Source organism: Telopea speciosissima, unplaced genomic scaffold, assembly GCF_018873765.1.
Source record: "Telopea speciosissima isolate NSW1024214 ecotype Mountain lineage unplaced genomic scaffold, Tspe_v1 Tspe_v1.0065, whole genome shotgun sequence".
Classification (NCBI taxonomy): domain Eukaryota; kingdom Viridiplantae; phylum Streptophyta; class Magnoliopsida; order Proteales; family Proteaceae; genus Telopea; species Telopea speciosissima.
This window is the reverse complement of record NW_025317401.1, coordinates 4,529-144,765: the sequence shown is the minus strand read 5'-3', so window position 1 is coordinate 144,765 and position 140,237 is coordinate 4,529. Positions and strand designations below refer to the sequence as shown.

At 38.5% G+C, this 140,237-nt stretch overlaps 6 protein-coding genes and 1 long non-coding RNA gene across 8 annotated transcripts; 3 read left to right on the top strand and 4 right to left on the bottom strand.

Annotated features, from left to right (window-relative positions):
• Positions 1-25,925: 25,925 nt before the first annotated feature.
• On the bottom strand, positions 25,926-27,311 carry LOC122647491 (fasciclin-like arabinogalactan protein 4). Its single transcript, XM_043840879.1, has one exon. The coding sequence runs from the start codon at positions 27,309-27,311 to the stop codon at positions 26,043-26,045; it is 1,269 nt and encodes a 422-aa protein (XP_043696814.1). The 3' UTR covers positions 25,926-26,042.
• An 874-nt stretch (positions 27,312-28,185) lies between these two features.
• Positions 28,186-49,463, top strand: LOC122647494. The gene is made up of 3 exons (XR_006330908.1): positions 28,186-28,199; positions 42,509-42,519; positions 49,350-49,463. It is a non-coding gene; the product is annotated as an uncharacterized LOC122647494 (long non-coding RNA).
• On the bottom strand, positions 36,724-70,896 carry LOC122647492. The gene is made up of 6 exons (XM_043840880.1): positions 70,618-70,896; positions 66,654-66,848; positions 66,067-66,183; positions 64,843-64,992; positions 37,887-37,945; positions 36,724-36,908 (listed from the first exon to the last, which is right to left on the bottom strand). The coding sequence occupies exons 1-6, from the start codon at positions 70,828-70,830 to the stop codon at positions 36,773-36,775; spliced, it is 870 nt and encodes a 289-aa protein (XP_043696815.1). The 5' UTR covers positions 70,831-70,896; the 3' UTR covers positions 36,724-36,772.
• Positions 70,897-84,951: 14,055 nt separating this feature from the next.
• LOC122647493 (endoglucanase 12-like) lies at positions 84,952-89,110 on the bottom strand. Its single transcript, XM_043840881.1, has 6 exons — positions 89,092-89,110; positions 88,591-89,027; positions 88,203-88,501; positions 86,259-86,865; positions 85,985-86,157; positions 84,952-85,496 (listed from the first exon to the last, which is right to left on the bottom strand). The coding sequence occupies exons 2-6, from the start codon at positions 88,964-88,966 to the stop codon at positions 85,098-85,100; spliced, it is 1,854 nt and encodes a 617-aa protein (XP_043696816.1). The 5' UTR covers positions 88,967-89,027; positions 89,092-89,110; the 3' UTR covers positions 84,952-85,097.
• Positions 89,111-105,993: 16,883 nt separating this feature from the next.
• Positions 105,994-110,906, top strand: LOC122647490 (ycf20-like protein). Its single transcript, XM_043840878.1, has 3 exons — positions 105,994-106,115; positions 107,126-107,315; positions 110,437-110,906. The coding sequence occupies exons 2-3, from the start codon at positions 107,143-107,145 to the stop codon at positions 110,879-110,881; spliced, it is 618 nt and encodes a 205-aa protein (XP_043696813.1). The 5' UTR covers positions 105,994-106,115; positions 107,126-107,142; the 3' UTR covers positions 110,882-110,906.
• A 10,663-nt stretch (positions 110,907-121,569) lies between these two features.
• Positions 121,570-127,567, bottom strand: LOC122647495. Of its 2 annotated transcripts, XR_006330909.1 has the most exons (5): positions 126,580-127,567; positions 125,469-125,571; positions 124,307-124,552; positions 121,943-122,051; positions 121,570-121,867 (listed from the first exon to the last, which is right to left on the bottom strand). XR_006330909.1 is itself a non-coding variant. In XM_043840884.1 (4 exons), exons 1-4 carry the CDS (start codon positions 127,518-127,520, stop codon positions 121,998-122,000), a joined length of 1,344 nt encoding a protein of 447 aa, XP_043696819.1. In that variant the 5' UTR covers positions 127,521-127,567; the 3' UTR covers positions 121,570-121,997. The 2 variants fall into 2 exon arrangements, 1 of the variants encoding a protein (XP_043696819.1); XM_043840884.1 differs by having other exon boundaries at positions 121,570-122,051.
• Positions 127,568-136,595: 9,028 nt separating this feature from the next.
• On the top strand, positions 136,596-137,262 carry LOC122647489. The gene is made up of 2 exons (XM_043840877.1): positions 136,596-137,083; positions 137,134-137,262. Exon 1 carries the CDS (start codon positions 136,656-136,658, stop codon positions 137,034-137,036), a length of 381 nt encoding a protein of 126 aa, XP_043696812.1. The 5' UTR covers positions 136,596-136,655; the 3' UTR covers positions 137,037-137,083; positions 137,134-137,262.
• Positions 137,263-140,237: the final 2,975 nt, after the last annotated feature.

The following is a 140,237-nucleotide window of genomic DNA, read 5'->3' as shown; positions in this document are numbered from 1 at the left end:
TGGATGTTAGGAATGTAATCTTCAAGGTATGGAACTTTCTCTTTAAAGAACTCTGGTAGCATGACGAACTCTATGTGTTCAACTTCGAAATCAGAAGTCATGTCCATGGGGTCTTCTACAGTTGTGTCTGCAACCTTCTCTGTTTCAAACTCTTCAATGTACGCCTTGATTTTCGAAACATCAAGGACCGACTCTTCCATGACGACAGAAATTGTTGGAACTTCAACATTAATCTCATAGATGTCAATGTTTACATGCAGGGTGTCTTCACACTTTTCTCCTTCAAGAGCAGCATTAATAGGAATAACAGCCCATTCACCTCCAAGTTGTGGTTCACACACCAACATCTCCTGAATGGATTCAATGGCTGTGATCACTGAGTCTGCCTTCCCTTTTTGCGGGCAGAATTTTGCATAGTGACCATCATCTAACTATGGAGTGAATTCTTTTGCATTACACTGCAGAGAAAATGTATTTATTTGTTGCTTCATCACTTTGATCTCTTCAGATAAACCTTTGACTATATCAGCCAATTGTTGAAGAGTGATTTTGTCACTTGTATTTGGAGTACCCATAGCTCTGATACCAAATAATGTAGGACTAGAACCTGAATAGGTCTAATCCCAGGCTAGATCAAATAGAAAACCTTCCAATAAACAATAAATCATATGAGGAAACCAAGAGAACAATGAGAACTCAAATGATAAAAAATTATAATGGGAACTCAAAAGATAACCAAGAGACACATTGGTTGAAGGAGAATGATGAGATCTCAAAAGATAACCAAAAGAAATAATCCCTCCTAATTAATAATCTGTTGAAGCCATTGGAACTGCAATTGAATGATATTGTAGATGTAAAGAAATTCACAGAAGCTTGTAGCACTCTTGAACTCAATTTAACAGAAATTAGGGTTTGGAATCAAGAACCGATGGCCAGTAGCTAGACTACTGAACTTCCCAATCTTCCAAAGATAGAACATACATAAAATAAGGAAAGAAAGGAAGACAAGACTATTTTTGGCCTATCGGAGGAGTAAAATATGTAGAAAACCTAGAACCTGTAACCAGTAACTTGAGAGAAGAGAAAAAAGAGAGAATGAGAGAATAATAACTTCTTGTCTTTATTGATAGGAAAGTCCCTCTATTTATAATAGAGGGGAAATTACAAATAGAAAGGGGAACTCCTAATCAGATTAGGAATTCCTAATCATGATAGGATTCCAAGTTACAATAGGAAAAGAACTAGAAATAACAACTCAAACTGAAACTAAGACTAACAACTCACAGTAGAATTAGGACTTGACATAATTAGAAACTAGGACTCCAACCAGGACTAGGAAAATAGAAGATACACATATCAACCAAATCACTGTTCATGTAATCAGTGTCACGTGAACAGTACTTCTCAACAATATATATATATATATATATAAACACTACGCTTCATTCAATCAATAAAAAGGTCTTGAAAAGTACATGCGGATGGGGGAAGGGAATGGCTATCTCAGACTGGGCATCTCACCCAACCTATCTTAGGATTTTCACAAAGGCTAAAGCCAATATTTCATTAATCAAATTTGTATACCATGCTGGCCTCCCTTACAAACTTATGTAGAAGACTTAAAAATAGACTTAGACAATAAGAAGGAAAAGCCTAACCATAGTTGTCAAGGTGGTGGAGGGGTGTCTAAGTGCTTAGGCGACAAGGCGCCCGTCTAGGTGCCCAAGTGTTATTTTTTATTTTCCCTCTTTTCTAACATTATTTAGTATGCTACAACATGTACCTTATATCATCAAAAAATCAACATTAAACCATATCAAGTCATGAAAATTCAACATTAAGTCACATCAAGTCATAAAAAATCAATATTAAGCCACATCAAGTCATCAAAAGTCAACATAGAAATAGAAGGCAACATAACTGAAGAAGCAAGCTATTGGAATTTTGAAACAATCAAAACGAACATTTGGTTTATATTTTCTTGGAATTGGTCATTTTCAGGTATACCTAGTCTCACATTTGGTTTATACTGTTATTAGAAATTACGATCATATCAATAAGTAATAACCTGCTCTTAATTTAGAGAAATATTCTTGTTCTGTAAGAAATTTGATTGATCAAGTGATTTTATTTTTACATGAGACATTTTGTATTAGGTAGAGCACAAAAACAGCAAAACCAGCTTTCCAACAAGTCCAAGATTGCTTAAATCTGATTTATATTGAAGGAGTTATGTTCCGGTCAAACCTGATTGGTGTGCGCGCATGCTGTCAAAATCGCTTTGAATGAAAATATTTTTTTAGATATCAAAACAAATGAATATTTTACCGCACTTTTGGCTTTTAGCAATGTTTTATCATATTAAGATCTATGGAATTTTTAGATTTGAGAAAAAGCCCTTCATTAGAAAGTTTAAAATTTCATGTACCGCCAAAAATTCAGTTTTTGTTCTTGAAGGGGGGGGGATGACTTTTTATCCTTTTGGAATTTTATTTTTTAACTATTTTTATTGGATTCAAATGAGGGGGTATTTGTTTATTTATGAATAATATCTTAAGTAAATGTTTACATTTACTTAAATGATGTTTGGCATAAATAAGTGCCCGAACATGGTCCGACACCAATTAAACCAGTTCAAGACGCCCTACAATAAGGCGGCAGCCGCCTAGGCACTTAGAAAACCGCTTGGACACCTAGGCGGCGCCTTGATAACTATGGGCCTAACCCTATCCTTAACTAATAAGGTAACCTAAATTGACGAAGAAAGTGAAATAATAGAGAAAACAGACTCAAAATAGGACTCTAACTAAACTAAGGAAGTAAATCCTGTTTTCCTAGCCTATTAAATTGGCCAATTACAAAATAAACCCATGGGATCAAAGTCCCAATACATATATGACCCAACCCAAAGCTTATTTCCACTAAAATAAGCCCTTAGTGACTTATCTACATCAGAGCCGCTTGGAAAGGGCTACCTACTGCCAAAGTGAGAGCTACCTAGAGTAAGAGCGATCGAGGACGACGACTGCGGAAGCGTGGTTGTCTATTATGTGTTTAATGGGGCCTACTCTAGTGTATAGGCACTAGACTAGGCCAGCCTAGTATGGGATAGGTTAAAGTGTTCGATTTAACGCGTTCCATCAGCTTTGGAGCTTTTGGCATAGTGGTCAAGTACCTAACATTTGGCGTCTCCCTACCCGTATCTTTAGTTGTGCCTATTTTGCTCACAACTCTTCCCCCTCTCGATCGAAACTTGACCCCAGGGCTATCAAATGTATCTTTCTTGGATATTCTGCTTCTCAAAAGGGTTATAAGTGTTATCGTCCCCCTTCTTGCAAATTGTTTATCACTATGGACGTGACTTTTCACGATGATGAACCTTATTACCAGTCCACTCTTCAAGGGGAAACTCTAGAAGAAGAGAATCCTTCATCTCCTTTTGTCATTGATACTATTGGTCTTCAGGGGGAGCAAGTGGATGAGATTGATGCTACTAAACAGAAGGATCTCATCACCTGTTCTCGGCACAAGAAAAAGACTGTCTCAAACATACCATATTCATCTCCACCTCCCGAGCAGGTTCCACCAACCCAGGTACCAGGTAATGAATCTCCTCCTAACCCTGATGATCGTCCTATTGCTCTTAGAAAAGGAGTAAGGACCTGCACCAAACACCTATTTCTGATTTTATCTCCTTTGAGTCCTTTTCCCCCTCCTATTATGCCTTTGTTTCTTCTCTGTCTTCTGTGTCTACTCCACAAGGATGGAAGGAAGCTATCACAGACTCAAATGGAAGAATGTTATGGTAAAGGAAATGCAGGCCTTGAAGAAAAATGACACTTGGGAGCTTGTACGTTGTCCTAATGGAAAGAAGCCAATTGGATGTAAGTGGGTATTTGAAAGTAGAATGTAGATGGAACCATTGCTCGCTATAAAGCTAGATTGGTTACCAAGGGATTCACCCAGACCTATGGTATTGATTATCAAGAAACATTTTCCCCAGTGTCAAAGATGAATTCTGATCGAGCCTTGTTGTCATGTGCTGTAAACATGGGATGGAATCTTCAACAATTGGACGTGAAGAATGCCTTAATGGTGATCTTGAAGACGAAGTTTACATAGACATTCCTCCTGGTTTTTAATCATCTACTACAACTGGCAAAGTGTGTAGACTCCGGAAATCTCTCTATGGGTTGAAACAGTCCCCCCGGGTTTGGTTTGGTAGGTTTCAAAAGGCTATGCAAAAGTTTAGCTTCAAACAAAGTAATGTTAATCATACCTTGTTTATCAAACACAGAATTGGCAAGGTCACAATACTCATTGTTTATGTGGATGATATAGTGATCATTGGAGATGATGAGGAAGAAATCTCTCTTCTAAAGCCTCGATTGGAAATCGAGTTTGAAACTAAAGACCTAGGACATCTCAAATACTTCTTGAGAATCGAAGTAGCCCGATCTAGTAAAGGGATCTTCATCTCGCAACAAAAGTATGTTTTAGATCTTCTTGAAGAAACTGGAATGCTTGGTCGTAAACCAGTTGATTCTCCCATTGAAGTGAAGCAACTCAACAGCACCGGTGGTGCCTCATAGGAAGGAACATATATTTGTGTCATACCAGACCAGACATTACCTATGTTGTGGGAGTTGTTAGTCGTTTCCTACATGATCCAAATATTGTTCACCTTGAGGCAGAATACAAAATTCTTCAGTACTTGAAGTCAGCTCCAGGAAAAGGTATTCTATGTTCAAACAATGGAAGTCTGAAGTTAGAATCCTTTACTAATGCGATTGGGCTGGATTCATCGATGATCGCCGCTCCACCTCAGGCTATTGCACATTCCTTGGAGGAAACATAGTCACCTGGAGAAGTAAAAAAAAGTCTGTAGTTTCTAGATCCAATGTTGAGGCTGAATATAGGGCTATGGCTCAAGGTGTATGTGAACTTATTTGGCTAGAAAGGCTTCTCAGTGACCTAAAGATAGCCCCTGAGGGATCTATGAGGCTCTATTGCGACAACAAAGCTACAATCAGTATAGCCTATGACAGGATCAAACATGTTGAAATTGATCGACATTTTATTAAAGAGAAAATTGAAGATGGTTTGATTTGCACTCCGTTTGTTACTACAGAGAACCAATTAACAAATGTCTTTACTAAGGGTTTATCAGTTAAGACCTTCCATCGTATTATTTCCAAGTTGGGCATGCATGACATCCATGCACCAACTTGAGGGGAGTGTTGAAGAATTTTAAATTGACCCGGTTCAGTCCGGTTCTCCTTGTGTAATGTAAGTATGTAACTAGATACACTATAGTGTATAGATTCATTATGCACATGTTGGTTGAGCTAAGATTTATCTTCCATATTTGTAATAATGTTAGACTATAAATAAAGTGGTGGCTTCTGTCCTCTTGACAAGCCAAAATCATTCTCTTTCTTTCTCTCTCAACTGTTCATTATGGTTCAATCTATGTTGTGATGAGCAATATAGATTGGTTTCTCCAATGGACAAGAGTTCCTACAGAAAACAAAAAGAATCACACTACAACTTCTCTATATTGTGGTGAAGAATATAGACTGCTTTCTCCAATAGACAAGAGTTCCTACAGAAAACAAAAAGAATCATGCTGCAACTCCTCTATATTGTCAATGAGGAGGGTGATTCGATGGGCTTTGGGCTTGCCCAATAAGGAACCTGTGCTTCATTCTTAAGCCGAAATAACTTTGGGGGAGGGCCTAGCTTTATGTTTTGATCCCATTGAATATCTGTTTAGACCATCTCTCAATATTCGGCCCAGATTTATATGCTTATGTTGATACAGAGGTAAGAGGACCAGTCTTATAAATAGAAGTTGGATATGTGACTGAAGTTTAGAATTGGCTCGCGCAGAGCGAGGTTGATGCAATAGGTAAGGCCCATAAGTGGCTGGATCGATTTGATCCATTGTGGAGGCCCAAGCCAAAAAGATCCAAAGTCCATAAAGGGTGGTGACAACACAAAGGATCAGATTCGTTATTAGGTAATAAATAACTTGGGGGGTATACTTTGAAGTTTGAGTTTTAAAATCTGGGTCCTAATAGCTGTTGATAGGTACTGGTTGGTGAGTTGTTTAGTTTTAAATATTCGAGTTTGAGTGGTTTTAGGGCACTTTAGAAGCCGGTGGCTGGTGTGTCAAGAGTCTCTTTCCTTCCTTCTCCTGGCTTGTGACATGTTATTTCTTAACAAAAGGAAAAAGAATCACCCAGAAACTCCCATTGATCTCTCAGGTTTGATCTATTTTTTCTGTGGTTAATCTTCAAGGTTCCTGTAGAACCTGACTTGTCTGATCATGGGAATAACTCAACCCAGAATTGAGACTGACCAGATAATTATTTTAGTTGATATCAAATTCTTCATAAACTATCCAAGTCTGGTTTATCAAGTTGATCAGATAACCAGCTCTGATCTTATTTTGGATTCTGTTCTTTCTGACAAATTCTGATCTGACTTGCGTTACTGTAAGTTCCTAATTTGAGTTCTACTATATCTTATATTAGTTTCTTTTTACATTTTTCAAATTTTTCCATGCACTAGAATCTGGTCACTCCTTAATTATGGTTCCAGTAAGTTATCTTGCTTCTAAATCCTGTTTTAGGATCTTAGAATGCTAGGGCCACATCAGAATACATATCACATGAATTTCTGGTCTGGGTCTTGACTCGAGGTGTTACTCATTGGCTGGGTTTGGGTGGAGTGTGATCCTGGGCAGGCTTCATTGTGCTTTCTCCGCTTGCAGGCTGGAAAGTACAAGAGCCGAACTTTTCAATTATTTATGATTTTTTGTCAGTCTACAGCAGTACAAATTTGTATTGGAACCTGCCTAGAGAACAAAAGGGATTTTAATGAAACTTAACAAATAAAAAAAATCATTGAATAATGAAATAGATTCCAAACCATGGTTGCCAAGGTGTCTGACGCATAGGAATCCATGCGCCTAGGTGCCTTGTTGGTGTCACTTTGCATCCAGGCCCCATCCAACACCTTGGGTCACCTTGACACCGTGTCAACCATTTGCTAGACACTGTAAAGGTGTCAGCGACGCCTAGGAATCCATGCGGCCTGGCGCCTAGTTGCCTTGTTAGTGTCACCTTGCGTCCAGGCCCCATCCAACACCTTGGGTCGCACCGTGTCAACCATGCGCCAGACAATGTAGAGGACTGCAGTTTTTGGTTTTTGAGAGGAACTAGCCCCAAAAAAAAAAAAAACATCCCTGATATGATGAAAACTGTTTATGCGTACAAAAGAAAAGGGGATAAGACATCCTCCCAACACAAAATTAGCAAGAAGTCAATCCCTGATGTGTTCCTTTCAATATCTCTAAACTCCTTTCATGTAGAAGTTGAACCAATAATCCAGTGCCTGTGGACATATGTTCCACAAGACTCTACTTGAAGTTGTTCTCTTCCTTTATTTATGAATTCCTCATGTAATTGCATATGAAATCATAATCTATAATAGTCCTTTGTGGCTAAAGAGGAAATTTTTTTTTTGAGGTGGGAATGGGGTGGGGTTGCTGGAGATGCTTCTAGAAGAATTGAGGGCTGACCTGTATCACCTTTGAATATGCCTGTGAAGAAACTCCCAACTGCATTGCTGTCTCATGATGCAAGAATAGATGTCTTTTGTTCTCTTGATCCCTCTAGCACATTGCAGACCATTATCTGGCTGTAAATGATTCTTGTATAGGTTTCTAACCATGAGTGCTCTATCAAACCATGTGCTATAAAACTAACATGCCTGACACATGGAGGCCTAGGAACTTGCCATGTTTTACAAATGAGAGATGGAGTGTCACCATGACCAATATCCCAAGAACCTAAAACATATTTTGGAACTTTGGACTTTGTGGAGTTGTTATGCATACTGTGAAGTTAAATATCCGTTGATTCCCCCAAGTTGGAATGCTGAAAGCTGAATCCTACTCTTATCTTGATGTCAAAAAACGAGGTCATGGTGGACACAAAAACCTTAGGGATAAGGGAAATGTTAAGGGGACCCTGGGTCAGCCATCTTGTGGACCCCCAGATTTGATCTGGCCTCGCTGGAATATAAATGATGTAGACAAGCTGATGTTTAGATGGTATTATGCTAGAAACAAGCATAAGAAGAGGGTTAGTTCACTTAACCAATTGGTGGACCAACCCCTTGGGCCATAGGGCCAACCAGCCTTGAGCTGGGCCAGCCCTTTCAAACCCAGATCGTAGGGGGTGGGGTATTGGGCTCGGGGAGTTACTGGGTCTTTCAAACCCATATCATGGGGGGTATTATTGTCTATTTTTATTGTTATTCTTTGAGTACAAGCTGCTGGCCGATGGGCACTTATAGTGGGGACCACTTCACTTCAACTTTGACAAGGAATATTCCAGTGGGGTCCACAAGAGAGGAGAGCCAGCTGCTGCACTTCTAGAAGTCTATATTTAGTTTCTATTTTCCTAGTTACTTATTTTAGAACATTTTCGAGTTGGTTTCTAATTCCTTGTAACTTGAGAGGCAAGCTATTGTCCTCTATATTTTTTTAAGGCTTTTAAAAGTCACCCCCACGATTTTAATAAAGTTGATTTGAGATTGCTTTGTCCAAATTTGATTGTCCTATTGTGAGGATGAAGAGCTGAGAGAGCTGAATTCCTTATCCCCTTTTCCTATCTTCTTCTCTTGCCCTGCTCGATCTCCACTGTAGTGCTGGTGCCTGTGACTGCTACTGGTGCTGGAGTACCCTTGAAGGCCTTGTTCAATCTATCAATTGAGTTACAGAGCTGTTGCTGTTGCTTCAACTCAAAAAGATCATAATCACTCCAGTGATTCCAGTTCTGCCCAGGTTTGGCTGCAGATTTCAGGCTTGAATATCTCCACAGCCAGCCACTGAAATCAATCGAGACTCGAAGAACTAAATCACATCATCAAGAGCTACACTCGATCCCTGGTTTGGGATTCTAGTTATCTCTGGTTTGCAAGTTCTCCCCTAACCTTCTATTTTGGGATCTTCTTCATATCTCAGCCCCTACCCATCAGAATTGGCTGAAATTCGGAGTGTATATTCTCTTCACCTCCATCTCCACTCGACTTGAGTTTGGAGACATTCTACAGGCTGGTTTGGTTTGAATTCTTAAACCTTCAAATTTTGTGTTGTGGGTATTCTTGGGGCTAGGTTAATTCTAATCTACTCTAACATTAATAAAGTTCCTTGAAAAGAGGCTATGAAATAGGGGAGGTGCATTGTAGATGGGGAGGGGGGTCCAACCACAAAAGGAGGGTGTAAACTGAAAAAAGGAATTGCATATACAATAGTTGGCCAGGCGAACAACTAAACACTTCCCACACACTCATTTAAAATACTTGTTTATATAGGACAGATATTACAGAGACTGCTACTACCTGTAAATTCAAGGGAGGAAAGCACTTACTATAAACCAGTAATTGAGTCTAAGCTTCTCCTATAAGAATCAGTTCTTTTGATTTCAGCTGGCACAATAAAATATAATGCATATGAGAACAGGAAAATTGAGAAGTAGAAAGAACCTCCACAGTATTTGCCTCTGATTCCAAATGATTATTAGTTTTGTTACTGCAATCCTGGGAAGCTTTGCAGTCTATGACCTTTCCATTTTGAGATAGAAGTTCCAAATGGTACTGTGCATGCTAGTTTTAATAATTTTTGGATGAAAACAATGTAAAACCATGAAACTAATCTAGCACTAGGGAAAATATATGTGTTCTCATGGCAATTAGTTGTGATTTATGACAATTGGTACAACCTTTGCATTTTGTCACTACAATGAGGATTGATATTTTCCTGTTTTCTTGGTTCAAGGAACAATTTTGTTTTAGAAAATTTTAATGTCCAATTAGTAATATTACTCGTAATTGCAGGTTGGTTCTAGATTAGGGGAGAGCACATTGAAACTGAGTTCCATGCTTACCGATGGCCAAGTTGGCAGGCTGAAAGACAAATCAGCAGCTGCCATGTTGACATTTGGAGATATTATACCTGTCCAAGCTGCGGGCCTTCTTTCCTCCTTTACAGCCGGAAGATCTGACCCTCGATTATGGACATTCATATTCTCTTCTTTTTCAGTAGGCTTGTCTCTGTAATTTACTGAAGATGGGACATGATGGTTATCTCCGTTGTCAGTTGGAAGAGATCAGATTGTGCAATTCTCAACTGTTTTGAAATTGATGGGGAAATGAGTCGATGACTTCCATTTTCCAAATGGATTTACATTTGGAGAGAGAAAGAAAAGGATATCAGACAAGTGAATGAATTGTCCTCCATTGCTTCTCTGGATTGAAGATTTCACAAGTCGGGGCAAGTATGGAAATAAGTTGGGAACTCAGTTGTGAGAAGGTAAGAAAAACAAATTAATCCAGGAAACGAAGCATAAGCTCTCATGGACAGGTTTATTTTAAATCAGCTGAGAGCATCGTCATCAAAAAGTGGTGTCTGCAATATACAAGGTTAGCTCCACAACCCTGTACCTTTTCTCTTTCATATTTTCCCATTTCTTGTTCCCCTTCCTCTTATACATCTATACATGTTGATTATGTTCAACCTTTAGAAACTCCTATTAATCATATACCTCTCCATGTGAGGTTTAAAAACTGTGGTTGGATTGACAATGCAAGGAAAATGTAATTTTGAGCTTCCCTTGAATGATGACAGAATTTGTAAAATCTTCAGAACATGAGAGAAGGGCAATGATTCATATAAATTTCATCTGTTTACAATTTTCTGTTGCCTTTAGAGAGGGATAGCAAAAAAAAAATGTTTTGAAGGATTTCTGTGGATGCTTATTTTGGTCTGGAAGAATGGCTGCCCTACCCCAAAATCATCTGGTAATAATCGAAATGGATAGGACAGAGTTCTGTCAAGTTAACTCGGTGCCCTGGAATTTCCATCACCTTGTGAGTCCTGCTTACCATTTTAATCCAGCCATGAAATGCATGTTTTATAACATGCACGGGTCAGGGGGAATCAAAATCTTTTTGGGCTTTTAAGATATATTTGCAAGCTTTGGAATCCTGGTCGTTTGTACCTTATGAGACCATAGCATGACCATCTATTTTTCCATCATACAGTCATTTTTCAAAAGTTCAAATTCTTCTAAAATTATCCCACGCAAGGGACTAAGAGTAGGTATTTGGGTTATCTCAAGGAACAATATCCATTTTCATTTCTTGCTCTGAAGTGATCATATGATTGTGGGAAAGGTGTCATCCATCATCCATCCACAGTCCTGATTGGATCCTCATTGCTATCTATTCCCCCTCTCAAAATCTCTCAAAACTGCTTCTTTGGAAAGATCTCTGTTCTCATTGTTGATCCCACTTTCCTTGGGCCCTGTTTGTTTGTCGGATAAAAAGGGGTGGGAAACTTGTGAGGGTGAGTCCCACATGTTGTGGGTTGGGTTGACAGGGAAATGAAAGGAAAAGAAATAATGGAATATGGATTTTGTAGTGGGTTGGGATTTAGTGGGAGAGAGAAGAAATGGAATGAGGTGGGATTCCATAGGGAAGAAAGGAAATACGAAGAGGAGAGAGATAGATTCAAAAATAACTTTTCCATGAATAGTACCAAAGTCGTACCAATTACTTTGAAAGTGAATGGGGTGGGAAAAAGAGGGGTGCCACCTCACCAAACAAGAATAAATGCATTTAATAAGTTTGTTTCGAAGTTTCTTACTCCATGTATCCAAACACACACATCCTTGGTATTTTATGGGGAAATAGTATACTTTTTCATACATTTTTGCCTATCCCACTTTTATCCGGTAAACAAACGGGCCCTTAAGGATTTACCTATTTTAATGGCTGGTGATCTTAACCAAATTCCTCTCCATTATGAGGGGAAAAAAGGGGGGGCGGGAGGGGAGGGAAAGCTGGTTGATTTTACTGATGAGTGTTATCACGCGTTAAACAATATAATAAGATTATGTTTGGTTCCACTCCCGCTCTGTGGGAGTTGATCTTAGGCATAATTGATATTTCTTTACTTTGTTCCGATAGAATGAGAAATGATGTTTGGTAAACCTATTATGGGATCAATTCTAGAACACAAAAAAGATCAGGAACAACATTTGGAAGGCCTTTTATAGAGTCAATTCGAGCATTCTTCTTATTAATTGCGAAAATGCCATTATGTTTTATGAAATTACTCAGTATTTGCAGAGATACCATTATGGCTTATGAAACTTTGCAGTATTCACAAAATTACCATTATAAGAATCTAACACTCTAGAGCTTGGTAGCATTAAGTGAAAATCCTTTCTAGATCATTTTCCCCAAATGAAACAATTTAAACATGAGAGAGAGAGAGATTTCAGTTGTCTTGGAATTAACTACAATTGGAACATAATTTACATTAATTTCAACAATTGGGAATAATATATTAAGTGGCTTAAGAATGATAATGTGTTTTTACTCGGTCCAATTAGTCCAACAAGCCACAGTAACTCTAGCATCACTATTATCCGCAGATTACAGAACATAATGCAATGATTATCTCTAACACACTACAATGCTACAAACAAATTAAGTATGTTACCACAGTTTCTCTAGGGTTAGCTCATTCAAATTGATGAAAGCAGTGCAAAAACAATGGAAAGTGGGTCTTGATTATCAAGTGATTACAACTCATCAATTGATTTTAATCCTCAAGTGGTTTTTTTTTTTTTTTTTTTTTTAATCAATGTAAATTTTTTTTCCAAGAAGAGCAAATGGTGTAGTTTTTTTTTTTTTTTTGGATAGGTAATGGTGTAGTTCATTCACTTGCTAGGAAAGCTTTGTCATGAGTGCGTATGACAGTCTGGCCTATTCCATTCATTGGCTTCATTATTTGTATGTAAATAAAACCTTGGCTATTACGTACTTTTATCATCAATATGTTTCTAATTTTCCATTAAAAAAAATAGAATGGAAAGAGAAATGGAAGAAGGCAGTAACACCCAACAAGGCAAACACTGTTAAGAGAGTGAAAAGAGGGCAATCCATATTACAATGCATTCTTCCTCATCTTTGGTAATGGTAACTCTCTTAACGGGAAGAGAAATGGGTCTAGGAGCTGACACATCATCCTATGACGACTATTTCTACAGAATTGGGATCAAGTATTTTTATATTTAAAGTGTCAATTTTGGACCAGAGCCAGGAATTGGACTGAAACCGACCCGCTGGGGACTAGAACCAACCCACCCAATAGCATATTGGTCTGGTTTTGAATCTACCAATAAGTTAAGTCCAGTTTCGGATTTACCAATTAAGTTATTGGTCTCCTTACAGTTCCAGAACCGTTAGACCAATTAGAAACTGTTGGAACCGGAATAAATTCACATGGTAGCCTATATATTATATAATTCTTAAAGACTTAAAGGTCATGAGAGCTAAGGTCACACCCATTACGTTTTTTAAATTTTTCGACTTTGACTGGTACCACTTGTCTCATATACTATTTTATCAAAATTTTACTTAATTTAATGGTCCATAAACTGATTCGCTTATTGAACCTTTAAAAGTCCATTTGGGAATACTAAATTAAGACCATAGCTTGAAAGGCCAAGAATGTGTTTGGGCTTTGGAATGCGTTTCTACGTTTTCTCCTTCTCAACAAAGAATCTCTAAGCTCCAGTTCCAACGATTGAATAAGAAGACATCAGGGAAGGGTAGAGGTATCGAGAGGGTGGGAGTGTTTTATTAGGATCAAATGAAGTAGGAGTAGGGCTTCATTTTTTTTAGTAATCCAGAACACAAGTAGCATCTTTAAAATGCTCCTTGATTCCTGATTCTTAGTGAGGTTTTGCATTGGTTCAATCCGTGGGAGCAAGAAATTGAACCGAACATTCCAAATAGCATTCCACTTTCAAATTGATTCCGGAGAGCCATAACCAATAGAATCAAGAATTGGGAGTGTAACCAAACATAGCCTAATTGACCTTAACCTGGTAGATCTCAAATCGATTGCATATCCCTTCACATGATCAAATAACCAGAAAAGGAGAAACAGGCATTAGAGAAAAACTGGATAGGGGTATTGGGCAATCTCCCAAGAAAACGATAAGATCATAATCCATTTATTCTGGACATTTCTCTCCCTTCTTGGGTCATTTCCAAAAAAATTCCATTATTTTGATGCGTGGACACTCATCAAGAATTCCGTAACTTCATGGAAAAAAGGTGGACAACCTCTGCATCTTGTATTGATTAAAAACTTCATCTGAGCAAGTAATACATCTAGAATCTCAATTTTAAAACCTCTTATTGCTGAGGTCTCATGGAAACAAAAATCCTGATAATTGTGGTTGAGAGAAAATCAAAATAATCGATATTTCCATGTTGTTGAAACCAATGTTAGATGTAAGAAAAATCACCGGATTGGCAAAACAAAAAATGCCAAGTGGATTTGACATGGGTATCTGACCAAATTTGTTCACATCTAGCTCTCGCTGATTGAAGGGCAAGGATCCATGTAGCCGATCTCATTTAACTAAGATTTTGACGATATCGCTGTCCTATTTTATTTTTACTTTTCTTTTTAATATTTTATCTTTGCTAGGATCCATGTAGCGCGGATCCCATTTAGTTGGGATAAGACTGAGTTGTTATTGTTGTTGTATTCACATCTAACTTCGCTTCTAATCCTGAACCATTAATGGCATTTTCCCTTGTTGCATCTCTAGAGATTACAATGAATCCCTAATTGGCATTCCATCACTAGAGGAGTTAAAATCTATACTCAATATTTGTCCTTTAAATGTGCCTCGACCAGATGGATTTTCAAAATGTTTCTATCAAAAATGCTGGAAGGTCATAGAGAAGGATGTTGTAAACCTAGTACAAGGTTTCTTCAGAATAGGACACTTCCTAAATCCTTAAGCCAATCCGTAATTGCTTCGATTTTTTTTTTTTTTTTTTTGAGACTTAATTGCTTTGATTCAAAAAGCTGAAAACCTTATCACTCCTGAGGATTATTGGACCTATCAATCTCTATAATGTGGTTTACAAGTTCTCAAAGCTTATGGCAAATAGCCTTCAATCACTATTACAAAGAAAAAATTAAAAAAAAATCTCTCTCCTTAGTATATTGCTTTCATTAAAGGAAGACAAAATTCAAACAATTTTATTGCTACAACGAGGTGGTAAGCTATATAAGCAAATGCAAATCTATAGGGGCATCCATGGCAATTGAAGTTATGTCAAAAGCCTATGATAGAGTTGATGGGGGTTATTTAAGAGAGATTATGGAATTTATTAGTTTGAGTGACCAATAGTGTGATCTTGTGTCAATTGTCTCGTCTCTGTCACGCTTAAATCAAAATAAACGTTTCATCCTTTGATAATATCTTTCCATCAAGGGGACATTGACAGAGTGACCTCGGATTTGGCTCTTGTCCTCCAGTGGCGGGAGTTGGAGCGTCCAGCACCACCTAAGATTTGGACTTGGACATCTGGCATGTAACTAATCCAACGGTCAAAAAAGAATGGACATAATGTAATCTACTTTCATCTCTCACCCTCTCGTTCTACTAAAACCCGACCCGAACATTTGACACCATTTGCAAATTTGAAACCTATAGACTCTCGTTTTTAGGTTTCTCTCGACTCTTCCCTCTCCATCTTCCCTGGAGGAACGAAGTTCAAACCCACGGCGAACGGTGACGGCGACCGGTTGGCAACCTATACTGTTTGTGTGTAAACTCAGACACATGAGTCACATAACCTTGTGGCGTTCTTGAATGGCTTCCACATTTGCTTTCTTGAGTTCTAGAGGTTCGATTTGGTGGTGGTTTTGCTAGAAGTGAAAATCAGAGAAGGTTTCTACTTTTGGTGGACCATTGAAGATAGAGCTTCTCTGAATGCAGAACAGAACACCTAGAAGGAGGAACAACGATCTTTTCTTTATATCAGGAAGCAACCATCTCGTTTAACTCATCTTTCCAAAACCCTTATTAACCCTATGTCATGTAATTAAATCCCCAATGTCAACTTTTCCACTCTAATGTAAACCAAAAGTACAGCAGGAAACAAAATCAGTATTGCCGGTGCTTCTTGGACCTACATTATTGCTCAAATGATCCTGCTGTGTCGAATGTAGTATTGCTCAAAAACCCTTTTATCCAGATCTTCTTGCAAAGAGGCCTTCAACCACCATCTGATATCATTCTGCTCAAATCAGAGAATGGGAAAACGAAAGTGAAAATCAGAGAAGGGAAAACGAAAGTGAAATAGACGAGTCACATTACCTGGTTCTGCCTCGCCGGCGGTGAGGAGCTTCAAAATCTTCTTCCACTTCCCCTGTACCAAAAACAAAATCCATTTTTTAGGGTTTGAACGAAAATGAGAGAGAGTGAAGAATTAAATTTCAGGTTAACCTCGCCGTCACCAGTCGCCTATCGCCGGTCGCCGTTCTCCGTTCGCCGTTCGCCGTTCACTGTTCGCCTAGGGTTTGAGCTTTGTTCCTCCAGAGAAGATGGAGAGGGAAGAGAAGAGAGAAACCAAAATATGTTGGGGTCGGGTTTTGGAGAACGAGAGGATGAGAGATGAAAGTGGATTATATTATACCCATGCCTTTTTTTTACTGTTGGATTAATTACATGCCAGATGTTCAAATCTTAGGTGGGTGCTGGACGCTCCAGCTCCCGCCACGGCAGGACAGGAGCCAAATCCATTGACCTCTTAGTTCACTGTATTTTATAATTGCAATGGAGAGAGTTTTCTGCATTTTTCAGTTCTGTCAAGAGAATAGGATTCTCACCGAGGTCAAGATCACGAGATCTACCCCTATTATTTATCATTTACTTTTTGCTGATGTGACATTCTCATTTTTCTGAAGCAAAGTGATGGTGGAGTAGAAGCAAGTAGCCATGAACGGTGCCAGATAAAAATTCCAGCAAAGGAACTCAACGAACACGATGAACAAAATCAATAAATAGGAGAATATGTTCCTTAGAACTCACGAGTTTTGAATAGATCATGAAGGATTTCTAGACATTGTTCAGTGGTCTTACGTAGTTCCGATTAGGTGTTCTCCAAAAGTTGAAGAATCTTAAAGGTTGTTTGCGTGGATGGTCAATGCAAGTTTTCCCATTATAGATTTGGAGGTGCAAAGATCCAAAGTTGCCCTTAAAGATATTCAAGAATCTATTGAAACAGTAGTTTTTTTTCTTCCAGAAATAGTAAGAAGAGAATGAAAGACAATTGACACATAAGATTTATAGTGATAGTGAGTTCGACAACTTACCTACGATCCACTCCCAAGATTACACTTAACCTTTCACTAGTTCATACTCTCTTACAATGCTTTTACCAGACTCCACACTAACCCAAGTATTTAAGGCACATTCACACTTAGTTGTTTCATTATTTACTAGTAACAACCCAAACAAATCTCTCAACAATGATGAGAAGATGAAGGGGCTCGATAGCCAAGACATACAATTTAAAACTCAAACTAAGAACCTCTAGTTGGAAGATATACAAATGAATAGCATAAATGATGATTTCCACTATATGAGCAGAAGGAAGACTTAAGGATATTCAATTGATGATACTGAAAGTCTTGCTTGCAGCCTCAACATTGCCATTGAATAAGGCTTTGATGGGGGCTAGAAAACCATTGTCAAAATAAGATCTAACAAGCAAATAATTAATCAATCGACGAGCCAAATGCTAGTAACTAAAATGACATATCCAGTGCACAAGGCTTCCGCCACTACGGGGTTTAGGGAAGGTCATAATATATGCAGCCTTACACCTGGGAGGTTTGCAACGGGCTGCTACCGATAAGCCAGTGAGCTTAACAATCTACTAACACTAGAGAGCTACCTTAACGGTCGAATAACTGCCGGTTACTGCCGTATAAGACTTGGCACAGATATTTCTCTTGGTCGGTTTCTCCCCATATTCTCCCCATAACTCTTAGGTAAACTGGATCCAAGACAAACCGGTGAACTGGTAAAGTGACCGAATGCCCTTTAAGATTGATTCTGATTCTAATTTTGACAAACTCATTTTTCAATATGATTTATATGTGTTTTAAGCCGAACCACTCAATTTCGGGTCGCGTAATTCAACTACAAATAGAAAATTCTAAGTTGAGAGAAGTCTTCGAATATAGTCCTTGATGAATAAACCTCAAAAGCTGTTGAGCCACTGTTTGAATGAAACATCTCCAACAAACTTGGACTTACACAAGGCACATGATCACTATTGAATTGTCACTATCTGCCTTAAATGGATGGCCAAGATCTTGACCAGCCATTATAGCCCTTGTCAACACACCATCCTATATACTTCCATACAAACTAAATAGACAAACACCTTTTAACAATTAGTAATCACCAAAAACTAAACAAACAATTCCTCAATAATCTCCCCCTTTTTTGGTGATGACAAACTGTGATAGAAAAGTTTATCAACTTTCCCACAATTAATGCCATAGACAATCAATACCTTTTAATTATAAGTTTTAAGTATGACTAAATGACATTATGAAAATGTAAGGTAATGAACAAAGGTGAAGAGTATCAAAAGCATAGTTGTCAAAGCATCGCCAAGGCGCCGCCTAGGCGTCTAGGCAGTTAGTTTTGTTGGGGCCTAGGCGACCTCCGCCTTATTGCAAGGCAACTTGTACTGGTTGTTTTTTTTTTTTTTTTTTTTTTGTATCGAACCCGATATTGGCCCTTATTTATGCCAAATATCATTTAAGTAAATATTTTTATATTTGGTATTTCATTTACTTAAGATATTATTCATAAATAAGTAAACATCCTCCTATTTGAATCCAATAAAAATAATTAAAAAATCAAATTCCAAAAGAAAAAAAAATCAACCCCCCAGTTCAAGAACAAAAATTGAATTTTCGACGATAGATAAAATTTTCAACTTTCTAATGCTAGGGTTTTTCTCAAATCTAAAAATTCTATAAATCTTAATGTGATAAAACATTGCTAAAAACAAAAAATGCGGTAAAATATTCATTTGTTTTGATATCTAAAAAAATATTTTCATTTAGAGCGATTTTGACAGCATTCGCACATACCAAATAAAGTTTGACGGGAACATAACTTCTTCAATATAAATTATATTTAAGCAATTTTGGATTTATAGGAAAGCTGATTTTATGCTCTACCTACTACTAAAAGTCTCATTTAAAAATAAAATCATCTGACTAGTCGAACTTCTTAGAGAACAAGAAAATTTTTCTAAATCGAGAACAATTTAATTACTTATAGATAAGATCATATTTTTAAGAACAATATAAACAAAATGTGAGACTAGTATAAACCAAATGTATGTTTGGTTGTTTCAAACTTCCAATAGCTTGCTTCTTCAATTCAATTGTCTTCTAGTTCTATGTTGATTTTTGATGACTTGATGTGGTTTAATATTGATTTTTTACGACTTGATGTGACTTAATATGGCTTAATATTTATTTTTTATGGAAGCTTAACGTTGATTTTTGATGATATAAGGTATATATTGTAGCATACTATATACCATTAGAAAAGGGGAAAATAAAAAATAATACTTGGGAGCGCCTTGGTCGCCTAAGCGACGCCTAGACGGGTGCCTTGTCGCCTAAGCACTTAGACACCCCTCCAGCACCTTGGGTCGCTTTGCCGCCTTGACAACTATGATAAAAAATAGGGAATACTCGCCTATCAAATGCAAACCATGGATACCTTTACAAATGCATAATCAACCTGGTTTCTCCAAAATATATATGCCTTATAACTCCCCCATATGTTTCCACCATAATGATTCTCCCCCATTGTCATCGACAAAAAGAGGAGTCATCCACAGGGAGAATAAGAATAGACACCATACATTTTGTATGGAAATGCAAAGTATGAACTCAAAAGGTGTTACCATTGAGAATAAGAGTCCATAACTGATATCAACTTGATGTACTCAAGTAGGCAACATATCAACCCAAGATTGATATGACCATTTAGTGCTAGGGTTTAATCAATGAAAGGAGCAACTATAAGCAAAAAAGCTAAAATGAGCACTACTAGAATGAAATTACACTGAGACATAAAAAAGATAAGAATGAAACTACACTAATAAAATATTCACAATCACACATGAAAGGAGTACAATTAAGATGAAAAGAAGAAAGCACACACATCCATAAATGAAATCACAGGGACAGCACACATATCCATAAATGAAATTATAGAGACAGGCACAAGGATAAAAACACATAACATATCCAATACATATTGACTTGATATGAAGGCAAGAAAAAAAGCATTGCTTAAAAGAGCACTATCCAAACACAAGTGTAGCATCTAAGTTCCCAAATATAGAGCTGTCAACAATCTTTATGGTTGATCAGGAGGAGGAGGAGATGAAGTAGGGGCTGGAGATAGATGGAGTGAGATTGCAAGAAGCTGCCTCAAAATCTCCTGGTTCTGAGCAGCTAAAGCATCATGAGCAGAACTGATTTTTGCCTCAAAAGTGTCAGATACTTTCAATTAACTCCCTGACATAGGATTGAAACTCTTCTCTTGGTGAGATGGTTACTGGTGGCAGGAACTTCAAGTTGGGGCACAGGAATTTGTTGTTGTTCTTGCTCATCCTCAGTCCTGATCCAACTGGGGCATCTCTTGTAGGATCTTCCTCATCATTGCAGCTGGTGGGCTCATTTCTGATGCCCATCCTCTTCAAGGTGGTGGAATCTAAATCTCCCTTAAATTCTTCTCCAACAATTCTACTTTTAAGTGTTTAAAAATCCGAGTCAATAACTTTCCATAGAGGAGAAGACAAATATGTAGCCTATGGTCATTTGTGATCATGTATGTCAGATAGATTTGTTTTTCCAATTGCTACACAGTAGGACAGATAAGCCTGTAATGAGAGTACATCATTATATCCACTTCTGGGAAGGGTTTTGTGCTGAATTATCCAACTAATTAGTTTGGGAATAGTCTTTAGGGCATTACTCTTAATCCTTGTGTGGTTTTCCCAATCCTTCCAGATAGTGTTATAAACCCTTGCTTCATCCATCATAGATGTATGATATTCCTTAGGATTTAAAAACACCAATTCCCCATCAGTATGAATATCCAAAAAATTTCCTTCTATTCAATATCAAACTCAATTTTGACTCCTTTAATATAACTCTTAATCAGGAAAATTCCACCATGTCCTTCAATCAAATTGCAATAAAACACACACAGAAGTATTGGAAACATTTTTGAATCAATAGCAGAACATTTAACCACCCTAACCAATCAAATATTTCACTCATTCCAAAATTAACCAGAGAGCGTAAATCAACAAACCTTCCAGGAGGTATCTTCTTTCTCTCAAACATCTCCCATGAATCTTGAGCCGAGTCAGAGGAGAACCATAAACCTTCCTGACTTCTTCATGATTCCGGTTGCTTTCTTTTTCCTTTACCAGTCAATGTCTTGTGGAGGTGATTTGGATGCTTTTGAGAATCCATAAAAAGAAACCCTAGGCTAGAAACATAGTAGGACAGAAAACAAGAGGGAGGGAAGAGAGATTGAGAAATGAAGGAGAATGGAGGGCTTTGATAAAGGAAGAGGTTTATTGAGGAGTAGGAGGGTGAACAGAGAAGGTAATGAAAAATAAAATGAAACAGTGTGTCCTTTCGTGCCCTAAATAAGTTACTTTGTCAATTTGTCTGAGTCAGTCCGGATGAGTAAGAATGGAAAATGAACAAAGAGAAATTAGTTTTAGACAACAAACATACACAAGGAAGAATTTTCATACAATTAAAACTTCAAACATGGTCAAATAATACAAACCAGAAACATAACAAAACAAAAACTTAAACAAGCCAGTACTCGAAGGCTAAAAGCAATGAGTTTAAGAGATATATGAAGATAGCTCAATTTAGACCAAAAACCCATGAATAAGTACAGCGCATCCAAATAACTTCATGAACATCAAAGTATGAGTAGTAGAATGCCTAGTTCAGCTTTGTATCATCATTAACTAGGGCAAAAAATAGTATATAGGCAGCATAGGTTGCTGCAACCAGAGAACAATAACAGTCCTTTAATGGACTATCAAACCAGTAATTGAATGAGGAGATTACTGGTTATTAATGCTCTGATACCATGTAACAATATCAGAAATTAGCAACCATACCATGCAAGAGGGAGAGAGAGAGAGAACCGAGGAAGAAGAGGAAGAGACTGCTGAGAAGACCAGCAATCGGTGATCACAGCAGTCCCCCCCCCCCCCCAATTGTATGTATTTATAATCAGCAATTACAACTTAGACTTCCTTCTTAAACAAGGAAATGAATCCTAGATAAGATACAAAATAAGATCATAGCTAAAATAGGAAAGAGTAATCTAATCTAACTAGGAAAATAACAAACTATATCTAACAAGACTAACCAGCCACGATAGGGACACTGCCCTTAGCGTGGTACACATAACTTTGTACCCCCATGGTACAATATTGCAACCTTAACAGAGTCAAATACATCAGAGGCAAAAATGAAATCTGGCTCCGTGAAGTCAGATCGGGCTACAGTGTGTAACATATAAAAATTGAATGACAACCACCTAGTATTAATCTTTTTTTTTTTTTTTTTTTTTCAAAACTTAGTTTTTGGAAAAAGTGATGTACCTCCAATTTTGGATCTTCCAACAACGCAGCAAATCGTCGCTCCCACTGTGTTCCTCGACAGCTCAAGCACTGGTTCCGAGCTTCTACAGAGGCAATTTGGCCAAAAAAGCAAAAAAAAAAAAAGGAATTTTAAAGCTTTTCTATTGAAACCAAGCAGAACTCACGAAATGGGTCAAAATTTCAACCCATGTAGTGCAAAACCTTGCATTTATATCTAAGGCTTGGAACTGTTTCGACCGAAATTTTGGCAAAACTGTTCATAAGACCGAAGTTTCGGCGAAACACCAAATTTCCGTTCGAAACTTGGCAAACCTTGTGTCTCACATGCCGTTTCATTTCAATACCTGGTGAAACCAAAAATATTTCACCGAAACTTACCGAAATCTCGCGAAACCTCAAACCGTGCTCTTGGGTTGCCACTGATCCAACAAGGACTGGGCCCCACAAAATCCTAAAGATAGTTAAAATCTATTATTTACATAAACTGAAATAAAATATTATAATACTAATCAACACCTAACTAAAGAATCAAACAGATTTTAAAACTATCCTATGTACCGAGCCTACATTATCACAATACATCCAAGTTCCAAAGTACAAATCAAAGGCCCAAAATAAAAGATCAAATCTCATCAAATGGTGTTCATCATGCTCCCACATCAAATAGCCACCCCATTGAAAAATTTAAGTCCTCTTATTAGCACTGTCACCTCTATGTTCCATGGGTTTAACTTCATTACCACCCTATCTTGTTCCCACTGTTGATAGATGATGCATGCTCCCCTGAATATGTACATCATAAACGCTACAGGAATAAAAACATCAAAGAAAAAGAAAAGGAAAAGTTTGAAGGGCCTTCAATCCAAAGTTAATACACAATTAATGAAACTTCTGCCACTAAATCACATTAAAATCCTGAGGAAATACTTGGAACATTAGGATCATCCTAAAAGTAGGATCTCACTCAATCCTAAAATTTATCCTCCAATTAAGAGGACCCCAAATGGAACTTAACACCTATTCTTCTCCCTCCTCTTTGTGGGTGTGTGAGTGAGTGTGTGTGGTGCATGTGTGCTTGAGAGAGAGAGTAGGAATTATATTTTCCTTGAAAAGTAAAAACATATAAAACAAATAACTTTTTAATATATATGCATAATCATATTTTATGTGCATAGCATTTGTAAATTTATCCAAGCAAGAGGTGCTAAGGAAACATAGATGGGGACACAACAACTATGGAATTAACTGATTAAGATAGGCTTTCATATGGAATACCATCTTAATGACACTGGTCAAAAGATATATCAACAAGCATTTTTTTTTCTTTTTAGATTATGCTGGGTGTTAATGATGCCTACAAAGAGGCTCACTTGGATTAGTAACGAATAAAATTTCACACAATGCGAGTGAATCTTAACCATCTTCAAATATACGAATAGACGTTAAGCTTTACGCAAGATTTATATTCATATAAAATTACCCTAATGAAAGGTAAAACTGGAGAGAAACAATAAGGAATGATTACCTTCCATGGAATATGGTCTTTCGATCAATATCCAATATGTAAGGAAACCAGAATGGTAGACTTTTAGAACAACAGCAAGTTGTGTGGCATATTTGCCATTGGGTTCTACTGCGAAAGGACCAACATAGGCAGCTCCAATGTACAGATCAGCATCACCTTTTCACTTTTCAAGGCCATGACACAATGCTCTTCCATACAAGGGCTCCAAGCCTAGTTATTGGAACCATTAAATAGATAAAACAGATACCAAATTAAGAAATAATCAACTAAACTCTTTCATAACTAAAAGACCAAATCATGGCTGTGAAACCTACGCATGTTGGATTTATACCCAATAATGGAATTATTTTCTGAAAAGTACAAAGTTCCAACAACAAAAAAGGACCAAACTATTCCAAAAATGGGAATTGCCTACCAGACTGAATAGCTGAGCATCCAAAAGAAAGGGATTTCATGAAGAGAGAAAAAAGAATCTGGTTTCATAATGTCTGTGTGTCTGTTTGACAGAAAGAGAGACCTGACAGACATAAGAGAAGTCACCATTTGGGTGGCCATTGTTTCCATCACCTTTGTCTTTGTCAGCATCTCCCAGTTCCATTGTGCTTTAGCTAATTTACACAGACCAAGTGAGATCATGAATGAGAATGTTATTTTAATGGGTTATTCTTCATTACCCAAGTGATGAAGAAGCAGATTAATGTTCTGTCACTGTAGTGCTATCTCAGGTGTTAGACTATGACTATTCTTCTTCCCTTGGGTTTCCATGACTGTTAACTTGCTATAAAAAATAATAAAAAATAAAAAAAGGAATGATCACTGGAAAAAATATTAATGAAAATGTCAAATAGATACTTTTCCTTCAGATATTTAGAACATGATATGTCAACCTCTAGATATTCCATGATCATAACTTGTTTTGATGGGTTTCCACAGCTGTACTAATCAAATTAAACAAAGAGGGAAACCCAAAGAATAGGGAAATTCTGTACACTTTTTTATTTTGTTCCCCTTTTCTAAACAGAAACATGATAAATTTACTGGCCTATGTCATTTTTGTTGCTGGGCTCCAATACCATTCTCTGTTTCTTTCATTAAATTGAAGAGCAAATGTAATTCAACAAGGAAAATCAAATCTCCCTTCAAACATCAATTGAAATGAAATCTGAGGAGGCACTTAAATATCAATCTTATATCATTATATGGACTCTGTTCTCACCTTTATCTTGATGTCATGAAGTCTTTCCGACCACAGGCACAGGGGGTTCCAATTTAAGGACAACAATCAGAAACTCCAACAGATCAATCTCCCATGTCGCAATCTCTCAAGAGCTACTGTAGAGTGTAGTCATAAGGTGACGACGAGAAAGAGTTACAGAGATGGAAACTGATCAAGAAGAGATGATTTAGAGTATGGCAATGTGCCCATTCTATTTCAATTGACTTCCTCCAGAGTATATAACATTGATATTTATGGAGACAATAAACAAATAGCCTAAATTCAATAGTTAGAGTTACATCCTTTCCATTAACAGCAAAAACTAATTTTCCAATTTCTTCCTCACAGTTAAACAAGTAATTGATAGTCTGAGACCACTGTTAGGATACAACAGAAACAAATCACCTTCTTCTTGCACACCCATACAGAGTTGCAGACCAACCCCCACCCCCTCCCCCCGCCCACCCAAAAAAAAAATGGAAGAAAAAAGGAACTGAATACGGGCACTTTACAACAAAACATCCATGGAAGAGAAGGAAACTACCCCACCCACCCAAAACTAATGGTGCGCTGGTTCTCAAATTATACCAAGGAAGCCTAATTGATATACCACCAAATAATATTAAGAGAAAACATAAATCAAATACTACATAACTAGTAGACCAAGTGGTTGAACAGTATACAGAGTAGAGCAACAGCTTTGCGCAGCTCAATAACAGCCGCACTGGATCGAATCTCCTCGCGAAAATCAGGGGGAGACGAGAGCTGAGCCGGTGGGCTATTCAACCAAGGCAAATCCTGTGGAGACGACACCTCCGGAGGCGAAGCTCTGAGCATTCCACTGGCGGACCTCGAAGACCCCATGGCTTCGTTACCAAAGATCTCCCTGGGCAACAAAACTCTCGAAACAGCAAAAATCGAAACAGGGTTTTGATCTAAAACCGTCTGCGTTATCGAAGCTTGAACAATCCCCGTATCAATCACCAGTGAACCATTAAACCTCGTAATATTCAAAGTAAATCTCCCAGCTCCCATGTCCTCCGTCGCCAACGTTGGCTGCACAGGGTTAACTATAGATTCTAGCGAACCCAAAGGGTAGTAAGAATGCAGTACATGAAACTTCAAGATGACAGCTTTCTCGTCAGCAGGCAAAGACTGAAGCGTCACCATGGTGGGAAGATCAGCGAAAGCCATATCAGTGGGAACGAAGAACGTAATCCCAGCTCCACCTTCGTCGTCCTCGAACTCCTTAACGAAACCAGAAGCAGTGAGCATGGAAGCAGCGACATTGAAGTTATGGCTATCTATTAAGATCTTGGTAATGTTGAGACCAACAGGGGGTTGATTCTCAAATGTCATGAGATCGAAACTGGAGGAGACAAGGAGGGAATTAACAGTGAAGATAGAGACATTGTAAGGGAGAGTTTTAACGAGGGAGAGGATGGTAGTGGAGGAGTTGGTGGAGCCGACGGAGACGGTGGAGTCGGATGGGTTGAGGGTGATGTTGACGGAGCCGAGGTTGCCGGTGGCGCGGCCAGTGGTTTGGAAGAGGGTGGTGACGAGTCTACCATTAAGAGGGACATGAAGGAAGTCTGGCCAGGAGAGATATTGAAGAAGGACATGGAAGCGGAGGATGTCGGCAACGGTGGTGCCGGTGGAGGTGTGGTGGAGGAGGCCGGAAGAGCGGAGGAAGCGGTTGGGGACGGCGAGGAGGGTGAGGGAGGAGCGGAGAGAGAGCTCGGAAGAGAGTGAAGAACTGGTGAGGAGGTTATTGAAGTCAGAGAGATCAGGGAAGGAGCACAGGAGGGATGTAATGTTAACTGCCGACACGAGGGGTGGGTGAGTGTGGAGCAAGTGGAAGAGCAACAAATGGAAGACGAAGAGAGGTGTGAAATGTGGTGGAGAGACATGGGATTGAGCCATATTTTTTTTTTTTTTTAAAGATTATGGTTCTTCTTCTTCTATCTCCCTTGACATTGCAGAGAATGTGGAGAGAGAGAGAGACTCTGTTTCTCTGACTTGTTTGAAAAGCTCTTTTTTTTTCTTCTCTCTATCCTTTGATAACTGGCACCACTCATTTGAGCCCGCAAATTATATGAACAGAGATGATTCCATGTAAGACCATTGTCCACTGGACTCCACCCTGTGTCTGTCGGTCAGTGCTGTTCTTAGTGAGCTTCTCTCTGGTCTCACCTTACCACCATGGAAGGAGACCATTGGAGCTGCCTTAGGAAGATCCTTCTCCAGATCCAGAAGATGATTTTTTACTAGTTGATGATGATGATATTGAGGATAATATTTTCAAAGCATGGGATCACACACACTGATTGAGTATGCACTCCCCGACAAACCTCATAAGAGACAAGACAGTTTACGAAGCGCTCGTAGGCTGTAGCAGAGTGAAATTCTCAGTATGGAACCGATATATGTTTCGATTTAGTAGAGAAACGATTTTCGGAATGTTTGGGAGGGAGTGTTTATGGTAATCTTCTGGTGCTTGAAAAATGAAGAGATATATTATATCTTGTGCCTAAAAAAGTATTAATTTATTGGGCTCATGTTTTCTGTGCGCAGTGCAGGCTGCGCCCAGACATATGGACCTGCCACTCAAGGACGGTAAGGTGATTATTACATCCACCCCCATGTGTCTGGGTGCAACCTGCACCCCTGGCACAGAGAACATTCTCCCTAATTTATTGATGTTATGATTGACAAAGGTATGATACAGTTTCATTTTGACGAAATTCGATTCATATTGGTACAACAAAAGAGTGATCGTCAATTCAAATAAACGTGGACTAACATTATTGAGTTAAGATAAGTTAATACTTAACTGAGTATGATTGTTTAGTATTGAATGAGTTAGATTGACCCTAGAACTAGTGTGGTCCACAGTAAAATGATAGGACTGTAAATTATATAGCTTGGGGTAAAACAACGACTTCATGCAAATTTTAAAAGACCTTATAATTAGAATTTGGGGGAGTTCGAAGCAAGAGAATCAAAAGTACTTGAGTTACCTTGTTTGTGGAAAAAGAATCGGGTCAAATCGGATCAAGACGAGAAAGTTAAAAGCGATTTAGTGGTTATCGGTTGACCACGACTGTGCTAGTCAATAGGTTCCAGTAGCTTGCTAGTAGCTATAGGCAGGCTATCCGATCAACCAGTTCGTGCAGGTTTATGTGTTGGTCGACCGGCTTAAGACCGAGATGTCTAGTATTAAGATCGGTGGTAGAGTGTGAATTAGTGATTTTAAGTTCGTTTTAGGCTCATTTGGTTCATTTCAAAAGTGAGAAAAAGGAGAAAACATACAGGAAAGCAAGAGGAGAAGAAGGAGAAAGAAGAAAACGGAGATTAAGAGCCTTAAAATCATCGTACAATTGAAAGGAAAGTTGCCTTGGGTCAAGGTGGATTGAGGGAAAGCTCCAAAAGGGGTTTTTCAGTTCAAAAGAAGGTAACCCTAGATCCTTTTTCATTGATTTGTATTTTTAGTGTGGTTTAATGGGTTGTAAATTACTCTAACGGTAATGACTCATTATCGTTAGTAAGTTCGGGAACGGTCACAATGCGGGAACAGATACATATGGCAGTCAAATGGACTGTACGACAATAATATTTTTCAAAAAATCCAGCGCAATAAAATGTTACGATAAAAATACGATACATATTTAATACGTATATAATACGATTGTTCTATAAAATTCCAAGAGAAAAAATACGGACATATATTCACTATGTAAATATTTTTGGATTTTCACTAGTTCAATTATATCATAGATGGGTTAAAGAGTTTTGCTGGTTATGTCATGAAAGGGCATGAAACTACTGAAATACAAACACTACAAGACCGACCAATTTCATCAACATACAGTGTGAGTGTAATCTAATGAATGGGGATCTCTAAGATAAGATAAAAAAATATATGTAAAACTGAACAAACAAAAACAAAAGTGGACAATCAGAACCATCCTAAATTATTCTCAGCAAGAATTTCAAAGGAATTGAAAAGAGATCTCTGCAATTCAATTATTATAAATACTGAATCGGCAAATTGCTTCCACCTTATATACAATCCATCTCAAATAAATAGATGAGAAGCAAGTTTTGAGGGGATAGGAGAAACTACAGCATTCCTGCTGTAGCGTAAAAGTAAGAACCCCATTCTTTCCCAAGTACATAGAAGAAATGCTAAAATAATCTAATCGGATTTTAGTAGAGACACAATAGAGGAGATAGATGAGAGAGAAAAGAGGGGAATTGATTCTGTTATTTATTGTAAATAGATGGTTTTTTTGAACTCATTAATGGTGTGTGTATGTAAGGAGGGATGAGAGGGAAGATGATGATTATGTATGTAAGTATGTTTGATGTAATCATCTCATCACAAATAAAGAAGAAGCAAGGAGGAGTACGGCTGCAAGCAAGAGCAAGAGCAACAGCAACAGCAACCAAACTTTCTTCTTTTTTAGACTTTTTATTTATTTCATTTGACAGGTTAGAGGGTTTAGAAAGGTGGGGTCTTCTGTGTTTGGTTTCCACTCTGTTTTTGTTTCTATTTCTATTTTCCCCTTTTCTTTTTGTAATGTAAAAAAAAAAAAAAAAGATGAGGGAAGGCCGGAAGGGGGGGGGCGGGAGATGAGTTATTTTGGCTAATGGGGGGGTTTTTATTTTACCTTTGGAGAAGAGAATGTGTAAAAAGAAGGAGAACCGAGAACCAGCCGCTGCAATCGCCGGCACAAATCACAAAACCAGCCGCTGGAGAAGAGGCAAAAGAATTGCCGGCAAAAGAACCGTTGAAATCGCCGGTAGAAGTCGCAGAACGCAAGAAGACGTAGAAGAGATAGAGAGGAATGGAAAAGGGGAACCGGGAACCAGCCGCTGCAATCGAAGAGGAAGAACAGATAGAGTTAGGTTTTTTTTTTCTAACGGCTCTTATTAGATTTTAAGCTTTTTTAATCTAACGGTTAGGATAGAATAATAGATTGTAGTTTTTTTTTTTTTTTTTTTTTTAATATATGTAAAAGTATAATATGTGTATTATACGCATTTTATTCGAGTATAATTCGGCAACCCTTAAAATACACGAATTTCTCCGACTCTGAAGTATTATATGTAATACAGAGTATTTTTCATTCAAACGTTAGGATATGCATATAATACGAGTATTTACTAACTATGACTAATGATCTATTAAAATGACTTAGGGTATGTGGGAAGTGATTCCCATGAAGGTAGTGTCTAGATGCCCAAGTAGGTTTGTAAAGAGAGGTTTTGGAGGGGGGTGGGGTTCTCACCCACTATTCTAAAAATATAGAAAAGAGGTTTAATGTTTATGAAATGGCTGCGTAGGGATCCAGTTGATCCAAAAGTGACAGAGAACCAGACAACCAGTAGATACACTGTTTGAGGACAGTAGATATAGTACAGTAAGCGTACATAGACAGGTGAGGGGAATTCTATCATAATACATATGTTTCACATTACTTCACCATGCAGCATGTTCCAACACCATGAAGTTATATTTTAAATGAAATGCATTATATGTATAGTATAATGGCCTAGTGTGAATATGATTTTAGTAATGATGTGATTCATAGTATGAACATGATCTAATATGCTATGATTCTAAGGAACCCCATGAGCAAAAGAATAGAAAGAGAAAGAAAGAGTGAAAGAGTACTCAATGTCATACTCAAAAAATGACTCGGATTCATTGAGTTTCAAAAGGGTGGGCAAGAAACTGGCCAGACATGAAAGGAAGTAAAAGTAAGAAATAAGTTATGTTTTAAAGAGCATGCTTAATTTTTTAAATAGTAGTTGAACATTATACACAATAGCTATGTATTCTAAGGTATGTATTAGGGGTGCAAGTTTGGCCCTGTTGGCCTGAACCCACCTTGGCCCGCCCTGAGCCTGAGTAGGACCTGGGCTGAGATATTTGGCCCTAAGAGCGGGTTAGGGCTGGAAATTGCTGGCCCTGAGCCAGGGTCAGGTCGGGCCAAGGTTGAGGCTTTGGGCTGAGCCTGGCCCGACCCTATTTTAAGTTACACTATAAAATATATGTTGATATAATATATGTATTATAAACTTTAAACGTCACCCACATTTGTTATATAATATATTATATAAGTAGATAATAAGTGATACATATAATACATTTTATTATAGTGTTGTTTTACGTGATAACTTTCTCCCCCGACCCAATCCAATCCATGCATTTCCTTAGCCCTCTTCATGATCAGGGCCAATCAGGGTCAACCCGGCCCAACCCTGAGGGCAGGTCAAGGTTGGGTTTTTCAGGCCCTGAGTCAAGATCGGGTCGGGCCTGGGCCCAACTAAGAGGACTTAGGGTTGAGCTAGGGTTTTATAAAGCCCAACCCAACCCGACCCTGTTGCAGCCCTAGTATGTATTATGATCCAGATTGATGCATCTATGAGTTCAACATGATTTAGTATGATTTCCATGTACGCATGATCCTTCTCAATAGGTTAATTAAGCTCCCCCCCCCCCCCCCCCCACCATTGTTATGATGTTATACAGACTGGAGAGAGCTAGATACAACATTTGACAAGTCTTTTGAGAAGGCGGTCATGTCAAGTGTTAGATAGTAAACCGTATGATGAATGAGGTTGGATGATATAATGTTTTAAATTTACAATAGCTTCACATGTAATAATTGATATTTCGATCTTGTGGATTTTAGGGCCACCAGAGCCAATATCTTCTGGGATCCACATCCTCTACTTCCATTATAGTACTTTCATCCTACTTCCAAGTCTTCACATCACGCCACGTGGCCTGACAGCCATCCAACGTCTGCAAGTGAAACAATTCAAAAAAATTCAAAATGCTTTTCAAAACCTTATGAGACCTTTGAACCAAACCTTAAACCTCTAAACAACTCAACCCAACCGGCTCAAACTCACCCAAACCAAACCCCAAACCCATCTTCCCTCAAATCAGAATTTCTCCTCTTCTTCTTTTGAAAAACTCAAAGCAACTCCATCGAATGAAGATCTCCTCTTCCTCTGAAAAACTTAGAGCCTTCTTGCAATCGTTCATGGCCATGGCTATCTAACGTCATCTGCTCCGCTCTGCTACTCTCTTCTTCTTTTCTTCCAAAAACTCAAAGCAGCACCGTCGGGTTTTAGGATGGGCATAAGGTGTTTGGTTAGATGTCAGCTGATGGCTTAGATAAAGAAAATTTCATTTGGTATTCCACTCGGAGTTGCAGGTGTGACGGTGGTGTTCTACTCCAACGGCAAAGATAGAGTTGGAAGACACAAAACAAACAAACGAGAACCAATTACCAAAATTGTCTTAAATCTAAGTTTAAAGCTACGAAAACCATGGCTGAGTCAGTAACCGCTCAGAGTTGTAAAAAATACCAAAAAAATGAGAATGTTTAAAAAGGGAAAAGAAAGAATTTGAGAGGAGCAGAAACTAGAAAGAATTTGTCTCATGTTCTGGATTTATGTTTTGACAGAGGGAGACAAAGTGGGAGATTTGTATTCTTTGTATTAGTTTTCCTTTTCCATTTTTTTAATTGATTTCAGAGTAGTTGAATATCTCTCCTTTATACTTCTATACATAGCTTGTATATCAAATACTATGAGAAGGAAAAACGATGACATAAGACATAAGACAAAATCACAGATAATCTCATAGAATGTGAACCTTGAAAAATGATGGTGGGTCTTGTGGTACTTGCACTCTCAATTTGGTGGCTATTCTCCCTCGCATCTTATTCTTTCTCCCTCCTATTTTGGGCATAAGATCCACATCCTAGGGCGATCTGAACCTTAGGTTTCCTTCCCTTAGTTTCATCCCTGCTGTGAGATATCCATTTGGATCCATATCTGAACCTACAACTCCCGCTGGTTCATGTTTCAGAAAATTTCTATTAGTTTTCAAGCTGTTGAATCAATTGATTTCTTGCTGGAATCCATAGGGCTATGGGTCAGAAGCCTTATCCTGAACGTTCGAATCCGTAGGAGATAAAATCAAGTGATTTCTTCTCTCGAAATTAATTTTGAGTTTTCCGCCAAGAGGGTTCCCAAGGTTGAAGACGAGGAGCCTTTCCGGAGTTGCAGGTGTGACGTGTTCTACAGAGAAAAAGAAAGAAAGAGAAACCAGGCAGGGAGGGATGGGAAGGAGTTATAGAGGAGAGAGAATGGGTTAGATTAGGGTAGGGATTGGGTTAAGGATGTGTTTAAACCGGTCGGGTGGGTTTGTTTTGGGGTTTAAGGTGGTTCAAACAGGTCTCATCAGATTTTTTCAACAAAATTTTGAATTCAATACAGGCCATTGGATGGTCAAAAAGACACGTGGCGGGCTGAGAAGTCGTGGAAGTAGGATGGAAGTACTATCGATGGAAGTAGAGGATGTGGATCCTATATTCCGTTGTAGTATTTATGATTATGAATGTCAATTTTTCGTTATGGAATGAATGATATAGATAATATGTCGTTATCTCACGGCGGTCCATGAGGGCCAACACCCATATCTTTAATATGGATTCTGGGGTACCACAGATTATGGATTATGGGGATTTCAAAGGGTGGATTTTTTTGATCCAGTATCATCAAGTTTATTTTTGTCTCCTTGAGTTTGCTCTTCAACTAGCAACATCTAAGGGGATTCCGTTCACTGGACCATTTCCTTTCAAACCTCGTCAAACCAACTTTCCTCTTCTACCCTAAACATATGTTTACATGTCAACCCTCACCCAATTACCTGAGACCCTATTACCAAACATGCCAATTCTCACCCAACTTTCTGAGAGGCCAATCCATTTGAACTTGTCAATACACCTGCACCCCTCCTCTCCCATGATACCTGTTGCACAAAAAAAGGTGTTAAGGGATGTCCTCAACCCCGCAACACTAGAACTAGAACTAGACTAGAAACAGTTATGGAAAACGAAGATCACTCTTGATGGTTTCTTGATTTCCCTATTGATTGAATACTTGAGTCCCCCCATTACATGGATGCAAGAGCCTCTACTTATACAAGTTTCTCTCCCCAACCCTCTTTCCAAAGATTTGCCAGATCCGCTAGATGGCTTTTCTTCTTCATAAGGTGGTGGAGTTGTGCTCGGATTAGGAAACCCTTCAAATGGACAATCCTCTCCTCGTTTCCCGAGATTCAAAATCTTCTTGCGCATGGATTGCAGTTACTAGTCACCATCTATCAAGATTCTCTAAAACTGATTTTGCTGACGTGTCTAAACTAGTCTAACTGCCACGCACGTGGTCTGACCAGAATTGGACGAAGACTGGTTTCTTTTGGATCCCAAACCATTCCACATGTCATCCTCGGACTAGGTGGATAATAAATGGTGTATCAATACCCAACCTCATTGTAGCACCTGTCGCAACATCTATTGTTTAGATACATACCACCATGGCCTACCCTAACCCTACCCCTTCAATCTTCCCTGAATATCCAACGATCAATTGAATAGTCTATCGCAATTGCATGCTAGGACCTACTGGAAAACCACTCGGCAAAGGATACCTAATGGCTTAGGTCAAGTGAAATGCAAGAGCAAGAGAGGTCAGAACACTTCTAAAGCAACTAAATCTATTATTTAAACACTTCACAGAGAAATCAACTATTTTTACTGCAGATTCCCATGGATGGTGGAGAGAATCAGTCCCATGGGGAGCAATGAAACTATAATGTTGGAATTGTAAGGGGTTGGGGAGTACTTAACAATTCGATCTCTAGTGCACCTCTCCAAGACGGAACACCTTGATTTTATATCATTTTTTTTTTTTTTTTTGGAGACAAGAGGGATATCCGATTTTAGGCCAACTAAATCCCCCCTAGGCTCGTACATGACCCCTGCGCCACGCACGAACCGGGAGCTTCTGAGCCCTAGTGAACCTCAGGCAGGTGGCCCCAAGAAATTATGGGGCGGCAAAGGTTTGATCACGAGATCTCGCTTCCTGAGGCGGAGTCTCATGTCCCCTCCAAGCCAGCTACGCTAACCCCTTGGGGTTTGATTTTATATCATTTTATTTTCTTATTCTTCCCACCATACCCTCTCGTTCATTTTCCATCAATTCTATTGGAATCACCACCACTCTCATGGGAACTTTGCCTCTACTTTGAGAACAGTAAAATGGTCCAACCATGAGATTTAATACGAATTAAATTACGGTCCAAGGAAGGTGTTAGCCTCTTATTTTCTAATTTCTTGAGCCAATCCAGAGTAGTGCTACAACTTTTGGCAAGCACAAGGTGAGAAGAAAATAAGGGGTTAATAGTAAAGAGGGAGAGGGAGTGAAGAGGACAAGGGTTCTGTTCTTCGATTTTGCTTGGTTGTACATCAAATTTATGGTCTGAACAACATATGTGCATGGTTTTAGTGCACGGTATTAGAGCGGATATCGGTAACCTGCACCCAGATTACATTTTTTCCCCTGATTTGCCCGTATCAAAATCTGTTTTCCAAAAGCTTTAAGCATCATCTGGGCAAATTATTTGGAAGAAAAAACACAACCTGGGCTCTATGTGGTGCGCTTCCCCTCTGCCCAGACACAGGGGCAGGTGGATCTTTATCCTCTCAAGTGCGGTGCCAGTGCACCTCACTTGTGCATCCAACAATGCACTGGCCCAGTGAACCTTTAAAATTCATCCTCTTAGTCTCATGGCACCGTCGGATGCTCAAGTGTGGCGCACTGTGACTTGAGCGGATAAAAATGCTGTCTCCTATACTTCCAGCCCAATGATGTGCACCACGCAATGATACCATCTAAGTTGTATCAACATGAAAGCTGTAGTTATAATTCAACAAAAACCTTGACCCAACTATAAAAACTCCCGTCTTTACCTACGAATTTTTATCCTCTCCTGTTACTGCACGGTGCAGTAATGCATCGTGCAGCGGCTGCAGAGGCCATGTGCACCATGTGGGACCCACTGTGCCACATGGCCTCTGCAGCGCCGCACGATGCAGTACTGCACCGTGCAGTAACAGGAGGTGATAAAGATCCCTTTACCTACACCAGAGACTGTCACCAAATGAAAAGAAATGGAAACAAAATTCACACATAATAAGACAAACTATGATGATATAATGATTGATTTATGTATCTATCTCTCCCCTCAAATTCAAAAAATAATTGAATTTTTTCTTTTCTTTTCTATCCATTTCTAACCAACCAAACTAAGCCTAAAATGAAATAAAATGACAATAACCACTGTCCAACCCTTTTTATCTCTCAATCAAGGAAAGAAGAACAAATCCCCCCCTCCCTCCATCCATTATAAACAAATTAAATAAAAAAGAACCATCATTTCCTTCCAATCTACCAATGCAAGGACTACACCTACCCAATGTATAAACAAAAAGAAGCTGGTCTGTTTCTCCAACTCAATCCAAGTAGAAGAGAGTCACAATCTTTCGGAGGTTCTTCGCTTCTTGACAAGTTTCCATGAGCAACTTACTGTCATGGAAGGCAAAGCAAATGACCTGCTGTACATGCGAGATGATGTCCATGTTACATAGCCTGTTATTCCATCACAATTCCGAAACTAATCAGTAGAGAAGTATTTTGTGGGGGGGAAAGAAGATTTTGAAAGTATGCCTTGTGCAGAGAAACAGTAACCGTCAGTGCTAGTAGACTTTCTGATGAAGAAATACATAAGATGACAAAGCTAAAACAAAACCCAAAATCCCAAACAAGAGTTAAAGCTAGGCTAAACAGCATTGATTGCAACCATCATAATGTGTTAATCAGAGGTTCAAGATCAAAGCCATAACATGCAAATTCTTTTATTGGTCATTAGCCATAATAACATGGATGTTTTGTTCTTTTTATTTTGCTGGAAGCGGAAGAGTTTTGAGAGAAAACAAAGAACAGGTGACTTGCATGAACCCTGTTTGGATAAACCAAGATCCTATCCATTGAAGGTCAAGTGAAGTTTGATGATGGTAAACATCCAGTCAACCCTTTTGGCCATATTGATTTTACAAACACACCATCTCATTGCTCAAACAACTTAAGATCATCAATCCCTAACAACCCTTAAATGAGATCTAGCCCATGTATGTGTATATCCATGCACAGATGCATTTACTAATTGGATATGCCCACTGAACTATCAGTCCAATCCTTACATGTTGGCAATACGTTTACTACATAATGCAACCCAATCCTCACTTCAGTTAATCTACCCACAACTATTGAATTTTATTATTACAATAAACTTGGGATTTTCTAAAATAGATAAATGGAAATTGAATGTCTCGAAACCCTGCTTAACGCCAAGTCAAAAATGATTTTACAGAGATTCTCACCGAGTGGTACGAGTCTACACCTAGAACCCATATACCATGATCCATCAGGTACTAGTAATTATCACACTAGATTTATTACCCCACCCGAACCCCCATATTTATTTATATATGTTGACTCCAATAAGCTGATATTAAGGAATACAACTAAAGAAATGAGAAAAACAAAAAAAAGGAAGCTCTAACACACCTGCTGGATTCTATTAAAGGCAAATGATCATTGTAAGGTTTCTCTATGACATATTTAACCTGCAAATAAGGTAAAAAATATAATGTTAAACACAAAAATGTAAAGCGTCAATGAAACATCCTTGGTACTAGGCATAATGGCATTGGCAAACCTCCAAAACCTCAAAAACAAAAACCTGGCATTGCTTACTCTTTTTAACAAATGTACTAGGCAAGAGCCAATAAAAAGAGGATATACAATTAGGTCATATACAAAATCCACATGCGCACCAAAAGGCAAGCATGTCTACAATTCTAATTTGTTTTAATATCTTCAAGTAACACATTTTGATATGGTGTAGCAAAAATATTCCACAACCATATAAGAATAAACAAAACTAGTGAAGAGCTAGAGCAAACTTATATTAGTTTTTTCCCATCACTATACAAATAAAAAATTATTCAAGGTAATACATACATACGAAAGCCATACAGCATAAGCAGTTCCCTAGCCAAAATGGTCACCTAGGGCTCTAGGCATACAACCTGTTGTCTTGAGGGCCTTGCATTCCAAAATAAGCCTTGCCTAGGCACATGTCACATCCCCTCCCCAGACCACCTGGTCTCCAAGACAACACCTAGACAACTCTGTCTTGCGCTTCAAACTGAAGGAACTAATTTTACATTTAGCTTCTGCTTCAACCACAACTCCCATCTCGTGGGCTCTGTACGGTAGTTCACAGATCAATTATGTGGTCTTTGACACTGAAGAATTTAAAAAAAAAAAAAAAAACTCATGTCTGGTACAATCCAGATGGTTTGAAACGAAAATAAAGTAGTCTATGAAAATTTCCCCATGGCAATAAAATTGTTTGCGTTTAAACAATTCAATCAAGATAAAAAATATGTCACCAAATCAAAGGAGGACTCGGGCATATTTCTCCGTCACTTTAACCTTTGAGATTCCCTGGCCTGCTTTAGAGTGATAACCTTTTGGAGAAGATGGATTACTCACTCAATCAAATGTCCCGGCAATTTTATCCAAAATTTCATTGGTTATGTAATTACGTATGAATCATCTACCAATTTCAGGTTTCATAGAGAAAATCAGTCGTGTCATCCCAGTGGAGTTTTCACTCTTCCATTTTTGGAATGTGGGATCAGTAAGACTTGGAGCCCTAATAAATCCAGTTACTTATCCTAATTTCCCACAACGACTCAAGGACAATCTTACAGAATGGGCCCAGTCCAGGTAGTTGGCATTATCCAACTTGACAATAGAATCTGTACAATGGTGCTTTCCAGAAAGTCAAGGCTGGGATTACCACTGCTTGTGCCACCAACTTGGGACTCTACTAGTCCTCTGACCTCGGACATGATTCTGAAATATACTAGGGAAGCAGGTTCCCTATATTTCTACCCACATTTCTTCCCAAAAACAGAAACACTATGATCATAGATATCAAAAAAATATCGCAAACATGAAGTAATCCCAACCAGATATATTTCTGATGCAGATAAATCACTTAGAGGGTTTATTTTAGTGGAAATAAGACTTGGGATGGTGTATGTATTGGGGCTTTGATTCTATGCGTTTATTTTGTAATTGGCCAATTTAATGAGGCTAAAATAGGGGGTAGAAAGTAGGAAAACGGGGCTTGCTTCATTAGTTTAGTTATAGTCCTATTTGAATCTGTTTTCTTTATTATTTCACTTTCCTAGACAATTTAGGATACCTTATTAGTTAAGCATTGGGTTGTGCCTTTCTTTTTTAGTGTCTATGTTTATTTTTGAGTCTCCTATATAAGTTTGTAAGGGAGGCCAACATTGTACACGAATTTGAATGAATAGAAAAGTTGCTTATGCAATGTTGAAATCCTAAGATAAGATAGGTGAGAGGCCTAGGGTGAGATGCCTATTCCATTCCCCCATCCCCTTCCATTGATTCTTGATTCCAAACCCTAATTCAGTCCAGTCGATCTCAAGAAGTCCTTCAAGTTTGCTGGAAATTTTCTGCAAGTTGTTCACATCAATCTCTTGGGTATTCTTATCAATTTCAAGTTGTTGCAGAGTCCAAGATCCATCGTGGCATCACCACTGCAGGGATCAATTCCCCATCATCGATTCTTCAAAGGAATCTTGGGTTTCAAAGCCCTAAAGTGCTGATCGGCTTTCTTTTCGCTCTACCGATTGTGATCTTCTAGTGGAATTTCTTTATTACAACTACATATCAGTCAACTGCAGCTTCAACATGTTATTACTTTGTGGGACTATTTCTCTTTGGTTATCTTTTTGAAGTCTCATCATTCTTTTCCAACCAATTTGAGATCCCATTGTTCTCTTTGGGATCTCATTGCTCTCTTTCTTGTTCTTTGGGGATTTTCTATTTGATCCTGCCTGGGATTAGACCTATTCTGGTTCTGGTCCTACATTAATTTCTCATGGTAGAAACCACATTTAACAAAATATGCCTTCAAACAGTACTATGCATCAACCAAAACAAATGTCCAGCCCCTAAGAATTTACTGAGCATTAACTTGGTCTTCAACTTCCACAAAATTGCATCATAGAGAGAGATTAAACCATTTACAGCAAAGTCACTTGTGTAGATGTCAGTTCAACTAAGAACCAACACTACAGTAGGATTGATGTACTGATATTCAGATATCTTGATTTCCCAAGTTTCCGAGACGAAACCTATATGTAAAATTGTATCGACCAGGTTTCAACATATTTCAAAATTTTCAATAATTTTGACCAGTTTCAACTTAAAAATACCAAGTTTCGACCAATTTCAACCAGTTTCGGTAGTTTCGACCAGCTCATGACATATCGAGTTTTGCCTTTTGCCCAAAAAATACCAGGTTTCGACCAAAACCTAGGAAATCTCGGTTTCGAAACCAAGATTTAGAACCTTGGTAACAATCAAACATCAGTTCCATTGGCTGATTCAGTCTTTCGAATGGTAATCAGCAGATCAGCAACTTTCAGGGCAGAACTCTCGCTAAAATTGTTGGAATAAAAGATTAAAAAAAATGGGGAAGCGCAGGTGCATGCGGCAGCCAATGAGAATGCGCACATAGGCATCTTGGCGGGGCGGTCATTCCCCCCCCCCCAATGTGTCTGGGCGTGGCCTGCGCCCCCACACACCCCACAGAGAACATTTTCCTTCCAAAAAAATACATATATAGAAGAAGGATAATTTGGATTGAGCCTCTCACTCTTTCCCTTGGGTTTCTCACCCACGGTCTCTCACCGTAACTGCATCTCACAGCTACCAAGCCAAAGCTTTCTCTTTTTTTTTTGTTTTTTTTTAACTCAAAAATTGTGGGATAGGCTGCCCTCTTCCCTTTATTTATAATAGAAGTATGGGTTACAAAATGGTAAGTGTTTGCTACCAAGTAGCTTACAACCAAAATAGAATCTTCCTATAAAATCTAGTTGCCATGCATCAAAATAGAAACTCCTATTTTAGAGAAGAAAATAAAAAAAGTAACAAACTGGAATTAGAAACTAATAAGGCTTTATAGAATCCAGCCTTCTAAACAAACATGGATACAAAAAAAGAAAGAAACAAAATTAGAAACTACTAGATAGCTATAGACTTAATAACTAAGAAACTATTACAGAAATAGAAACTAAATTAATAGCAGCTTCTAACATAATATTCCACTAACATCCAGCATCTAATCTTCATACCAGCTGCCCATATGAGCCCACAGCAGTGTTCACATGAACAGTAACCCGTGGTACTGTTCACGTGAACAGTAACTTGTGTTTTTATTCTGACATGGTCCCTTCTCTTCTTCATGCTTCTATCTAAACTAGGGCTGCCTTATGTGATGCTCCATCGAAACAACAAAAACCTGCCACATCATCAGACCAGGCTGCCTCACACAGCAGTTGAATCCCACAACTACACTGGGCTGGTTTTGGGGCCTTGTCCCTACAGCTACAAGTGAACCTGTGATCACACATGCTTGATTATATAGAATCAAGGAATTGACACAAGACGGGGCTAGGGCCCAGTTGGAGAATATTGATGTCACAAACTAGAGCCCAGTCACACATGCTTGTTAGATGCATTAAAAGTATAAAGGATGAGGACATCAAGGAGAGATGGAATGGTTAGTTCTACAGCCTACTTAATGAAACCAATCCGAGTTATAGTGGACCGGAAGTAGGCACTACCCATCAAGTCACCTATCGAAGGTATATTTGTAAAATTCGGGTTTCTAAAGTAAAAGAAGCACTAAGAAAGATGAAAATAGCCAAGGCTCCTGGCCAAGATGGGGTCCCAATAGAAGTGTGGAAGAGCTTAGGAATATGCGGCTTATCTTGGTTAACAAAACTGTTCAACAAGATTATGAGCACTGAGAGAATGCAAGATGAATAAGGGAATAGCATGGTGGTCCTAATTTACAAAAATAAAGGCAATTTCCAATGTTGCAACAATATAGAGGCATAAAACTAATGAGTCATACCATGAAGTTATGGGAGAGGGTTATTGAAACACACCTGAGAAAATGGACCACTATTTCAGAGAACCAAATTAGCTTTTTGCCAAGAAGATCCATATGGTCTTTATTGATCTAGAATAAACTTATGACTGAGTTCCCAAAGATTTAATTTGACAAGTGCTAGGGAGGAGAAATGTTTCAAGTAAATATGTGGACTTAATTAAAGATATGTTTGATGGTGTGGTGACAAGTGTAAGAACCGTGCAGGGTCAAGGTAGTGAATTCCTAATTACAGTTGGGTTACATCAAGGATCAACTTTAAGCCCTTATCTGTTTGCGCTTATCATGGATGAGTTAACCAGAGACATCCAAGATGAGTTTCCTTGGTGCATGCTTTTTGTTGATGACATTGTTTTGGTGGATGAGACAAAAGATGAAATTAAAGCCAAACTGGAATTATGGCGATCAACCTTGGAATCAAAAGGTTTTAAGATAAGTGGAACAAACACAAAGGATATGGTATGTAATTTTTAGCAACTTCGGAACGGATAATGAAGGGGTGAAAGTTGATGAAATGGAGATTCCGCAAAGTAGCCTTTTTAGGTATCTAGGATCAATCATCATTAAAGAAGGTGATATAGAAGATGATTTCTCATAGGCGCATCCAAAGTGTCACATGATCGACGAATTCCCTTAAAGCTAAAAGGTAAATTTTACATGACAGTCATAAGACCGGGTATGATGTATTGCACAGAGTGTTGGGCAGTATGTCATATAGATAAGCTAAGTGTAGCGGAGATGGGGATGTTGAGATGGATGAGTAGCAAAACCAAGAAGGATAAGAATCATAAGATAAGGAATGACCATACTAGAGCTGGTTTGTGAGTAGCCCCGATTCAAGATAAGCTTCGAGAAAGTCGCCTGAGGTGGTATGGCCATGTTCAACGGAGACTGTCGGATGCTTTGGTTCAGAGGAGTGACTTGATTCAAATTGAGGGTTCTAAAAGAGCTAAGGGCAGGCCTAAAATGACCCTAGGTGACGTAGTGAGGAAAGACATACATAGTTTAGGTCTTCTTATTCCTAGGGGTGTCAATGGGCCGGGCTGGGCCGGGCTTGCACTAAACCCTAACCCAACCCTAGGAGCCTTAACCTAAACCCAAGCCCAGCCCGGCCCTGCCAGTGCCAAGCATACCCTCAACCCAGCCCGACCCTGGCAGGGTTTTCCTAAGCCCGGCCCGGCCCTGTTGGCCCTGAATATCTTTGCGCATGAGCTTGTGGAACTAACAAAGCCCACTCAGTCTACCCACTTCACAAAGCTCAAGCTATAAAAAAAACATAATTGTTCAGAAACAAGCTATTACTAGACTCGAACCTTCGACCGGTCACGATAGAAGAATTTTAACCGTTGTACCAAGAGCCTCTCTTTCTTTGTTTTTTAAATATATAGTATATAATACAGGGTCGGGCTGGCCTTGCCAAGGTTGAGGCCTCAACCCAGACCCGACCAGGCCCTGCCAAGGCCAATAAAAACTAAACCCAGCCTGACCCTATATTAAACACAAGCCCGGCCCGGCCCTGTTCGGGCTCAAGGCAGGTTAGGGAGGGTTCGGGTTGGCCAGGTTTTTTTTAGACCCCTACTTATTCCTAGTACGACGTCGAATAGAACTAATTGGAGGGCAAAGATCTGTGTAGCCGACCACAGTTTTATTTTAGACTATTTTTGTAGTTATGGTTGTTGTGTTCCCTTTCTTTTATTCTTACTTTATTCCTTGTTCTTTGTAAGGACCGTGTAGCCGACCCCATTTAGTTGGGATAAGGCTGAGTTGTTTCATTCCTAATGCTTGTTTAGGTTTTTTTTAACTTGAATTATATGTGTTCTAGTACTAAAGTTTGTATGAGATAGGCCATATCATTGTATATATACAGCATAGACTTCCAACAATAGATCCAAAGTCAAACTACCATTTTGAGTGAGTTTTTTTTTTAAATTTAAAGTAGGGATGTAAACGGATCGGATTGGGATCGGATACAGATCTGATGTGATCGAAGCCGGATATTCCCTGGCCGAATACGGATACCTCTAAATGGATTCGGATGCGGATCGGATCTGGATTTTCGACCATCCGTTTACATCTCTGCCTTGTGTAACCCGGACCTTCCTCCCCGTAGTGGATACAATTCACTCTCAATCCATATCTCTTAGATCATGATTCTCTTTTCATCATATTCTAGAACCTGTTGAATCTTCAAAGACCCTCAAAATCATTATTTACTTAATTTTTTATTATTAGGTATTCGGATTTTTTTTTGGACTGGTTTTTATTGGAGTATTCAGATTTTTTTCCGGATATCTCTAAACGAATACGGATGTCCCTAAACGGATGCGGATTCAGATTCGGATTTTTGTTATCCATTTACATCCCTAATTTAAGGGTTCCCTTATTTTATAGGGCCTAAAATAGGCTGGACAGCAACTTTCACGCCTAATTAGATCATACGGCCACCGAAACCAGAGGCTGAAAAAATAATACACCAACTTGGCCGAGATCTCATTTGAAACCCAGACCTCGAACCTTGACCATGTGTGCTGCCACATGGCCCTTCGTCATGTGCTCACATCACCATCACTCCAAAACTAACTGTAATGTAGGACAGGCATGAAGATTCAACCAGTCCCAAAACAGGATCTGAAATCAGGGAAAATTGGTTCAGTTCGATGGGTTAAGGCTGGGATAGTTTGATAGGGTAGGGTTTAGTTCAAGGGTGAAGTTAGTGTGGAGGGATAGGTCTGGGACAGTAGGAAAACCAAAGGGTTAAGCAAACAAATCTGCAGCAGGTTTTTCTTCTCTGCCAATTTGAGTAGCAGGCTAGGAAATAGGGTTTTAATGGGTTATAGGGAGATTTCTTGTGGAGGCCAATCAACAGGTCAGAACTCAGAAGGGGCTGAAAGGGGGATCGAGGGAGCTCTAGGATGGGGGAAGGGATGCTCAAAAGATGGAAGAAAGGTGATGGTTGGATTGAACAGGGGAAGGGTGTAATGGAATTAGAAGGTTAGGCTGAAAATAGAAAGTAACCTGAGAATGAAGGTCTGAGCAGCAGCAGGGAATCTCGGTTGATGGGAAAGGCCTTCAAATGGCTTGACAGCTTGTATGGAATGAAGAACAGTAACTAGAAGAGACCTCCTGGGCTTGCCACCGCAAGGAGTCAGCTAGATCATACACTAGCTCTGTGTTCAAGGATCAAACACCCAGGAAAAGCTTCAAGGAAGCAGAAATTGCATAACAGCAGCAGTAATGGTAGAAATTGTGGGTTATTGTAGCCCTTCTGGGTTGCTTTTATAGATTAGAATAAAAGAGAAATAGCAAAGAGTCAAAATTGGAAAGTCCCAAAATTAGAAACTTCCAACCTTGGACCTTACTTGAGATACAAGACACTACCAGCCAAAGCTGGTGTGAACTAACTTAGACAAAATTAAAAGACTTGGTCAAACTAAAATATGGGACCACCACTTAAACTAGACCAACTGAACCAACCGGTTCACTGGTTTATTACAAGACTCCAAAATAAAACATAACACAACCCAGTCAAAATTGTGGCCTGCTGCTGGACAGCAGCCTTCTCAAAATCGTGACTGGCTGCCAAGGAAGGCAGCAGCCGCCTTCTTTTTCTTCCTTGAGTACACCCTTGGTTCTGCATCAAACTGCCACCTTATGCGCTACCATTGTACCAAATCACCATGCCACATGCACATCCTTAAGCACTGCATATGACAATCACCAGCACAACTGATCAAGCCATATCATCACTGGCATGTCTGCACAATACTGTCACTGCCTTGTCCCCTGCCACATCATCAGGATACTGCCCACTGTCTGGCCACCTCACCAGACATTATCAAGCCAGTGTCCACATGTGCTACCACCTGCCATATCACTGACTGAGCATCACCTGTACACATCAACACTGCTAGTGCCACATCACCACATGCCTGCACCCACAAACACCTACACTTCTCAGGTTTGATCCGTTTTTGCGTGACCATAAGGAAAACCTCATATCTTCCTCATATGGAATCAGATCAACGTGATTCCAGTTGCGTTTGAAAGATGACTCAACATACTACAACATTCCAGTTCATAGCACCTTCTAAATCTGCCACTAGGTCTGCCCAAATTGTCTGCAAACATTACACATCCGCATGAACCTGCCAGGTCACAATGTAATGTGCTTGTATACTGTACCCAATGCTGCCATAAGATGTCAAACGCTGCCATACATGCCCGGATACCTCAATATCACTGCCAAATTGACTCACTGCCACTGTACTGACTGTACTACCAAGTCATTGTCTGACAGTGCCAACTCACTGTCCTCAATGCGCAACTGTCATGCCAACTACCTGCTGACACAACCATGTTAGCTGCTCTGCTGGTCCCTTCAACTACCTGAGGTACTGACCAATCTCCACACCAGTCATCCAATAATGACAGTACCTCTTCGTGAGTGTGTTGCTCAACTGACCGCTGCCATAAGATGTCAAACGCTGCCATACATGCCCGGATACCTCAATATCACTGCCAAATTGACCCACTGCCACTGTACTGACTGTACTACCAAGTCATTGTCTGACAGTGCCCACTCACTGTCCTCAATGCGCAACTGTCATGCCAACTACCTGCTGACACAACCATGTTAGCTGCTCTGCTGGTCCCTTCAACTACCTGAGGTACTGACCAATCTCCACACCAGTCATCCAATAATGACTGTACCTCTTCGTGAGTGTGTTGCTCAACTGACCGTGTTGACAACAATGACAACAACCACAGCCATGGTTCCAACATTCTATTCTATATAAGTTTTTTCTATATAAGTTTTGACACTATGGCTGAAATTTCTGCACCAAGAGCCAATGAAGAAGCACAAGTGTACTCCACCGCCAACAATGGTTCAAGATTTTTGGGGAGAGGACCTCAAAGAATCTTCATGCCACCACACACTTTTGAGGACTATGTCTGTACCTACTTTGAGCCAGGTCCGCCTAACCGCTGTACCGACGACTCACACAAAGTGCATTTGGATTTGAAGGAATACAATGGCAAGCACGACCCACAAGTATTCTATAATCGGATTTCTTGTTTAGATGACTACTTTGATTTGTATAACTTGACAGAGCCAAAGAAGCTGAACTGGTACAAACCAAGCCAGTAGGACCGGCCTAAGAATGATGGAACAATTATGAGAGAAAACTACATCAAAGAGGGACAGATCCTACCACGTGGGTCGAGATTAAGGAAGAATTATAGAGCAAATACCTTCCATCCATCCTCAAAGCATGACTGCACAACCAGCTCAACTTGCTACAGCAAGAAGCACTATCGGTGGGCAGACTACATGCAATACTTTGACACCTTTGTCTCACATGTACCGGAGTTGATGAGGAGGTTGACCAGCAGATGTCCTGTTTCAAATTAGGATTGAGGCTGGAAATCCAGAAGGAGATGGGAGTGACGGTAATGTAGTCCTAGATAGACAAAGGATCTACTAGGAGCCAAGTAACCAGGACCTTCCAAACTGCTGACCGAATGGGCAGGTTTGAGGGTTTGGGTCAAAAGTTAGGGTTAGGTCTAGGGTAATGAGGATAATTCTTATATGGTAATGATAGGCAGGTTTTTAGGAGGTTAATGAACTAGGTTTAGTCAAGTTTGAGTGAGAATTTAAAATTTAGAAAATTAGGGTTTCGGGTTTTGGGTTTTGGGAAAGATGAGGTTGATGGTTTTTAGGGTTTAGAGTGAGAGTTTTGGGCAGGGGTTAAGATCAAGCTTCCCTAAGGTGAGGGGAAGGTTCGAACCAAATTTGGGCAGAAACTGATGGAGGGATTGAGCTATGGGGATTTTAAGGTTTTAGGGCTGTAATGGGAATTGAGGGGGAATAGAGTTTTGATGGGAGAATGGACCTAGGGTTAGGGTCGAGTGGAAGGACTGATAAGGGAATATTGTGGTTAAAATTTGATTGAATTTGGCTGGTGAAATTGGGCTGGGCAGAATGAAGATAAGCTAGGGTTTGATGGATCGATGGGGATTAATGGAGGGGATAGTATTGAGGATCGATTGGCTTAGGTTAGAGGATTAGAAGGGGGCGATTGCTAAAACAGTAAATTACTTACTTGTATAGCAGATCTTCAAAATTACTCACAAGGCACACTCACGATGGAGCTAGGCAGCAAGCAGAAAACTATTTTTTCAAAGTTTGAATTATGGGGGAACCTCCCACTATTTATTTATTTATAATATGGCCATAGGCCCAAATCCTATTACAAATATGAATCACCCTCTCTACATAAATCGTGGAGGGGTGGGACAACTTAGATTAAAAGCTAAAACTAACAAGAATCCCTAACTACCACTAACAAGATTCCCTAACTACCAATAGGAAGTAAAGCACTTAACATCCAATAAGATTAAATCACTTAAATTGAACCATGATCTGAACTGGTTCAATTTAAGTTTACAAATTGACTGGAAAATAAACTAAGTGTGGAATGCAAAATAAACTAAGACTGAAATAACTACATATGGAAATAAACTAAGGCTCCAACACTCGGCCCTAATCTTAGGGCTGCTTCTTCTTCTTGCAGATGCTTGGATTTGCATCAGGCGGATACTTACAACCTTTAGGAATGCTTCCAGAAAAGCTTATAAGGAAAGGAGTTACTAAAGCCTCCTATAAGACAATTTTGGCATTCAAGCTAGGCAGGACAAGAAAAAGTCTATAGTCAGTGTTGTCTCAGGTAGGCCCATAGGTTCCGATACTATCATTAATACTCCTACCGGACGACCCTTTGGTACTACTATAGCCACCAACAACAAAAGAAAGGCACCTATGGATAGTAGCCCCAACACTGAGTGCTTATAGTTGCCAGGACCAGGAGTATGGACATGCTGCAAAATTATGTCCAATGCGGCAGAAGTTCTATGCGGTAGCTTCTAGTACCATTGAGGAGGAGGATGTAGCGGAAGTGACCAAGCCATACCCACTTGATGATAATGTTGATTATGGTTATGAGGATGGTGAGGACACTCAAGGTGTCAACCTATTATGTCTTTATTATACCACTGACACCGAGGAAGAAAGTGAAACTGTTAGAGAATATAGATGAAGAAAACCAGAACCGAGAATGTAGGAAGAAGAGAGAAAGAGAAGAAGATGAGGAAGAGGAGAGAACTGTTAAACTTATCAATCTCCCTCATAATGCTTGTATTTATAATCTCAAATTACAATAGAAAGGGGAACTCCTAATCAGATTAGGAATTCCTAATCATGATAGGATTCCAAGTTACAATAGGAAAAGAACTAGATCTAACAACTCAAACTGAAACTAAGACTAACAACTCACAGTAGAATTAGGACTTGACATAATTAGAAACTAGGACTCCAACTAGGACTAGGAAAATAGAAGATACACATATCAACTGTTGGAATATGTACTCCAGAATACCATGGGGGTATTCTGGTCCTTTTAGGGTAGTTTTTATGTTATTAAGTGTAAGTCGGCTATGTGGGTTTTAGTCCCACATCGTCTATTTTAGTCTCTTGTAACTTTCCCCTCTATTTATAATAGAGGGGCTTACCTATCAATTAATACAAGCAATTATTCTCTCATTCTCTCTTTTCTAGCCCACGATTCTACCAACATGGTATCAAAGCTAGTCTGATCTAGGTCTGAAAAAGAGAAAGAAAACCCTAATCCATCTCTTCAATCGACTTCTCCCTTCTTCTCCCTTTCTTGGCTTCTCCTTCTTCTGTTCTTCTTCCTCTCAACCTTGCAAAGGGGTAGCACTAATGAGGTAAACACAGCATATCAATGATTTAGTTGCTGCCCCCCTCCCTTTCTACCTTTTTTTACTAAAAAAATTCTGTTCGAAATCTGCTGGAGCCATACCTGCGATATTGGAGCTGTCCAGAATTTTTGGAGATCTGATTTCTACCTAATGAAGACTGATCCTCCATTGTTGGAGCCCCCTATGCAGCCTTTTCCAGCACTCTTCTACCCTATTCCATAGTCTTCCTTCCCTTTCTTTCTTTCTCTCCATCTTTTATTAACTTTTCCAGCCTCCATACCCAAATCGATCTCAACTTGTCAGGGTTTTGATAAAAACCCTGACTCCAATCAATTTTGGGGTTTCCCTTTTCAGATGCAGCCATAGTTATCAAGGCGTCTAGGCGGTTTTAGAGGGTCTAGGCGGTTGGACGCTTTAGTGTGTAACAGAAAGGCGAGCGCCTTGGACACCAAGGCGTCGCCTAGGCGCTACCTTAAGCGCCTTGGGACGCCTTTTCTTCTGGGCGGTCGCCTTAGACCCTTTTTTTGGTTTACTTTTGTTTTTTAATTTTTTTTATGTTTTAATAATATATTCTAATTGGAAATCTCATTGGGGGTGTATTTTTAGTTCCATGCTCTGAGAAGCATGGAATCATAAGTAAAAAGTTAAAACTTAAAATAAATAAAAAAACAAAACCTAAAAAGTAACTTATCAAATCGAATTCCTTCACATTCCAAAATCGAAAGAACAAAAAAAACGAAAGAGAAGAAGCAGCGGCAGCGGCAGCGGCAGCGGCGCGGCGACCTTGAGACTTCCTTTGAGGCTTCCCTGAGTTCTCTCTCAGTCCTCAGTCCTTCAACCCCTTTATTTCCGAGTTGCGACATCTCAATATCTCATTCTCAATCTCCAGAGAAAAGAAGCAGCGGCAGCGGCGACTTGCCGGAGTTGCAGGCTTGCAGCGGCAACTTGAGAGTTGAGACTTCATCACTTCTCTCTCAGTCCTCAGTCCATCAAGGTTTCTAAAATCTGTGTTCATTCCGACATCTCATTCTCCATCTCCACCCCCACCGGTTTCCGGCGACATTCCCTGCCTCCACCGGTACGTATTGTAATTTTGTGCACTTATGCATTCTTTTTTTTTCTTCTTCTTCTAATATCCAAAGTCCAAACCCTTTTCTTCTAACCACATCTTTCTATTTCTTCCTTTTGCAGCGGAAACCAGCTGTCTTCCTTTACTCCGGCAACAAATTCTGGCCAGCACCGTTGTAAGTCAGTAAGTGTTTTGATTTTTTTTTATTTTTTATTTCAGTTCTTCTCTTTTGATTTCAGTTCTTCGTACTCCCTTTCTTCTGGTCTATTTTGTTAATGATTAAAGATAAGGTGTTGAATCTGCTGTTTCGTTGCCCATATCTGTTCTGAATCTGCTGTTTCGTTGCCCATAATTTTTCTTTGAAAAGATAAGGTGCTCCTACACCTGACTTGTATATTTATTCCTTCAATCACCAGAAGCACCTTTTTGCTTCATCCATCCCTTCGGCCCTTCCTAATTCTATTGGCAATATCCTCTTTAATTTCCTCACACTGTGGATGATTGAATGAAATAAAGAAAATGGGTTCTTGGGGCATCTCTTGGTCATTTATGCAATTAATTTTCAGGATGCATGTGCAAATAGTTTGGATAAAAGTTCTAATGCTAATACAAACATGAAAGGAACAGATATTTTGTTCATAAATATACAAGTCAGCTGTAATTTTTCTCCCCTTCTCCAACCATGCTTTCGGATGTCATAAGATTCATATTTCTTAATTAAACCTTTTGCATAAAAAAGGTGCCAATGTTTGTGCTGTTGTAGTACTTCTAGTCTTCTATTAGAGTATTAGTTCTATATTTTTAATTTTTTTTCTATTTTCTATCATTGTAGACAACTAGACATCAGCTCTTTATACATGGCCAATGTTGATGGTAGTAGTGGGGCTAAAAATATAAGTACAGCGGGATCAGGGATTGATCCAAGCAAGGATCCAAAAAGGAAGGCTAAGTCTAATGATCCTGGGTGGAAGTATGGATACTGGCCTAATTTAGAAGACAAGAATTGTGTCAAGTGTATCCTTTGTGGGGTGGATACCAAGGGAGGAATAAAAAGATTGAAGCAACACTTGGTTGGTGGCTATGGAGATGTAGCCAAGTGCACAAAGACAACTGCAGCAATTGCTACAGAGATGAGAGAAGCAATCTTGAAAAACAAGAAGAGGAGGATGGAAAATTTGGATGATTTGGATGTTGGTAGTGAAGATTTACCTGAAGAGGGGGCCAAGGGGCTGAAGAAGGGCATGTAGAGTCAGATTTGGGGGGGGGGGGGGGCTCAAGCCGCTCAAGCCTTATTCCAAGCTCTGGAACAACTTCAAAAAAAAGAAAAAGTTGTCATTCGGACCATAGTCAAACAACAAGTAAGGGGTCCCATGGATGCTCATGTCAAGAGGCGGACTCCTGAAGAGGTTGTTGCAGAAAGGCACGGTAAAGGTCCCCAACAAACTACAATGGAGAACCGTATGAGATCAGAGGAGGAAAGAGATAAACTTCGTTCTTACTTTGCAAGGTGGGCTTATGAAAGCGGTGTTCCATTCAATGCCTTGAGGCTAAGGAGCTTTGAGGAGTTGGTTGAGGCAATTAGACGGTATGGGCTAGGTTTCAAGCCCCCTTCATTTCATGATTATAAGGTTCCTCTATTGAAGTCTGAGAAGGAGAAAATTGATGAAATAAAAAAAAAACACACACAATCTCTTGGAAGAAAGAGTGCACTCTCATGTCTGATGGGTGGACAGACAAGAAAGGAAGGCACTTAATTAATTTTCTTGTCAACAGTACAGAGGGGACATTCTTTTTGGGGGTCTGTGGATGCATCAAGTCAAATACAAGATGCGAAAATGTTATTTGAGCTCCTTGATAGTAAGGTTGAGGAGATTGGAGAGGAGAATGTGGTTCAAGTGGTCACTGATAATGCTTCCAATTATGTTGCTGCTGGAAGGTTATTAATGGAGAAAAGAAAGAAGTTGTATTGGACTCCATGTGAGCTCATTGCCTAGACCTTATGATGGAGGAGATAGGCAATATAAAAACATATAAGTCTGTGATATTGAAGGGGAGAAAAATTACAAGCTTCATCTATAGGCATACTCGCCTTCTTGAAGCTATGAGGGTACGTACAAGAGAAGCAGACTTAGTGAGGGCTGGAGCAACCAGATTTGCATCTTCATTTTTAACACTTCAGAGCTTATTGAAACATAAGGATAATTTGAGGAAATTATTTCTTTCTGATCACTGGGACAATTCTAAGTTGTCACATACAGAGGCAGGGAAGCAAATTGTTGAAATAATTCTTTCCACACCTTTCTGGAATGGTGTGCAAGATTGCTTGAGAGCATCATTGCCTCTTATTCAAGTATTGAGGATAGTAGATGGAGATGAGAGGCCTGCATTGCCTGAAGTATATATTGCAATGGAAGAGGCAAAGAAGAACATAAAATCAAATTTTAAGGGCATAGAAAGAAAATGGAAGAAGATCATAAAAATTATTGATAGGCGTTGGACAAGTCAGATGGAGCGACCAATATATTTGGCTGTATTTCTCCTCAATCCAAGCAAGTACTTTAGTGCAATTGAGAAGGAATCAGATGAATCTATAGTCAACTCCTTGATGCATAAAGCAAATGATGCCTTTAATGATATTCTTTCAAGGATGGTGCCTGATACAACCTTGCAAGACAAGATCAGTGCACAATCTGTTGCTTATACTGGAAGTAATGGAAGTTTTGCAAAGGAGATGGCAATTAGACAAAGGGACAAGTTGAATCCTAGTAAGTAATTTTCTTTTTAATTTATATTGTTTAGTTGTTTCACTTGTTTGTACTTTGTATTTTGCATGTTGATTTTAATTTAATCTATATTTTTTCTTATATATATATTTATAGTCGTTTGGTGGGAAAAACATGGAAGCTCTACACCTGAGCTTACAAAGCTTGCAAGGCGCTTACTTGGCCTTTGTTGCTCATCCTTTGGTTGTGAGCGCAATTGAAGCATATTTGAGTTTGTGAGTAACTGAGTACTTTAGTACTAAGTTAATTTTAATTTTAATTTTTTGTTTTTTTTGTAGTTTTATGAAAGAATGATTTAAGGAATAAAAGTGATATTTGTATATTGTTAATTGTTCTTCAGATTCACACCAAGAAGAGGAATAGGTTAGAGCATCAACGTTTAAATGATCCTGTCTACATCCAGTTTAATCGCCGTCTTCAAGTAAGGTTCCAAGAGAAAAGGGAACAATCCAGAAATTCTAATCCACTGGTGCTTGATGATCTAGATTGGAGTAGTGAGTGGATGACTGGCGTATCAGATGATGAATTAGTTCATTCTCGGGATGATCTCACTTGGAGAACTATATCAACAGTTTCTGGAGCATCTTCATCGTTTCATGGCACCAATAGAGCAAGGAGGTCTGGACCATCAACCAGTGGAGCGGCTCCAGCATTAGCCTCTTATTCACGGCGCAATAGGGTCTGTGAGGAGTCTTCAGATGACGAACTGGAGTTCGGGTTGGAGTTAGAGCAAGAGGATGTGCGTGATGATGAAGATGTTGAGGATGATTTTGGCATACAAAGTAATGTTGTGGGCAATGAACAGGAGGAAGAAGATGATTTGAATATACTTAATTGGGAGTAAAATTTGAAGTAGTGAAGTACTTGTTAAACAATTTGTATTGGAATTTGGATGGTTTTTTTTAGACTTTTCTTCACTTTAAGTATTTGAATGTTTAAGCTTTAATGATTACTTAATTTTGGCATTTTACTATTTTAGGTTATTTTATGTTTTCTTTTATTGAGTATTGATTGACAGGGTCACATGAGTAGAAATATAGTAGATGACCTTAGGGCCTACTGCCTAAGCACTCATTTTGGCATCATAGAGGTAAGTATAATAATTTACCAACCCTTTATGCTTTATATTTAATAATTTATAATGTTATTTCATACTTTCATATTTATATGCTATATTGCTATGATAATATGATGAACTTAGTTTGTTAATTTGTTTTTTTGGATGAATATCTTGCATTGGTTTGACTCTTTAATATTTATTTGGCAAAGAAGTAGAATTATATAATTTTTAATATGCTATTTGTGCCAAATAAAATGGTTATATAAAAAAAAGAACACTAGAACGCCTTGTTCGCCAAGGCGACGCCTTGCGGCCACCCTATCGCCAAGGCGCTTAGGAAGGCTCTCAAACGCCGTGGTCGCCTTGCCGCCTTGATAACTATGGATGCAACTGATTTTTTAGGGGTGATTCCCTACTACTACAAGCCTTAATCGACCTAAGTTTGGACACTTTCTGATGGTTGGATTTGGTTTTCCGACAAAACCTTCTCAACCTGCTATTTTTTGGTACCTATTAAAACCCTGACTCAAATCGACATTAGGGTTACAGGTTTCAGTTTTTGCTGATATTTTGAGGGATGATTACTCCAACTACAAGGACCTCTCGACCTCAGTCTTAGCCTCTTTCCAAGTGTTTGAAGACCCCTAACCCCAATCGATCCTCCTTTTAGGGGTTTTACAAAACCCAGACACATCGATTTTAGGGTTAGGGTTGACTGCTGCTGTTGGAGTTTTTTGGAGGTGTTTCTACCATCAAGAGGGACATTCTACTTCAACTATTCATGGCTTGAAGAAGTTATATTACACAAGATAGCTGCTGCCCTATTTTTCCTGCAATTTTTGGTGTTTCTCCCACTTGAATATCAACTCTCAATCACCAAGGAGATTGGTTATTTGAATTGGAGATCCATTCCCGCAGTTGTGGTCAGCATCTATTACCAGAAGACATCACCTTTGACAAGTCATCATCACTTTTGTTGAAGCCCCCTTCCCTACAATCGATCTTCACTTTCAGGGTTTTTTTACAAAACCCTGACTATAATCGATCTAAGGGTTAAGGCAGTCCACTCTTGCTGATTTTTTTAGGAGAGTTTTATAACCATCAGAGGAATATTCAACCCATATTTCAGCAACATTCATCAGTTCTTTTTGGCAAAAATTCAGGTTCATTCTTATGGCTCGGTTTCTCCAATTATCAACCTATTTTTTTTACTTGTTCCTATGTGGCCGGCTGCTTCAACTACCTATGGATCTTTCGGGTTCTTTATCTTATATTTGCTGGTTCTATTGAGCTTTACTACATCTATTGTTGGTTTTATTGATTGGCTTTTGTAAGCATGACTGGTTGACATTTTACTGCTGCTTTTATGTGGACTACTGCTGCCCTATTATTGAGACTGAGTATCCTACTATTGGAGATCGAATTTCTTTCATTATTGAAGACTCGTATCTACTACCCTAGAGATCAGCTTGTTTGGGATTACAATAGTGTGTTCAAAGGTTATTGGTTGCAACTACGAACCTATTCAGTTATGTGAAGCCTTTCTGGTTCATATCCAGCTCCCTTTGAGAGCTTGATCCTAGCATTGTTCATAAATTCAGATCTGATCCAAGTTTTTTGTTGAAGCTCTTACATCCATTGCTGTCCAAATATCTTCGTCAATTCTATTTAGCATGTGGGAGTTTATAGTTTGGAATTTTGCACACTAGTACTTCCTTGTGTGAAAGTCGATCAAGTTTTTACAGAATGGTACCTTCTCCTTCTACAAATTAGACCTGTTTTTTTTAATTCAAATCTGATCATTGGAGATTGGTATTTTGGAATTAGTTTGATCGATTGAAAGAAGATTGTAAATTACTGTGTTGCTTTGTCCATGGTTCATTATCCCACTGCTTCTTTTCACTTCACCACCTCCCAAACCATACCTTTGGCATATACCCATAACCACCTTGGAAGTTTATGGTATTCTCTAAATTGCCATTTCTTCCCTTTCCATTACCCTTGGCACCTTTTGGAAGATTCTGGAATATTATGTTTTTGCCCTATCACTTACATCATCTCTATTATGTCCAAGTGTACTACACGTGAGGGGGGGATTATGTACAATATACTACAGCCATTGCAGAAAGCAGAACTTGCAGGAACACTTAGTGCAAACCATAGAAGATCAGAGTTTTCACCATTGCCAATGGGTATCTACTTTGTTATTGGGGTGAGTTTGCCGTAAGGGGGAGATTGGTATTAAAGTATTGAAGATGTTTGGTGATTGCCTGCCTATATGAGGTTCTACAATTGGGTTGATTTTTACCGCTACTTGATCTATTCTACTGCTTGATTCATCTGCTCGCTACCCTAGTCACTTATCTTCAAGATTATCATTCAAAGATTCATCACTGGACAGCAATAAAAGATTGGTAAAAGCTGCCTTTTTTGGAAGACATTCCGGTCCCGGTTTGCTGATCAAGTCTGCCCAAGTTTTGAAGATCTATTTTTTCAAGTTCTTGAAGATTTATTTGGGAGCTGCATTCGTCTTGAAGCTGGATTCTGCTACAACTTATTTTTTCCCGTTTTGTTCAAGTTGGGCATTAGTACATTGTATGCGCCAACTTGAGGGGGAGTGTTAGCATTATTATGGAGTTCTTTTTTCTTTAGTTCAAGCTGGATTTTCTTTCTTTAATTCTTTGTATAATCCAGTTTGAGGGGGAGTGTTGGAATATGTACTCCAGAATACCGTGGGGGTATTCTGGTCCTTTTGGGGTAGTTTTTATGTTATTAAGTGTAAGTCGGCTATGTGGGTTTTAGTCCCACATCGCCTATTTTAGTCTCTTGTAACTTTCCCCTCTATTAATAGAGGGGCTTACCTATCAATTAATACAAGCAATTATTCTCTCATTCTCTCTTTTCTAGCCCACAATTCTGCCAACATCAACCAAATCACTGTTCATGTGAACAATGTTACATGAACAGTACTTCAACACTCCCCCTCAAGCTGGATTATACAAATAAGTAAAGAAAAAAGATCCAGCTTGAACTAAAAGGAAAAAAAAAAGAACTCCATAATAATGCAAACACTCCCCCTCAAGTTGGCGCATACAAGGTATCAATGCCCAACTTGAACAAAATGAGAAGAAACTAAGTTGCAGCAGAATCCAGTTTGACAGATGAATGTAGCTCCCAAACAAACCTTCAAGAACTTGAAATAATTGATCTTCAAAACCTGGACAGACATGATCAGCAAACCAGGACTAGAATTTCTTCCAAAAAAAGGCAACTTTTAACGATCTTCAATAGCTAACTAGTGATGAATCTCAGATTGTCATAATGACATAAAATTTTGAAGTTAAATAACTAGAGCAACAAATAGCGGAAACGAGCTGAATTAGGCAGCAGAAAAACACTATATCAACCCAACTGAAAGTCCTCAAATAGGCAACAACCAAATATCTTCAATACTCTTCAATACTTCAATCTCCCCCTTACGGCAAACTCAACCCAATAACGAAGGATACCCAATGGCAATGGTGGAGAAAACTGATCTTCTATGTTTTGCACCAATGTTCCTGCAAGTTTTGCGTTCTGCAATGTTTGCAGGTGTATTGTACATAATCCCCCCCTCACGTGTAGTAGTACACATGGACAAATAACGGAGATTATGTCAGAGATAGTGCAAAAGTATAAACTTTCAGAATTCTCCAAAGGTGCTATGGGTATGAAAAAAGGAAGGAATGGCAAAATTGTAATTTACTAGAAGTTTCCAAAGGTGTTATGGATAAATACCAAAGGTATGGGCTATGAAGGGAATTAGAATTATTGAAAGATAACGATGTTGAAAAAAAAGGATGGCATGGCTGTAAGTTGGTGGAAATCCACTTTTAAATACAATCCAAGCCAAAGGGCACTCTGGTAATAAACCAGAATTTGCAAGGGGTCAATTTGGTAGTTAAAGAGGCAATGGGATATGATGGCAATTAAAATTATTGTAAGGGGACAAACTAGGAAGGGACAATAACTAAGGGATATGTTTGAATTAAGGATAAAAGGAGGGGCATATATGGAATCACAGAAATTAGATAAAGACATGTAAGGGGGAGTCATCTCCTACCTCTTGATAGACAGGAGAAGGCAGAGAACTGGAACCAGCGTATATCGAGAGACCTTCTCCATTCGACCGCCAATCACCCTGAAATTTTGGGTGGAGAATCGCAACACAATGCCATCTTGAATGCAAGCAACAAAAAGTTGAATAACAAAGGTAAGGTTGAACAAAAAATTCTTGAAACCAGATAAAGCGGTAGTTATGGTTTCAAGTCTGATTTCAAGGACATATCTCACAACTCCCTTTGAGTTTCAACCTAAAACTCAGTATACTGGGTCGCCTCCAAGAGAGGTAATGGTACCCCAAGCCGCGGGAAAAAAGAAGATGCAACTAACAGGATCAACTCGATTCTGTTGATCGACTATTACTGCCACAAACAGAGCACAGTAAAATTGCTGATTTAGCAGCAAATCGAGTAATGACAGCAGATCAGCAAATAGCAGCAATCCATAGAAGGAAATAAATCGTAACTTGCAATAGCTAAATAGTAGAGGAATAGAGCAACATATACATATCGATGGAGCACAACATTAGTTCTTCAGCAGAAATTAATAGCAGCCAGATTCAGTAATAGATGCACACCCAACTTCAGGTATGGTCTTCAGACACTATTTCAGCTGTCATCGAAACCAGTATATGAAACCCTAGTTCCTCTTCTTCCTCTATGAACTAGGGTTTCCTTCTTCAAACCAGAATTTAAAATTGACTCTCAAAATAGCAATCTTGTAGAGAATCAGTCACTGGTAACCTAGCTCTGATACCATGTTAGAGAATATAGATGAAGAAAACCAAAACCGAGAATGGAGGAAGAAGAGAGAAAGAGAAGAAGATGGGGAAGAGGAGACAACTGTTCAACTTATCAGTCTCCCTCATAATGCTTGTATTTATAATCTCAAATTACAATAGAAAGGGGAACTCCTAATCAAATTAGGACTTCCTAATCATGATAGGATTCCTAGTTACAATAGGAAAAGAACTAGAACTAACAATTCAAACTGAAACTAAGACTAACAACTCACAGTAGAATTAGGACTTGACATAATTAGAAACTAGGATTCCAACTAGGACTAGGAAAATAGAAGATACACATATCAACCAAATCACTGTTCACGTGAGCAGTGTCACATGAACAGTACTTCAACAGAAACTAAAGGAACAAGGAACTTAGCTCTACTATAGTGGTCAAGGTGGAGGTTGACACAAAAGTTCCACAGGACTTACGAAAATTCCCTTCACAGCAGAGATTGATTTTGAGGTGGAGCAAATCAAATTCGTGATTCCACCCAAGTTCTTCGAGGACAAAGGACCATGTCTTGAGGACTTCATCCCTAGCTACTGCAATCTGCCAGTGTACTTGTATGGGCTGAAATTGGACATTCACCATATGCAATTGATTCATCAACTTAACAAAACTCAAAGACAAGTTTCTTTAAGCCAGGAAGAGTTGATGCAGGTCTTAAGCAGCATTGCACAGGGATAAGGGCGAAGTGTCCCACGAAACTGGTTCTAGTTCAAACTAGAACTAGCTGACTGCATGGACAGCTTTGGACAAGTTTTGGTTATTACTTGGTGGGGCCAATTTGCTAAAAAATCTTCTAGAAGATGTTGATAAGTTTAGCTTCCATTTTGTGGCCAGTTTCTATTTTTATATTAGCTAATTAGTGGTTAGTCAATAGCTTCTAGGAGTTATTATTTTGGTTCTTTATTTTTATGTAGTAGTTAGTAGATTTCTTTTCCACAAGAGTTACTTATTATTCAGCTTCCTGTCAGTCAAGTCTCTCCTACATTGCTACCCAAAAAAAACTCTCTTACATAAAGAGAGTTACTAAATATGTACTCATGCTTCAAAATTTATAAACACAAGTAGGATAAATCATGCCCCACGATTTGGGCATTAAACATTGTGTGTTCTCCCATGAGATGCAAGCTACTGTGGTGATTCAGTAGCAAACCCAAGGCCGTGAAGCCTTGGTTGGGTAGTGGTGAAGCCCTGGTCATATCCCCTTTCTTCCCTTCCATTTATTCTCAGTTTCAGCAAGCTATACAAGGTATGCGCAGGTCGGTGGGTGACTACCTAGGTATTCTGGAACTCTAATTTTGTGGGTGAGATTCTACGATTATTACTTCCATTCCAATTGACTTAGTTCAGTTATTACACACTCCATATTCTGCCAGCTCTATTTCTCAGTCTCAGTCCCTGCAATAGTAATTTCTGTCCACTTATGATCTCAGACTTCCATTAAAGATTCCAGCCAATACAGCTGTTGGTTCAAGCCCAAATTTTTATATGTTGTTCCCCCTTATTGGGACTACACTTATCTAGGATTGCAGATTCATCAGAACAGAAACTTGGGAGTTATCCTTGTTTTAGAAACTTACTATGTGCTGTTTTCCTTGAGTTTCTATTTCTGTCCACCGTCGTTACTCACCATCTGACCTTTGATTTCCTACGATATTTTAGCCACAAGTAAAGCAAGTATATGCCAGCCTTTGAAGTTTTTCAGCCTCATCGGTTGGCAGGTTCTTTAGTTAGTGGAACGCATCAGGCGCCTAAACGACTAGGTGATGCCTTGACAATTATGATAAGCACAGTATGCTTGCATGTAAACCAGGCTCAGGCTGGGCAAGGCTCCACCCAAGGACTAAAATTTAACCCAGCCTGGCCCAACCTCCGGTTTGGATCTTTCAACCCTAGGCCAGCTCTGGGATGAAATTACAAGCCCAAGAACCCCCCCCTCCCCCCAAAAAAATAACAAAGGGCAGGCCAAGCTTGGGCTCCAGTTGACCCAATAATGTAGTCCTAGGTAGGAAAAGTGCCACTAGGAACCAGGGTAATAGGGTTATGTAATAGGGTTGGCCGAATGGGACAGATTTGGTTAATTAGGGCAAAATTTAGGGTTAGGGTTGGTTAATGATATTGGGGTTTATAGGGTTTTAACATGCAGGTTTAGGAGGTCTTAATAATATAGAGAAGTTAGGTTTTGGAGAGGTTTTAAAATTCTGCAGTTGGGCAGAATCGGGTTGCAGGTTTTTAGGGTTTAATGGAGTGAGGGGATGGAGGGGTTAGAGTGGATACTATAGGCTAGGGTTGAGGTCAAGTGAGGGGATGATGTGGGGACTGTGAGCTGGAAGTAGGGTTCGAAGGTGAGGGCTAAATCTGGAACTATAAGTGAGTCCTAGTTGGGGTAGGAGTTGCAGGTTTAATGGAGAATTAGGGTTTGATGGATGGAGGGGACTGTGGATTAGGTCTAAGGGAAGATGAAGGATGATAGAAGAAGGTTTAAAATAAGAAAACAGGTTCAAACTCACTGTATTGCAGGACAATGGCAGCAGCTTGATGATTTGAAAAAGCCTCCCGATCTCCACAATGCAAGGAGTCGCAGGAGTCCACCTACCCTTTACCACCTTGAAATCCACAAGGATATACACTCACAAAGAGCAGCAGCAATGGCAGCAAGCATAAAGCTAATTTTTATTAATCAAATTCGTATCTAATGTTGGCCTCCCTTACAAACTTATATAGAAGACTCAAAAATAGACTTAGACACTAAAAAAGAATGGTCTAACCCTATCCCTAACCTATTAGGTAACTTAAACTGACTAGGAAACTAGAATACTAAAGGAAATAGACTCAAAACATGGCTGGACTTAGAGTCCTAATCCAACCCAACTACATCACATGACCACTTAACCAAGTCACATGATCACTTAAATTGAACCAATTGGATGCAACCAATTTGAACCAGTTCAATTAAAAAACATAAAAATAAACTAAGTATTGGGCTAATCCCGTATGCAACCTATATACCCCTAGTTTAGGCTCATAAAAGTGGCCTATTACATAGAAAACCCTTGGGATGAAAGGCCCAACATATATATATCCCAACCCTAGACTTATTTCTAAAGAAATAAGCCCTATTTGGTGATGAATCTGCATCACCCAACACAAGTTGCTTCTTACAGAAAAATGACTAAGTTACTAAGAACCCGCTCTAAGACTAAATTTCTAGTCTGAGCATAAGATTTGAAGTTACTAACAAGAAGTAATGAAGAAAAAAAAGGAAAAAACAGAATTATGAAAGAGAGCAGTAGAAAAATAAAGAGCCAGTAGGAAACCAAACCAGCAATATCCCCTGGCCACTACCTCAGTTATCAGTAATAAGGAGAAATCACCCAGGATTCTTACTCCAAACCGATAGCAATAACCTAAGGCTTATTTTTTCATTAACTCAACAAAAATAAGGTTTGATTAAAGCCGCTATATATAGACTACCCTTCACAAAAACGAGATTAGACTTGGACCCTAATATGAACCTAACTACAATATAGCAACTCCCATGAGTGCCAATCCTTTCCATAATTAAATAAAACTACTAATAAAAATAGACTAGAAATAAAACTTCTAATACAGCTAGACTTCTTAAATAAAAAATCCATCATTGACTGACACCTAATCAGTAAAGTGGTCAATTCAGAATCACACTATCTTAGTCTCGTTGGATATGTCAATGACCTTTCAAACACCACCAACGTTATGCAAAACAGAGAAATTTTGACATCCATAAATAAGCTCCTAGAAACTCTATCAATAATCGAGCTGGATCTTGTGTATCATAAGGGATTTGCCTTTTCTATTGATTCCTACGGATTGGATCCAAAAAAATTCTTGAATGAGGTATTCAACGACAGGGATGAATCGAAAAAGAAATCTTTATTGATTCTAACTCCTATTTTTTATGGAGAATGAATCTTTTTATCGAAAGATAAAAAAAAAAAAATTGGCTCGGATCTCCTGCAGTAATGATTTGGAAGGTCCAAAACCAAAAAGAGTGGTATTTGCTAGCAACAACATAATGGAGGCAGTCAATCAATATAGATTGATCCGTTAGATTTCAATATCAAAAAAGATATTTTGAATGATTTAAATCAGAGACATTTATCAATGATTCCTCTTAAGTGTGTTCATTTTATTTATGTTTGTTCCTGAAGTAGAAAGAGTTCCATCTGTTTCTGAATAGCTTCCTTAATCTGATTCAAATCCAATGGTGAGGGAAATAGCCAATCTCCTCTAATTGAATATATGGCCTCAAATAATGTGGAGTGAGGAAACAGGATTCACGTAGTCAAGTTCTTCCTTTTTCTTTTTTTTTCGGTGTTCTCTTTTGTTTTTGTTTTTTTTGGAAGAGCTATCTTATTAATGGCAGTTCTTCAAAGGATGTAGTATTCCCAATCCATGAACAATGAATAGTTGGAGGCTTGGAGGCTGGAGCACATATGAGAAAAATGCAGTTCTTGGGCCTTGAATCTCACATTAAGTCTCTGATTTCTGAATTGAACTAGTAAGATTCACTCAAGGAATCATTCAGCCAGCCCTTTTTTCAGAGGGGGGAGGATGCAGGCAGTTGATTTTTTATTAACTCAGAAGGGAAACTTAATCCTCTCAGCCAAATTATATGCCACTCAGCAGATTTTGAAAATCCAATGTCATAAAAATTTGTAGCAGTCTAAAGAAAACAGCCCAAAAGCTATTTTTTACGCATCTAGCAGTTCCAGGGGTTTCCAATGAGAAAATGTTAGAACTCTTGCAATCCATGCAAATATGAAGCATGAGATATGCAACAGCAATCCACGCAAGCTTGTAAAGAGCACAAGAACAAAAATGGGAAATTACCTTAGACAATAATTCCTGACTTTCTGGAGGTTGCATTTTCAGACTTTGAGGCAATATTACAGTAAGTAGTTCTGGTTTCTCAGCTCTTAAGGCACCTCTAATGACAGCTGCATTTGTCCCAGACGCTCCTGATGTATAAATATGATTTTTCTGTAAAATAAATCCAGGTTTTAGAAATCTTGAGACCTTAACTTGAAAATCTAAGATACTATTCCACAGGTAAGCAAGTACACACAAGGTGCCGACTAAAGCATTTTCCAGTTCATAAAGTTGTATAATGTTTTTTACATTGGTCCAGTGTAGAGAAGCTTGTCTAGATATTCCACCTAGTTCTACCATGTCGCAGGATGTTGTGGAATTCTGATCGTTGGATAGTTAAGGTAATGTCTTGATTGGTCATTTGTCAAAGTTCAGCCAAATTCTATCATATAGCCGCTCATGTATTGCATGCATCCTTCTGTAGTCATGCACCCTCTTGGTAGCCCTGGATTTTCAAAAAATTATCTTGCCACTTAACTTGTTCCTTTTTGGTTGAAACTTGACACGTGAGACAAGGACCTTGGGGTCCATCGAATACCTGCCCACAAACTTTGGGCCCTACCTAACATGCCAGATGGCTCAAAAATGTGTGTCACAAAGAGAGAAGCTTATCCAAATGGATGTGGAGCCAAGTTAATAGTCACTCTTAATGGGTTTTGATTCCAAATTTTAACTCCATTAATGGTTAAGCACTGCACCTTTCTCCCTTCAGAATTTGCACAAAGGAGATGTGTAGGAACACAAATTGGGCTATGTGTTTTCTGAAGGCCAAAAAAGATGACTATCACAACCACACAGTTTTTTCCACATAATCAAGTTTATTGAATGCTTGGTAACATCAATCATCCAACAATCAGTAGATCATGTACCTTAACAATATTCACTTATTAGTTACATTGTATGCATAGCGGAGTGGGTGCCCATATCCAGGATGGATATGATATGTCAAACTTGGCAACTCTAACTCTTATAAAAAGAAGACTTAAAGACTTGGCTATACAAATTTGTTTTATTTTAAATAATTCAAAATTATTCTCATAGCAGATAAATAATTCAAAAAGTTTTGTCAAAAAACCAGAATATTTTTATATTTCTGTTTATGTACCCAAGTTCTCCTGAGGGATAAATAGGATTTCTTATTTGATACATATATGATTTAAGACTTCTTAAGTTACAGAATCATACAGTTATAACCATTGCATAACTGAGGATCTCAATAAGTTCTTGGTGCATAAAACCCATATTCCGCGTCCCAAAGAAGCCAATTGCTCTTGGCCCCTGTTGTTGAATGGCCAGTAGCTCCTGCAAAAATTAGAGGAGAGTAAAAAAATCATAATTAAAAAGAAAAAGAAAAAAGTGACTATGAATAGTATTTCAGAATCTCAATATAATGGAAAATTGGAAAGGACAAACAAGGTTTCCATCCTCTTTTTCTGGGTTGGCAAATTTCCTGAACGCCAAGCGATAATGACATTTGTTTCAGCAAAGTCGGCACAAAATAGACATCCTCTGTGGGACATATCCTGCTAATGTCATTACGTATATGACAGTAGGGGCTAGGCTTCGTCCCTTCATCATAATGTGAACATAATCCGAAAAAATAAAAAGAAAACCTCACAAAATGATTAATTTTGCTAATTACGATTCCCTCATCCATGAAAAATGAAATACCAAAAAATTTTAAAAAAAAAACCCATACCCTAGTCAAGTTTAGATTTTGAAACATGGAATTCATTTTAGGATTAACGACTTTGGACCCAAAGAGAATGTACCTGAAGATAGTCAACATCAGTAGTAGGCTTGATCTCTGACATAAGCAATGAACCTGAGCCTTCAACAAGAGATTGAACTTGGGTAGGAACTTGCGTAGCTGTCTCTTCATCAGACTCAAACATGTTTACCATGTTTTCCCCTTCACTCCTCCAGCTACCCATATCTTGATCTTCTCTTGAATACCCACAAAACCACTACAATGAACAAAACAACTCAGCCCTGCTAGTAAATCATCAGTGAGAACAAGCGAGAACAAAAATTGATTGTAATACATAATCAAAGGTCATACAAGAATTTTTCTTTTAAATTTACATAACTAATATAGTAAAAAATTTATAAGTATCAAAAAAGGATCCATAACAATAAACCAGATGCAACTCATGCATGTGGGACCTATAATTCATGGTTGTCAAGGCGGCAAGGTGACCCAAGGTGGTGGGGGGGTGCCTAAGTGCTTAGGCGACCAAGGCGCTCAAGTGTTATTTTTTAGTTCCTCTCTTTTCTAACATTATTTAGTATGTTACAATATATACCTTACAACATTATGCCACATCAAGTCATCAAATATCAACATAGAACTAGAAGACAGCAGAACTGAAGAAGCAAGCTATTGGAAGTTTGAAACAATCAAACATTACAGTTGGTTTATATTGTTCTAGGAATTGGTCATTGTCAGGTTATACCTAGTCTCACATTTGGTTTATACTGTTCTTAGAAAATATGATCTTATCTATAAGTAATTAAACTGCTCTCGACTTAGAGCAATGTTCTTGTTCTCCAAGAAGTTTGACTGGTCAAATGCTTTAATTTTTACATGAGACTTCTTGTATTAGGTAGAGCACAAAACCAGCTTTCCAACAAATCCAAGGTTGCTTAAATCTCATTTTTATTGAAGGAGTTATGTTCCGGTCAAACCTTATTTCGTGTAGCGAATGCTGTCAAAAACGGTATGAGTGAAAATATTTTTTTAAATATCAAAACAAATGAATATTTTATTGCTCTTTTAATTTTTAGCAATGTTTAACCATATTATGGTTTATGGAACTTTTTTAATTTGAGAAAAACCCCAACATTAGAAAATTTGAAAATTTCACCTACCGCCGAAAAAATTCAGTTTTTGTTCTTGAATTGGGGGGTTGACTTTTTATCCTTTTGGAATTTATTTTGTAATTGTTTTTATTGGATTCAAATAGGAGGGTATTTGCTTATTTATGATTAAGAGCCAAGGCATTTGTTAAGTGCTTGGCAGGAGAGATGAGAGAAAATAGGAAAGAAGGAGGGAGAATAGATAAAATAGGGGAAGAAAAGGTAACTAAGGATACTCAGAAACCAAATAAAGCTAGCTCATTCAAACCTGCTAATAAGGTAGTGATGCCTCTTGACCAACAAAAGAGGCCCTCCACCTATCGATTCTTGAGATGCTCAACCTTCCCCTAACTCCTTATTAGGTTAGGGAGCCGTATTTGAACTCAAGGGTTCCCACAATTCAAATCAGGGAACTGAGAACAACTTATTAAGGGATTTTGGAAAAGACGCACCAGTCATCCCAAACAGCTGATTTTCGAAATTCCCCTACTGACACTATCTCTTTTTTTTACTGACACTATCTCATTTAACTCCACAAATTAATAGATTACTACACCACCCTATTTATATAAATACACTAACTAATCATTAAAAAAATTAAACTAACTTTCCTAAATACTTGCACGTAACATTCCATCCTCCTTGAGTTTGGTCTTGTCTTCAAGATCACCCGTTGGAAATCAAATCCTCACATCAAGATCCTCCTTTGTTGCTTTCGCCAGTCTGGTATCATCACCAAGCGCCACTGGATCGCCTTCAACATGTTGCTCACCATCAATCAACTTTTTGCGGAAGTCTTCAAGCAAGGCTCTGAATACCAATTGTTTTACGTGCTTGGCAAGAGAGACGAGAGAAAATAGGAAAGGAGGGAGAATGGATAAAATAGGGGAAGAAAAGATAACTACGGATAATATGATAGGTTGGCCTTACGGGCAAAGCCATGACGCCTTGGCTTTACTGAGGAAGCCGGACCTCCTTTCTCAGAGAAAAAACATAGGAACCAATAACATTCAAAGTCTACTTTCCATTCCATCTCTTTCCTATTTAATAGGATTTAAAACAGTTACAAACACTTATAACCCCTTCAACTCACGTACAACACTACTAATACTATCTCATTTAACTCCACAAATTAATAGATAACTAAACCACCCTATTTATCTAAATACACTAATTACTCATTAAATAAATTAAACTAACTTCCCTAAATATTTGCACGTAACAGAGTTCAATACCACTAAGGTGCCAGCTGCCTAGGCCCCAGAAAATCTGCCTGAACTAATTCTTTTTTTTTTTCTTTTTTTGGGGGTGGGGAGGGGAGGTGGGTGCAAACAAGATCCAATCCAAGCATCACAAAACACGAATTAAAAACCCTATCCACAAGCATGAGTAACATTACTGAATGTTCAAAATGCCAATCAGTTGGAATATGACCACCTAAATCTAGCGAGAAGAGAGTCCCCAACAGCTAAGCTAGGATGTTCAATGAACTAATGTATCACCAAATTAGGACAGGTCATATAGGGTTCAGTTACATAAAATGCATCAACAAACTGGACAAATTTATAATTAGGAGTATAAAGGCCAGCTCAAACAAGAAAAAAATAGGTTAATACACTTATACACCTCCAAGAATTCTCTCCTCTTAGTGTAGAAATTAACTAATATCTACATTACATTGATATTGGTGCATATGCTGAAATCCTACACAAACAAGATATTTTTTTCCCCATTTAGTTTAAGCCCCACAAATGGATTCAAGGGCTCATCAATGTAGGATCTTTATGTTTAAATATTTCTATATTTGTTCCACGTCATATATAGGCATCATCACTTAGTCGATGATAAAAGCTCAGGGCTCGAAATGAGGATGTGGGATCAAATCTAACGGCAGCCAATTCATCAAAAAAATGCTTAAGGCTAAGGTACAATCAACTGTTCCCAGGATGGTAGACCCCGCAAAAGCAGCCCTTCACCGTGTTACGGCCTTTTAGCCAACTTTATTTCGTATATACTGATACAAAAAATTCTGTTTCCGAAAGGACAAATTATTCACATATATGTATGTCAGTTGGTCACTAAATGATCATTATTCTCTTAATTATAGTTCAGTGTGGTATAAAATTATTTAGATGGATTACAAAAAGAAGCCAAAATGATTTATATTTCTCTTTAAAGGTGAATGGGTAGTATTAGTAGAGTTTCAGCACTCGAGTAGTGGCACACCAGAACTAGGCATGTCCACCGTGTTAGTGCCAGAATCTACACATGTCAGGCATGGATGGCAGAGTCCTATCATCAAATTTTGTAGCCTAAAATTATGTTCTCATGCCCTTGGATGAATAGTACTTAGGTTGAAATAAATAAACTTAAATAGGGTTGTCTTCATAATCAACCTAACAATGCTAATCAGAAAAAAATGGCAAGATATCTTAAGAAATTAAAACAATTCAATCAAGAGGTCAATTATCCATAACTAAACACAATTGATCCAAGCAAACTTGTGGAAGGAAATAGGACAGACAAGCCTTCATCATAAATGTAAAAACAAAAGCACAATTCAGACTGCAGATGGGGATTGCAAATCCCAAAGTAAAGAAAATTTCAGATATATCTAATCGAAGAAACAACCCACGGTTCAACGAAAGAATATAACGTCAGAAACGAAGAAGTAAAGAGAACTAACAGGAACAATATCCCAAGTTCAAATCTTGAAACTACAACAAACAAAACCCCACTTCCGAAAAGCATTCTGATCCCAACCCACCTCCGCAATTGCATTATCCAACAGATACGATGGGAAACAAGAGAAGTTCAGCATTATCTGAACTGAAATTAAGTTAAACCAAAATAGGACACATGAGAGAAAAATTATACCATATTCGAGGTTCTGGAGTTTTGCGGGTATATCTTCACTCCGACCCATCTAGTGAACGAAGAAGAGGAAGAAATGGGAGAAAACTTGAAGGGCTCAAAGTTTGCGGATGAGAAATTAGGGTTGTCGGAGAAGATTTTTGAAGCTTTTGGAGGGAAATCTGAAGAACAGAAGGTCGTATTCACTGGCAGCAAAAGCTTTAGGGGAGTTGTCATTCTTCTCCCCCCTTGGTTTTTGGGCAGCTTTTCTCTTTTCTTAAAAAACTTTTTTTTAATAATTTTCAGAGAGTATGATTTGATAAAAGGTCCAGACTCCAGAGAAGATAATATAGATGACTGGGAAAGGAGATGAAGAAAGGTTGGACCCTTTTTTCCCTTTTTTTTGTGTGGGGATTTTTGAATCCGGATCAGCTATCCACATGGGGACGGATGGGGATAGATCCGTTCCGGACACCCATGGAGGGTTCAGATCTGTCCCCACCCATCCCCATGTGGTAGCAGATCTGAACTCGCCACACACATCTCAATGGCTGATTGGCACGCATCAGGATTTGTGCGGCACAGTCCAGTCGTTGGATGCTCCCGGGCACTCCCTGGGCAATGGGCTCCTTGGAGAGGAGCCGGATCCTTGCAGGTACATCTTAGACCCAACGAGCTTTTTTCGAAAGAGAAAATATTGAAGCAAAAGGCCAAAAAACCCGAGTTCAATAGTCCAACCGTTGGGCACTCCCTGGGCGCTAGGCTCCCTGGACGAGCTCTATCATGCTTGCACGCATCAAGCTCCTTCCTAGGGAGCCCAATGCCAAGGGAGTGCCTGGGGGCATCCAACGGTTGGCATGCATCGGGATGTGTACAACACAACCCAGGCGTTGGATGCCCCCTTGGGCACTCCCTAGGCATTGGGCTCCCTGGAGAGGAGTCGGATCTTGCCTGCACCTCCGCACATGTAATTATTATATTAAATTTTTGGGGAATAAAACTCTACCCGAACGTGCGGCTTGCTTAGCGACTATGCCTAGACACAGAACCGCCTTGGGGCGCCTAGAAAATCCACCTTTACATGGGAGCAAGGCAATCATTCCAGGTGCCCCAAGGCAGTTCTGTGTCTAGCTATGGTCGCCACGCTAAGTGTAGAACCAGGTAGCATTCTTTCTCCCTAAATTTTTAAAGAAAGAAAAATAATGATTTAAAAATATAATGTGGGGAGGTGTAGTGTACTCTTGCTCAAGAACTCTCTCCCTTTCTCTTTTAACCAACCTGGTTACAATAAACTATTGTAACCACTTTTCTTTGCCCTTAACATGTCACTTGCAATTACTATGGGTGAGGTCATTTTTTGCAATTTCTTGCCCCTTTTCTTCTCCTCCGCTTCTCTTTTGTTGCCCCTTTCTTTTGGTATACAAATTAGGACCCTTCCGTAACCTCCGCCATTGCTGCGAGTTCCACTGTGGTCCCAACTTCTCTGTTGCGCCCTTTCTTCCCTACTTTTCCAAGTCGAAGCCATCTTCAATATTGTCGTCAGTACTAGTGGTGATGGAAGTTTGGGTTGTTGCCGTTTGAAGTAGAAGAACATGATTGCAGTAATTGTTTCTGCCATGGAATCATGTGTCCAGTCTTCAAAACTTGCAACGACAGCAAGGTTTGTTTGGTAGTAGGTTGTCAGCAGTTTGCACTTGTTGATGGAACTCAATTGGGTAAAACGGCCACTTTATTCTTTCTGAGTTGAGCAGAGAGTAGATGTTTCAGATTTGTTAAAATAAAATACCATCCGCCCAAAAATTTGGGTCTCATAACGAAGGATCAACAGCATCGACTCAAACTAAGATAAAGAAAGAAAGGAAATTGGAAATATGAGGGATCACAGTAACCTGATTGAGTCCAGGCCCATTGCTGATATAATGAAATTACAATGATTTGGGCCCTAAATCTGCCAAAATTCAGTTTTCCAATTTCTTTCCCCATCCAAATCTCTGAGAGAATGTATTTACCGGTGAGAGAAATGTTGGTGACGCCAACATAAGTTTTAATGAAAGCATTGGTGGAGAGGATGAGTTAGACAAACTATGACAAAGATTTTGATCTTGGACTTGGGTTCTCCTATGGTTTCCTCAATGAGGAAGACGAAAATGAGACGATGGATTTGTTCATTGGGGGATGAAACATCCCCGAGAGAGCTGTATCATCATCTCATCTCAAGTTACTTCTGTTGCTTTCACGCAAGGACCAACAACTTTAGGGGAAAATTTTAAAAAGAAAAATTGATGAGGGATAAAGGTAACAAATTTACATCTTTAGCCTCTCTAGAAAATTGACACATCAGCTTACATGGGTAAAAGATGTATGGTTACAAGTTTTGTTTGTAACCTTCTTGGTTTCAAATAGGCACATCCTTCTCTTAATATTGATTTTTTTTTTTCTCTTTCCCATTTGTATATATGGGTCCCATGTGGAAGATACTTTTTCCATAACAACAATTGGTGTGGTGTACAGATTTCTCCCCACATGGGTTTCGTGGGGAACTCTCCCTCCTCTTTTTATTATGAATAAAGTTCACTTCCACCTGTAGTGAAGAGGGAATTTCTTAATTCACTTTTTTTTTTTTGTAGAAATTTCTTAATTCACTTTAGTTTCACAAAAATCTTTAAATGTGAACCATGCATTCATGTACGATATTGATCAAATATATAATAATATATATGAATTCTTATTTTGTATATTTACATAAAAGACTATATTACAAAGACTAATTTGTTTTCTACAAAATATACAATACAACCAAAGTACGAATTCTAATCTCACAGTTACAAATTGTATTTGAGAAGTGGTAATGTATTGAAAATCATAGTGTATCGTAGAAGGTCTTGTTCCCAGAAAAGAAAATGAAGATGTTCGTATTCTCCATCGCTATCTCACGCTTCCTTTTTCTTTCTCTATCTCTCCTTATTTTTCTCCATATGTCTGTTTGGATCTGCAATTCTTACTATGGTTGCCTTGTTGCTTGTTTAGACCTCAAGGCGACCGTAGAACAAAATGCTACCGAAGAAAAAATTGATGGTCCTCTCTCTCTTTCTATGTGTGTGTGTATGTGGACTACTTTTGTAGGAAAGAAACGATTGAAGATGAGAGTGGAGATGTGGGTATAGATACAGACCACAATTTGTATCCCTTCAAGAGTATTAGCATTGCCATTAATTCACCGTGTTGATAAGATTTTGGAGTCTATAGTTTTGATTGTGAATTAAATATTAGTTCTTGTTTCAGTGGTTGCAGTTTTTTAGATAAAAGGGGGAGGTTTTGGGGTGGCTTGGTTCACATGTACCATATGTGTAAAGATTGTGCAAAGCCGTACCTTTGACTGATAATGCGTTTAATTTTGATGAAGGTGCACTGATTGTGGAAGAAGGGTTGTGGATGGAAGAACTTGTTTCATCACTCATCTCTTTGTGTGCTAAACCTCAAGTCTTATTCTTTTAGTTCTTAATATTTTTATGGCAAAAGGTTTTGTGCATAGTTGTATATCATGCATGATCTTGTTCCCCTCTCACAATAGTGGGTTGAAATGGCATAACCAACCCCTCCCCTTTTATTAGTGGCGCATGAAAACCTCCCCCTATTTTTATTTTCAGGTAAGAACTATTTGTCTAATGGATAGTTGCAGAATCCCGCTAGAGAAAATCACAGTATCTCTTGGACTCGGAATACCATCACTTGCTAATCCCCCCCCCAAAAAAAAACTCATCCACACCAACCACTAGAGAATCACAATATCTCTTGGACTCGGAATTCCATTCCCTACTCCCCCCTCCCACCCCAGCCCAAAACTCCTCCACACGCCCTCTCTTCCAAAAACCAAAAATAAGTTTCCTCTAGATTTAAAGGGAAAAAAAACAATAAAAAGTACTTATGACCCTAACAAGGCATCCCCTTTTTTATGGCCCTTTATTTTGCTCTTCCAAACTACAATGCGAGAGAGAGAATATGCAACTTTTGAATTGCTATTTCTTCCCAGAGCTTTCGTGAGTTGTCACTAGTTTCTTATTGGTTGCACCCACTTGAATGAGTTTGAGCTAGTTATGTAGTTTCATTGTTGTTGCCACCTTTGTTGCATATATGCAACAACATTTTGCATCAACCCTTCATTTATCTGTATCTTTGACTCATGATGCCTTCGATTTTGATGAAGATTGCACAAATCCACAATTTTTTTACTTAGTTACAAAGGGCAAGTGTGGGGCGGGGCAAAGTTGCAGGCATGAGGTGGATAAGAGGGAGATGGGGAAGATAAGAGAGATTAGGGAAGTGTTTTTTTTGTTCTTCTTTTGATTTATTTTTAACGCACAAAAACAAATCTAAATCTATTTTGCATTTCTCATGATCTGTGTTCCAAATGTCTAATTCATTACAACAAGAAGAAAAAAACCCGGCATTACCAAAATTGTTCAAAAAGGGTGTATCCAATGCATGAGGCTCTCACCACTGCATGGTCTAGGGAGGGTCATAACGATCGCAGCCTTACCTCTGCTTTCGTAAAGAGACTATTTCCAAACTTGAACTCGTGACCACTTGGTCACAATGGAGCAACCTTTACCGTTGCACCAAGGCTCGCCCTCTCAATCTCTCATTACCAAATTTGTTTCTATTTTAAGATTATTCTTAAGGAACAAAATATACATAGGTAGTGGAAGGAATATTTGTCCTCTATCTCTCTTCTCTATTTGCTTGAATATTTGGTTACACAACTCTCACTATCCTGCCCGCTGGTTTACTCTATGTTTTTGAAGAATTTCAAGAAAGAACATTGTTGATGGTACAACGATAGTGGAAGGAATATTTGCAAATTGCAATAGAAGATAGTGTTAACTTCATCCTTTCTCTCTCTAATATATTCTCTGTGTATCATTGTTTATCAAACTCTCATAATCCCTTCATCTTGCTGTCTACTTTAATTTTTTGAGTTGTGGTCAAAGAAGAAATGTTGAACGAGCTACTACAGTGGAAGGCATTCTCATAATCTCTCCTTTTCCATCTATTTTGTTCTTCCATACGAACATGCTTTGTGATTGCAAAAATATTTGTTGTTATAGTAATTATATAAAAATTGTTGTTGAGTGTTGATAACTAATTGTAAGATCGTATAGACAACCCAAGAAGGGTCAATACCCTAGAGTTTGTGTCGATGTTGTATGCACCCCAGTACTTCTTTATTATTAATATGTTGTCTCTTGTAGGATCGATGTAGCCAACCCCATTAAGTTAAGATAAGTCTATGTTATTGTTATTGTTGTTTTAAATGCAACCTAAGAAAGGGCGAATTGAGAATGTGGAATATAGACCCAAATTTAAAATTCTTTTCAAGCTATCTCAAAACTCAAATAAATGATAGTAAGCACAATCTTAGATTAGATGAAGGTGATAGAGAAATAGAGAGTGCACACACCAACTTTATAGTGGTTTGACATGGCCTCAATATCGTCATACGTCCACTCTTCAAGCTTCCAGCTTAGAATCCACTAACACATTCTCTTTGTCAGGTAGGAGAAACACCTTCACAAAATGATAGATTTTCAAGATCTATTAACCCTTGCACATTCTTCTTATCGAGTAAGACAAACACCCACACAATGGTCATGTCACACTCCGAACCCATCCCCTGGGAGGATCCGATGGTTAACTCAAATACCCGAAGTATCCAAAGACCTCCGGACCCAGATGCAGTATATACATGTCACAAACACATCACAATATTAAAACAGAAAGTGTTTCATTGATCACAGTGCATGAGAAGTACAAACTTACAAGTTTTATATACATTAATTACATTGAAGTCCCAACAGCCCAATATCCTTAAGTTCACAACCATCGGGCTAAAGCATAAACTATCCTAAAATATATACAATGGAAACCCTTCCACAAAAAAGAATAGTGTTTAACAAAAGTAAACAAAAAGACAAGGCCATGTCATCAATCCCTGTTCTCCAGGGACACCCTAATCACTCGCATGATAGGGGTCACACCCCTCTGGGTCCACACCAGCATGCTCACAATAATCATCAGCCTCTACCTCGAAGTAATCCTCCCCATTGCCATCACATCCACCTGCAAGATCATCTAAAAAGAAAAGGTTCCACAGGGGTTAGCTCCACTGAGCCCAGCAAGTAAAGGATAAACCACGCACAAGCATAATGCACATACAAGGCAAAATTCTATATGCATGGATTCAATTTTAATCTTAATTTCATTTAATAAACAATGCCTAAGTCTGTAAGTCTGTGCTACGACAACAACTCGGAAATCATTCTCGGTTCCTTCACCCTTCCCCGAGAAGTATCCTTAATTGTTGCATGGAGCCCACATTAATCATAGTATTATTATATACCTCTCGTGGGTAGACCCCGATAATCATAGCCTAGACCCCATCTCAGTTTACCACGACATTCCTCAATGAGAGGGGGCTATGAGCACCCAACACCTGAACCCCTGCTGGTAAGGGTTGTAGCATCAGGGAATGACATTCCTAGCCTTATGCAGACTAAATGACAAAGTATAAGGTATACAGTGTTTCTGCATCCCATACTACGACTCATCATACCACTCATTTTCAAGTCGATTACGACATCTATTCTATTACAAAGATTTATATTTCAAATCATTCCACATCGCACCAGCATAAATCCGCAGTTCCATATCCATAAGCCATAACCATCAACCAATAGATCATTTCCAAATAAGAACAACATTCATTTTTATGCATGATTCCTAACAAACAATCTAAATGAAATAAACATTCCCAAAATAATTCAAGTCTATCCCCACTTACCTTGTTATGCTTGTGTTTGTGAAGGCGGATTGGTTCGCGAGTTGGTTGCCGATAGGTTCGAAAACTGAGAAGCTATGTCCTATGATTAATCAACCATACATATGTGTTAAGAGGTGTCCAAGAGATACTAGAGTCCTAGGGTAGGTTAGGGTCAAGTTAAAATAGGTTTGGAGTCAAGATCACACTTGACAACAACTCTGATCTATGTAAGAGGTCCACCACTGGCACAGATCAGAGGGCTGCAGTATTGAATTACATAATTTTCCTGAGTTTTGAAATCACCGGTTTGTGACAGGTATCAACACCTGGCATAGACTAGAGGCTGTATAGCCCACGAATTTCATAAAAGAAAGGGAAATTTATGAAACACCCCCTGAAAATGGGTCAAAACACCGATCACCCCCTGAAATTTGAAAATACTCAATCACCCCTTGGAATAGAGCCCAATACTCAGATTCAACCCTACCGCTAGCTAAGTGATGAAGTCAGTTAGTTAAATTTTTTGAAAACCCTAAACTACCCTTTGGTTAATATGAAGTTACTTTTTACCCTTGGATCTAAAAACCCCAATTTTTTTTTAAGTTTATAAGGATGAGGGGAATCAGAGGGGTATATTCCCTCTTCTTCCCCAAATCAACAGTAAGACAAATGAAACCCTTAGGGTTCTGCCTCAAGGAAATGTCGTGAATGGCAGCCAAAACACCGTGACGACGGCCTAATAATTTCGTCAAAGGGTGGTGATAGGCCGGCGACCAATCGTATGGCCTAAGACACCGTGAATCTCCAACGATCCTTGCACCTCACGAAGATTCTTGAACTCCAACGAAGCTGGACCCAATCATGCTGGACCCAATCATCTCAAACCGTGAACACCTAAAGGAATACAAAATGCACAAACTGAAATCCCTGTTTCTCCCACCACAAAACCCTAAGACAAATCAGGAAGTTCTCTTTAGGAGTTCGATTCCACTAACCGAGAACCCTAAACAGAAAGAGAGATTTCAGGGGAGGGATTTCAAAAGAGAAAAATCAAGGAGAGAGAGTGAGAAAAATCAGGGGGAACGATTTCAAAAGGGAAAAATCAGGGGGAGGGATTTCAAAAGAGAAAAATCAGGGAGAGAAGTGAGAAAACGGTTTTTTTTCCTTTAGTATTCTACCGAGAATTTTGGTGGTGAGTTTAATATTCTAAAAAGCTGGAGATTCAAATGTTTGACAAATCTTTTCACGCATTTTGAGCTTTTCCCAAGCTTTTTCTTTTAGTAGATAATATCTACCTGAACAGAGAATTGAAACTATACCAGGAGTTCTGAGATCCTATTCAATCTTTTATTTTCAAAAATATCATTTTCGTCAGATTTATTCGTTCTTTTTTTCATTTCATTCGGTAATTAGAAAACCTTTCGTTTTATATCTTCAAAGCTTGAATCACAAGTGGAAATCTTCAAAATTGATTCTTTCCATATCAGATCTCCACCATATCATTATTTTTCTGTGATTCCTATTCTGTTATCAGCATCTAATAGCTCTGTTTTAAGATTACTGCGAAATGGTCTGAGCTCTGTTTCACTTCCCTTGATGGCTTGATCAATGCCTTAGATGCAACGATTAGAACCTTTCCCCCATTCATAGTCTTGTTAGACGTTCGGTGCCATTTTTGTCAAAAAACAGAGCAATCCTTGCAATACAGGCTAGTTCAACAATGGGCATTTGAGTTGTGCCGGATTGGTACAAGGTCGTGTGACCTCTCTCTCTCTTTTTTTGTTTTTTTTCCTTCTCTCCGGCGACTCTCTGGCGAACTTACAGGTGTGAGGAAGAGGATGAAATTAGGTTGAAGATGAAAGAAAGGGTAGTATTGTAAATTTAATTCTAATGATTTAGTACAAGGGTAAAATAGTCTTTTCACATCAATAACTAACAGCAGACTAACTCTGTTAATGATCAGGGGGTGATCTAAGTATTTTCAAATTTCAGGGGGTGATCTGAATTTCGATCCATTTTCAGGGGATATTTCGTAAATTTTCCTAAAAGAAACAAGGTTTTAGAGGGGTTTTTGGTTGGATTATCATCAATTGATTCCCGAGATGATTCCTACATATAAAATTGAGTTTCTATGACTCAAATTGGGTTAGGAAAATGGGCAATTGGAAGAATTGGAGTTGGGATTGGGTGCATGCAATGGGTTTGGGATCCAAGTTCAAGGATTCGATTATGCATGGCAGAATTGAGCTTTGATTATTCAAAACAAAGCATGTCAGATGATAATTACACAAATCCATCCCAAATTATGGTTAGGATTGGGTCACAAAGATCGGATTTAGGCATGCATGGTAAGAATTTGGGTTTCCAATCATCTAAACTCAAAATGCAAGGTTTTACCAAAAAAAAAAAAAACTCAACATGCAAGAGAATAGAACTAAAAAGAAGATAATTAGATAGGCTTTAGATTTGGGTTTGGATCATACATGCATGAAGGGAATTGGTTCCCAAACATCCCAATTTAGGATTTAAACTCTACAGAGACATGGTAGATGATTAATTCATGATTTAATTCCAGAAATATACAAATTCTATGTCTGAAAACAGGTTAGAAGAGGAAATTAACTAGGACTTAGAGGTTGCCTTGCAATTTGGAAATAATTGGACGAACTCCAACTTGTAACTTACTAATCATAGAAAAATTAGGATTTTGAGAATGGGATCTGCAGGGGTTTGCTAAGGAATTCATGATCAAAGAAAAGAGAGTGAGAGATGAGATGAGGTCCTTACTTCAAAACCGAATTTAGAAATCCAAATACACTTCCTCCTTCTCTTTTCTCTTCTTTTCTTCTCTGCTTCCAACGTGTTGAACAGTAGAGATAGAAATGAGTTTTAGAGTTTAGGTAGTTTATCTATTAGTAGGTTCTAGGGACTTGTTTGGCCAAGGGCACATTGGCCAAAAATAGGTTTTTATTCTGATATCCATGTACGTGGGACGATACATGGGTCTCGCATATCAATCATTGTTGGGGAATATAACTACAAGGTAATTGGAATGCGGCGTCGAGATCCCCGACTCGAGACACCTGGCTCCGCACTCTTGAGACAAAGAAATGTTGAGACAGCAGCACTAGTCCGTGTGAGAGGTCGACCAGTGGATGGTTTTATGCTGTCCAAGTGTCGGGACACCCCGAGCATTGGTGTTTTTGCTCGTTTACACATTTCCAACATTATTTAAATGCTTAAAATACCCAATACGTAATTAAGGTTGTTTACCATGAACGGTGCATTTGATGGTGAATCTTGCAATTGCACGGGGGTGGTATGTGTCGTTTTATCGACAGATGATGTATTGACACGAGGGTTCCTTTTTCTCCTTCTATCCGCTTGAACACCCAACCAACACTCCATAATGCACACAAGGCTACAACTTCAGGTTCCGAACCTTCAATCAGATTCGGGTTAGGGTTTGGGTTCGGGACTTACAACTAAAGTTCAAATTAGCCCGGGTTTTTGGGCACGGGTGTAACAGATCACCCCGTGATCAATTTACACACAAGTTGGGGATTCACTTTCCCTTTACATAATCACATAAAGTGATTCAATGGCTAAATAGCCAAAATAAAGTTACCTCTTTAAAGGTAGATATACAAGATAAAGTTCAATCAATCAATTCCTGACGCTTAGAATCTCTCTTTCAGATGCTTATATGATATTTAAGTATAAGCTTAATACATTGTAGAATATTCAAGTTTTAGCCCAACAGAGTTTTCCCACACTCTTATCCAAAAGTTTTCTTAGAAAACTCAACAATCCTCTATTTATAGAGGAACATTCTAATAGTCAATTTAATCCTCTAATGGCTCTATTTTCATATCACCGGGTGATCGCTAAACAGAGCTGGTCAGCTGCTACCATGTAGACTTAATTTGAATATCTCTTAGATTCTATCGGTTGATCGTCTAGTCAACTGATGAATCGTCTAGTCAACTGATGAATCGACTGTTTACATAATAGTATTTTCGGTAACCAATGGTGCACATACTAGTCGGCCACTATATGCTTACTGATTGACACACATATTCGAACCGGACAGCCGCTCAACTGACCGCTTATACTATTTTGGGCCTTTTACTAATATTAATCTATACTACTTGAACATATTTTTCAATTAATTCATATACCATGACAAGTAAACCAATATAAGGTCTATAAAGGTTATCAAAGGTCTAAGTTAAGGTTCATGATGAATATCAACAATTAGGCCCATTTTGACGTAGTCAGTCTACACTATTAACCACAGATCATAGGTATTCCAAATTAGGACTTTAGGTGATTAGATGAGGTTGAGAATTTTAGATCTTTGCATCCTATAATCATCAATATAATCTCAAAATAAAAACTTATCGTAGGAACACATTCAAGCAAACTTAGAATGTCTTCAAGTTTCCATCAATGTGTCACCTCATCTTGATCCATTAGTCTGTCTATGCATCTTGACTCGTCAGTGTGTTAACCTCACTATCTGACCCATTAGTATGCCACCTCATCCTGACCCATTATTATGTCACGTTACCTTGACCCAGTAAAAAGTCAACCCATTATGTAGACCCATCAGAATGTCAGCCATTCTAAAGAACATTTACCCCTCAGAGGAGCCATAATAGTACCTCCGTCGTAACTTATTAATTCAACCCATTAGAGGGTCATCCTTTCAAAATATACTTCCCCCCCCCCGCCTAGAGGAGTTAGCAGAATATAACCGTACAGGATTTGACAAATCTTCGACTTGTTCTGATCCATTTGTGTGTCAACGAATAACAATTTTGACCTTTGATAGTGAGAAGGTCCTCAACCGTAGCTGTTTTGGATTTGTTCTCTGATCTTTTAGGCCGAGAGATTAATCTAGGTAAAAGTGGACTTTGGTTTAGTAAGAATGTTTTTGTAGCTGATAGGAGGCATCTATGCTCTGTTATAGGTATTAATGAGATGCCAAAGGATTCGGTATACTTAATCACCAATCTCTTTCATTCCCCGTCAAAAGCTGAGGACCTTGGGTATGTGGTACAAAGAGTGACTTACCGACTTGCTTCATGAAAAACCAAATTTCTCTCTTGTGCAGGTCGACATGTGATGATATAATCAATCCTAGCTTCTATACCCACCTATCTTATGTCTTGCTTTGCCTTTCCCCTGAAGATCTGTCGTGCCCTTGATTCTATTTGTCTTAATTTTTGGAATGGTAGTACAAAGACCAAAAGAAAGGCGTCATTTATAGCGTGGGATAAGATTTATCTACCCCCTTCCAAAGGTGATCTGGGGCTTCGCAAGGCTGCTACTAATAATTCAACTCTTTTATTAAAGTTGAGTTGGAGATTAATTTTTTAACCTTCGGCTTTATGGGCAAGGGTCTTAAAAGCCTGATATTTTCATAATACATCTATTTTTTACCCCAAGGTAATGTCTTAGCGTGGTTCTTAGACCTGGAACAACATTGCCAATAACCTCACAACCTTGAAAATGAATGGTGGTGAAAAAAATTGGTAATCGAAAGGATACTTATTTCTGGTGTGATCCCTCGTTTCCATCAATTAAGGATTATTCAATCCTTCATTCTCTAAATTTGCATCAGCGTAAGGATCTTGTTAGTCACTTAGGTAATGCTAATCAGTGCAATGTTTCTTTTTTTGCTTCTTACCTCCTTAGTACTTTTGTACAGAAAAATTCTTGATATTCCTTTATCAAATGATGATGACAGATGGTGGTGCACTCTTGCCAAGGATGGAAGATTTTCTACCTATCGTGCTACTAACTACTTAACAAACAATGCAGTTCTTTAAACACTAGGAGTTCTACCTGGTGGCATTTTCTTTGGAAGCTCTCTTTTGCATCCCAAGTTTAAAATATTTTTTTGGTGTGTTTTACATGCATGAATACCGATCAAGGCGACTCTATTGAAATGGATCCCAATCGATCCCTATTGTTTACTTTGTGGCTCTTGTGTGGAATTTATCCGACACATTTTCCTCTCCTGTAATTGGTGTAAGCATGGGCTACTGGTCAACTTCTCACCCATCCATCAATGGAACAATTATGTATTTATACCTTTTTTACCTTTTTTCACTGTCATCTTGACAAACTATCCTTAAAGTGATTTTTCTCGGTCTTTATTATTGCTTGTTATTTTATATGGGACACTTGAAAAAAGGTTGTTAATGGGCTTTTTAGACACGATCCTATGAGAACTCTACAGAACATTAATCAATGGTTGAGTGACTCAAACATTCATCCCCCACCCAATTATCCATATGTGATTAATCTAATTTGTCTATGGATGCATCTACTTTTGTTAATATTTTTGTCTACAAATGTTAAATTTTTCTATCTTGATTTGCACAGGAATTTTTAAGCCAAGTTTAGACTCTTCTAGTTGAGCTTCTGCATTTTGTTACAAGGGAAACTCATTTTGGTAGCTGTAGGATTTCTAACCACTAATCATTTCTTGAAACCGGAGGTGTGCTCTATAGCAAAAGGTATTGAACATGCATCTAAGTTGAGCTTTAGGGTGAAAGAGGTTTGGTGCACTGACAAGGCGTTTCCAAGCTTTCTTTCAATTCCATATTGGGAAGCATGGACGTGGTCTCTTATATCTCTGTTCCTGAAGATTAATGATTTGTCGGATGAAATTTCTTTTTTTGGTTCCTGATGACACTTCTATAGCCTATTTGCTTACCAAGATAGTTCATTCTGCTTTACGACAACGTAAAGAATTTTTGTATAAAGAAGAAAAATGTAAATATTTCTATTTTCTGCTAGTTATTTTATTTTCTTTTCAAAATAAAAAAAAACTTTGAACTAATATACTATCAACTCCACAGGATTCGACAAATCGTCAACCTGTTCTGACCATTTAAGTGTCAATCCCACAGAATTCAACGAATCATCGATCTGTTTTGACCCATTCGAGTGTCGACTCGTAACAACTTGTTAACCTGACCCATAGGCATGTCAAACCCCAAATCCAACCGGTAGTAGGTTGCCGCAAATCTGACTAGTAGTAGGGCAAAATCTGGCACAGTAATAGGTCACCGCAATGCCGAACCATTGGTAAGTCCCCACAATATTGACCTAGCAATATGTCAAATTGAAACCTAGCCCAATGGAGCATCAAATTTCATTTTTAATGAGCTTTGTTGATTTCTCCGCATAATCCTGCTTTTTAAGTTTAGCTTCTTCTAGATTTCGCAGCATAATCGTGTTTTCAAGATTTTAATAAACTCCAACATCTGTGAGCAAGATGTGAGAGGTTTTGTTTTCGTTCCCCTCGAAATATGTTGCATAAAATTTGAATCCAATGGTTGGCCATCGTGCTGTGTGCAATTCTCAAGTCGCCATCTTAGCACATATGCCCATCCAATGGTTGGGTATCAAGTTCCTAAAGAATGCCGCACAAAATTCAAATTTGAATCTAGCTCGATGCCCAATCATTGGATGGTCATCTATGCTGAGATGGCGACTTGGGGAGTACTGTATGAAGAAATGTATAAAACAAATATGGCATGCCTTAAGATTCAATTTTATATCATACAAGTAATTGAATAGCTAGTACATAATAGAGATCAAATGTCTTTCTTTACATAAACAAATAAGAAAGGTAACACAAAACTCCAGGGGCAAAGGAATGGTAGTTTCATGGCTTCCAAGGTGGAGGTGGTGGTGGACTCATGGGATAGAGAGGTGGGACTGCAGAGAACATGGTGTTCTTATCAATTCCATAATTACCACTGCTAGTTAGCGAGATGAGTGCTGCAACCAGTCCAGCATTTCCAGCCAACGTTGGCTGAGTGAAATTGTTACCTGCACGTACATCCTTAAACTTATCAAACTTATCAGGACCTGCAACCATTGCTCCAATAATGGTGTTAGGATCTTTATTTGGGCTGTTCCGCCACTTCCATCCCTCAGTGCATTGGACTTTTTGGCCCGCGGGTATCGACGCACCACGATGGTGTACATGCTTGGGGTAGTTTTTGCCATAACCCACCAAGTAACTCATCTTCATTGGGTTTTCTCCTAGAATATATTGAATCTGTAGAAAACAAACCCACATCACAAATGAAAGAACCAGTTAAGAGACTAATGCCATCAACACAATGTAATTGTTAAGGCTGCTGCAACAGGGTTGGGTTGCGTCAAGCTTTTGCTTTTTAAAACCATAGTCCAACCCTGGGTCCTCTTAACTGAGCCTAGGCCTGACCCTAACTTAGTAGGGCCTGCAAAACCCAACCTTGACCTACCCTTAGGGCTGAGCCGAGCTGACCCTAAGTGGCCCTGACTATGGGGAGGGGGAAGGGAGATGAAAGAAAGAATAGGAGTAGGAGGAGGAGGAGCTTGGCCTGGACTGACTCTGATTCAAAGCCAGAAATTCTCACCCTGACCGCCCTCAGCGCCCTTAGGGCTGAGTTATCTCAGCCCATGCCCTGTTTGGGCTCAGGGCGGGGCTCAAGCCAATAGGGCTAAACTTGCACCCCTAGTAATCAAATTAGAGGGAGAGAGAGAGAGAGAGGGAGAGAGAACCTGAGAGACGGCAAACTGATGAATATCGGCCGATGAGACGTAATTTGGGCCACAATAAAATCCCGGAACATCAGTGGCATTCATGTAATCCACGAAAAGAGAAGCCAAGAAGGCAGCATTAGCCACATATTGCAGATTCTGTGGCTTTCCATGGTTCAATTCAATCATGCCCCCTGCATAAAAAGATTCACATTATTAATATGTAAATATACAAAAATTGGAAGATTAACAAGGAGGGAAGAGATCATTAATTAGTCCCCTTTTAATTAATTACCTTGAGTCCAATTAAAGACATTGTATCTTCGAAGATAAGAACACATGTTTAGCTCAGTAGTATTATGATACATTCTCAACATATCTTCATAAGGGTAACCAGGATTTAAGAAGATTCTCAATCTTGTTAAAAGCAATTGTGCTGCAGGTAATTTGTTGTCCCAACTCAATACACTTAAATCCACTTTCCCATAAAATGCCTTAGAATTCTTGGAAATGCCTGGGTTGGTTGCAAGTGATAGGTAAGATACATTACCAGTTGCATAATACATCCAAGCAGCAGCCCACATATACTCATCATAGTAACCTGTAGAGTTATAATATGGTTCAATGAAAGGGTTATTTTGACTGTATTTTTGACGTTTTCCACCGTCTCTTGCAAAGTTGTAAGCGGCTGTGGCTCCTTTGATTAGTTCATGTTGATGAGTCAAGTTGTCTCTAAACACAATTGAGGCAGCTGCTAGTGCTGCTGCCATCTCACCGGCTAAATCTGGCCCTTGTTGGCAGACTTGGGTAGGCCGAGCATAGGTCATGTCTTCTGGTCTCTGCCAACAGTAGAGATCACTTGGGGTTGTTGAATTGATGAGATTCGCATTAGTCCCACCAACCTGGAGTAGAAACAGTATCATAACATTAAATTTATTTTTTTTTAATCCAAAGGTAAATTGGAATGAATTGGGGGCAATAAGGATCTTAATCGCCTACGGTTCCCTGCCCGGTACAGTTCCTATAATTCTCTAACAAGGGGGTGAAATGACCATTCCACCCCTTGACCGAACACTCTGTCCCGGTGGGGTCCACCCTCCTCTTGTTAGAGGACTAGAGGAACCGTACTAGGCAGGGAATCATAGACGATAAAAATTCAGGCAATAAAGCCAAGTAGGGGTGCAAGTTTGGCCTTGTGGGTTCGAGCTTGACTGAGTCGGAATAGAGCTTAGGCTGAGATACCTAGGCCTAAGGGTGGGCTGGACCAAGGATGAGGCCTTGGGCTAAGCCCGGCCTGGCCCAGTCCCTGCATTTCTTCCCCCTCCTCCTGGTCAGGGCCAATCAAGGCAGTCTGATCCCACTCTGAGGGTGGATAAAGGTTGGATTTTTCAGGTCTTTAGAGTCAGGGTTGGGACGGGCTTGGGCCCAGCTAAGGGGACTCAAGGTTGCCCGGCTTAACCTTGACCCTATTATAGCCCTAAAGCCAAACTTCTGTTCTGAGAGTGATCAGTTTTTTATCCTGCCCCAATTTTTACCCAACCTATATATAATATGGGTTGGGCCCACCTAAGGGGACTCAAAGTTGGGTTGGAGTTCTAAAAAAACCCTGCTTAATCCGACCCTATTACAATCCTAAAGCCCAAACTTCTGTTCTGAGAGTGATCAGTTTTTTTTATCCTGCCCAATTTTTACCCAACCTATATAGAATATGGGCTTGTTAACTGGGCTAAAGTTGCTCAATCAGATCAAATCCAACACTGAGTTGGACTGGTTTGTTCTATAATCTAGTAATCTACAGCTGGTTGGGCCCAATACCCTCCCCCTTAGTTTTAGCATTTGCAAGAGATGTATGGACTGGGCCGGGGTTTCTCTACACTGTGGGTGTGGAGGGAATCTCCACATCCACTCCCTTCGGTACCATTTCATTGCATTAGGGAAGGGTATTTTCGACTTCATGAAGAGGGGTGGAATCAAATGTAAAGATGACCCAAGAATCCAGTCACATGGTCATCATCCCAACAAAACAAAAGGGTTCTGGTCATTTCACAGGTGGACCCAAGTGGGCCCCCTGTGAAATGACCCTACATACCCCTCTGTTTTGCTGAGCTGGACCCTCCAATTCCCGTCACAGCTGGAGGAGAGCCAGATCCGTCATCATCACCGGTGGAGAAGAGGTTTCTTTCTCAAAACCAAAATCCAAAATGGGAATTTTAAAGAGAAGTGAAGAAATATAACTTACTTGGCAATAGATTTGGTTGGGAATTGCAAGACTGCTATTGAAGGTAAGGAGTAAGTAATCTGTACCCCATTTGATAAGGTCTCTAACATGATCATATTCATTTATAGCTTTATACTTGTGACCATATTCTATCACAGACCAACTAAGCATTGTCATCGCAAAAGACATCGGAAAATGATATTTCACATTATCTCCACCGTCGTAATAACCTCCGACGAGTGTCACGTTCTTATCTGATCCATCATTTAAGCCGGAATCTTTTCTCCAATTCACATTATTATTCTTCGGCAAATGCCCAGCTACAAAAATATTTCACAAAATTAGATTAGAAATACCAATAAAATTGAAGAGAGAAAGTATATAATAATAATAATCTAATAATGCTTACACTTTTGGGCATTGAAGAACTTGAGAGCCATTTCAACAGCAACTGTGTAATTATCTGGTGGAAGAGCATGAGGCTTGTGCTTAGGCAATGTCTTGACTATAATGGTTGGGAGAGCTATGACAACAAAGGCTATCAGTATTGACAAAACTGTCCACTTGAATGCCTTGTGACTGCAAACAATACAACCAAAGTCAATATACTTCTTCTTAACATTTTCTTGAGGACCCAAAAGCCAACTCTGTTGCGTTTCATCTAATTGCTGAGAGTGAGGAAGTGCCGCCGGGTCGTAGTCGAGATTCCGGCTCCGTTCGTCTTCCATCGCCGACGAATCTCCATGGACCTCGAAAGATCCTCCCCAACGATTCAATCCATCCATTATTTTGTTTCTCTTACCTTTTAGAACTAACAAACTTATCCTCAATTCATGGAAGACCCAAGTTTCGCTAACAAAGCGAAAATCTCATCTCTTTGAATCACCCAAACACTGTTTTGATTATGGAATTCAGATTTCAATGGAAATGGAATTCTCACCCAGAAAACACAGAGCAGAGGGAGGTAACTCTGTTTGAGGAAGAAGACCCAATTCAGATAATTATTGGGAAAACGTGGTTTGGGGAGAGCGTTAAATACGATGAGCTGTAGAATCGTCCCAATTCAAAACTGAGTTTGACTGACCAATGAATAAAGGAATAGTTCAGAAGAAATCAAAAAAGGGCAAAAAAAGGTGAGATAAAGTGGAGCAATGAAGGAGAAATTTGAGACGGATTGTCTGAAAATGTCAAAGAGGAATAAGAACAGAAATGAAGAAATGGAAGATGGAAACTTTTTAGTGTTTTATAAAGAAGAAAGAACTCAGAGAGATCAAACTCAATTACCTGAACATAGAGAGTCTCTTAATTATGAAACTATTTAAACCCAAATCCACAGTTCATTTCTGTGGATGGTTCTTAGCTATCTTTGTTTATGTTTACCTATACAAAAGAGAAAAGACGCAAAAGTTGACTTGGTGAGGAGAGAGAGAAAGAGAGAGAGATGGGTTTTTCTTCTTCAGTTCATGCTTTTGTTTAATACTAATTTGCAAAGAGAAAGAGAAAGAGAAACTGAAGGACAGTGGGGTTGATAGAAACGAGCTCATCGTTGATGCCGGGGTGGAGATTTTGATGATATTAAAGTAGTAGGAATTAATTGAATAAAGACTGTTAGGATTTGCTTTCCATTATTATATTTTTATTTTTCTTTTATTTTTTTTAATCACATTTATTACTATTTTTTTTTTAAATTCACCTGTGGCATAAACGTTTTGGTATGAATAGAAGGATGGTTGTTCTGGCTCTAGCTGTATTACCAAATCCCAATTGGGTCATTTTCCCGGTCACATTCTTCAGGAGAACAGGCTATCGTGCACCCGTAAGCAGTGTTTGGTATGTATTTTTGAAATGTATTCTAAGTTGATTTTGTATTCTTGAATGATAAAAATAGTAATGTATTATTGAAGGTTGAAACCAAACTTACAACTTATTAATGGGTTGGGCATTAATCCCAAAAAGAAAAATAAAATTTCAATGGGTTGAGCCATTTTGGTTGGATTGGTTTGACCCGCACCATAAAAACAGCCCCAAATCAGGAAAAAAATGCTAGTGGGTTAGCAGACAAAAAACTTGGTTGTTTGCAACCAATGACTGATTTGTCACGGTTCAAATTCGAAGTGATTGGATCAAGAATCCCCCCCTTGATTAAGTAAATAATGATCTTGAGGGTTTTTGAAGATTCAACAAGTTCTATAATATGAGGAAAAGAGAATCATGATCTAAGAAATATGGATTGAGAGTGAATTGTATCCACTAGAGGGAGGAAGGTCCGGGTTACACAAGGAAGAGATGTAAAATGGATGGTTGAAAATCTAAATTCGATTCGCATTCGAATCCGTTTAGAGTTATCCATATTCGGCCAGGGAAATCCGGATCTGATCACATCCAATTCATATTTGAGCCAAATCCGATCCGTTTATAGGCCAGTGAGAAGTTCTTACAATTTTGAAATTGAAATTGAAATTGAAATTGCATTCACTCTTGCTTTTTAATAAACACATGATAAATTTGATGGGCAAAACAATAATTTCATATTAAATTTTTTGGTCTTCAAGACTTGTTTTCATCAACGATGTTTTTTTTTTTTTGATAGGTAATTCATCAACGATGTTGGACTTGGGACGAAAGGGAAAGCTAAGAATTGCCAGATTTTCGTACTCTTGCCTTACAACTGGAAAAGCCATCTTCTGAAGATAAATTGGAGAAATCAAATTTCATGCTGACATTTGAATCTTATATGTGCTCTTGTTTCGATCAGGATTATTATTTTTACTGTAGGGTCAGCGACAGGGTTTTACTGCACGATATCAGAACGGATATCAGATTAGTATCGGCAAAGATTGATCGTATCGGACAAATTTGCCCCTCATCTTCCTTTAAAAATAGATTTTTGAACGATTTACCCCTTGCCTATACCCTATCACCGATACAGTATCAGCACGGTATCAGGATCGACAAGCTGCAAAACCGATACGGATTGCCTGATACAAGTGATCTGATACTGATACTTAGAACCATGGTCAAAGGTAAGTTGAAATCTGAGAATAAGTATGATTAAAACTCAGCCTTTCTTCTTCTTCTCCTGATGGTCTCACCACCACCGCCACCAATACCACTTTCTTCCAAAGAAATATAGAGAATTTTTCCCAAAAATTGAATTACCACCCGAATTTCTTATTAGTACAATCGAACAATTTCAATTTTTTAACCAAAAATCTATTTGTTAATTATTTCATGAAAATTAAACCGAAATAGAAATAGAATAGAAATCATACCAAACCAGACCTAAATGTGTAAGAATTGAATATGAACATGGGGGGATGTTATTGAGCACTACATATATGATATATTAGATTGGAATCATAATGATATAAATTAACATAGAATCATGTTCCTTCTTCTTAATTTTTATTTATAAATAAAGATTATAATAATACGTACATAAGCAAATGCAGGCGGCCGGCAGAGAGGCTTAAAAATTTATGTAGGAGTGATCTTAACTCCTACAGGTTCCTTCTTGGGAGAAACCTAATGCGCATGACATCCAACCTAACAACCTTGTATAGATGGAACTCTGTAATTGTAATTAAATGAGAACAAAAAAACACAAGAGATGGAAGGAAAGGAACAGGTTTTGGAAGGGTGCGTTAGTTGGTTAGGTGGAATCGAAGTCAATAATCTTCGAGTTGGCATTTCTTCGAACATGCTTTAGGCATTGGAACACACTTCTTGGGTGGGTAATAAAGCGGTTCCGCGTGAATTGAATGTGCGAGTTCGGCATTTTCGAATCCAGGTTGGCAGATACCTTGTCTTATTCATTCTTAGTAGAAAAAAGTCTGTAATCCCTAAACACGTGTAAGCCACGAGGGCTCTACGTTTAGTTCCCATGTTTTCATACCAGAACCAACCTCTGCTTGGCTTCTAAGCCAGCTGGCCTTTTCCTTTTATTTTATTTAAAACCCTCCTTTACTTCTCCTTCTTTATACTGTTCTATTACGAGATTAATTACTATAAACATCAAGTTCTAACCTAAACTAATTGACTTTTCCAAGTGATGAAATAAAGTAGCATAGTATAAGCTAATGCCTTCTTGTGTCAATGTCTCTCTTTTCAATTCTATGAAATGACATGTCTGCCATGGGAGGAGAGATAGATATAGGGAGGCATTAGTGTATACTTCACGGTTGGACATGAAACATAAATTCCAGTAAAACATTAAAAAAGGCAAGAGATTGTTGCCAAGCTATGTGGCCTCTGCACCAGCATCGGGGCCATTGAGAGAGTGCATAGGGGCATCAACATGGATGAGATTTTTGATTTCATAGGGAGTAGGATGGTAATTTTGCATGTTCCTATGTTTGGGTGCTAGCTCCATGCAACCTCGAATCTTTTTTCCTTAAAAAAATACTAACGACCATCAAGAGGATGTGTTGACTAGCAGAATAATGCATAGATATAAATGAGTGGATATGAAATAATATATCTAGGAAGAAAACTAATTAAATTTAGATATGAAATTGGGCAAGACATTGTTGCCTGTTCGCATGGCCCCTGCACTACTGTGGGGGGCCAATGAGAGCGCATGCAAATGCATTAATATGGATAGGATTTTTTTTTCATGGGGAGGGGTTGTAGTTACATGTGCTCTTGTGTGTGGGCACAGGTTCCACACGACAAGGTACCCTTCTTTTCCCATTGAAATTGGGAAAATGGCTTCTGTAGGAGAGCCCGACACCTATGCCAGGCACAAGAGGGGGTAAAATGACCACTTCACCCTCCATGAAATGCAAAATGACTGTCCAATTCATGTTTCTGTGCATATAGGGACCACACTCCCACACAGGAAATGCTTCCTCTCTAAAATTTTAGAGAAGGTCAATTTGATTCATTATGGACATATCCAACTGTAGAGTTACCAAATTAGTCCTTACCAAAAAAAGAATTACCAAATTAGTCCTTGTCAAAAAAAACCAGCGAATTACCAAATTAGTCTTACACAAGGAAAAACTTCTTTTGAAACCAAAAAAACAAAACGGAACTCTCTCCCATAATTAGAAGTTGGATCAATTAATAAAATTGAATCTGATCGGACCAACGCATGAGGATAATTTTTTTAAAAGAAATAAAAAAAGGGAGAGGTTTCTCCCAGCCAGCAGGATACATTGCACTTACTCATATTCATTTTTTAAAGGAAATGTCTGAATGGTCCAAAAGTCTTTTAAGACGATAAGGTATAAAATCCCTTCTAAAAATAAGTTAAAAGTGATTTATATCATTATGTCATCGTCATATATATATTTTTACTACACACGTGAAATGACACTATCACCTCAATAGAAAAAATATGTTTTATTAAAAAGACAAAAAAATATAAAATATAAAACATAAAATTCCTTTTTTTAAGTCATTGTTTTTCTTTTCTTAAAAAAGTAATATAAAAATAAATGTGAGGAAGTACAGTGTACACTAGGGTTTTACCAATCGATATCGATCTCAGCCAATATCAATCCGGATCAGCCATATCAATTTGGATCAGTTCTATTTTCATAAAATAAAAAAAAAATTAGTTTTTTCTCCCATTTTTACCCCTTGTCTGAACCAATCCACCGATACAAGATCGATCAGGGTCCAGATTGGACGATTGAATGCCCTTACCTCAAACCATGATGTACACCTCAAGCTTAGAGAGCCTTTTTCCAAAATACAAAAAAGCCTAATGACAAAATCCGAATGTCTTAGTTTTATTTTTGTTTAGGGGAGGTGGGGTTTCAATCATAGTTTAAGTTGTAACACTTCAGGGAATGTAACCATCATATATATTTCTACCAAAAAAAAAAAAAAACCCTCATATATATTATTTTCTCTAGTGGGTCTCCAACGATCGACATCACTCCGTAAGAGTTGTTAGTATCTCAGCGTCTCTTTCGCAGTTGTCTTATTTTCTTTCAAAGAAAAAAAACACTTCTTCCGTTTCAAATGGGTTATCAAACCCAAGTTTTCCAAGCTTGATGATGTTTTGTAGAAATAGGAATAAGTCAAGAGTCGTTTAAAGAATAGAAGCATTTATTTGCTCTAGAAATGGATAGCTTTGGAGTGGAAGTTGGGAATGAAAGGGGAAGTTCTTGGAAGGTTGTTCAAGTCTCCACGTGGCGTTCCCAATCCCAATCGTTCTTCTCTCACCATCTTTTTCTTATGATAGAGGGCTTAGGAGTGGTGCCTTTCCTTTTAAGTTTCTCCTTCATTGACTAAACTAATCATCATTTTACCAATTTTTCTTTAATTTAGGAGAAGTTGCTTTGATGGTTGTTTACAATTTTTTTTAGGGGAAAGTTTTCATACACGGCTGTGTAAGCCATGTATGTGAGTGGGTCTCTCACAAAGAGTGGAAAAAGTCATAAATCTTCATCCATTAATTAATATCTTAAAACTCTCACTCCCTCATATGCACGATTTACACGACCGTATATGAAAACTTTTTCCTTTTCTTTATTTGGGTTTCATGATTGTAACTGATCATTTCATTTTCATGAAAGGATGAAACTTTTATTTTAAAAGGGTAAAATATCCCTACGTTCTCATTGTGGAGATGTTTTCCACGCAGTCTTTTTTTTTTTTTTTCTGACAATATCTTTCCTTCCTGACAATATGAACCTCTATCAACGAAACTGGTTCTCAAGCTCCAATTGGTATGAAGTGGGAGATTCCCCACATCGGCAGTAGCGAAAGCCCTCACCCTTTTAAATATTATGATTCAATGGAAGAAGAAAGGAAGCTTTCAACAGCTGTATTCCATTTTATCTTTAAAAGTAATTAGTAATTAATAATTAAAGATTATCACTCCTTTTCCCTTTCTAAAAAAAACAAAAATACACACACACACATAATGGGACGATAAGAGAGACTAAAGCATGTGTTTGGTATGCATTCTTGGAATGCATTCTAGGTTTCACATTCTTGGACAATAAAACCAACTATTTTAATCATCCAAGAATGCAAAATCGACTTGGAATGCATACCAAACACTGCCTAAATATGAAACACCACTTAAAATTACAAAACAAAAATGATATGCCAGCAGCTGAAATCCCTTCCTAAATGTAAATCTTAAGCATCATATAGGCAGAAGTAACTTCTGCGAATATTTCTAGATTGGCACCAAGTTTAGCTATGTGAAAAAGTTGATGAGTATTTCTACAGGAATTGTGTAAAGGCTCAATTCAACCATATATCCTTTCATGTATTTTCTAATTTCTTTGTATCTTTAGGTTTGTCCTTTCTTACTTTAGAAAAGTTTCATTTTCACTTATTTTCAAAGCTTTATTTTTCCACGTAGTCCATTACATGTTATTTGATTCTTAACATATGAACAAACAACCTTAAGATTTGCATGTTCACAAAATATTGGTTCAATATTGGTTCTATCCAATCTGTCACATGGTAGATAATTTGATCAGTTTGAAGATGCTCTCAAGACATGCTAGATTAGGGAAATTTTCCCCTAAAAAAAAATGAGAGGGATGTGCTCAGGTCACTACTAATTTTATGTCTACAAGGGCTTAATGAGCAACTCATTCTTATTTATATATTAAATTATCAGGAAGGGGTTTGTTGCCAGGTTGTGTGGCTCCTACGCCAGCTGTAAGAGGGATGGGGGTTGAGTTTCCTCTCCCCCCCCCCCCACTCTTCCTCTTTGTGCATCTCATGACGCAACAACCTCTTGGTCCCTTCAGGGATCTCCTCTTGTCTTTCTGTCGGAGATAAGAGGGATAATAACAGATTGATGTTTGTTGAGATGTTGTTTTGAAGTCGCCACCTAAATCAAGGCCTATGACTCATAAATGTCTCCTCCTTTCAGGGGAGAGCAATGTTTAACTCATGAATAGATAAGGCAAAGGTATGCCTAGATATCGGGGTAAGTTCAAATTTAAGGGCTAGGAAGATGTTAGGCACCCCAGCAACCGAAGGCCTATCTCTATTTTATGTATACCATTCCTAGGCTAATTTGTCCTACTAACTAATCTTGATACTTATTGCTTGACAATAACAACAACTATACGTATGTAACTATAAATATGCCCCTACGACAATATATTATACTGTATTTCTTAACACTCCTCTTCAAACTGGAGCATTAACATCACTCATGCCTAACTTAGAACAATTTCAAAGAAAAGTATTCTAAAACATATCTTTGTAAACATATCACCAAGTTGATTTGCAAAGCTAACAAAAAGAGCAGAGAAAATCTTCTGCATCAAGACATCTCTCACAATGTAACAATTAATCGCAACATGTTTTGTCATTTTCATGAAAAATGAATTACTAGTAATATAAATTGCTGTCCGATTTTTCACAAAATGTCTCCATAAGATAATTAAGTCCCTATTGATAACCATCCGCTCTCAATTCCTTGATTCTAGGTGGAATTGATTTTTTTTTATTCCATGATTTTTAAAGTAAAATCGTTGTTTGGTAAACATTTCTAGAATCGATTCCGGAATAGAATGTGATCAGAATTAGTGTTTGGTATGCAATTGATAGAAGCACTCCAATTCCTACATTGATAATTACTTTAATAATTCAAATGTCATTTTTCAAGTTTTTAACCTTCCTAATATTTGCAAATAAGCCATTAACCATTATCCAAAATTATTCACGTTGACATGAATCAACTCCTCGGTCCGCATTCCCTTTGTTCTCATCCACCAACATACACGTTCAAGGATGCCTTGCCCTCGCAGGACATTGTAAAAATATCGATTGAGATTTTTTTTTGGCTCCGGAGGTCCGTGAATTTTATTCCTGTTTCCCTGTCTGGTATAGCGGTCCAGTTCTTCCCTGTCTGGTATAGCGGTCCAGTTCTTCTCATAGGGAGGCGAAAATGACGTTTTAACCTCCTTCAGGCAGTGTGTTTGAACAGGGGGTTAGGTCATTATTTCCCACCCCCTATGAGAGGAACTGGACCATTGTACCGGATAGGAAACAGGAGACGATAATGATCCTAAGGTCCGTACCACAGTAGTATATTGGTGACTTGGAGGGAATGACCTATAGCAATTATCAAAATGCTACCAAAGTTTGACCTAGTCAAAGGCTGGTCAAGCAATGGATTTAGTAGTCAATATTGGGATTGGGATCAGCCGAAATTGATCCAGATTGCCTTGAATCCGGTTGCATTGGACGAATTTACCTCTATTTTTCTTTTCAAATTTTTTTTTAAAAAAAAAAAACCTTTGATCCCCATCAATGCAGGATCGCCTCAGAATTGTATGGTTGTCTGTTGATTCCGATATGAATCGCCCAATTTTGGTGATCTGATACCGATTCTTCGAACCAAAAATCCTCTGCAGTACCCGGCGGGGCGGCAGTGCACATCCGACGGCATAGCAGAGGCCATGTGTGCCGTGTGTGCCATGTGAGCTCTGTTGTGCCATCAGATGTGCACTACTGCCCCGCCGGTACTGCAGAGGATCCTGGTCCCAAAAAGTGATAGCTTTCCCTACCTCACAAAATCCATTGCACCTTGGCATTTGAATCCATCTTCAATGACTTAAATCTGGTCCTCATGGGATAGCTCCCTGACTCCCTCTATGCCCGCCCTTAAACCTTAAAAGATCATGGGTGTAAACCTTAGGTTTTAAATTAAAGGGCGCTGTTCTCTATGCCGCAACGCAGCCTGCGCCCAGGCACATGGGGGTGGGCGCAATGACCACCCTGCCCCCTGCACAGGCTGCGCTGCGGCACAGAGAACATTCTCCCTAAATTAAAATTGGACCAGGTATTAAACCGCAAGGGGGGAGGGGGGGGGAGCACAGTATCAGTTTTAACCAAACAAACTGGGGTTTTTTGAGTAACAAATAATTAAAAATTTTTTTTTTGGTGAAGGAGTAACAAATAATTAATAAGTGAAAAAGAATGTTGCCTGGTTATGTGGCCCCTGCGCCTAGACACAACTCCCTGAAATAACTGTTCCACCCCCCTACAAAGTGAAAAATCCTCCCTTTGTCCATGCAACCCCCCCTCCCATTGGTGGAGGGGCCACATGACCGGGCATCATTCTTCTTCCCTAATAATAATTAGGAAAAAGGCTGGGCACGCCGCTAGGGTGCCCAAAATGTGTCAACTCTCTTTCTTTCCTCTTTTGGAAAAAAACTCTCTTGCCCTCTTATGTCCAGCCTTGTGATTGGTGCATGCCACTAGCTTATCGAAAATTGGCGTCGTGCCCAGCCCTCTCCCAAATAGAGGGTTTTCCAAGACGCCGGTCTAAGGATGAACCTACATGGCACACCAATGGCAATGCATATAATAGTATCATCCACATGGAACCCACATGGGTCAAAACAAGAGAGAGAGAGAGAGAGAGTGTGGGTGGGGGTCTTACATCTCATTATGTGGGAGGGTGAACGCTAGAATCTGCACTCCAGCATCGTGCATTTCTTTTTCCTTCCATTAAAATTTAAAGAAAAAAGACCAAACCTATTTTTCACCGGAGGGGGGGAGGGGGGAACTAGTTCTTTTGTGGTTCGTCAAAACCAACCATTTTGGTTCCTGTTCTGAGCTTATGTGGTTCAATTGATAGATAAAGCTGGAAATGTGTCTGGTTCGGATTATACCTGTCTCCTGTCTTGAGTCTTGACCATCTGTTTCGGCCCAAGCCTTACCATGGGTACTAATTGGACTGGGCCAATATGAGCCCAATTGAGAACTACACTATTTTCAGTTAGGCTGGGTGTTGGTTAGCAAATCCTGGCTTCTGAAACTAAGCTTCAACCCTGCCAAATGCTTGGTTACCTCTTTTCAGTCTTGGATTTTGAACCATGCAGGGCTGGCATGGTGAATCAAGATGCCATGAAATAAGTATATATTGGATTAGCCACACATGAAGTTCTAATTGCAATATAACTGCAGTTAGATTTCATTATAAGCATTTGGATTTTAGATCTATTTGAATTCAAGTAAGCAATAGAGAGTGCTTTGGTTGAATAAATTGGCTCATTCTGTGATTTTATTTTTTGTTAAAATTTTATATCTACAAGCTTCCAATCCTCTGTTTATTCTTTGGATGGATTGAGAAGGTGGTTTGATTTTGGTCCCATGTTTCTTTGGAACCAAACTTGGAATCTCAAGGTTCTGTCAACGCAAACAAGAAAGACGGAGAAACAAAACAGATTCAAGTAAGGATGAATGGATGACACAGAGATTAACATGGTTCACACACCAATTTGATGTGTTACATCCACAAACGAAGTTGAAGATAATTCATTATGTGATGGAAGAAAAAAATACAATGGAGATCTCTCAAGAACACCAAAAATCACAGCAAGAACTCTTTCCAGAAAACCCAAGCACCAAAATGCCAAAATCCCACGGCTCTCTCTTGCTTACACAACAAGACAATAAAACAAAGTAATACTTCTCCAACTCGGGTCGTGCCCAACCCCTCCGCTACTATCACAGACCTCACAAAATTTCTCCAACAGAACTTTGAACCGATGCAATGGACACACAATGTTCAACCTCCACTGGGATATTTTTTAAGGGGCATTCATCATTATTGCTTATGCCTCCAATGCTCCTGTTTTCTAATTAGCTTCCCATGCATCCACCTACCCTGTAATGCTAAAGATAGATCAGACCTTGCAGAAGTACCATGTAGGTGGGTTTTTCAGGGGTAAGGCTGCGTACATTATGACCCTCCCCAGACCCCGTAGTGGTGGGAGCCTTGTCACTGGGTACACCCTTCCAAAGTGGACTTCCAATGCCACAGTCTACAACCTAGAAAATTCTCAAACTGCTCATTTTCATACTTCAGTATGATGACTGTGGATGTTGGCGAGATTTCTTCTAACTGAATACAGAAAATTGAGAATCAGAATAAGCAAATCACTTCAGTGGCAATAGTCTTAAGATTTTAAAAATAAAATTCCATTAAAAGTGCACTGTGACCACAAAAAAACATCATAGAAACAAGACTGGCGAAAGAAACAATTTTGTATTAAAGAAGTAAGACAATAAGCTATCAACCAAGACATTACTGAGGTTGGATTACTCTGTAGACATAAATTTAATTTAGGATTACCTACAAGATTAAATATGGATCTGGTTGATGAATAATCAAATTGAACTTATGAAAACAACAAGAAGTGAATTTAAAAACAACTAACTTTGAATCAAAATTTATTCCAATCCTTCTAGATTTAAAGCAATTTTTGTGGGCTCCATGTGTCTTTCTTGTCAAGTATTATTTTACCTAAATTATCCATTCTAATTTCAGTTGCATACCTTCTCTATATGGGGGATTTCACATGTTTCTTTCTCATTTCGTATTGATTTTAGGGAGAGGGTTGGGCACCCCACTGGCTTTCCTAGAGCTACCAGTAGCTATGCCAATGGAGACAACACAGATCTTCTACGGTGCGCTGCCCTGTCCTGCCTGTGCTGCATAGACACAGGGCCGCGCGCAATGACCGCCTTACCCCCGCTCGGGCGGGGGTAAGGCGGTCAATGTGCTCCGCCATGTGTCTGCGCAGCACGGCAGGGCGGGCAGCCTGCGCCGTAGAAGATCTGGATCCCAATGAAGAAGATGTTTCATCAGCTGTCAAGGCTTGATTGGACCTCTTCAACTAGGCCATGCTGCTCCAAATTGGCTTGAGAAGTGTTAGACCATCTACTATTTAGGCCCCTCCCACTCTTTGAAAATCCCACATTCTCTACCTTCTTAAGAAATATATTAATATAGACCATCTACTATTTCAATGAAAATCTATCAATTTTGTTCTAGACTGAAAATAAAATGTTAATAGTTTTGGTAAAAATTTGGTTTGATAAGTATTTTATTTTAATTCTCTAATATGTAAGAACTCTATCCTATCGATTTGAATGGAGGAATATAAAACTACTCTCTTTTCCTATCTTGTCTTCTCATCGATCCGATAGTATAGCCTTTTATATTTTGCTTCATGTAACATACCTGGTAAATCATTGATCCGATAGTATAGCCTTTTATATTTTGCTTCACGTGTCTCAAGCCTTTGGAAATAGTCATCTTTCATCTCTTCTCTTGTCAAACATTTCCCATGTTCCGACAAATTCCTGCTTTAAGAAAAGTCCACAATGAAATATGTTGAATAAGAAGAACAACGATCTTTTAGCAAATCATGGACAAAATTACAGATAATCAAGTATCAACTTGAATAGGCTGAAGTGATCCATTTCATGATTTTCTTGGGTTAACCCAAGTCCATCTTGAGGCATTGTGTAGTAATAGGCCTAGGCTTAAATTGAACCCAAAAAGCTACTTGATCAAAGAAACTTGTCATAGTCTTGGGATGAATATTACTATTATCATCAAAATTCTATCTTATAATATCTTAATCTCTACCCTTACTATATACCCTTTTATTATCCCAACATGCCTATAGGAATATGATTTCTTAGAAAAATGCCTATGTCCGATGTTCCTATGATTAATATTAAGTCTGGAGTTAATTAAACCATCAATATTTTTTTTATAATATTTTCAAATGCGAGAATGCAGTATTGAAGGAATTAAAAAAAAATTAAAAAAATTACCTACCCAAGGAACCGAGAAGGTACGTACCTGGAGTTGTGCTTCCCTAAGGTAAGTGAAAGAGAGAGAGAGAGATAAATTAAAAAGTGGCTTATGGAGAAGCCGTTACCTCCTTCTCAAAAGAGAATTGTCTAAGGTGATAATTCCATCATGCTCCATTCATATGATGAGGTGAATAAATAGATAGATGCTGTTAATTCCTAAATATCATCTGTATTTTGTAAAATGACAAATGTTTTTACATATATGATATTGATAGGTGGAAAAAGTCTCCACTATGCGTGAAACAACATCTAAATAAATGAATTTCACATTTTTATTTTTACATTGTAAAAAACAGGGAAATTAAAATTGAACACAAATAATAATAATATCAAATTTTGGGGAATAAAAATTTACCTACCTAAGGAACCTCATGGGAAAGAACTCTTCATTGAAATCTAAGTAATTGACAATCAGTCAATGCAGGAGAAGGAAGGGCACCTATAGAGGACTCTGTCAAGGTGCATGATAAAATAATGAAAATGACATGGGTTAGGGTATTACCTTGTTGATGTTTCCCACATAACAGAAAAGATCTGGTTGCCCTACGCATCGATCCACATGAACTTTGACATCACAAGATTTGCAACGATCCACATACACGTTAGGTTTCTCCAATGGAGATTTAACACTCAAAGTCCAAGAGAATGTGATGGAATCCCTGGCGACACACACACTCTCACGCAAAGGTGTGATCGGGGGGGAGAGAGAGAGAGAGAGAGAGAGAGAGAGAGAGTGAGAGTGAGGGAGAGAAAGAGATTGAGTATCAATGGGGGAGGAGAGGCTGCTGCTATCGTTTGTTCGGCTTCCTCCCCTTCAACACAATATATGTATATATATTGAGGAGGGGACCACCTAGTGGCCCCTCAAAACCCTAATGGACCATGGGCCCACAACAGTCCCAAGTGGGCGCATGGATCTGGTAAAACCCGATATGGTAACAATAATTAAACAAAGAAGAGTGCTCAGTCAATACATTTAGTGATGAAAGAATTGGCAACATTTTGACACATCACCATAAATTTAGTGATTTATAATATATTTCCCAAAGAGGAAAAAAATATATTCATCGTATATTGCCAAAAGAAATATTGTAATTCATTAAATAGAAAGATGCTTAATCCTAGAAAGATTATAAAGAATCTTGTCCTTTGAACATGATGAAGAAGAAGGCACATTCTCTCAAAAGGGAAACAATTTGGGAATCAATTTTCCTAAATTACATCCTAGTAATTTTAGGAATGGTATTGAAAACTAAATTTAAAATAGAAATAAATGTTTATGACCAAGATTTTCACATGTCGCTCATGTGGGAATCTACTACGCCACACCAATCATCATATAGGAAACAGTTTTGCCACTGGGGTCCTACGTGGTTATAGAGGAGAGAGTGTGTCGATCAACGCCCATATGGTTAGAATATTGAAAGCATCCCCACATTTCCCGTTTCTCTATGTTTATAGGAAAAAGTTTTCTGCTCCACTAACTAGCATATCGATGGCCAAATACTCCCCACTATTGGATGAAGTGTCCAAAATACCATCCACACATACCCAATTATTGATTTACAATGTTTCGTTGACCAGCGGACCTTTCCTATATTTATATTTAAAGAATTTTTTTTTGGATGGAATAGGGTGACTTAAGCTTTACTTTTTTATCTTTGATGGGAAGGATAGACTCACTGAAAACCTAATGTTCCTTTTTTTGGGGTTCAACTAAGATGTATGAATTGGTAAAAACTTACTTTGTGGCTTTTCTTGACCACCCAAAACCTCCTTTATGGCAATTTTATGGCATTTCAATTAATATTATGGACATGTTATCCACATTATTATGTATTAATTTGAAAAATTAAGTAAAATCTAATTCTCTCATATGAATATATGTAGCCCTTAAATTTGATTGACTCAATTTTGGCTGCTTTAGGGTAGCATCGGTTCAATTGTTGAGAATACATATCTAAACATCAAATAAATACGTCATATGATTGAGATGTGACTCAAAGTTGATGCATGTTAATCCAAGGAGAACTTTCCAACCAATGGCCAGTTTGATTAAAGCCAAAAAAAAAAAAAAAATCCACATTGACAAAAATGGCTAGACCATGTAGAAAAGCCTCCTTCCTGAGTAAAAACAACTTTTCCATATAAATTTTTTTTTTTGGTAATAACTTTTCCATATAAATTACATAGCAGAAACAGTGAACTAAGCATTGAAAATGTTTACATGGAATGTGTATGAAATCTTTGCACATCATTACTTATTAAATGCGGATTTTACTACCCAAAAAGAGTTTAAGATTTCAAAATCTTACACCTAGAAAAACTATAATTGAGTAAATATTCCAAAAATTTTTTTTTTGGGGTAACAAAAAAATATTCCAAAATATGATTTTCTATTAAGAAAGAGTTCATCAATATCTTAAAAATGAACTTTTTTTTTTAATAAAACAAGAATCTTATTAATACCCATTTTTTTGGTAAACAGTCAATATTCATTCACCTTTGGTTTATTAAGCAACCTACTAATTAGGAAGTCAATAACTTATTTCCTTTTAGAAGAAAAAGTATGAAATCAATTGATAAGATTGTAAGTATAGCACCTAACTTGGATGTAGGGGTATCAATCAGTCGATTTGGTCCGGTTTTGGTCAGATATTTTCAGTTTTTATATATCGGGTCAGACCAATATGATGCTTGGTCTACAAAAGCCAAACTGAAACCCATACTTATTGTTTTGCTATCAATATCTTTGAATAGTCTCTTTTTACTCTTTTGTTGCTCTAACCATATCTAAAATGGAAATGAAAAAAAAAAAAAAAAAAAAAACTTTGTTTAGTACGGCATGTTTGAAATGGTTCGGAAACCAAACGAGATAGTTAAAAATACAATCAACCATTAAGAAAATGGCAAACGAAAATGAACAATACAGGTTTTAAACAGAGAAAATTTAATGAATATTGATTTTGATTTTGAGAAGCTTAGACCAAGAGAGAACGTAGAGACATGAAGTGATGTATGGAGAAATAAAGGTGTGATGGATACGCTATGGATGAGTGGTGCCTGGATGAGATGTGAATGGCTGGATGGGAAATGACATGAGGCTATGAGGTGGTCACACATTGAATTGGGACTTCACATGTCATGGCAACTGGAGGTTTCAAGTCACATAAAAAGGAAACCACTTTAGTCCTACATCACATGGTGTATGGAGTCACTTAAGAATGCACCCTGTTTCTGATTTCATCTCATAAATTTTTGGGGTGCTGTTCTTTGTGCCGCAGTGTAGGCTGCGTTCAAGTACATGGGGGTGGGCGTAATGACTATCCTGCCCCCTGAGTTGCAGGTCCATGTGCCTAGGCGCAGCTTGCTCTGCGGCACAAAGAACATTCTTCCTAAATTTTTTTTGACCAATTCAGATTTTATTAATTAAATATTAATATCTATATATGGTTTGTAATAAACTCATTAGAAGTGGCATTTTTTATGGGGAAGTGAGACCCCAATTTTCCTTTGGTGGACATTGAAAACGCATAACAAAAGCATCAACATGGGTGAAATTTTTGCCTTTCATGGGGGTAGAGTGATCATTTTGTCTCATCATGTATTTGAACGTAGGAAACACGTTCATGGATAGAATTATTTTTCCCTTTTTTATTTACAAAATACAGGGATCATTTAAAATGTGTTCAGTTCAAAATTTTGACAGTTTTATGTCATAAGTTTTGACAGTTTTATGTCATAAGTTATAGAGTGATACAGACTATGACATTTTAAATGCCCAAGAAGGAGATGGCATATAAAACGAGTGTAATATGTGTTTTAACTATATATAAAGGAAAAAGTGTAAAAAAACATTGAATTTATCATTTTTTTTCCCGCCCCCCCCCCCCCCAAGTTTCGGTCCAAATGGTCCATTTCAGTCGTTCTGATCAGTGGTGAAGGTGTGAACCTGGTTTCACTTGAGCCATAATATCAGATTTTTCGGTTTTTGTCCGAAACTTTTGTGTATGTCGGTTATTTCGACCGAATTTCGGTCGTGATGCGAAGGCATCGTTTCTCGTGGTCAATTAGAATTTTTCCCCACCAACTTCCTCTCCTTCTCTTCGTTTACCATGGAAAGGAAGGAATGATAATGAGAAAAGCACAGAAGTTGCAGAGCAAGCCACGCTAATGTGCGCCTTTGCTGCACATCAGAATCGAGCAGAGAGATAGAGAGGATCATCGCTTAAGGTATAACGTCTCGGATTCTATCGCTTCATTCCGATTGAAAGAGATTCCGAAGTAGTGGTTTCTAGTTGGGTTCTATGGTCATGTTAACTTTTTATGTATTCTATCTCTATTCGCTACCTTTTCGAATAAAAACCATTCTTGCATTCTCTCTGTCTCTCACGCTACAGAAATTATCTTCAAGATGTTCATGGGTTGGGAAGATTCTAGGGTTTTGAGAACTTTGGGGATCAGTTGAGAACTGTAAGCCCTTTTTGCTGAGCCCATTTTCACTTGTTCGGTTGTGAATATATATATATTTTTTCCGTTTAGAGTCACTACGTCTCTAGTTTGATTCTATTCCATTTTGAATTGTAACCCTGCTGAGTTTTCTGAATGTTTCTTCTGCACAAATTTTAACGCCTAAAATATTTTAATTTTGATTCGAACCTTGGCTAGGAGGTTCTTCTGGCCTTCGGTCCTAATAAATTTTGTTATTCCATAAAGAAAAAAAATTTAATTTTGGATTGGTGGTAGGAGAAAGTGTTTCTTAGTCTTTATCATACCCTTCGAATCTTTGTGATAATTTCTCAACAGCTTATGAGAGAAAGTAGAGAAATTTCAAATTAAAGAATGGGACTTGTAGTTTATGGCCTTGATGGTTATATTGTCCACTCTTGAGTTACTAAAAATTCTATATAATTAAAGGTTTCCTTGTTGCTTGTAACATGTTTTATTGGATCATTTTTTAGTTTCAACTTTGAATACTAATAATGATCAGTATATTTCTGAGTCACAATATCCTATTTTTCGAAAGTCAGAGTCAGTCTGTGTTAAATTGGTCACTCAACTGAATTTTAATGATTTTAAAGGGGCAGTTATTGTGCATATCAAGAGGGCGGGCCTTGGTGCAACGGTAAGGTTGCTCCATTGTGCCCAAGTGGTCACAGGTTGGAGTCTGGAAACACCCTCTCTGTGAAAGCAGGGTAAGGCTGCGTTCATTATGACCCTCCCCAGACCCCGCAGTGGGGGGAGCCTCGTGCACTGGGTACGCCCTTTTTAGTTATTATGCATATCAGAAGTGGGCTTTATCTGCTTCATTCACATATTTTATTTCTTTCTGCAGTTCTCTATTTGTGGAATGGGAGCAATCATGGTGCAATCCACCATATCAATATTGGAGAGCAGGAGCTCCAACTGGTCATGTATCATCCTTTCAACTTCTAATATAAGGCAGAACTGGAACCTCAAACCAAGTTTGAGTGGACAAATTTTGAAGGTTGGGTCAAAACCTGGACCAATTCTTAGAAAGAGGTAGATTCTAACTTTCTACATATTTAAGTTCTAGAAAGTTAAATAACAGATATTTGTAATGGATGGTATATCAAGATTATTGACCATCAAAGTGCATTTTAAAAATTTGGCCCAACATTACTGGCCCATAAAATAAAAATTATATTCATGAATGAATCATTGCTTATTCAGGGGATTTCCTTCTGACCCAGTTAGTTTCCAACCTTTTTAGCTTTTGTTTTGAATTGATTAGTATGATTTTTTATTATTGACCTTCCAAAAGGTGGTGTAAACAGAACTACCTGGAAGGATGCTTAGTGAGGTACTTATGTCATTTTCTGTGAGGCTCTATACAACAGTAAATTTCTATATCCATAAACAAAAACTATCAGAAACTCTTGCCCTTGCTTTCTGGAGCTTGGACTACCAACTATTGACTCATCATACTGCAGTAATGTAATAGAAATAAATACTTGCAGGTTATGGTTCAGATTCTCACATTTTTTGCATGAATGTATGCATGTTCTGCTGGGGGGGGGGGGTGAATGAGGAAAATATATTTTGCATCCTCAAACAAAATCTAGCAGAAACCATTACATGCCATCTGATACTAAACTGCCAAGTGATCTGTTTCTCTAATAAGACTACCTTTGTAACTGAGGCATAATAAAGATTATGGCCCAAAAATAAAATTACTTGCATTTTAAGATCTGTAATTGGAGGGGGGGGGGGGCGATTCTCTTATGCTTCTTTCAAGTCTATACTTGCAGTTTAAGATTGGTGATTGGAAGAGGAAAAAGAAAAATAGAATTTAAAAAACAATGCTGTTTTGCTCCTTTCCTTCTTATACTCCGTAAAAGCCTTTCTGGGAAAACAAGCTAATTCATGTCATCTGGAGTGAGCTTTTCATGGGACCATAGTTGTCAAGGCGCCTTGCATCACCTTGAATTCTGGTGTCACCTTGGTCACCTAGGCGACGCCTTGTCGCGTTGTTGGGTCGCCTTATTTTTCAACCCCTTCGGCCTCCTTGATTCGCCTAGGCACCTTATCAACTATGCATGGGACCCTACAAGAGAGTATATCTATTGTCTCTTTGGGATTGTTCTCCTCAAAGGAGGGAGGTGAAGAAGATTTTTGTTTGGGATGGCTAGAAGGAAAAACCCCATACAAAATTGAACCTCTCAAGGAATGAACTGAATTCTATTTTATGACAACTGATGATTATTCCATTCTAATTTCTAACTACTAAATGATGAGCCTGTGTATCTGAACACCTTAGAGTTACAGTGTTATGCAATGTCGGATGCTATTTCACTGAAATGATTTGTGTATCCAAATGAACCCTTGTGAATTTTAATCAATTGCCAGAGTTATATCAAGTGAAATAGCCTAACCATGGAACTATCAGAGACTGCGGAAAATATGTTTATTAAGGCTGTACGGATATGGTTTTGGAGAAGAATACTATTGTTATTACTGTGAACCATCAACTCATATTCAACAAATTTTGTGTCATAATAAATCAGAGTTGGATAGTTTTGTTATTACTCTCTCTCTCTCTCTCTCTCTCTCTCTCTCTCTCTCTCTTTGGAGTGGGTGGGGGGCCTGTGGATTGGAGGGGCATAAATCTGGGTTCCGATCTTACTGACTGGGGATGACAACCCATAGTCCTTTGTTTCGTCGTTCTTTTATTTATTTATTTATTCATTCATTCTTATTGGACCAGGGTGTGACCAGCTAAAGATATCGTTTTGGTTTACATACACAGTAGAACCATGGTTGTATATTCCTGAAGATAGGGAGTGGTAGAAATTTATAGCTGAAAAATAAATTTGATTACCAGTCTCATCAATTTCATGCCATTCATGTCATACTGTTCCTTCGTGAGTGTTTAGTTATGAAGATTAAATTACTCTATGGCTGTTCACAGTAAACTTACCAGTTGTTCTTTTACCATTGACAACCTTCTGGTGAGGGTATCCTATTAGATCTCCCATTGGAGATTGAATTAATCAGGATGTGAATGAATACCTTGTCTGGCGTTGTATGTTGTGAGTCAATGGATATAGATGAAAGCACAACAGTAATACAGTTCAACGCAGAAAACTATTGGCATTTGCTCCCTTCTATAGCTATTTACCAACATAAAAGGCCTATTGACACATAATAGTATATTAGTATGCTTCCTTTTTCACATCTTCTCTCATGCATGCACAAAAGACGAATGCCCAGGCCATTGATCTTACTCCATTGTAAATATGGGAAGAGAAGGGATATGCCTCGACAACCTAATCGGTTCTGGATATTCTCTTTTCCTTCCTCAATCCCAACCTGCACATGTTGTATACCTAAGCAACATGCAAATAGGTCAATACTAGGACTACCACATGGTTCCAAAACCTGTGCTAACCAACCTAAATTTTTGCTCAGATGTGGCTGATACTAGGAGTGTGACTTGAGTTCGGTTCAAACTGAACTGTGCTTAACCAACCCAAATTTTAGGTTGCACATGGATGTTCAGACTCTGTGTTAGGATTGGTTTAATAATCATAAACCAAACCCAGGTTGGTTAGTTCTGGATTAATGGACTTTGGGTAAACAAATCCAACCTGATCTTTGTTGGTACATACGCATTATACTTTTATTGTGTGTTTTATAAATGTCACTTGTGTTGTTTTAGGTTGATCATGTTAGTTGTAAGCTTTATTTTGTTCATTGGTTATGAGTGTAGTAAGTTTGCTGTTAATCAGACTTCTCTATAAAATTCATAGGATATTTGCCAGTTTTTCTCTTGTGAAGTGTTTCTCTTCCAGAAAATAAAATATTTCCAGCAGCTACAAATTTGAGGCTGCTGATTCCCAGTGTGATTATCAGAAGTAGCTCTGACTAAAGCTAACCCGGCCTACCTCAACACAGTTGAGCTCAAACACGGATTCTTTTAGATTTGTAACTGTAGTTCATGTTGTTGGTTGGGTAAGTGAAGATTTTATGTTAGGTTGGCTATTTGGTTCTTATGGTTGCATTTAGTTGTAGCCTGCATTATCAATTTACTAGACAGTTTCATGACTCGTTCATTTTCTTAATCATCTCGCATATTGTAATTCTGATGGTTGTGCCTTGGTTTTTCTACACTTAAAAACAGTTGTGAGACAAGAAGACATAATTGGAGTATAGCATTTGCTTTAGACGCTGGTGGAACTCCAGATGGTGGAGACGAAGACAGCCTCAACAACGATGGTACTGGTCTTGGCCAGACTCGACTGGGGAGGATAGTGGGTGCTGGTGGCAGACAGTTGTTGCAGAAGTTGAATGCTGCTAGAAGGAACTTCCCCATGAAAATTTTTCTCCTCCTATTAGGTTTCTACACTGCTAATGCACTTGCTACGATCCTAGGACAGACAGGTGACTGGGATGTGTTGGTTGCTGGTGTTATTGTAGCTGCAATTGAGGGGATTGGTATGCTTATGTACAAGAAGCCTTCATCCCTATCTACAGGGAGGTTACAATCTTTGGTTGTGATGGTCAACTACTGGAAGGCTGGTGTTTGCTTGGGCCTTTTTGTGGATGCTTTCAAATTAGGGAGTTAATGCATGATTCTCACTAGAGATTCTTTGATAATTTCCCTTCTTTCACCTTCTTAACTGGTGGGTAGGTCAAGAAATCCTCACCCAATATATATATATATATATATTTTTTTGTTAATTGGGAGCTTTTACATATATAGTTGATAGAAGGGGGAGGGGGGGGGGATCGAACCGGGGAGGGGATAAGATACCAGCCAAGAGACTCGAACTCGAGACCTCTTGGTGAGCATGAGCATGAAGCGCACCATGGCTCACCAACTGAGCTAAGCAGTTGTTGGTAATCCTCACCCAATATTGATATGGTGGATTGCACCATGATTGCTCCTAGCCTGAGGGGAAGAACAATGAAAACATGGTGCAAGTTAGAGATCTTGCATTAAGCAATAAATGGTTCTTAAATTTGCTTATGTTGCTAGCCTGTGGGTGGGACATTAAGGGGGGGGGGGTGAAATTCCAGACCTGATCCAAAGATGTGGAAAAATACTCTCATTTGATACTGATTGGTTTAAAACAAATATTTGTATCTCTATATGCATTGCTTAGTCCAATTGTGTAACACTTGCTTCTTGTAGGCTCCCTTGGCTTCAATAAAAAGTTCATTGGAGAATTAATTGTAATTTTACATAGATTTATTTTGTATTTCTTTATTATTTGTCCTTTCAATTTTTTATTGTATACGACAGGGAATTGTATTTTGGAATCCTTCTTTTTATGATTTTTTTTTATGGATATGTTGGTCGTGGTTGAGTGAGGAAAAAAAATCCTGCTGTATGATGAATGTGATGAACTCCATTGATAAAAAATTATATCATTAGCCAAAAATATTGTATTTTTTTTTTTTGTTTGGTGGTAAAATATTGTATTGTATTTTAATACAATAATTTCTGATTTTTTCTAACATAGTATGATTTTCTTTGGACTGAGTTTTCCTCCACCCGTGGTCAATGGAGGATCAATTCAGTGGTCAATGGAGGATCAATTCAGTCACTTTTTTAGTAACCGACAAATCAGAATCATTAAATTTGGGCCATTGAAATTAAGCACATGTGCTTCTATGCGATACAATGTTAGATAACATGTATACATATGAATACACAGTAGTATTACAAAAAAAATTAAGAAATTTAGTGGACTGCAAAATACAATATGTATATAGGATTCGAAAGAGGGAAATTTTCTTGTCATTATTTGTTATTGCTGGAAGAAGTTGCAACACCTACTAAAGAACAAATACCGACTCTAGTGATCGTAGAGAGATAGCAGGGTCATGAAAGAGAGGAAGACGAAGGGATATAGAGAGAGGAGAAAGCATAGGGTGGTGACGAGACTAAGGTAGAGGCACGGTGGAGAAAAAATATAGATTTGCAGCAAGAGATGATGGATGTTAGCAGGGATCGAAAATTTTTGTTTCATGTATCTCTCTCTTTCTTTCTCGTAAGTTGAATGGTCCACATACAACACATGTATACTAAATCTGATCATACATTAGCTGACATGAATGATAGTCTGAAACAATAAAAACATCAGTTACCTATTTTTTTTTTCTTCTTGTAACTGACTATGTCAGTTGATTTGTTATTCTCTTTCTATGGCTTACTATATCTGGTTCTTCGTGTGAATTACCACTAAGCTGTAAATGTGAGGATACAATACTCTATAATGTTGGGGATCAATGAGGATCTATGTATATATAAGAGCTAGTTTGCTCCTTGTTCTAGGCATCATAACCCCGATAAGGACTGATATCAGAATATATACACTTATCTTTGAGGATCTGTAAGGATCCAACTATATCTGGAAGAATGTGAAGCGACACCTTGGCCAGTCGTCAAGGTGTCGGGGAAGACTGTTCTCTACCCTAGCATCACCTCAACATTGGGGAAGTTCACGCCCTAATCTCTATGTACCTCATCCAATACCTATTGTTATGCCCGTGCCCAAATCGTATTTGATTTGACCTTGAAGTGTAGTACTATGCTGGCATCTATCAATACTGGCAATATGTGGGCCATAATAGTCAAACAGCCACATAGGATTCTTGATGAGACGATAGGGATATATATGTGGTAGACAAATTTATTGACCAAAATACTGGGTGGTTTGTCGACTGTGGCAGTTTTGGAGATCGTCCTCCTTCTATGGACACGACGAGCGAGAGATTTAGGAAGAGATGGCCACATCCAATTTCGGAAGACTTGAGTCCATAGGTAAACATCCATATAATTCTAAACCCTTCTGGCATGGTAGGACACACCCACATTACTGTGTACAAACATCCCTTGCGATGCTCTCGCGAGTGGGTGAGAGCCCCGACCAAATCCCAACCCAAACAAAGCTAGAATTGATCCACCGGTCAATCACCCCAGGCAGACATTGATCAATTGGCTACATCAACCAGTGGGTCCTACTGTCCGAGATTCCTATCTCAGACTGCTATGTGTGGGACCCCCAAATCTTGCATCTTATCGACCCCTTGTGTGCATGGACTTATGGTATGACCTACCTCTAGCTCCATGACCAGTGGAGTCAAGGTGGGGGCTCCACGGGGTCCAACCGGAAGATTAATCTGTTTTGACCCGAATAGGTGCGCAAGCATACGGGCCTTACTGGCTCTAACCTATATATAGAAATTAAGTTTCTAAAACTCATTTCTCACTTCACTCAGACAAGAGAAAGGAGAGGAAAGAAAGGAAAGAGAAGGAGAAAGGAAGAAGAAAGTGAGGAACTGGGCTTTGGACTGCTGTCAGCTGCCAGTTGCATCCTTAGTCAGGTAGGCCCTTGGTTCCTTGCCCCTTTTCTCTCCTATGCCACCGTTCTATACTAAGTTTCTAGGATTTTTTGCTGGGTTTTCAGTTGAAACCCAATGTCTGACAAGGAGGCCAATTGGAGTGTTGTTGTGTGAAGCTTTTGTACCTTCTTGTGCACTCCCATTCTTGTTCTTGACCGATTCCAGGGTGATTTAGGTGGAAACTGCCCAAACCCTAGCTTTTAGATTTTGATCAAAGATTCAACCATATCTCCAATTTCACTCGGTGAAATGTAGTGCAACTAAGATCTGTGCGTAGGCAAAGTGATCCCCTATAATCTCTATGGAGTGGAAATAACCCCGGTGGAGTGTCGAATAACATCTGAGCTGAAGAATAGCTCCTAGACCATCCGTCGGTCGATGACTACATCAACTAGCCACATCAATCTGTGGGCAAAATCTAGGGAAACAAGAGCTTTTGCCAGCATCTACCGGCTAGTTTTGGCCATCCACTTTTGATCAATCGGATACATCAACCGACTGGTCCCCAGAGTGGGACTATACTCTGCCCTTCTGGGAAACCTTTGGGCACTCGTCCAATATTGGGTCTTAACACTTTGTTAACATGAATAAGTTAACCCTAGTACATCAATGAGGCGTATCTGGGGATCGCTTGGACATCTATTTGGTTGTGATCACCTAGTCTACCGACAAGGTGAGTGGATGTGGTTGACATCTTTTGTAGAGTATTTTTATTTTAATTTGTGTATGATTATTCCATTCATTTCAATTATGAATACTGATGTCCATATAACTATGCTTGATTCATGTTCTATGAATGAGATGTATGTTTAGAGTTGGAAATGGAATCCAGTGTGGCTGAGGTGAGTTCCGGTATCGGGATCACCATAACTACATTGCCTTCATGCTGCATTTTATTTATTTATGAAATCGGATTGCAGTGTGGCCAATGGTTGTGTCGGTACTGTGCATTCTGAGATTAAAGTATGCGTATGTGTATGTTAGGGGAGATAGGTTGATAGTGTGGCCGAGAGGATTCCAGTATTATCGTCTTGTTCTCTGGCATACACATATGTATGCGACACTTGTCATATTAGATGCATGCTGGATAGGATAATCAAAACCCTGTGCTGCAACCCCTAGCCAATAGGGGGATACATGTTGGTTGGGCCTTCGCGGTATGTCGGATGTTGATTTTCCCGAATGCCACATTCGCGGTACGATGTGATTATTGCCAGAGGCAGATCGAGCCAGGTGACCAAGGTTGTTGCCGGGACCGACAAGGTCTATCGGGGTTTGCTGGGTGACTCAAGACGCATGCGGGGACCGAAAAGCTCCCATTCACAACTAGGGTTGTAAAAAAGGGTGACCCAGGATGCATGCGGGGATCAGTCGTAATACATCCTAATGTGTTGCAGTAGCACATTACCAATGTGACTTAGCTCTATTGTTGGGTATTGAACATAAAACTGGAAACCATGCACCGCATCATATTTTGTGTATGTTTGCATGCCCCCATCCCTCATTGAGCTTAGTGAAGCTCACAACACGTGCACGCCTCTTTTAGATGTTTTCACAGGTGATGCAGCCATGGATTGTGTTAATGCTCCCTCTTCTACGAAGAATGAGTGGTGGACTCTAGAGTACGAGGATCAAGAGTCTGACTGTGTTTGTGAAGTGTGTGCCTATAGTGACACTGCTTGAGAATTATTTGTAATAACTTATATATTATGTTTTTTTTTTAGATTTTGGATATCATTTTTTGTACTTATTGAATAATTCGGATTAATGTAATATTATCATTTAGATGCCCAAAGTACGATGATCTTATTATATTATGAAATTGAGTTTTTCACTGACTTTTATTGACTTTCATTGATTAATGTACTGTTAAGATACTGTCTCTGATCCTACTATGCGGTGTAGGATGATGGTAAGCATCCCCATCGCACTTCCATTGTCTTTGGAAGTGGGTGTGATACCTATACCCCTACTGGAAAGGGGTGGTAGTCATAGGTCTGTACTATGCCTTTTCTTTTCTTGAGCCACTGGTGCTCCTTTGCTTTTCTTTACTTACCTCCACTTCCAATCCGCACTACCTATCTCAATTCTAGGGTGAGTTAAAAATTGATGGAATTCTTAATGTCCCCCAAACTAGTGGGGTACGCATTGAGGAACCCATTATCCTTCTCATTCCTCTTGTTGAAACAAGCATTGATGAAACCTTCAGTTTTAGTTCTTTTATGTGCGTTACTATTCTTTATTGTTCTCTTAGTTTATTATTCCTCAATTTACTTAATACAAATCACAAAATAGCATTTAATTTTCTATAAACATAGTACAATCTTAGAGGAAATGATAAACATACTATTACTGGAAAACATGCAAAGATATGATAGGATGCCCCTCACCTGTTTTTGTCTTACTATACTATCTCTGTATTGTCCTTAACAGTGTATCTGGTATTTCTCCATCACTCTCGTATCAAATTGGATCCCTACATGACATTTCATAATCATTAAACATCTCTTTTATATTCTTGGAATGGTGGATAAGGTCCCCCACCATCCATGCTTAACTAAACTCATCTCTACAACATTACTGGAACATCTAGGCACCATCGATCGATCCCTAAATCGAACCGGTATCCCAATATGGAAAACCTAAACCTTAAAATAGGGTTTTTACTACTTTCTTCCCCAATACTTTATGGGATTTCATGCTCTTTCAAAATAGATCACTTTAAAAACTTAATAATGCTATTAGGGAACTTTCTAGTGGATTAAACCATGAAAATTATTCAAAGAATTGAAAAAGAGGGTTACAGTTTACCTTTTGAAGCTCAAAACCCTAACAAGAGAGCTATTTCCTTGGTTCTTCTAGTTCCTCTTTGATCCAAGAGTCTTTACTATCAATCAAGGCTTGAATCTTCAAGCTTTTGGGCTCCAATCTCTCTCTCTCTCTCTCTCTCTAAATTCCAAGTGTAAAAGGACTTGAAATGAGTTGGTTTGGCTCCTTTAAATTCAAATTTTGGTGCAACTAGTTGATCAGTCGATCGGTTGGGCAACTGACCTAAAACCATCACCAATCGGTTGGACCAGTTCCCAATCGGATCCAGTCGGATCGACCGGTTCATGCCTACTCAGAACTCCCTGGTCGACCTTTGCTTACTCATTCGACCATATCTCGGCTGATACACCTCCAAATGTCCTTATTCTTTTTCCTATTGAAAGCCAACTCAATTACCCTCGTTCTTATGTTTTGGACTTTTCCAAATTCTAACTCTATGGTCCTTTAAAACTCATGTGAATTACTTCACCTTAAACCATACATCTGATTGTCTTTTCTCTTTACTATAGAACACCGATAGGGTCCACACTGATCTTAGGGTCATTTAATCCCACTCAATGCAATAAATAATGTAAATTTATATTAATCTGTGTAGTCAAAACTCCTCTACTGTACTATCATCTAATAGATTACGTCAAAATGAACTAATTTACACCCTATCAACCATAAAACTCAATATTAAATACTTTTCTGGGTATGCGATATTATAATAATATTAGATGTAGTTGTTAGCGGGTATCATAAGATGGGTATGACTGAGGAAGTCTTTTTAATTATGTGAAGAGGAGGAATTATAAGAACATTGAAAATTGATTGCAACCAAATACTAGGCTATTTCGAAAGATCGTAGTCCAAGGACCCTAATTTTGTAAGTGAAATATGGATTACAATGGATGGTGTCATCCGTGCGATATTTTGGGTAGATGCCAGGTCCATTGCAACATTTGAAGTTTTTGGGGATGTGGTATTGTTCGACACAACATATAAAAAAAAAGGTAAAATTTGCATATGTCCATTTCTGAGTGTGTTGCAGTATATGAATATGATATGATAATAATATATATCGTAGTTATACTCTGTTTTTGTAGTTACTCAGTAAATTGTTAGTATCGTATAATTATATATTGCATGCGTTAGAACATGTATCACATAAATTAGTAAGATAAGGGGTTTTTCGGTAAAATAACAGATTCGTAAGAAGTTAACAATTCAAAGAACGGGTGAAAAATAATCTTCCACATGGTCAACCTAACCTTTGCCCCGAATTGCAAGCGTAAATGGACTTCTTCATGTTGTACTTGGAAGCAATCTGGGGCTCCATTGAATTTGAGATTAAATCCAAGGTTATCCACCTACTCTTCTTGTTCAAATAAGGAGTCGAATCGAGATATTATGTCTTCCAAGGGTCTTTAGATTCGTCTTCTGTAATTTGATTTTTTTTTTTTTTGTTTTTTCTTTGGGGCAATTTTCCCCCTTATTTCCCCTTTTAAGGGTATGTATTGTATAGTCTTTCCTCTATATTGAATTTTCCGTTCATCCAAAAAAGGATTCCAAAGTAAAGACAATATATGAGAGAAGGAAAGAAATTTCCATGTGTGGAATATGAATATGATATGAGATATTATACATCGTACTTATACTATGTTTTTGTCATTACTTAGTAAATTGTCATGGTCATATAATTATATATGATGCGCACATAAGAACATGTGTCAGGTAAATTGGTAAGTTAAGGGGTTTTTTTTCGTAAAATAATAGATTCGTAAGATGTTTTTGAAGAAAAAAATAAATATATTACTTCAAGGGCAAATTTACAGAAAGATTATAGACAAAAGTAGATTTAGTGTTTAGGGCTTTATTAGCCCAAAATCTAAGAAGGTCAGTTAGCCTATCATTACTACAACAACAAAAGGACACTTCCTTTGAAGTGTCTGCCACCTGCAGAAACAAATTTAAAATTTCCAGAGGCCACGGAGATTGTGATGGAGATGGAAGAAGATCAGGCATTGTCTTATGAGAGCACCAAACTTCTTTCATCTTCAACCCCAGCTTCGCAGCATGTTCAAGGTCTGTGAGAAGTCCAAAAAGTTCTGGTTCCAAAAAATGTCTTGGGTATAAAGTCCCTGCGTTGATGAAACTAAATTTGCCCTTTAGCAAAATGCATGAGGCCCACCCTGATGGTCCTATGTTTCAAGGATCGTGCCTTGCACATATCAACACAGGAAAATCTAAAATAGGTAAAGCAGGAAAAAAGGAAACAATGTCATCATTAGTTACATCCAGGGCTGAAATTGGGGGGGGGGGGGGGTTCCACCTTCGTCATAATCAACAGAGGATCTGGCTTAGCCGAGGTAAAAACAATACAATTTCTGGTGTCCCACACCAAATAAAGTAACAAGTTATAATAAAAACTGAAAGTAAAAAAAAAAAAAAACACACGATATCAGAGAGGGCTTGTCAAGCTTGTGATTCATCAAGGTAAAAATGCAGAATTGTTCCAGAGAAGGGTGGCTGATAAACTCTGTTCTGATTCGTATAAGAGGTTAATAATTCAAAGAATGGATGAAAAATAACCTCCTGCGTGGTCAACCAAACCTTTGCCCCAAATTCCAAGCCAAAATCCTTGGTCTTCTTCTCCATACCCTAAGACCTGGAAAACTCATCTTCATTCTCAACAAGAATAGGGGTCACAAAGAACGTAGGAGGCAAGATTATGTTTCTTGATCTTCATGCACTGGTGGATTGCAGTATAATAGAAACGAAAGATTGAAGTAAGTAATTTGTTGATAATTTTCATCCTCAATGTGATAAGTGGTTTGTGAAATAGCTTAGTAATGAAATCATTGGTAGTGAACATTGATTTTCATATTTTAGTTCTTTTTTTGCTCATGTGTGTCGTTTTTTAAGCAATTTCTTTGTTTTGTATGGGTCAGTAGGCGTTTGCTGGAATAACTGTGTGTGGGTATTGTGATTCGTAGTGCTGATGTGTGTTTGTGGGGGTGGGACTTTGTGAAGAGATCATGGTTGTGTTTTGGGTCATATTCATATATGAGTGGTTGCCTATGGAATGGAATATTTTTTAGATCTTTTCTGTATGTGTCTTATCTTCACACTCTCATGCTGCTATTTCTGTTTTCATATGTATCCGCTATTCAGATGGTCTGAATCCATCTGCTGCAAATTCCAGAGGAATGTTTCAACGAAATGGCTCTAAAGCATGTTGTTGAGCATGTTCTATATCCATTGTTATGGATTGGGTAGCCTGGGATCTCCCTCCATTCTCGGCTAGAGTAAAAATCTTGCATTACAAAAGGATTTTCATCCATTGTGCAAATCAAATAAGGAATGACAGAGGAAGGGGTTTTGTGATTCCTGTTAGATATGAGCTTTGTAATTTAGTGCACTTCTGATTGTTTTATTAAAAGGGCTTTCAGAATGCCTTGCTTCACCTCTGTCATCTGGTGACATTACCCTCAAGAAATCTGTTAATGGTGACAATTTATGTGGTAAAAGGGATGGAGGTAAGGAAGTCCCAGTGGATGATGTTGTTGTCACTAAGGCAGAAAATTTATGTTTTGATTCTTGTGAGCAATCTTTGAGGCATTCTGCAATGACAATTGTGGGATTGATTTCTCTTGAGATGCTTTCTAACTCCCGTGATCTTTTAGTGTTGACAGAGAAGTTCCAAGCATTGATTTGTGAGATGACTACTGAAACCGAGTCTCGCTCCATATCGATTAAGAAGAAGACTAGTCGTACCGGAGAAGATTGGAGTGGATGAGATGGGTAAAGAGGCCTCTTGTTCTCCAAATTGGGGAATCCACAAACGTCGGGAATACTTCTCGAATTGCAGAAGGTGCAAGAGCTAGGATTGATAGAAATGACAGTCTGGACAGATTGCGAACAGGTGGTTTGATAGCTAGAACAAAGGAATAGTAAAGGATGGCCTCGAAAAATATTTGATCTCCCTCCATGTCTTCATAGAGGCTGAACTTGAGAAAAGAAATTATGCTCTAACTTGGTGATTGCCACTCAATCTTTACACAATATTCTGCAAAAGAACCAGTATCTGGTAGCTGTTGGGACTGCTTATTTGAGCCAGGTAACTACTTTATTGCAGTTCAATATGCAGAAATTTGGAAATTTAGCTCTTGGGCGTTTTGGCTATTCAATTGCAGAAGTGCTCGCTCTTGTCTTCCTCTTTGGTGTCATGGATTCCCCACAGGTGGATTACATTCTTACAAGCAAACCCCTCAAATATGAACTATGAACCATGTGGTTGGGTACGGGACGAGATTCCCCAGGCAAGTGCACCCTCATGGTGCATCCATTCCCCCCGATTTCAAAAGAGATTCATGCACCGAGGGATGGAAGTGGCGCAACAGATAAGTCACCCTAACACTTAGAGAGAATGTGTAGAAGTTAGAGAGTGGTGTTGGAGTTGATCACAATGTTGTTCTCTTCCAAGACCATATTGGGATTTTTCGATGCATCGCCACGGATCAAGTCTTTACAGCACAAAAGTTAAGGCTTTTGATGAGTTTCACTGGACCAGGATCAGCTGAGTCTGATTCTCCGCTCGTAAGTACTAGTCCTATACTGATCTGACTCTGGATTCTGTTCAGACCGGACCCTTGTTCTGAAACCACAGGGCCTAAACAAGTCATATAGAATTGTTTTACAGTGTTTCCTACCAAATTTGGGTTTTCTTGTTCTGAAACCACAAGGCCTAATCAAGTCCTATAGATTTGTTTCACAATAATTCCTGTTCAAACATGGGCTTCTGTTTGACCTATTAGTTTTAAATGATATCCACAACATTTTCTAACACTAGGACCAAGTGCTAAACCACAAGCTATATGTTTAAGCAAATCCAAAAGGACCAAAAACTGCTTCAGTAATATAAGGCACTCTGCTGTTTCTTTGCCTTCCAGAAAGAAAAAAAAAATAGTTCCTGTTATACCACTTGCACTCGGGGAAAAAAATTTTGTTTAAAGCTTTCTTGTCCATGTTTAGGCATAATGACAACAGCTGATTTGTTTCATGAGAATTGAAACATTTGACTGATATACTATAACAGGTTTCATGTTAAAGATTCAAAATAATTGATAATGACGACATGATTCCAGCAACATGCCTACAGCAAAATAAAAACCCTACCATTCCCCCATGGTTGATCATAGTAATACAGGGCTCCCATGTTAAAATTTTAAGGCCAATACTCCAGCAGATGTCATATATGAATGAAAATGCCCCGGGGGTGTTCATGATCACTGAGCAATGGAGGGTACGTTTAACATTCCCGCAATAAGTAAAATAATCTCACATCCCTCCTCACATCTTCGGTACAATCCCCTTTGTAATTCTAAAAGGAGAAAATGCAAATATAAAAGTTTAAATAAATAAACTATAACTTAGAAATAATAAACCAATGAAGAGAATGAAACATGGTCCGGAGAAGTTCTTCCAGATATGCCAATGTCATGCAATGGTCCAATAGCTTCAACTTGAAGGCTTCGATGGAGTTGGGGAAGAAGGTGGTTTCATATCTGGGTACTACATCCACATGGAGATAAATAGTAAGCAATTGTCAGCATGTCAACAAGCAAACAATTTCCATGTATGGATGAATAGAAATGTGGACATCAGTTCATGCTTCTATGTAATCACACGTGCAGAAATGGAAACTGTAACATATCCTGGAGCCCTAACATCCTTCACTCCAATCAGCATTGTCAAAATGCCTAGCAGAGCCAAACTGGAGCTCACTGGTTGCCTAGCCACCCTGCCCTCCCCCCCCCCCTCCTTCCCATAAAAAATAAAAAAATGCCTAAGAGAAACTTGTCCAGCCCAGTATTTTGGGGCATTTGTAAAAGGAAAATGGACTATTGTCTTTATTTTTTCTAATTAAAAAAGTTTGTTACTTTATCCTAAATTTACAAAATGGAATGATCAAATGTCAATTAAATTTGTGAAGTATCATTCAATGATAATTGCACATAACTACCTAGCAGCTAACTATCAATATATATATAGATATATATATATATATATATATATATATATATGCAAATGTATGTAACTTAAGAGGAAAACAGAAATATACATAATAACATTCATAATGAATTTCAAATAGACTATAAGAGCAAAATGAAAATAAATGTGCTTTTATTGAGGATGCAATGGGAAACTAAATAAGCAAAATAAAGAAAATTTATTCACCTTTGGTGGGAATCATAATCTTTATTATTGATGCAGGAGCATCCCAAGAGTGGTTTGGATATACTTCACATGGTAGTAGATTACTTTTTGGTGTTTGGGAGCATCATATTACAGGAAATTGGGTTATTACCATTACTTTTTTTAGGATATTTTGGGATGGTAAAAAACTCCTCTATTTTATATGATATTTTATCATTTGAGAGAATTCAGACTTATGTCAGGAGAGTTATGGCCACTTTACTGATGCGATGCTTATCTGTTACGGGATTTCTTATTGAGGAAGTCTAGTTATACTAAGAGTTTTATCTTGAGTCTACTTCTTAGATTAGTAACTTTATTTGATTGGAAAAGTGGTTGAGCACTCATGGGAGTTATATGTAATTAGATTCATATTATGAGTCTTATTATCAATGAGAGTTTATTCCTAGTTGTGTTAGGATTTTGTTTAAAGTTTTAGCCTAACCTCGTTTTTGGGAAGGGTTATCTATATATAGGGCTGTACAAGTAAATCTGAGGTGTTGAGTTAATGAATTTGAACCCTAGGATATTGGTATTGATCTGGAGTAAGAATTGTGGGAATTTTTCCTTCATTATTGAATTTTTCCCAAGGTAATGCCTGGTTGACAACTTGACTTTGCTGATTTCATTTTCTAGCTTTTTACTTCTTCTACTCTTCTGTTCTATTATTTCTGCTGTTTTTCTTGTTTCATTAAATCATCTTGTTTAAGTTCAGTTTTGGGATTTTCCCTTTTGAATTCCCTTAGGTCCATTACCTGCAGGCACAATAGGGGACTTTCCGCTCCCTTGGCTGCATCAATTATTTTTCTTTTATGAAAAGGGAAGAGAAGAAGAAGAAATATCTGAGTCAAATTAATTCATTTCGAGCATAGTTGCCAAGGCAGCTAGGATGGTGGAGGGGGGAAAAAACCAAGGTGACACCAACAAGGCAACTAGGCGACGCCTTGACAACCATGATTTCGAGGGCAGCCTCTAGAGGTGCCTTAGGGTAGGGAAGGGGGATGCTGTTCACAAAGAGACTAAGTTTTATTTCCCTAAGTTTTAATGAAAGAAAGGCCTTTGCAACATCTCAATAATCTCAACATACTATTTCTTGCCAGTCTTAGGCGTGCATTGTTACAGTTTTCTACCCATGGCAGTACCTTAAGTACCAGACACAGGTATCATAACTATTTCTCAGGCATTTGTGCAAGTATTGTCATGTTTGCAAGAACATTAGACACACATATCAAGATATGAATGTTTTCAAGCACATTCACCACAAACGTGCTCAATCACTGGCCTTTGGGCAGAAAAACAGTAAATTTAAGCTTAAAGTGCATTGACATACTAATTCTTTCTTTTTTATTTTTTATGTTTTAATTTTTACTCTTTACTTTTATTTTATTTTATTTTATTTTGAAATAGATGAGAACAAATTATGTTTTGCATATCTGTATCATCTATGCATTGATATCTGCAAAAGTTTATGCTTAGATATAATTAAGTGCATGAATGCCTAAGCTCTAATGACTTAGGTAATTTATGCTTGGATACAGAACAAAGATTGATGAGGGGGAACCAAAGATTACATTTGGATATGGAGATAACGGTCGTCCAGAGTCAAGATTTGTCTGTGGATAAGATCCCGTCGTCTTTATTTGTCCAGTTGCTTCCATTTTGATTCCTCTTGTATGAACAGTTGGAGAAGAGGGTTCTTGGCCATTCTCAACAGTCTGTCTTTTGAGACCCCCATTTACCTCAAGTTGCTGTGATGAGTCACCCTTCTTCTTCGGGAAAACATGAACAGCTGGTGGCAAAAGGGTTTCCTGTATTTCCTGCAAGTAGAAAAAATCAATACATGAAGCAGTAACTTTCAGTAAATTTACTATCAGCAATTATGGTTATACTTTTAGTCAAAAAGTTTATAGTTACACGTAATCAAGCTTAGATTTTAGATATCTTTAACCATTTGCCGGTTCCCCAAGGAACTGTAAATTTTACCCGAAATCATGTTCCCAGGGGCGTACTATGCTCCTTATTAGGGGGCACTATGCAATGTGGAGCCTTGGACAGGCAGGTAAAAAGTAAGGGCCAAATCAGTATTTAAGCACTAGTACTTATATATTACGAGAAATCATCAGTTTCAAAGAGATGAGAGCATGTGAGGAAGAGGGAAACCCAAATGCTGTTATCCTATTTTCTAAATAGAGAAAATCACTAATCTCATTCCCATGGTCTTGGGCAATTTATGACATCAAAGAAAATCTAGCTGTGTTTGTGTTGTTCTTTATTTTCCTTGTGTTTTATGTAACATAGTTATTTTGAGTTCCCACAAAGGCCATTACCATTTATTTTCTGATCAATCCAAAATCAAAGGACGAAGGACTGAAATACAAGTAGCACAGATCAGATCCTCTCAAAGAGCAAGCACCTTTTTATTGAATAGTCCAGCTAATAAAAACCTGATACATATCCTCTGTGATATGAACATCGTAAAACCCTTGTTAAATTTAAGGTATCTCAGAATTCAAGAAACCCTAGCTAACCATTGGACATTCAGGAAATGCAAACGGCAGTCAAACTAGATTAACCAAACTGAAAAGAGAATTAAAGAGGAGATCCAGATCAAGATGTCTACATGGCTAATATGTGTCGAGAATAATCCTTTCCATTCAGAACTTACATGGAACCTATTCAAGGTGTCAAAATACACCAATTTATTACCTAGGTAAAGAGAGAAGATGAAATTACCTGCCACCCGTCCTTTCCTCGAAGCCCACCTTTGATGGCATAAGCCTCCTTGAAACCATTCTTAAACAATAACTCAGCTACTTCCATCGAATTACCATCAAAGCTACCTTACACAGCAAAGGGAAATATTGATGAAATCAATATCCTGCTAGTTATCCCAAAAAGGTCAAATGAGAAAAATGACTCGTTATGAGACCTCGCCTGAAGAAGAATTTTTTAAGGAAGAAAATCTTATAGGCAGCAGAAATGAGAAAGAAGGAAAATCTAAGATTGTATATGGGCGTACCCAGTGCACGAGGCTCCCACCACTGCAGAGTCTGGGGAGGGTCACAATGTATGCAGCCTTACCCCTGCTTTCCCAGAGAGGCTCTTTCCAGACTCGAACCCGTGACCTCCTGGTCACAAGGGTCATAATCTACGATTAACTCCAGAATTAGTTTATTCTCTAGTCCAACAAGACTTGTCTCCAGTTATGGCTTTTAAGTTTAGTTAAAAAAAACAGAATGTATGATACACTCATCAATAATAGTTTTTACATTCTCACCAATCAATTGTTCATTGACACAAACTTTTAGCATATTTCATCAATCCAGCAGAAAGAACTAACTGTCCAGGTTAGTGCCAAAGAAATGTGAATCAAGTACTGTAATGAATATGTTTGCTTGCAGATCCATAACATGAACTTTTTGTTCTACATATTTATTTAATCTACTCCATCAACATTTTACTTAAATGAATTGCCGTTTATTATTGCTGGAGTGCAGTCATGAAACATTTTTATATTTGTAAAGCACCAGCTGCCAGTGCCTCATTCCATATTTCAAACATTTTTATATTTGAAATCTTAGCAGGTCTCAATACCAAGTTTAAGTACTTTTTTTTTAGGTCGAACTTTCAGTTCTCTTTTTCATTAGTTAGACTTTAGGCAAACATTTGAGGAAACCAAAATGCAATACTTCAGCTTTCCAATAGAAGTTCTACTTAAAACTCTGTTCTTTCAGACTCTTTAAGAGAAGGAAAACACTAATAAGTTATCACTCTCAACATACAAAATCTAAATAATGTAGATTTAATATCAAGGATTTTTTTTCAAAAGAACTGCCACACTTACTTGTCAAGTATGCAGAGAGTTGTATTCTGTGGATCCTTAAAATTCTTCAACACCTCCTCCACAAAATCCTCTTCTTTTCCTTTAGAGAACTGAACCTTGACTGCCCTCTTCTTTAAAATCTTCAAATTGGGAGAACCGAGATATAGCAAACTCCTTTTGTCCCTAATATCCAAAAGTTGGGCATTTGGGCTGTCCCGGAGCTTCCTAAAAGCATCGATCGCAGAGATAAACTTGTATTTCTTCAGGTATCTTTGAGTTAGAGGAATCACAACAAGCCAAATGAAAGTAACTCCAGAGACAAAAAATGGATTCCTGTTGAAAAAATCATCAATTGCAATTAGAATGGACTCCAGGTTGACTTTACCTGGGAGCTCCTCATTTCGTATAGTTTCTTCAATGGCAAAGCTGGGGAATGGAGCAGAGACGCCCAGTAGCACAAGGGAAAGGTAGAGTTTAAGAGAATTTTTAAGAAAAGAAGCCATTTCGAGAACCAAAATATGGTTTCTAAGAGAATCTGAGAAATGGGTAGACGCAATTTTGACAAAAGAAACAGTTCTGTAAATTGGGAGTTGGTTCTTTGAACAATTTGGGTAATGGGTAATCATGGTTTCCCCAAAAAAATTGTCTTTCCTCATGGGAAGCTGGTTTAGTTGCGAGGTTGGTAGAGCCTGGAGGTCTGGAATCTGCTCTTGGGAAAAACTAGCACAGAGTACAGTTGCTTTGTGAGTAATGAAGCAATTTCTACATGGGTGAGCGGTTTCAGTGGAAAAAAGGTTGTTAGGATGACAAAGGGAGGTTTGAGAAGAGGATTTGGTAGCTCGAAGACACTCACACCGGAAATTTTGAAGAAAATAACTGGGTTTAGATGTGGATTTGCAGGTTTTCAATTGGTATTGGATAAGTGAGTAAGATGAAAGGCTAACTGCAATACCAGACGCCATGAGAGAGACTGTAAGGAACTCACCAAGGATAAGATAATAAGATCTCCTTCCAAATCATATCAGAGACCAAAAATCGAAGTACTGGTGGGCTCGACCTCTACCAAAAAAAAAAAAAAGGTGGGCTCGACCGGTACACTTTGAAGAGTGTCAAGCGGTATGGTATCCGGTACGGTATTGCTACAGTACCGAAGCGGATACCGTACCATATGGTATTGGTTTGGTATACATTTTTATTTGGTATATATACTAAATGGTATACGGTATTTTCTTATATTATATTATATATATGTATATAAATTAGTATATATAGTATGAAATATATTATATTTAGTATACATATATAAATTATTATATATATTTAATACATATATACTTATATATATTATTTATTATATATAAATTAATATATATATATATATATATATATATATATAGATTATGATAATACGGTATAGTACCGATGTTTGGTAATTTGGTACGGTATCGGTATGTACCGTTGATATCATCTTCCTACCGATACCATACCGTACTGGTACCATTTTTCCATACCATTACCTTTTCGAATTGTATTCGATACAGTACGGTACAAGTAATTCGATAAACGGTTTCAATACCGAATTGATGCCCTTGTCTTTAACATTTTTTTATCTAATTTTAAGTGACACAGGGTGGGAGTAGGGTTGTAAATTCTAAGCCCACACTGGTAGAATTGACCAGTCAGTGAAAGCCCAAAACCACCCTGACATGTTCACTAAATGTATCGGGCCTTAAACATGTCATTCACTCTGCAAGGAGATGGAGGATGCCTGACCGAGCCCGACATGTTTAAGGACCGACACATTGAAGCCCGTTTTTGAACCGTTTGTTTTACCCCAATTACCCCTTAAACTCCTTATTTTATCCCAAATATATCCTTTCTGAATCTTCTTGATTAATTTATCCTCTCACATTGTGTAAGCTATATATAAAGGACTATAGACTTAGTAAAAATATATAATTGATAATTAAATATTGGAAAAAGTTCGAGTATGCTAGTCGTATACATAAGCTAGCACCCTGTATATGTGTCTATCTCTCTCTTCCCCACATTTGAAATGAGATATACCGCTAGCATACCCATCGTTCTCCCTTAAATATTAATGCACTATGAATATGATGAACCAAAAATAAACGGAGCATATAGTCAAGGCCATTTATATTGTTCAAACTTCAAAATGATATCATATTTATGTCCATTGAGATTGAGGTCCGTAGAGCTCTAAATGCATTGAAATTTATTTATTTAGCCGTTAGCCTCCTGAGGATCATTCTCTCAAGTAAGTTCTTGTTTTATCCTAAACCACTGAAACTCATTAGGAGATATGAACAAAAGTTGCATAGCCCGATTGTAGCCCACTTAGTATGAGCCCGTTTATAGGCACGTTTAACCCGTTTAGTATGAGCTTGATTATAGATCAGTCGACCGACCGTTTATACATAGGACTACACCTAGCGTATGAGGATCGATTACTTAAACGGGCCGGTCACGGTGTAGGATCCTAAAGTAGTGGAGACCGATTAGGCCCGACCAAAACCGGCCCAGACCGACCAATTGACATCCCTGGGTGAGAGAGAGAGAGAGAGAGAAACGGGGTGGTGACAACCCTTTTCCCATGTTGTCTTTACAACTTGGGGGAGCATGGCCCCTATGCATGTGGGGGGTCTTGGGAGGCGGTCATTTCCCCCCTCCCCCACAGTGTCTAGGTGTGGGCGGTACACTTCCCGTACTTTTCTCCGTAGAACTTTTATCTTCAAAAATTCTTTTCAGACTACTTTTAAAAAAAAAAATTGGGTGGGGGATCGTTGTCAGGTTACTTGGCTCTTGGACTAGCATGGGGCCAATGAGAGTAAAAGGGGTAAGATTTTTCATCATGGGGGCAGTATAGTCATTTTTCCGTCCCTGTGTCTAGCACGGGGGTTCACATCGTAATAGTGCTAGTTGATAAGAATTACTTTGGGAACAAAAATAAAATAAGGGTAAATTACATGTCACCCCCTGGTTTTCAAACGAAACTCATATCATCCCTAGTTTTTGAAAAAACTCAAATCACCCCCTCTACGGTGTTAGTCTGCTATTAGTTATTGGTGTGAAAGGACTATTTTGCCTTTATACTAAAACATTAGACTTAAATTTATAATATTATCCTTCCTTCATCTTCATCATTGGTCAAGGGTAGTTTAGAGATTTAAATTTATTTAATTGGCTGACATCATCACTTAACAGCATAAAACTAAAGGTAGGGACTAATTTGTCATATTGGGGTTTAAACTAGAGGGTGATTTGAGTTTTTTCAAAAACCAGGGGGTGATCTGAGTTTCATTTGAAAACCAGGGATTGACTTGTGATTTACCCATAAAATAAAGTACTTTTTTATTATTCTCTCAATTCCAGTAAAATAGAACTGGATCTAATATGAAGTAACAATCAGATATGGACAGAACTTATAGTGGGATCTTGAAAAACAAGTAATTTCTGTTGGGCCTTTATCATTTGTTGAGGTTCAGTAGAGTTCTTATTGGTTGGAACTTCCAATTATTTTGGTAGGAATCTGATATCCTTAATTTCAACAAATAAAAAAAAAATAATTTCACAATGGATTGTAATGTCTTCGTATGGTATCGCAAGTCTGTTCATTAGCTCCTATATTTGTGGTACACAATTTCGTGGAATGTAGATAGTAGATATGATCGATTCGATAGAAAAAAAAGAATCGTGTATATTTTTCGTTGAGGTTTTCTTAGAAAAAATCGTCGCATCTTCCTTCAATTCTTTATGAAAGATATCCAGTCGATCAGAATCAAAGTGGGACGACTATGAAATATGTTCCTACTCCTTTCCTTGTCTCAGCTACCATTCACTTTTGCTATAGGACAACTAGTAAGGTTTATTACTTGCTATCGACTAGTAGTAAGAGTGAGTGACAAAACAACCATTGGAATCTATGCCCCTTACTCTTACACTAGAAGGAGAAGAGGTTAGTTAATCAATAGGAAGAGCGCCCGTTGAGGTGGTCAAGGCCCATATCCAAAATCTTGTGGCTGAGTTGAATGTCCTCAAGAGGGTTGTGGCGACTACAATTAGGAGAGTCTTCACTGGAGCAACACCGAATAATTGTCTTATATCCCAGCGCATCAACTGATCCTTGAATGACTAATCCCTGACTAGAGTTCCAAACCTTCCTTTAGTTCAAGATTTCCAGAAGTTCAAACTCAACAAGAAAAATTACATCTAGTGTAATGCAAACAACTTTGATTAGTAAGTCTTTGTGTCGGCGAATTGCATTTTTCCTTTATTTATGGGCAAAAAGAGTCTACCAATAGCAAGCAATACATCGACCCATTTCTCTGTATCATGAAGATCAACATTGTACTGAATAGGTTCCTCCCAAAGCATGCTTGTTATCAGAACCATATATAGGGCTTTTTGAGATCACTCCCCTCTCCCCCAAGGTACGAAAGCAAGGACCTAGCTCAGAGGTTTCCATCGCATATAAATGAAATCAACAAGTGGGAACAAGAACGAGGCTTTCTGCTCTTTGATCACTTCCTCGAACGCAGTAGCACGCAAGCCTGGTAAACCTAACAAGGGGAATTGGAGTTCTTTCATCTGTGGAGGACCTCACAGAGCCCGTGACTACCCAATGAAAGAAAAATGGAGTGCATTTGATTGTAGATGATGGATAGGAGGGCGTTTAATTAGGTTACCCATGTGAACTCGGTGCAAATGTTAAATGCCCGTCTATAAAAGGAGTAGGGTTTTAGATGACATTCCCTGTTGTACGTTGATATGAAGATCAATGGGCGTTGGAAGTGTTGTGCTGAATAATAGACGCCCTAACAGGAGATGCCTTATCGGAAAGAATGAAAAAACCCTTTTCATTGCTGATTTTTACCCCAGATGCTTTTTCATACCTTTCGAAGAATGTAATGAGTGCAGAGATAGATGCAGACTTCACATCCCTATTAGCTACTGCTCGTCTCCCAAACAAATCTTTATTACAATTCCTTTCATTGAGGGAAGACCTTCAACCAGCCTGGCTACTCCTGCAACAGTTGGGTGAAGAAGACTTCTTAGCGTAGTTCTCTCTGCTTTATTAGGTCCTCTAACCTTAAGTTTCTCTGCTCTGAAAAACCAGTTTTGTTTAAGCGCATGGTCTACTAGTAGTGAAAAATCCCTCTTTACTTACTTATCTGAGTTCCACATAATTAGGTTGCCTTCTTTTTTCCAAAAATGTTTCTAAAATAATATTAAAAATGATTTATCATTATGTAATTATCAAAAATTATCATTGTATTGGCCATTTTTTAAATACACATCTAAAATGGTAGGATTTACCTTCATATGGAAAAAAAATGTTATAATAAAATGGAAAAAAAATAAAATTATAAATTATTTAACATCTTAAGATGTGTCACTATAAAAAAAATCTCTTTTCAAATTACCCTTTTCTTTTTGAAAATTTAGTCCGGCTATGTTTGGTTGCAAAGGAAATCAAAAGGAAGTGAAAATTTTCAAACCTAAAAAGGAATTTTGTAATCATTACCCCATGTAATTGTATGTCTTACCATATTTAGTAATGATACATTTTACATGTAATTTTTATTTTACTTTTTAAACCAAAGGGAAATGGATGCAAAGTAAAATGGAATTAAATAACCAAATATGGAATGATTTGGAGTTAGTAATATAGTCACATGGAGTAATGATTACAAAAAGTTCTATTTCAAGTTTTAAAATTTCACTTCCCTTCCCTGTAATACCCCTTGCAACCAAACGAAGCCTCCATGTTCTCCCACTCCGGTATTAATGTATCGTGGAATGAGGCCGCACATGGAAACGCATATTTATCAGTAGTTCTCCTAATAAATAGATTAATTTTCCATATTTTTCATCAAAAGGAATTTTATCATTATTCACTATTTCATAAAACTGGAATTTGTCATATTGCAACAGAAGATAAATATAATGGCAAGGACCTTTGAACTCCCTTGCTTGCAAAAGGATATCAGGGATTAAATTTTGGCTTAAATTTTTTTTATTTTTTGGGGACAAATCCTTGGAATTATATTAAAATCTAATTCCCTTCGAAAATTTTCCAAAAGGAAGAAAGAGCTACAAAATGGATGAAAGGGGGAGGGGAAAACCAAATATACGAGTGTGTAGGGAATGTTCACGTACATGAGCATACGTGAACAATTCACAGCCGTTCAAATGGAATCTGTTCTATGGAAATGTTCCATTTGAACGGTTGTAAGTCGTTCACATACGCTCGAGTATGTGAACATTCAACCCCCTCACATACGACACATAGAGTGAGAAGCTCTAATAGCCATACAATGGCCTTCGGGATTCAACTCTTATAAATCCAAAATCCTGAAGAGTACGTATCGGAATTCTAGGATTTAAATTCATTTATGTCTTATAATCTCAAAAAATTACATGTAACTCTACCAAAAAAAAAAAAAAATTACATGTAACGATAGTAATATTGCCAAACATGGCCTTTCAATAGGTCCAAATTCTAGAGGTGAAAATTGGTTAAGGTTTCAGGTCTGGCCTTGGCCGAAATTGAGGGTTCAGGGTCAACCAATTGGATCGAGTTCCTCTACGGTGTAGGGGTGCGCTAGAAGATGTCTGGTGCACCCCTAGAGCTTGACACATGGTCAAGATGCTTTTCGGATGGCAAGGATGGATGCACACCACCAAGCTGGAAAATCCTTCTCTCCACCGCATGTGCATCCAACTCGGTGGTGGGCATCCATACTTGCCATCCAAATAGCATCTCGACCACATGTTGAGCTCTGGGAGGGTGCACCGAACATTTTCCAGCGCACCTCAGCGCCATAAAGGAGCCTGATCCCAATCAATCTCACTAATTAGAATTAGGTTGGGTTTAAGCCCATCTAGGAAAGATGGGCTGATGAATAAATGGCCTGAAAGGCCCATGTTGACATAATACAATCCTTTTTTGTTTTGTATTGTTTTGGGTTTTTTTTGTTTTGTTTTGTTTTTTATTTTTAGGGAATGCAATCTATCTTTTTAGGTAAACACATAATCCAATCTTTCAAGCCCCAACTATATGCACTCACATGCGATAGAATCATAGAACTTCTAGCCGTCATGATTCATGAACAGTTGGTTTCATTTGTCTCCCATTGTTGGGAAGGATGCAAATTTCATCCTTTCCAAATTTACAAGCACCAGTTTAGTGCGTTTGTATGCTTCATTTTTCTTTAGCATATCCAGATTCTTCAAATAAGTGACATGAAAATTCCTTAAACTCCACATTTATCATGGAGAAGAGAGTGTTGTCAGATAAATATCAGGGGAGAGAAAATGTTTGGGAAGATGCATAGTACCTAAGGGTGTCAAATTCAAATTCAAATTCAAATCGAAATTAAAAACTGAAACCAAAATTGAGTCGTATAAACTAAATCGAATAAAATTCGGTTAGGTTTGAGTATCGAATTTTAGAACGATTCTGTTTTCAGTTATCGGTTCGATTCCAAATCCAGCATAGGAACCAAATTTCAGAATCGAGATCGAATCAAATTGGAATACTAGTATATTAAGTATATTATTATATTATAATATATTAATATATTATAGTATATATTACTCTCTTTTTTTGGGTAAAATATATATATATTACTATTGTTAGTAATATATTTTATAATACTACTATACTATACTATAATATTATTTGGGTAATTTAATTTACACATACCACCCCTGAGGTTTGACAAAAGGATAATTTTACCCCCCAGTTTTGGAAAATTCTGCGTATCCCCCTGAGGTTTACAAACGGTAACAAATAAACCCATTCTGTCAGTTATGACTAACACTGTTAAAATCAAAAGGTAAAGTGACAAAAATGCCCCTTCAAAAAAAAAAAAAAAACCTGCAACTCATCTTCCCCAAATCGATTGGGGAAGATGAGCTACAGGTATCCCCATCGATTGCTCCATCCATGGCTTCTAGCGAATTGACGGATGTGAGAGACTGCTAACCCTAATTGTTTCTCTGATCCAATATTGAGTGCTCGCTTCATCTTCCACACTACTGGAAACATGGTAGGAGATCGTCCGGTGATTAATTTTACAGCTTCGCCGAACGCGACGGCAAATTCGGCTTGTGGTTGTGGGAAAGACAACGAGAGATTTGGGATCGAAACCGAAAGCGATTTTGCAAATGTTGTCGAATGCAAACCTTTGGAGGATGTCTTGTAGATCCAGCACAGAATTCTCGGGCATTGGCGGTGGAGAGGAGAGGGAGGAGGCATTCGGAGAGCTCTGCCTCGACCACGGTGCTGAAGAATTTGCGGAGAGACTTGGTGTTGAATTCGGGGCTGGAGAGCTGTCTCTCAAACTTCCAGTGATCACCGTCAGCGTTGAAGATGCCAGAACCAAGTAAGTCGTAGAGATTGTTGCGAAAGAAGGGGCCTTTGGGGTATTTGTAGAATTGCGTCTTAAGGATGTGTTGAACGATGGCGGGATTGGCAGTTATGATGTTTCGACGGCTAAAACGCTTGAAAGTGAAGGTTGCATTTGGGGAGTTTTGGAGAACCTCAGCTATCCATGGCATCATTAGGTCTCGATTCTTGGGTGCAGCAAAGATGTGACCGATCAATGGGTAAGTAGTTAGAACTTTTCTTCATATATTTGCAGGAGATGAAGACCCAGATGAAATTTTGTTCTTTTTGATTGAGAAGTAAAAGAAAAAGACGAAAGGAATCGAGATGTTCCATTAGAAGCCATGGATGGAGCAATCGACGGGGATAACTGTAACTCATCTTCCCCAATCGATTTGGGAAAGATGAGTTGCAGCCTTGCAGGTTTTTTTTTTTTTTTTTTTTCTCTTGAAGGGGCATTTTTGTCACTTTACCTTTTGATTTTAACAGTGTTAGTCATAAACTGACGGAATGGCTTTATTTGTTACCGTTTGTAAACCTCAAGGGGGTACGTAAAATTTTCCAAAACTGGGGGGTAAAATCATCCTTTCGTCAAACCTCAGGGGTGGTATGTGTAAATTACCCATATTATTTCTACCAAAAAATATATTATAGTATTTTACCCAAAAAAAAATATATTATAGTATAATAATATGTTATACTGTAGATTGTATATTATAGCAAGGACGATGTTCTCTGCTTGGGAGCGCACGAGGGCACAAGTTGCGCCCAGACATATGGGGCGGGACGGGATAGCCATTTCAATCATTCAGGGGGTGGGCCAATCATTTCGCCCACCTAATTTGTTTGGATGCATCCTACACCCTTGGTGCAAAGAACATTTTCCCACTACAGTACATGGTTAGAGTACAGGAATCGGAACCAAACTGTGTATGGATCTAATAAGAATCAAAACCAAATCAAAATCTAATAGATTAAATTAGGTTATTGAATTTTAGAATCGATTCGATTTTAGATCATACTAACAGTCTTTAAAACCAAACCAAGACCAAACCGAATAACCAATTCCAAGTGACTGATGGAGTAATCCATGGAGTGGATATGGGCCAATTGGTCGGATCTGGCTCCTCTCCAAGGAGCTCAACGCTTAGGGCACGTCCAGGGGGCATCTAAGGGTGGGGCTGTGCTGCACTCATCTCAACGCACATCTAGAAATGTGTGCAGCACAGCCCAACGACTGGATGCTCCTTGAGCATGCTAGTTTCCCTGGAGACGAGCTCAACTCCAATTGGTCGCACACTCCATCTACAAGGCTCTCGGAGCTAGGCTATCAGCAAGCTGATTAAGACACCTAGGAATATACTTGAAGGAACATTCGGTAAAAAAATATGAAAGTTCCATCCTCCCTTAAATACTTGAAGACACAAGGCTCTTCGTAGCATATATTAGGAAGATGAAAGTTCCATCCTCCCTTTTAATCCATCTTCCCATATTTAAAGACTTTCCACACACATTTCTTCTATTTGATTAAATCCATATCTGCCATCCATCCAATGGTCAGGCGAAAATAAAGAACAAAAATTCCATCCTACTACCATTTTATAATATCTTTCTTTACGCTCCCTTGTTTATATTGAAACTCTCTCTCTCTCTCTCTCTCTCTCGTTGTGCTCCTTCTTCTCCAATGTCGACGAGCCAAAGCCACCACCATCTCCTGAGATTGGTCCTTAGTTGCAGAAAAATTACTGCCCAAGTCACCAACCCTAGAACCGAATCCATTGTGGCCATGGCTTCTTCCTCCGAGCAAGAATTTATGGCCCAATACAGAGCGCAGCTGAATAGGTTCCCAAGAACTCACAGCGTCTGGGACGCAAGGATCGCTTCGAGGGTCGGCGAGAAACTAGGGTTTCGTCTCATAGAGATTGGTGTTTCAGATGTAGAGATCGACCTTCACGAAGAACTCTCCAGGCCGGTCCATTACAGGAGGATGGTTATGCCCCTCTTCGATTCGGTGAAGCGGACTGGGGTTGGCGTGTCGGGGGCCGAGAAATTGGAGTCGCAGTGATCGAGGTGAGCTGATTCTTGGGTTAAGGTTTCAATTGGGAGAGGATTAATTTGAGCCTCCTCTGATTTTGGATTTTTGTTCTTGGATTATGGCCCTTTAATTATACTGCACTATAAGAAATGCTGTATATTTATTGAGTTGCAAGAGAGAAAGATGAAATTATTGTATCGGAATCGCCTAATTATCAAATAAAAGCTTTTACTTCAGAAGTTCTTTTGAAGATAAACATATTCCGTGGAGTGAGCAAAAAAAAAGATGGAATTCGTATAATGGAATTATCCTTTAATTATGAAATTTGAGCGTAGAAACTTTACCTTGGAGACATAAAACATTGCAGTTTTTTAATGAAAAAGAAAATATTTTTGTTTTGAGGTTTAGATTATCAGAGTAGGGAAAAGACTTGCAAGTGCAGTTCTTTTAGCCGATCCGACCCAGAAGTTGGACTGGCATTTGAGCTTTGGAATGTTATAGGTCAACTAATTGTGATCGTGGTGGTTCAGATTTGTTGTTGTCTCCCTGATGACCAGGTAGCTAATCTGGTAACTTTGACAATAACCAAGCTGAGACCTGTTTGATTCTTGTTTGGTAGCTTTTGATTTGGGTTGCTACTTCTCCTTGAGGACCTGCCATTTTAATGAGGGTGCACGAACACACTTACCTGCCTGAACCTGGTGAGTTGTTCTAAATTTATGGTTTGTGAAGTTGAACGATGCTAATGGTTAAATCATTGTACAGCAGGTGCTGGCTGTGTGCCCAAGAACAACCCCCCCCCCCCCCAAAAAAAAGAAAAAAGAAAAGAAAAATGATTTAATTCCTCAGTGACCCTAAAATACAAAATTATGAGCAAGGAAATGGAATCCAGAGGTACAGATTTTAATCCCCCTTGATCTGGTAGACTGGTATCGTGGTTCATTTTGATCTACATAACTGAAAAGTCCCTGTATTACAGAATTGACGAGTTGGTTAACTGTGCCCTTCCTCACCATTGACCACTTTGATAATCATGGTGCTGATGGAATTTGATGATGGCATATTATATTTTCTTTTTACAGCAAATAATAGTATATTGTGGTGCAAGATCTATTTTCTGCTTTCTTGATTGGCTTCAGCACACCTCTGGGCACTCTGAGAACTTCTAAGATAAAAAGGCTTTGATGCAGTTGTTCTAGCCTGGCTGGACAGACATGACCCACTTTGGAGGCCTAAACTAGTACTTCGTAGACGTTTGGTAGTTGACATAAGATCTTTAGTTTATTTTGTTTTATTTTATATGGGTAGATTATGTAGGGATTACTTTGGTAGTTTCTTTTTCTTATATATGGCTTAGTTTGTTAGTTTCTTCTTTGAGTTGTTTCCATTTTAGTTGGGTTTCTATTTTGATGTAAGAGAGTTTTCTTTATAAATCCTCTTTCCTTAGTTTCATTTTTCATTTTCATTTCTCACTTTTCTTATCTTATTTCTTCATTTTAATTCTTCATTCCTCTTACTTTCCTTTCCCTTTGTGAGGACCTCAGTTTTCACTACTTTGTTTTGAAAGGATCCATGTAGCCGACCCCATTTAGTTGGGATAAGGCTGAGTTGTTCTTGATGGAGTTTCCTTTATAATCATGTAATTCGGTAGAGAGATTGAGAATTTGAATGAAATATTGAGCAAAGTTTTGGGTCATTGGTTGTGACTGTACTATGGCTTGACTGTGGTTGCTGGCTTCATCTCTTATTTTTTTTCCTCCGCTAATCTTCCATCTCAAGTGCACTTTCCCTTTCCCTTGTCTCTTATTCTCTTCTTGCTTGATCTTCTTCTTCTCCCTTTCACGTACGCTGAAATCTCCCCTGTTCTGGTGCTGGTTAAAGCTGTAACAGAGTAGGTTCAAAAATCCCCAACCTCTTATCTATTCTCTTTCAAAGTTCAGACAAGGGTGTCACAACTTTGTGTGATCGAAGCCTTAGAAGATTTACATCAGAAACGGGTTCTGTTATGAGTTGTAAATCGACACGGGCCTGTTCATCTTTCTACCTCCTGCAGTATTTTCAGAACTCCTTCTTAGCTGATTCCTTGTCTGTTAATCCTGTTGATGCAGCACCAAGTAGGAAGAAGAAGGAGAAGAAGAAGTCCTGAATTAGGGCTTAGTTTGGAGCCATAGCTTTAGGATTGCATTCTAGTATTTTTTTCATTCCATACTTAGTTTATTTTTCTATTTTTCAATTCAACCGGTTCAAATTGGTTGCATCCAATTGGTTCAATTGGGTCAATTTAAGTTATTTAGCTAAGTGTCTTTTAATTTAAGGTAGTAGGGTTAATTAGGTCTTTTCAGTATTTTAAGTTATTAATTTTAGACAGTAGTCATTCCCTTTCACGATTTTTTATGGAAGAGGTTAAATTGTAATAGGATTTGGCTGTTAGCCTATTTTATAAATATTCAAATCGTGGGAGGCTCCCCCACAAGTTTTATGAAAAAAAAATCATTTTTGCTTGGCTGCCATTGTTGCTACTCCTTTGCTCCTTGTAAGTGTGTGCATCCTTGTGGTTCTATCAAGGTGGAAAGGGATTGGTGGAATTCAGTCGACTCTTTACGCCGTGACGGCTGGGAGGATCTCTCTCTGAAGGTGGTTCCATCATTCATTACTCAACCTTGGTTCAATTGGGTCAATTTAAGTTATTTAGCTAAGTGTCTTTTAATTTAAGGTAGTAGGGTTAATTAGGTCTTTTTAGTATTTTAAGTTATTAATTTTAGACAGTAGTCATTCCCTTTCACGATTTTTTATGGAAAAGGTTAAATTGTAATAGGATTTGGCTGTTAGCCTATTTTATAAATATTCAAATCGTGAGAGGCTCCCCCACAAGTTTTATGAAAAAAAAATCGTTTTTGCTTGGCTGCCATTGTTGCTACTCCTTTGCTCCTTGTAAGTGTGTGCATCCTTGTGGTTCTATCAAGGTGGAAAGGGATTGGTGGAATTCAGTCGACTCTTTACGCCGTGACGGCTGGGAGGATCTCTCTCTGAAGGTGGTTCCATCATTCATTACTCAACCTTGCTGCCAGTGGAGTTCTGCTGTAAGTTCGAATTTTAAATTCTGTTTCCATTCCTTTTTCTTCCCTAATCGATTGCCCCTTTGATTTTGTTTGAATTCCATAAACCCTAGTGTTCTAAATTCTGCCCAGCCAATTCCTATCATTCAAATCCCTTCAAATTTCAGACTTAACA

What these genes read in the sequence shown, in the direction of transcription:
- LOC122647492 (XM_043840880.1), bottom strand. Translation starts at nt 70,830, where the DNA reads ATGACAACTCCCCTAAAGCTTTTGCTGCCAGTGAATACGACCTTCTGT. An exon ending in ACTCCAGAACCTCGAATATG is followed by an intron (nt 66,849 to 70,617) that starts GTATAATTTTTC and finishes TGTTCATTGTAG; the next exon opens with TGGTTTTGTGGGTATTCAAG. An exon ending in CTGATGTTGACTATCTTCAG is followed by an intron (nt 66,184 to 66,653) that starts GTACATTCTCTT and finishes TAATTTTTGCAG; the next exon opens with GAGCTACTGGCCATTCAACA.
- LOC122647489 (XM_043840877.1), top strand. Translation starts at nt 136,656, where the DNA reads ATGTCGACGAGCCAAAGCCACCACCATCTCCTGAGATTGGTCCTTAGT.
- LOC122647490 (XM_043840878.1), top strand. Translation starts at nt 107,143, where the DNA reads ATGGGAGCAATCATGGTGCAATCCACCATATCAATATTGGAGAGCAGG. An exon ending in GGACCAATTCTTAGAAAGAG is followed by an intron (nt 107,316 to 110,436) that starts GTAGATTCTAAC and finishes ACTTAAAAACAG; the next exon opens with TTGTGAGACAAGAAGACATA.
- LOC122647491 (XM_043840879.1), bottom strand. Translation starts at nt 27,311, where the DNA reads ATGGCTCAATCCCATGTCTCTCCACCACATTTCACACCTCTCTTCGTC.
- LOC122647493 (XM_043840881.1), bottom strand. Translation starts at nt 88,966, where the DNA reads ATGGATGGATTGAATCGTTGGGGAGGATCTTTCGAGGTCCATGGAGAT. An exon ending in CCAACCAAATCTATTGCCAA is followed by an intron (nt 86,866 to 88,202) that starts GTAAGTTATATT and finishes TTTCTACTCCAG; the next exon opens with GTTGGTGGGACTAATGCGAA. An exon ending in TGTCTTTAATTGGACTCAAG is followed by an intron (nt 86,158 to 86,258) that starts GTAATTAATTAA and finishes CTTTTTATGCAG; the next exon opens with GGGGCATGATTGAATTGAAC.
- LOC122647495 (XM_043840884.1), bottom strand. Translation starts at nt 127,520, where the DNA reads ATGGCGTCTGGTATTGCAGTTAGCCTTTCATCTTACTCACTTATCCAA. An exon ending in GAGGAAAGGACGGGTGGCAG is followed by an intron (nt 124,553 to 125,468) that starts GTAATTTCATCT and finishes TTCTACTTGCAG; the next exon opens with GAAATACAGGAAACCCTTTT. An exon ending in CGTTATCTCCATATCCAAAT is followed by an intron (nt 122,052 to 124,306) that starts GTAATCTTTGGT and finishes ATGTGGATGTAG; the next exon opens with TACCCAGATATGAAACCACC.